This window comes from Juglans regia, chromosome 7, assembly GCF_001411555.2.
Source record: "Juglans regia cultivar Chandler chromosome 7, Walnut 2.0, whole genome shotgun sequence".
Classification (NCBI taxonomy): domain Eukaryota; kingdom Viridiplantae; phylum Streptophyta; class Magnoliopsida; order Fagales; family Juglandaceae; genus Juglans; species Juglans regia.
The window spans coordinates 34,970,789-35,085,493 of NC_049907.1; the positions used below are offsets into that span (position 1 = coordinate 34,970,789).

Here is a 114,705-nt window from a genome sequence, read left to right on the forward strand (position 1 = left end):
ACTTTAAAGAAAGATGATGATTTGCGTGCTAAATTAACCTTGTTGTCCAAAAAATGGCCATGGAATTAAAAAAAGTAAATGAAGTGCATGCTGTCCCAAAATTTTTTGAGAAGTGTGGCATATGTGAGGATCATGGGGATTCAACTAATGAATGTCCCACGATCCCCGCTTTCTAAGAAGTATTGTTGGATCAATCTAATGCTGTAAATATGATACATAAACCATATTTTGGTCCTTACTCTAATTTTTATAATCTAGGATTGAAGAGCCACCCAAACTTTAGTTGGAGGGGTGACCAGCATGTAGCTCCATCAGCCTTGGCTTCGGAACCTTCTCAACTCACAATTCAAGCACCTCCAATGCAAAAGAAAGGACTTGAGGAGACGGTGCAGCAGCCTTGGCAAACACCTTGCAGTAGTTTATGTGAGGTCAAGCAACAATCAACAATCAAAACTCTCAAGCAATAAATGACATTCGGAGCACACTTACAAAGATGACTACGGCTTGGAGCTTCCAAGAAAAAGGAAAATTTACTGCACAACCTCAACCCAATCCACAAAGTTATCCACTTCAAGAAGTAGTTGAAAGTTTAAATGTAAGGCAAGTGAAGGTAGTCACTATTTTGAGAAATGGTAGGCTGGTAAACATTTTAGCTCAAGGTTCAGATAAGGCTGGTAAGGTCTCTAAACCTGTACAAAATGAGGCTGAAAAGAGTGAGGTTGAACAGACTGAAATTGAAAATGAAACTGAAAAGATTTCATGTCCTGTACCTATTCCTTTTCTCCAAAGATTGGCTCCTCTGCACAAAGACAAATACCAATATGAAATTTTAGAAATATTCAAGCAAGGTAGGATTAACATCCATTTGTTGGATGTTATTCAACAAATTTTCACATATGCTAAGTTTCTAAAAGATTTGTGTACTGTTAAAAGGGAATTAAATTTGCAAAATAAAGCCTTTCTTACTGAGCAGGTTAGTGCAATAATTTAGAGTAATACCTCACCAAAATATAAAGACCCCGGTTCACCAACAATTGCTTGTGTTATAGGAAGCTCAAAAATTGGCCAAGTCTTGTTAGATTTAGGTTCAAGTGTGAATTTACTGCCTTATAATGTATATGAGCAGCTTGGTTTGGGGGAATTAAAACCAACTTCTATCATTTTACAACTAGTGGACAGATCAATTAAAATGTCAAGAGGGTTGTTGAGGATGTCTTAGTTCAAGTAGATAAATTTTTTTACCCCGTAGATTTTGTTGTGTTGGATGTTCACTTGACATCAAAATATTCTTTTCAAGCACCTGTGACTTTTGGGAGACATTTTCTTGCTACTTCAAATGCATTAATAAACTGTAAGAATGGTGTTTTAAAGTTGAGTTTTGGGAACATAACACTTGAACTAAATATTTTTAATATTTGTAGGCAACCTCAAGACTTAGAAGATGTACAAGAAGTAAATTTGCTAGAGAACATCCTTGAGGAAGAGGCTTATTTGGCATACCAGCCCACTGACCCGTTGTTTGAGTTAGAAAATATTTGTGATCTCATCATTGATGACACCCCCATTGATGATTCTCCTGTTTTTAACGTAGAAAATAAATTTGAGGCTAAATGGAGGCCTAAAATCGAGTAGCTCCCACCATTGATAGCAAGTTTGAAGCCTTCAGCAAATGAGATCCCAACACTAGAGCTGAAGCCATTACCGAATGACCTGAAGTATGTATTTCTGGGTTCTGACAGCACCTTCCCAGTGGTGATTTCAGCTTAGCTCACTCATAACCAAGAAGTGAAACTACTGGAGGTCTTAAGGCAGCACAAATGTGCTATTGGATGGACAATCGCGGATATAAAATGTATAAATCCTCTTTGTTGCACTTATAGAATTTATTTAGAAGAAAATACTAAAATCTCTAGGGAGATGCAAAGGATACTAAATCCTACCATGAAAGAGGTAGTAAAAACAGAGGTTTTGAAACTACTTGACTTGAGATTTATCTACCCTATTGCGGACAACAAGTGAGTAAGTCTCATTCATGTAATTCCAAAAAAATCCGGGCTTTCTATTGTGAAAAATGAAAAAAATGAACTAATTCCTACTGGTTGGCGAATGTGTATAGATTATAAGAAGTAGAATGTCGCCACTAGGAAAGATTATTTTCCTTTGCCATTTCTTGATCAAGTGTTAGAAAAAGTTGCTGGCCATGATTTCTATTGCTTTTTTGATAGTTTTTCTAGTTTTTACCAAATAGAAATAGCACTTGAAGATAAGGAGAAAATAACTTTTACCTATCCGTTTGACACTTTTGCATTTAGAAGAATGCCTTTAGGATTATGTAATGCACCAGCTACTTTCCAAACATGTATGCTTAGTATTTTCAGCGACATGATTGAAAACAGTTTGGAAGTATTTATAGATGATTTTTCAGCATTTGGTAGTTCTTTGATGCATATTTGACTAACTTACAAGCTGTTTTAGCCAGGTGAGAAAAGAAGCATTTGCTTCTCAATTGGGCAAAGTGTCATTTCATGGTTCAACAAGGCATGGTTCTTAGACACTTAGTCTCATCCCGAGGTATTGAGGTTGATAAAGCTAAGATTGAGCTTATCTCCAAGCTTGCTATACCCAAAACAGTAAAGGAAATCAGATCATTTCTTGGGCATGCTGGGTTCTATAGGAGGTTCATTCAAAATTTTAGTTCTATATCTAAGCCTTTGTGTGAGTTACTTATGCATGATGTTGCTTTTGAATGGACATCTTCTTGTCAAAATACTTTTGATAAGCTGAAAATTTTGCTCACTACAACCCTTATCATGCAGCCCCCTGTTTGGTCTATTCCTTTTGAGATAATGTGTGATACTAGCGATGTAGCCATAGGAGCTATTCTTTGACAGCGTATAAATAAGTTCCCACATGTCATTTCTTATGTAAGTAGAACTCTAAATGGAGCCTAAAGAAATTATTCTACCACAGAAAAGGAACTGCTTGCTGTAGTTTTTGCATTAGACAAGTTTCAAACTTATATATTTTTGGTTCTACTGTGGTTATTTTCACTGACCATGCAGCGTTAAAGTATTTATTGTCGAAGAAGGATGCTAAACCACGATTGATCCGATGGATTCTTATTCTCCAAGAATTCGACCTTATCATTAAGGACAAAAAAGGTGCTGAAAACATAGTTACCAACCACTTGTCTCGGCTTACATTTGCTGAAAATGAGGACACTGTCCTTATCCTTGACTCTTTTCCTGATGAACAATTAATGTCAGTTGAAAATTTACCTTGGTTTGTTGACATAGTTAATTTTTTAGTGATAGGACAAACTCCACCCAATTGGAGTGCTCAAGACATACGAAAATTCAAGCATGAGGTAAAGTCATTCTTCTATAATGATCCTTATTTGTTTAAATATTGTTCTGACCAAATCATAAGAAAATGTGTGCCTAATCATGAAATACAAACTGTTTTTTATTTTTGTTATACTGAGGCTTGTGAGAGACATTTTTCTGCACATAAAACCGTTGCAAAAATGTTATAAAGTGAGTTTTATTGGCCGCATATGTTTAAGGATGTGTATAATTTTTGCAAAACTTGTGAGCCATCTCAAAAATTTGGCACAGTCACTAAGAGAAACATGATGCCTTTACAACCTATTTGGTCATTGAGATTTTTTATTGTTGGGGGATTGATTTTATGAGGTCATTTCCATCTTCTTTTGATTATTTTTATATCCTAGTGGCTGTTGATTATGTTTCTAAGTGGATTGAAGTCATCCCATATAAAACAAATGACCATAAGGTAGTACTTAAGTTTTTTAAAGAAAATATTTTTGCTAGATTTGTCATGCCTAGAGTTATCATTAGTGATAATGGAACCTATTTTTGCAACAAACCCTTTGCTGCTCTCATGAAAAAATAGGGTATACATCATAAGGTTTCCACTTCATATCACCCTCAAACAAATGGGCAAATTGAATTAGCTAATAGGGAGCTTAAGCACATCTTAGAAAAAAAAGTCAACCCCAACAGAAAAGATTGGTCTTTAAGGCTGACTGATGTACTTTTGGCTTATAGAATAGCTTTTAAAACCTCTCTTAGCATGTCCCCTTATCGCTTGGTATATGAAAAAGCTTGTCATCTTCCCGTTGAGCTTGAACATAAAGTATATTGGGCTATTAAACAATTCAATTTTTCCATTGACCATGTTGGTTCTATGAGAAAGTTTTAGATTTCAAAATTGGATGAACTTAGGCGAGATGCATATACAAATTCTAAACTGTCAAAGGAGTGCATGAAGGTGTTACATAACAAGCACATCAAGAGAAATAATTTTGTGCCCAATGAACAAGTCCTACTTTACAATTCTCGCCTCCATCTATTTTCAGACAAATTAAGATCGAGGTGGAGTGGTCATTATTTAGTTAAGGCTATGTTTCCATATGGAACTGTTGAGATTACTAATCCTCAAAATGGAAATACTTTCAAAGTCAATGGCCAACGTCTTAAACACTTTTTGGCAAAACTTTCACATGAGGATACTTCCATTCCTTTGGAAGATCCTACTTATTCTCATGATCTTTAGTTCATTTCTGTTTTGCTTTAATTTTTCTTTTCTTTTCTTTTTTCTGTTTTTATTTGTTTCACTTCTATGTTTTGTTCTTTCCTTTGTTTTTTTTTTCTTTCTTTTTCTTCAATCTATATTTTCAGGTTCAACACTGTTTATTTCTTCTTCTTCTCATTTTTTTTTTTCTTTTTGGTTTCATTTTTACTTTTATGATCTCTTCAGCCATCTCAGGTATTTTCCTTCGACCTTACTTTCTTTCATGCCTTACTTTATTCATAATTTGCAGTGAGGACAGTGCCCAATTTTAGTTGGAGGTAAGGAGAGTCTTCTACCACTTCTCAGGATTTATAATTGTGGGGTCTAAATTTCTTTTTCTTTCTTGATGCCAAGTTACTGTTTTCACACTTCTCTACTTAAAATCAAATAGTTGCAGTCTTGAGCTGCACTAATTCCCACTGGTTTAGGTTTAAGTTCAACACAGGACCTTATGATAAGTCTTAGCAACTCAAACTTAAAAAATGTATTTCAAAGCTAGTGATTGATGACCCTAATGGACACAAGACACACTACAACAAAAAGCTATTTTTGCTGCCAAAAACAATTGAGGCGAGGCATTTGTCGTCGTAACAGACTATGATATACTGTAGCGGCATTTTTCTGCTGGCGATAGGAATGTTCGCCATAAGATGCATCTTTTTGCGGCGACATTTATTTTTTGCGGCGATATTATGTCGCCGCAAATAAACTCCTGTGAAATTTATTTCAAATAGCAACTTATTTTTGTTTTCGCCGTGACATTTTTATCCCCGCTGAGCGTAAAGTGTGCGAGTCGACGGAAAACCCTAAACCTCTCTCCGCAAAATTACATTCCACTTTTCACCGCAATTGTCCCTTCCTCTAGATCTCTGTCTTCTCTGTGACACAGATCGACTTCCCCTTCGGAAACCATCCATTTGCTGCACGCCGTCGCCTCCTCGTGGTCGTCGGTAAGTCTCATCTGTCTCTCCTTATCTTTCACCGTCCCTCTCTCTCTCTCTCTCTCTCTCTCTCTCTCTCTCTCTCTCTATTTCTATAACTTTCACTCAGTACCACTCTCTTCCTCCGTGATTAGGCTGCCCCACCGTCGCGCGCGACCTCCTTCACTCGGTCCCTATTTCAGCAAGTTTTCTCCCCTCTGAAACTTTGTGGTATTTCTCTCCCTCACATTGATACTACCTCTCTCTGCTTTGGGTATCTGTATTTAGCTATTTTTTTTGTTCATTTGCAAGTGAAAGGTGTTTGCATTTACATACAAATTATCAGATACTAGTTTAATTTTTTTTTTAAATTATACTAGTTTAAATTGGTTGTGAATCTGTTATAAATTCTACTGCTTTATCTACATTACGAACTTTTTGATTCTGAAGGATGGGTTTTGATCAGTTTTAAAATATGTTGATTTATAATTAATTTGGGATTTTGGGAGGTTTGGCGAACGTTGTTTTGGGTGATATAAATCTGAGTGTTCATGTATGTGGGTTTTATCTGATTTTGGTTAATATGAGGATGATCAACCCAATATGGATTTTGATTATTATGTTGGATGCCTTCAATATTAATGTAGCTCAAAGATGGTATTTTGTTGTGTAATTGACTTTTACTTTTTGTGAAAACAGGGGTTCCATGTTGTTGGAATCCTTGATGCTTGAAATCACATGCATTCCATGTTTTAACGGTATAAAACAAATAAGAAACTTACATGTTTTGAAACTTTAGTAAAAAGAAAGCTGCCTCCCCAGTTAGTACTTGATGAATGGCCGATTAACATGATGTTATTAACTTCATTCATACCACTTGAAGGTGTCATTTGAAAAGATGGAAAACATGGCCGTATGGAGGGTTCTGAGAAATAACCCTCATTTATTCATGTATATGATCTACCTAGCTAGATCACCTACAAGTATATGATCTTTCTATTTTCTCTTTCGCCTTTATCCTTCTTTTCATTGTCACCCTGTTGTCTCTATGACCCAAGCTAATGCTCTACCACTCTTTAAATTCCTAGCAATAAGTAGTGGTCCTCCAGATGATGTTACAACTACTTCATTTTCTTGAGCCTTTTTGCAAGCGTATACACTAAGTTTTGTTGTGCCACATTTATTTTTTTATTAGTTGACTGGTACGTACTCTCATCTGTCCCATTTTGGTTTCATATTGGTTAAGCACTATCTCATGGCTTCAACCTAGCTAGAATCATCAAGTACCGCATCTATGATTTAAAACTCAAGAACTTGTCCAATGCGTTTTAAGTTTTTTACATGTCCAAGCACAATATAATATAAATATATATATATATATATATACACACATACACACAGCCCCAGCACTACTCCATTATCAATAATATTGGTTTATAAATGTTCATCTAATTATACTTATAATAGGGGTACTGTCTTAGATAAACTTCTAATTAGAAAAACAACTTTTAGATGGTAACTATGGTGGTGGTACAGGTACTTGATTAATCTATAACAGATTTTTTTTTTTTTCTTCCACTATAACAAAATTTTTACCAACGGAAATGCATAGTTTTCTTTTACCCTCTGGTGCAGGATATGAGTAATGAGTAATTAGCATGAGCATATATATATATATAGCTTATATATATATATGTTAATATATTTTTTATAAACTATATAATCTTTAGCTATGAATAGGGGTGCTGTAAGTTAAGCTATTTAAGTAGAATGCATGCTTATGCGGCATATGTATCAATCCTCAAGCACTCCCAATTAAAAATCCACAAGTAGCTAGAGTTGATACATATATCAATTTCCTGGAAGAAAGTTCTCGACTATAGTACTCTTAACCATTGGGAAATTCATAGGTAAGAATAGAATATTCTTTAACCTTTTATTTATTTATTTATGGTAATTAATTGGTAAAAAATCATAAACTTTCTTATGACAATACGTGTATGAGAGAATGACGCCCAAAACAATACTAAATCATTCGGAAACACTCTTGCACTATTCTTAGCTTAATATAGTTGACATTTAAACACCCTCACTGATCTTTCTCTAGATCTCTCTCTTGCTCTATGGGTAGGTAGTGGGTTGAACTCAATTTTTTCAGTACCTTTTGGTCTGAATACTGAAATGGACTATACTTATAAAAAACTCATGCTCTTGTGTATCTAAAAATTTGTCATGAATCGTGGGCTGCAGTCTGTATTCATATATTTTCATACTTCTGATCCAAGTAAAAGCCTAGTTAGGCATTTCTTTCAAAGTTTAAACTCCTTCCTCAAAGAATATTTTTGTCCCCCCATGCCACAAAAGACACGTACCATCACATGCCTGAAACTTGAATATTAGTCCTAATGCACCTAATTTTAAATCAAATTGTATTCAGCCACAATAGGAGACACAAACCAAGAGGCATTTTCACTACCCGTATCTCTATCTTCACCCTTGCTTTGAATAAATTAATCAAAACATATCTCGAAAGGTTTTTGTCTTTTAAGGTTTTTCACTTGGCAACCTTACATCATTGAATGCACAGTAGCCAAAGTGACCCCGGCCTAGTCCTCAGCAGGCTCTTTCTCTCTCTCTCTCTATCCCTCTCCCTCCCTCTCTCTAATTCTTTATTCGCTTCTTTGTACTAGATGTAGATGTTGACATGTAATATAGTTTGCATGTCCATATACTTTTCTTGTTGCCATGAAGCTAGCCTCAAATGAATGCTTCAATTACCTAGTTTGTATAATCTGGTTTACAAACTTCTTCCTTTTTTTCTCTTTCTTCTCATCCTTCAAACTATAATTCTACAATATGACTGCAAACTATCAATATTAGACGTCCTGTAATCATGACGACTCTTCAGTTTAAGTAGACAACTATCCAACTCCTCTATTTTCATCTTACAGTGATTTTGACATGGACAAAAGCTGGATGCAAATTATTGACCGATTTAGGTTTGCAGAATATAGGGAAGGGGTATATCAGTTCATGTCAATGGCCCAAGCTCATGCCTCAACAAACAATATGAGGTGTCCTTGTCGGAATAACTTTTTCCACCCTATAGACTTGGTGAAAAGACACTTGTTTACCATAGGAATTGATCAAAACTAAACTGAATGGATTTTTCATGGCGAGGAAGAGTCCTGGGATGCAAATGAGTTTGATGATGATGTAAATGAAGTGCAATCGGACGAGTATGTTGATGACATGGATGAGATGTTAGATGACATTAGGCTTGGTGAATTTACAAATGTGGAGCCGGTAGATCCTGGTACCAGTGAAGCTCCCACCTATGTAGAGCCTAGAGCAACAACTTTTGATCAACTATTAGAAGATGCCAGGCGTCCACTCTATCCAGGATGTGCTAAGTTCTCCAAGTTGAGCTTCATTGTCAAGTTGTTGCATATAAGGACCATTGGAGGGTGGAGTGTTAAATCATTTGACATGCTACTAAAGTTGTTGAAAGAGGCATTCCCAGATGCACTTTTGCCTGACTCATACCGCGAGTCAAGACGGATAGAGCGGGCCCTTGGTTTTGGTTATATGAAGATTGATGTCTGTCCAAATGATTGCATACTATACTGGAAGGAAAATGCTGACAAGCATGATTGTCCCAAATGTAGTATGTCAAGATGGGTAACACCCACAACTAAACAGAAAAGAATCCCCCACAAAGTACTTCGATATTTTCCATTAAAACCGAGGTTAAAGAGGTTGTTTATGTCGAAAAATACAGCAGTATCCATGAGATGGCACAAAGAACATCCCGTTGACAATTCGAATGTGATAAGACATCCACGTGACTCAATAGGGTGGAAGGAATTTGATTAACAACATATCTCATTTGCAAGTGATGCGAGAAACGTGCGTCTTGGTCTAGCCAGTGATGGATTCAACCCTTCCAATAATATGAGTAAACCTTATAGTGTATGGCCAGTAATACTTGTTCTTTACAATCTGCCACCGTGGTTGTGCATGAAAGATCATTTCTTCATGCTGTCACTTTTAATTCCTGGACCAAAGGCGCCGGGCAACGAGATTGATGTGTATTTGTGGCCTCTTATTGATAAATTGATTGATTTGTGGGAAACTGGTGTTGATACGTATGATGCATCGAGTAAACAAATGTTTCAATTACATGCAACGTTGTTGTGGACGATTAATGACTTTCCCGCATATGGAAATTTATCTGGCTGGAGCACGAAGGGAAAATTGGCTTGCCCAACTTGTAATGGTGACACAGACTCGTTGTGGTTGAAATATGGTCGAAAATATTGTTACATGGGTCATCGTCGTTTCCTTGTCCCAGAACATAGTTGGAGGAGGAAAAAAGCTAATTTTAATGGCAATAATGATCACCGCACGCCACCATGTGAATTATCTGGCGACGATGTCCTAAGTCAACTAATTAATGTTGGAGATATATTATTTGGCAAAGGTGGAAGAAAGAGAAAGCGACGACCTGATGAACTTAATTGGACAAAAACAAGTATCTTTTTCCAATTACCTTACTGGTCAACATTGAAACTTCGACATAATCTTGACGTCATGCATATTGAGAAGAACATCTGTGACAACGTCTTAGGAACTTTGATGAGTATTCCAGGCAAACCAAAAGATTCTGTAAACGCACGTAGGGACTTGTTGATTCTTGTTATAAAGAAGGAATTACATTTACAAGAAAATGGGCAACGTCTTGTTATGCCACCTGCATGTTACACGTTACATGGAGATGAGAGGAGAAGCTTCTGTGAGTGGTTACAAGCTGTGAAATTCCCAGATGGATTTGCTGCGAACATTGCTCGATGTGTTACATTAAATGGTTGTAAAATATCAGGAATGAAGAGTCATGACTGTCATATTTTCTTACAAAGACTACTTCCTGTTGCTATTGCCGGGTACCTGAGACCTGATATCCGCTCGGCTTTGACTGAGCTTAGCATATTTTTCAGACAGTTTTGCACACGCACATTGTCTATCGATGTCTTGAAGCGTCTTGAGATTGATATTTCAATCATCCTTTGCAAACTTGAGATGATACTCCCTCCTGCATTCTTTGATGTAATGGTGCACTTAGCTATTTATCTACCACGTGAGGCATTGTATGCAGGGCCTGTACAATACAGGTGGATGTATCCGTTTGAGAGGTATTTAGGAAAATTTAAGCGTTATGTTCGAAACAAGGCCCGTCCTGAAGGTTCGATTGCTGAGGCATACATTCACATAGAATGCTTGACATTTTGCTCGATTTATCTCCATGATGTTGAAACTAAATTTCATAGAGAAGAACGAAATGTAGATGTTTGTGAAGGACGTCAACAATTAGAATTATCAATATTCACACAAAAGGTGCGGCCATTGGGTGCATCAAGTCCTACTCGACCAGATAATAGAGTATTTGCCAAACAATGTTGGTATCTACTCAACAATTGTCCTGAGATTGCCCAATACCTAGAGTAAGTAGGCATTAAATTTGTGACATTGTTTCTCTTACAATGTCATTTTAAATTTCCGTTTGTACCAATTACTCGACACTAATTGGTTCAATTATGCAGGGAGCATTACAACAAATTGAAAGACGAATGTGTCAATAACATTGATCATGTGCACGAACGTCAATTTCCTAGCTGGTTCAAGGAGCGTGTGAGTGTGTTGTTGGTAACTACGGTTGGCCAATTTTAGGAAACATTTAGTTTAGCGTACAACTTGGGTGCTTTAAATTGTCTAACATTTGTTGATTTTAAACAGATTAGATAATTGCGTAATTCAAGTCCCGAAGAGGTGTCCGATGATCTGTATGCGCTAGCATGTGGACCTGACCCATGGGTTGCATCATATACTGGTTGCATTATGAATGGAACTAGGTTCCACACAAAACAACGTGAAGAACATCGTCTTACACAAAATAGTGGTGTTCTTGTTCCTGGGGACCATCAAGGTAGGCCTATTGAGTACTATGGAGTTCTAATGGACATTATTAAACTTCACTACCTAAGATGGCACCATGCCTATTTGTTCAAATGTGATTGGTTTGATGTATGTGATATGCGAAGAGGAGTTCGTGTTGGCAGTCACTTTACAAGTGTCGACTCAAGTCGGAAATGTTACAAGGAAGAGCCGTTTGTACTTGCATGCCAAGCGTCACAAGTATTTTATCTCAAAGATACGAGTTTAGGTAGAAACTGGCTAGTTGTACAAAAGGTATCCACTAGGAATGTTTATGACATTCCCAACACAACAGTTGGGGATGAGGATGATGAGGACTCCAGTGATCATGAAGCATACCAGGATGAAGATTTTTCTCCACCAGCCCATTTCGTACATCAAGATGATCCATGCCCAGATATGCCTTTGCATCGATTAGATATAGACCCGATTTTGGTTGATGCTATAGTCATGTTAGACCACCCCGATCCAAGAGTTGAGGAGGATGAGTTTCTTACTAACAACTCAACAGAGGATGAGAGTGATTGGAATAGTGACAACATAACAGATTCAAGCGAAGAGGATGGAGATAGTGATCATGAAACTTGCTCTAATGATTAAGCAAGCATGGATGTAGTATCTATGTTGTAAGGCTCCGGGCAAAGTAATTATATGTATATCTTTGTGTATATACTATTCACGTTGAATATGACTTTGTTGCCATTCATTTTCTGTTCAGATTCATCCATCTCCATTGATAGTTACCAATGTTTTTCATGTTGAACTAACGTATATATATATATATATGGTGTTGTAGATAAAGAGGGAGGTTGCCACCTTGAAGCTCCTCAAACATGTATACGTGGTTAGATTACACGAGGTATAATTGTGCTTCATTTTGGTATCTTCCTTTTCCACCTTGAACCTCCTCTAACATTCTTGGGTTGTTATCTTCCTTTGAATCTGTCTTATAACTATGAGCATACCTTCTTATTGCAAGAAATGAAGGCCTTATAGCAATAAACAAATTTATTCCCTTATCTAGACATGGCTTTGTGTAGTGGAATATTTGAGAACACATAATAAAATATTCCTGGTATGGTATGAGATTGGAATAATGCCATCTTTGTCTCATTGTTTTCTAATATGTCTAATCTTTATTATGTACAGCAACCAAGGATGAGAGTCAATTGGTCATTCTTCTTCTTGCATATACCCATGGGCTTGTTGAATGTAAACCCAGGAATTAGATGGTATATATATGCTTTGATTTATTAATGAAAATTAATGTGCAAACTGAGCTTATAGAAATGTTGGACTATATATATAAATTGAAGTTTGGCAATGCTTGTTGAGTGAGTCAATGGAGGCTCCCATCTTCTCATGGCTTCTGTCATTGTACTTTGCCCCCCTTGTTTAAAATGCCCTCTCATGTTTCAACCTCAGCATTGTTAAGAGGTTTAACATCACTTTCATTGTTAGAACATTAAAAATTCCTAAAATTAGACTTTGTCTCCAGTTTAACTCTTTTTCTTTCCAGACTTAGGCTGATGCTATGGTTCCCTTACCTTTTTCTATTCTAATACCAATAAAATGTTTTTGTTTTTAAGTTCTCAAATAGGTCTGTTGATGGAGACTTTATGTGCATAGATAAGGGTTGTGAACCAGATAAAGAGTTGTTTATGTGAAAACATATATGATTTCTACTCCATTTAATATATTTAGTTGATTATTTATTTATACTCCATTTATTTATTTACTCACACATTGCATCTTTCTTTTTCCAGAGTGCTACTGAGCTTATTCACGTTTAAGCTAAAAATGGAGGGGAGGATAACTGAAGCCACAGTGCTGCCGAGTTTTTGCATTAGTTTAAGCATAAATTGGTAGAAAGCTGATAATTGCACTTTGACATTTTACTTGTAAATTTGTAATGGATCCGTTTGAATATTTGGATGTTGACCCAAGTGGTTAAATTTGCTGTGTCTCCGATATAACACATGGTCAATCATCTACTTTTGAAGGTGACCATTGTATGGAAACAACATAGATGATTGTTTTGTATACGTGTAAGAAGTACTTTTTGGAATATCAGGTTTTCTTGATGGATATGTACTTGATCTTGGGATTCTTTATCTATTAAATATTGTCAGATATACTAATAGATGCTTGAGATATTCTGAATCTTAGTGCAAAATGTATCAATCATCATGTGAGTTTGGGAAGGTATAGAAATTGTATGCATATGGTGAAGAGGCCTCTATATCATGAACTAGGCGAGGCTGCATATAAATTAGGGGCTTAATTTTGATTTCCTTACGTCTGGTTATATGTATAATTTGCTTTTGCTTTTGCTTTTTACCCTTAACAATGGGCATTCTTCTTGCAGTTACCCATGCTGCTCGCTTTGATTAATTACCTAGAATTTAAAACAATTAATTATACCCTCAAAACTTACTAGAAAATGCCGATGAGCAATATTGTTGTAATCATATATAAAAGAACGACGACTTATACACTTGTATAACTGAAGATGATAAAATCTGTAATGCTATATAACATTTCTCAAAACAAGGACTTCTAGCTAGATCATATAATAAATATTTGTAATTTAGATAAAGATCGAAGATTATTCTTTACATGATTTTGTAGAGTAATCTATATTGTTTTAAATTCAGCGGTACTAGGTATATATATATATATATATATATATATATATATATATATATATATAATTTCTAAATCAATAATAGATGATAAGTACTAAACTAACTAGCTAGCTAGGATCCATCAACAAAATTTTATTGATGCATCAATTCGTTTGATTACTATTAATTCTAGCGTACGTCTTGAAGAGATATGGATGAGATCATGTTAATTTCATCAGGTAGCTAGCTTGCTCATGAATGGTGTTAAGAAATGAATTGAAGAATAATTTCCGTATATTTTACATTGATGATCTCATACACATATGACATATATACATGAGTAGATGATTTATACATGGAAGAAAGATAATTTAGCTGTACGTACAAAAATTATGTAACTGTAAAATGACTGATTTGGTGGGATTGCTGATCATGGATTTGTGGGATCTTGGTGATGGCTGTAATACATGGCTCGCCCAGTATGTGTTTATCCTTGATGTAGTTTGATTACTTTCCTTGCCTTTCTCTCTCTCTGTTGTGATAATATATTTGAAAAGAGAGAATAAAATATGAGAATAAAATTATAGGAATTAAACACTAGAAAATCTAACATCCATGTATGTATTTTTTTTATATATCTAATTTAATGATTTACATTTACATTCAATGGAATAACATTGAAGGGCCTGAATTTAATAAAAAGGGATTTTTTTTTTTATGTTAATGTAATAAACGGGTTGTTTGAAGCTTTATTTTTTTTTTTCTTGAGACAAGGGCTGTTATTTGTTAGAGAATGAAGAATGGTTTCCATATCCGTGTGTACATGGGTCCCACTGTCAGGAGGAAATAGTGAAATGACTTTTTGTGATGGGAAGTTGTTAGACGCGGGATCACGAAATATTTAGCAGAAATTGGAGGGAAATAAGCTTTACTTTTAAAAGTATATACAGATAAAGTGACTTTCAGCCCACTAGCCAAAAGTAGCTCAGTACACAGAAAGTTAAGAGTTATCTCATGGGTGGAAAAGGCGCAAGAGAGCCCTGTATTCAGACTGACCTTTAAGCACTCTCTTGTATTCAGACTGACCTTTAAGCAGCAAGAGAGCCCTGTATGTATTTTTCTACCATCTTTTATTCATCCATCTCCACTACTTATTATAATATGTAGCTTCTTCTGTATGAAACTATTTACGAGTTTCACAAAAATGGGGTTCCTGAGTTTATTTCTCCACATTATTGGGGTGAAGCTAAACTAAACTAAGCTTTTGGATTTTCTCAATGGAGGTGAACTCAGAATATCTCACACAAATATGGTGTTGGTTGTTTGCAAATTAAGATTATAATCTGGTGAAGAGGCCAGTTTAGAGATGATTGCAAATCATCAACTTATTTCACAAATCTCTTAAATGGATTTGCACAGTTTAATAGGAGGGGAAATGACCTTATTTCACATAGGTAATAGAGCTGAAACTGGGGTTTAATAAACTGACCTTATGTCATCTTGGTGAAGGTAAGGAAAATATGAGGAGATAGACGTGGAATTGCAAGGGAAATCCATATACCCAGTTTTGTTCTTTGTGCATGAAAGGATACTAAGTATATTTATCAACTTGTCTACAACCATAAACCAAACATGAATGGATTTGCAGAAGTTTTTCTTGTTGCCATTCAGATTACATGAAAAAAGGTTTCTTTATGGGTCTACCAGCATGCCTTAATCATATTGGGGTTCCAAAGATTGTTTTATTACCCACATCATCCAGATTTATCATAGAGGAAGCAAGAAAGTAGACTTTATGGGCCTGTAGAAATGTTGCATTTTCACAATGATTTGTGTAGTGGTTTATATATCTAATTTCACATGACAGAAGCTTTTACAATACAGTTGCATATTGAATTGATTTCCAAGCATTTCATCCAACAATTTGCCATGAGAGGAACATGAAGAGGAGTTGGTGGACATGCCCGAATGACACCAACTCGCATACGCGCTAGTGAAGGGTGCACATGGAGTGGTCCAACACCTCAGTCACAACTGTGTAGGTGGACACGAATGGTTGAGCAAAACTCATCATCGGATGACTCAACACAGCCCCCGGATATGGTTTTGGGTACTGAGTTTCCTGAAATTAGCAATGATCCAAATACAAGGCTTGAGAACAATGGTAATAAGTATTGTTTTGGTGGAAACTGTGCAGAATTTAATTATTAACGGCTCTAATGATTTTTGTACAGTATTTATTGTTTTATGAGGTGGCTGGACAATGTACAATGTTGGTATGCATGCTTTGAAGAATTATTGTTAGTTGCATTCAACATACTTAGTCACTGGAAGTTTCTCTTTAGGTTGAGTGTTGAATTGGTTTGACTTTTGAAATTCATTCCCTACTCATTTAAGACTTTGTGAAGGTCCATGGAATGAATATAAAAATTTCAAAGATGGTTCAAGTCTGGAAACACTAATGATAGGTACACCCAGTACACCACTACACATTGGTGATCAAAGCCCTGATAGGTACACCCAGTACTGCACAGTAGCCAAAAATAAATACATTATGATCAAAACAACTACAGATCGGAGAACATATAGCAAAGCTTGTGACTGCATTAAACTTAAGCAAAGAAAGAGATAGGAAGAGAGTAATAAAATTTATAAACATTCCAGTTAATTTCCCAATTCAAAAGCAGCATCACTAAATAATTTCCCATATTAATTATAAAGTGAGTTACACTTTGGTCTCACCTTCATCCTCCCCATATTATAAATAACTTGGTGGGTTCAGTTTGGCATCAAATCGTATATGGTTTTTTTTGCTACTGACTTGTGTAGGTAGAGATATAGTTAGGAGGGGGTAGAGTGGTTCTACTTGTAAATTATGGAGATTTCTCTTTTAGCTCGATCTCTAATATGCCAACTGTTCTTTAGCCATATATGTAAACAATTGGAAGAAATGTGGAACAATTATAAACACTGGGAACTTAGTATGTGGTTTTTCTTTAAAAGAACTAGTTAAGGTGGACGTGTACATGGCAACCGTGTAGGTCAACACAACCCCCAGATCTGGTTTTGGGTACTGAATTTAATGGTATTAGTAATGGTACTCCAGATACAAGGACTGAGAATGATGGTAACGACTATTGTATATACATCCATTACAAAGCAATTAAACAATTTTCTGTTAGATCTAACTGCAATATTTTTTCTGTTATGAGGTTGTTGTGGATTAATTACCATTTTTCTGCAACATTTCATATTCATAGTTTATTAACTGCATTGTACACTGACATAGTGACTTAAAATTTCTTAGTAATCTGTGTGAACATGTCAATGGCAGTGAACCCACCAATGCGGAGGTGTCGTGGACCAGCTGGGTGCACTGAGTTTATGAAGCTTCGTAAGCATGATCTCATTCCTTTGCAGATTAATGATGGTGAAAGGGCAGCATCATGTTCGAATGCGGTGTTCTTTACAACAAGAGTAACATGGATTATTAAGCATCATGCAACCATGGTTCAAAATAGTTGGGATGTTGTAGATGCACAAGAGAAAGAGGAGCTGATCAATCGTATCAGGGTATTAAGCTGCTGAGTTGAAAAATTAGGAATTTAGTTAGTATTCCAGTTTTGGTATATTTTAAAAGCTGTTACATATAGGACTGATGTATTTTTGGTGTAATGTTGCAGGCTGATTTCATCCTAGATTGGAGCAAAAGGAATCATCGGGAGATGGTCGAGAAGAACCTCGGGAAGAAGTTCAATGACTTCCACTACCAGCTTCATAAAATATACAATGGCTGTACAACACACCAGGAGGCATTACTGAAGACAACATCATTGGTGGAACCAGATGTATGGAAAAAGTTATGTGAGAGATGGGGGAGTGACGAATTCAAGGTAACAAGTGACGGGTAGAAGTTTGAAAATATAAGATATAATTAGATTTGATGAAAGGAGGATGGAATGAGTTTCAGTTTTGAGTATTGTTAACATTATCATTATTCATAATGCAGAAAATATCCAATCAAAATAAGGCCAATAGGAAAAAGCAGCGTGTGAACCACACAGCAGGCAGAAAGTCATTTGTGAGGTTAATACAAGAGATGGTAATATTCATATGATTATCAAGATCTAAGCTGATTGGTCTTATAGCTAGTGTGTTTACAAAAGAATGTAATCTGTTTTTTCATGTATATGATTGAAGGGTCCAAGCTCAAAAAACTTGGTAAACTTCTATAGAGAAACTAGATGGTCAAAGAAGAAAGGGGCATTTGTCACTCCGATGACGGAAACAATCTATGTGTGTGCTCTCTAACTTATCATCTATACTATGTTGTTCCATACATAGATAAGATAAGAAGTTAGTTATTTCCCCTATTTATAACTAATATAAGATATGTACGTGCTATCAGAATACGATGATTGAGAAGTTAGATGAGATCGAGCCTGAGGAGCGCACATATGAGGCTGCTAATAAAATATTCAGAGATGTGCTAGGACATAGGTCTGGTTATGCAAGAGGACTTGGTGGTTCAGTTATACTCGAGCCTAGACCTATATATATGTCAGCAGAACTTGAGCACCTAGCCCAAGAAAATGAGAAACATAAAAATGAGGCAATGATGTACAAGACAGAATTGGATGAACTGAAAAGGGATGTAAGATAATTACTGGTTTGGCAACAATCCTATGACCAGAGGATGAATGACTATGAAATTGAAGGAGTGTCTAATAGAGACACTCAAGGAAATCTTTAGTTGGATGGGTTTGTAAACTGGGAGTTTTTTGATATTTTGTTAAGAAGCATAGTTGAACTTTTGCTTGCATGCACATATGTTGTTTAGTAGTTGTCTTAGGTGGTGGTGCAGGTTTTTGAAGTTGGTTATACTAGCTGGAATGGCAGAAAAACAGAGTCATGGGCATATATTTGTTGGTCTACAGCTTTAAAGGTTATTTTTTAACTTTGTAAGTATGCTTTAAAGCTCCTTCCAATTGCATGTCTTGTTAGCAATTGTTTTGAGAGTTTGAGTGTATTAGGTTGGTGATATTAAAACTTGGAACTTGGGGGATGTATACTAGGTACTAAGACGGTTTTTGGTAAGTTTTTCTGTAATAGAGTATTATCTAGATTTTTTTTAATTGATTCAATATAGGTATTTGATTGTTCCACAGTTTATGCATGTAAAGTGATCATCATGATAACAAACATTTGAATTAGGAGCTAGCTAGGAAGTAATAAATAATGAATTAGGAGCTATTGTTCCTTACTTATCAAAAAAACAATAAGATATATTGTTCCTAATATTAAGGAGGAAAACATGCATGTATGCTTTGACTGTGTATTTCTCAATATATATCTCGATCACTAGATCAATAAGTAATCTGCTCAATTCAACAAGGCTGCCAAATATTTATACATTCTTTCTTCATATATTTATGGAAATTTTTATTGTCATGCTTGGTAGTTTTCTATGATATGGGAGATTTAATAGATTGTTAGTTTTTTGTTGAAAGACGTGATGCAAGCTGCTGAAATGTTAACAATTGCTAATTGTTTGAATTTATCTAAATTGCAGGTAGACATAAGTTGTTTGAGGTTGATTAAATAGACATGACAATTTTTGATGCACCAATGAGCCTGCATGCATTGGGCAAAAACTATGCTTCACTCCCAGGTTAAAATGTATAGCCAAGTTAACAATAAATCCAATTTTCATCTAGATGAAAATTTAGCTTTATGTGTTTAGGAAAATTAAGCTTCATTTCCATATTTATGTGTTTAGTGGCAGTATGTATTTAGGAATCTAAGCTTGATTTTGCATGACATTAAGTCTTTCTACCTGCTATAATTTTCGGATGTGAAAGTAAATGTGATGTTCATTCAAGCTTGTATGAAAACTGGATGGCAATGTACATGAAAATGCAAGTAAAATATATGGTGTTTTATTTAAGGTTGTATTCAAGCTTGACATTCAATATTTTCTTTATACATGGATGTCTATTTGCTATATTAAAATCTACAATAAATTAAAAGGCCTCAAATACAGGGTTGGCAGAGTACCAATTAGATGGAGAGGAATCTGATCAATGAATAATTAAATTGCAATTAGAGATATAATGAAATTTGTTAGAGTTTTTGTTCAATTGATACATATAATGAAATCTGAGATATACAGAGGAAATGAGATAAACAGAGGAATCTGTTCAATTGATAAATATATTTGAGATATACAGAGATATAATGAAATTTGCAGTTTATCAATATTTCTACTAATAATTCTATGATTGGCAGAAATGGGTTGAGATTGAGGATCAATTACCTTGATTCATCATCATGAGTTCCAGCCATAATAACAATTAGGAATGCTTTTGAAAAAACTAGAAATAAATCCATGGATATATTTCCACGAATTCGTTCCTCGCTGATTCTGGGAATTCTTGTAGAGCAAATACCCACGAATTGTAATGGCCAGAATTTGAAAGGCTGTAAACAAGTTATTCCCTGCGCAATTCACCCCTCCCCGCAACTAATCTTTACGAATTCCGGCGTAAGAAATAGTTGGCCGTGTTGATTCGGCCTCTTATTTCCGGCATGCCCCAAACACGCAGCAAGGGATGGCTTTTGCGGTGCACCTAGTATCGCCGTAGGTTGATCATGGCGGCACCCCAACATTCGCCAGAATAGCCCTTCAATCCCAACTTGGGCATCGACATATTGCTTCGGGATATGTCGGTGGCAAAATAAGTTTACAATTGCGGTGACCCGCTTCTCGCCGAAGATTGCATTTGCGGTGACCACAGTTTCACTGTAAATTTCATGAATTATGCTGCAACGATGTCCCAGCCGTAATTGCCCTTCAAACCCTAACTATTCATCGAATTTTGCTGCGGGACAGATCGGCAGCAACATCTACAGCAATTGCGACCCCCTTGCAGTAATCATCGAAATTGGTCTGACCAGACGTTTTACTTGCGACCGATTAGCGATGGATGAATATCGCAGCTGCTACTCGGTTGCTGCAAGAAACTTCAGGAATTACGGTGAGCTCGCTCCCCGCAAGAAGCCAAATTTGTTGTAGTGACATATACTTTTGTTGTTTGTTTGATGTCAATCAGTGGTTTTCATCTAAGCAACTAGCAAGAACTACAATGAACCATATCTTAATGGTCTAGGAAAAGTGTGATATATTTAAAAAAAAATGGTGTAAGTACATTGGAAAAGGCTGCCTATCACCGGGATTTGTTTAAAAAAAAAGGGTCTTTCAAAGTGTGATAGCGTGAAAGCTGTCAATGTAATGGTTTTGAATTGAGTAAAAACCTTTTGGTCTTTGTTGAAAAAGTTGCTAGGCTGAAACTATTGTGAAAATTCTTGAAATTAACAAATGGCAATCAGTTCACACACTTGATGCACTCAAAGATTTTCAGCTTAAATACATTTCCCTTGTTTGAGCTCTTGAGAATTTTATAAGCTTTTGTGTTGAGCTATAATTTGATCTGAATACATTCTAATGCCTAGGATTTCAATATGATTGATCTTTTGTAGAGATTTTTGAGTTTAGTGGCCCACTCTTGGATCTTTCATTCTTTGATCGCATTTTTTGCTACATACTAGCAAAAAGCTAGTTGGGAGGGGGGGTGTGATAAAGTGTCAAAACTGCATAATTAAGTTGATAAAGTGACTAAATTGTTTAGTAAAAAATGAATTAAATACTTAATTATGTAGTAAATTATAAATTGTGGTAAATTTTTAAATCATGATATTTTGCACTTCAAAAACTTGTAATGCAGCTGGCATACTCACTTTATTAAGACACACCAAAGTTAATCTACCCATTTTACCCTTATATGTTGAACACTTAACTAATTGTTGTAGGGGTAATTTTGGAATTAAGAACCAAAACATGGGATTCACTAAGAGACATATACCCACTGGTGTGAGGTGGAACAGCTTCTGGAAACTCAGGCACGCGAACAGCTATGGCACGATTTTGGCTTCAACACTGGTGTAGAGCAGCTCATGCGGGACTGCAGTGCAAGGATCGTGGCCTCACAAGTAGCGCAAGTCGAGCATTGCAGAGGTGGGAACGTGAAGTGCACATTGCAGGGCTGGAAGGAGCGCACACACGGTATAAAAGGGAGGCATTTTTCCGTGCGGGCTCTCTCTCTTTTTTTCGGCAATTTTTTTTTAGTTTTAGATTTTCGGACCTTAGCTCGTTTCAACCTTTTGGGGGATTTTCGGTTTTAGACCCTTGTTTTGGGGGGAGATTACGGTTATTTATTTTCTTTCGGTTAGATTCAAGAATAGGGATGAAGTATTTGGATTAAAAAATGTTATGCTAAATTTCTAAGCCTAAGTTGTGGGGAGTAATCCAGAAACAGATTGGCTTGACTTTTCTCATTTTTCCATTGATTTTTATTTCATAACTTATTGAGTTGTAATGCTGTTGTATTTGGAGAAGTTTGGAATTCCTTCTCATGCATTTGGTCTGTTGTAGACGCTAGGCACAATTGATGCTTGATCTGATTAAGATTTTGATAGTCTTCTTTTATTGTACAACTAGCTTTACAACTCAATAGGGAATTTGGGGCTAATATATAACTTGTGCTTGATTTATTACATTTTCCAATCATGATCCTTATGTATGGGTTAGTGGTCGAGTAGAAGAAGGATTTTAACATTTTTCATTGTCAATCTGTGAAATGATGAAAACTGCAGCTTAGGTGTTCGGTATATTTCTAAAAGGTGTTTATTTTTCTGCAATTTCTAATTCCTTGCACTCATTTCTCTAGCGTTAATTTCTTTCCATTTCTTTTAATTTCCATTTCTTTTAAGTTTACAAGCATTCAGAAAATTATTCAAAAAAATAGAGAAAATATCCAAACTATTCTTCATTAATACACTCCAAATCAGTACATAAATATACTTTTCTTGATTCTTTTCTTGGTAGTGTAAATAACCCTTTCACAAACAAGTTCCTCACACAAAATACACTTCATTATATGTTTGCTCAGCATGAATACTATTGTCCATGTGGAAATGATCATGAAACTCATCCATGTACTACTCTGATAGTTTCTGCACTTGGAAGACAGATTTACAAAGCCATCACTAAACTATTACAATAATGCAAATTAAGAGAAAATAATTACAAAATTACAAACATATAATGGGCATTGTATCAACATTACAACAAACTGAATATGTAAAATCTAAATACAATTGAACATAAATGATAAAAGTGTGTTGTTTGAACTTTGACTTTGACATTTAAGCGGGTGGCCAAGGGTGGAAATAGAATTTAGTGTTGTCTGCTATGAGTCGTGAGATCATAAATCTGAAACATTAACAATTAAATAGGAAGATAAATTAGAATTATAAATAAGAAACAAAAGTTAAAATTACAAAGAACCATTAGAAATGAAAAAATTACAAATTAAAATCTGACTAACCAAAATGAGATGGGGATCAAGATGGGATATTGAGAATATATCATTTAAATTTTGGCTTGAAATTATGAATGAGGCTTGAGGTGCGCATATAACAATAAGACTATAAAAACAATTAGATACCAAAAATTATATAAATACGAAAAAAAATTAAGTGACAATACAAATTGTACAAACTTATGGCAAATGGCAATGGTGGGTTATTTCTATATGCATCACAATATGATATAAATGTTATTCATAAGTTAATTTTGGGTACTTTCAACCATTAAAACAATAAAGAGCTTCATAATTTTTACCCAACCTTCACCTGTTTATTTATAGCATTGTATCTTTAAAGTTAAAAGTTCTATCGGCAATGAAAGGGTCAAACCAAAACATCTTGCAACACATGAATCTTAATGGATGAGGTTTTTGGTCAGACAAGAACATGGTGCAACACATTGCTTTCAATGGATGGATTTTCTCAAAAAGTAAAAGAGGTAAAAAAAAGTCCGGACAAAGAATTATGATTCAACTCACAACTAGAGGAGTGAGAGATACTGATATCTCACATAAAAGGGAAGAGCAAAAGTGAACCTTTCTAAGAAAGTGGAAAATCATATGAAAAAACATGACATAAGTGAGCTTTTTTTTTTTTCAGTTTCATATTTGATTATGTTTCCCTGACATAAAAAAGGATTCTGTAACCATAGTTCTTTGGGAACATAGTAGATTTCGACCAACTTATTAACTTACAAACATTAATAGATGATAACTTTTAATTCAACCTGAAAATTACAAAAAACATTTCACCCAAAAAAGAAAAAGAAAAACCAAACAAAACAAATGGAGAAACAAAACAAACCTTAAGATAATTAAGGGTTTCTGGTTGGAACCCTAAACTAATTTAAGGTTTCAATCTTTGAAACTCCTAAGATAATTTAGGGTTTCTTATTAGAACCCTAAAGTAATTTAGGGTTCAGATTAAAATCAAAATACACACAAAAATTAAATCACAACATGAAACACATGCACAATCAAAATTCAAATATCGATTCTCCAAAACACAAAATTCTCAAATCTCATCCTCCATCTCCATTTAATCCTAACTTTCCTCCAATCTCCATAACTCAAAAACTAAAAGTGCTTTTGGATTTAGGGCTTACTTTCGGTGACGATGATGTAGACAATTGCTACGGCGACGACGACTACGACAGACACAGATAGCAACAGAGATGAGCGGACACAATGATAGAAAGTGACAGAGAGAGAACTAAGAGAGAATTGAGAGAGAGAAGTGTGATTTGAGAAGGGGAGGAGGGGGACTTAACACCCTAGACCAAATGGCATCGTTTTGGATATAATGACAAAACGTCGTCATTATATACAAAACACTAGATAAATGTGTCGAGAAAAAAAAAGATGATAGAGAAAAAAAAAGATGATAGAGATGATCAGACAGAAAAGATCGATGCAGAAAGTAGTATCATTTGTCTGCAACTAGTCTTCCTACTAGAACTGTGTCAGGGATGGCTTTTGTTGTGTCTGGTGCTGGCTAAGAGAGAGCTTCAATTTGTGTGAGGAGAGAATCTAGATCCATTTGATGTTTTATCGTTGATGTTGATTTCTATATTTGTTTCTCCGTTTTCGGTTTTTGGAGGAGGTTTGTTATTTTGGTGTTGGTTGGTTGGAAGGGAAGCAAAGTGTGCAGAGGGACTATAGTGAGAGTTGGCTTTAAAAAAACTTCACATTTTTTAGTTTTTGTGAGAAGTTAATGTGACGACTAAATAAGTTTGGTAGATTAGGACTGATAGAATTTTGTCGCTCGGATTAAAGAAGTTGTTATATTTTCAAGCCGATGCAAATTATATTATTCATATTATTTAAATAGTAAAATTTACTTTTTAAAATTGATCTTTTAAATAAAATTATATCATATAAATACTAGATGTGCTTACATATCCATTTAAAAATAGAATTTTTTGAGATTAAATAATCTAATTCAATGAGAATAAATATTTAATATTTTTCCTTATTAAATCAAATCACACTATTTGGATACAAAAAAGTATTTCATCTCATCTCATCTCATCATCATAATATTAAAAAATAATATTTTAACAATGTTTCATCAACTTTTAACTTTCATCTTAATAAATTAGCTTAGCATTAGCATTGGCTGCCAAATGCTAGTCAAAGTAATATTTTGAAGAGTGTCAACTAAATTTCTGCTACATTAGATTAGCTAAACACAATTCATTTGAAAGATGAGTTACAATAACTTCATCTCTAGAGTTATATATGAAGGGAACTGTAGCATCTTCATTCTATTATTTTATTATTTCCTATGTTTCCCTTTTTCATTCCCTCTAGTGTAACTTCATCTCTAGAATTACGATGGATTTTACTATTATTAATTATATTTTTATAAACTAATCTTAATCATCTTTCTTTTTATATTTTTGAAAATATAAAAATAATTAATAAATTACTTTTTGCATATATCTATAATCATGCAAAAATTATAATAATACGAGAAAATATGAATAAACTTTTTATTAATTATTTATAAAGTACAAAATAATGTAATAATCTTTATCTTATAACAAATTATAATACAAGTAATGTTTATATATATAATTTAATTAAAGAAATAATCATAATAAAAAATAATAATATTTTATTATTATAGAGTGTAATGATTAATCTAATTTAGATTCTAAATTTTGAATGATTAGTTAAAAGTAAAAAAGTTTCATATTAATCAAATTTTAAAGATTATGATGATTAATCCAATATCAATACTAACTATATATCTTCTCTATAAACTTTCTCAAAGAATCTCAAGCTAGAAGGGGAGCTTCGGCTTCCCCCTCTCCCTCCCTCCCTCCCTCCCTCCTTCCCTCCTTCCCCCCTTTTCCTTTGTCCGGTTTTTCCTTTCCATGAAGTGTTTGGTTTTTGGTTTTTATCTTTTTAGGCCAAATAAGGGAGAATCACTGATCTAAGACTTTCCGAAGACCAAAAGCCTACATGCGCCCCCCCATGGTGTTGCCCAGCCGCCGATCTACAAGACTACTAAATGCGATGCCAAACGAAGTGGCGCATGGGAGTCACGCACCACCAAGATTCCCTCTGCCGACGCAATGCTCGGCATTTCAGGGACCTTTGACTCTGGGACTTACAAGATTGACTATCGGCCTTCCTCCCATAGGTAATTTTCTGTTTATTGCAGTGTTTTTTCAAAATAAAAAACCAAAAACATAATACCCCCATACCTTAGTCCGATGGGAAGGTCCCCCCCCTCCGCTTAGATGGTGTTTTGGTGGGGTTTGGTGCACTCTACTCCGCTTAGTCAGGGTATGAGGTTTTGTCACCGGGTTATATTATCTCTATCGTGGACAGAGTTATACTACTCTTAGACTTAGGTCTTTAGAGATATATCGTCTGGATTAGACTATGTCAGCCACGGAAGTGTGCTGGGAAGTTATTAACGATTGTCACTAGTTTGTTTTCAAGTCAACTTTGTAATGTCCTCTTTAATGAATGGAATGTACTCCGTTATTATTATTATTATTATTATTATATATAATCCAATATCAATACTCTTAAACTCATTATCTAAACTGCACCTCAATTTGCTATTACCAAAACTTTCAAGTAATAAATGAGATTCCCTATATTTTCTTTTCCGTATGAGTCTCAACCAGACTGATCGGATAGGGTAATTGACTAGGTTTGAGCTACTCTGCCAAACCTAGGTGACCTAGAACTTGCCAGTGCCATGCAAAGTAGCTCTAGCCAGGAAGGACTTTTTATGCTTGCCTTTTTATATAGAGAAAAATTATATTTACAATTATAAATTATGCAAAGGTAATATATTTTGTAAAAATAAATAAATATAAAATTTAGAAAAAAAATTAATTTTTTAACAGTAAATTTTATTCTTTTTAAAAAGAGTTATAATGATTACACAACTTATGATTATATCTTTGGTATTTAGAGCAAGGTTTCTAATCAGGTCTGATTCTATCTTTTAATTCTTGCATCCTTAAATTTAATTCTTGGATTTCATTGTTCTAGGGTTGCACAAAAAAACAAAAAACAAAAAACAAAAAGTAAGCTGTCGAAATTATTAAGGTTTTTGGTTCGGCTGAAATTTGCATCACATATGGTTTTAAATTTCTAGGGTTTCTTGCATCTCTAAGTTAGTCAATTGTTTGGAGTTCCGTTTCATTGTTTCTCTTCTACTTCACAATTGAATATTGTTGTTTGTGATTGAATGAGAGAAAAGAAGAGAAAAAAAAAAAAAAAAAAATAAAGGAAAAAAAAAAAAAAAAAAAAAAAAAGAAAATTTGAAAAAAAAAAAAGGAAAAGAAAATGTAATATATTCAAATGTTGCTACATAGTTACATCAAAGAGAAAGAAAAACATTTATTGATTGAGTTTTATCATGAAAGAGGCTAAATACATCTTTCTAGTTGGTATTTTATTTTATAATTACTCTTTCCCTCATATAAATTCCTTGAGTCTCGTGTCATTTTATTTCTTCACTGTTTCTTGTTCTTATTTCTTAAACCTATTACTTGTTGGAATAATACAAGGTTGTATTGTCTTGATTTAGTTCAACTAGTTCTTAAAGAACTTGAGCTAGAAAATTATTGAGGTAAAATGCAAGAGAGTGTGAGACTATTATCAAGAAAAAATCAATTAAGAGTGAAACACGAGTGAAATGTCATTATTCGAATGTAAACACGTAAGGGAGTGTATGAGATTTTTCACTAATATTCTTTTTGTGCAACACATTACAATGTCTCACAGGAGTGTCTCATCACCAAAGGGGATGACAGATAACTTATCCTTTGTGTTACAATCCATGTAACAATAGTTTGAGTGGTTGAACTTGATCTTAGGTGAAGTGAGAGATAAGATGGATCATCAAGAAGCGGTAATTAGAAATCTACAAGGCATGAGAGATAGGAGGAGGCGTGAGCCTAGTATTGAACATAAGTGTAAGAATGAAGAGTATGGTGAGTCTCTTGTTGCCAGACGTACTCTCAATATACAAATTAAGATGGATGATACATAGCAACAGAACGAGAACATTTTTCATACTATATGCTACATCAACAATAAGATATGTAGTATGATCATTGATGGGAGAAGTTGCATTAATTTGGCTAGCACTACTTTAGTTGAGAAATTGAGTTTACCTACCTTGAAACACCCTAGACCATACAAGTTGCAGTGGTTGAGTGATTGTGAGGAGTTTAGAGTAAATAAGCAAGTGCTAGTTTCTTTTTCAATTGGGAAATACCAGGATGTGGTGCTTTGTGATGTAGTGCCTATGCATACTGGCCATATTTTGTTAGGGAGGCTGTGGCAATGAGGACCAACCAGAGCTAAAAAGTGAGATTGATAAAATAAAAATAAAAATAAAAAATAAAAAAAGGAGTAAAAGTGAGGATGAGATTGAGGAAAAAAGAAATAGTGAGACTGAAAATGAGAGAGAGAGAAAAATGAGAGAGAAAAAAGATGAGGGTGAGGTTGAAACCTCAAGAAAAAGAGAAAATAAGTTGAAAAATAATTGTAAGATTGAGAGTTCAAAAAAAGAGGAGAGTGAAAGAAAAAAAGATAGTAAAAAGGAAAAAGAGAGTGAGAGGAAAAAAAAGAACGATGCCGAAATATCAAGAGAAATAGAGAGTGAAAAAGAAAATAAAGAGGTGGTCGAGTGTAAAAAACAAAAAGAGTGGAGCCACAAGAAAAAAAAAAGAAAGAAAGATTGCAAAGAGAAACAGAAAAACAAAAGTAAGTTTTTATGCTAAGGCAATCTTTTATACTAACGAATTTAACGACCATTTGCCTAGTATTGTTGATTCTTTGTTGAAGGGATATGAGGTCATGATTCCTAGCAGTGTGTTTAGTGAGTTGCCACCTATTATAAAGATAGAGCATTACATTGATTTTGTACTTGGTGCGACAATCCCTACCCGACCTTTCTTTGAAAAATATAAATCATTGACACACTTAAAGAGACAAGATAAGTTGTTGATTAGAATGCATGATAAGTGAGAAGACAGTATTGAGACTTTTTCTCATGTAATTAAATACACACAAAGTAAGAAAAATTTTATGGTTGATGCTTTAGTAAGAAAGTATGTCATTTACATACTTGAAGTGACAATGTAAGTTGCTGACTAGAATGCATGCTAAGTGGGAGGACTGTATTGAGAATTTTTCACATGTAATCAAATACACACAAGGTAAGAAAAATTTTGTAGTTGATGCTTTAGTAAGAATGTATGTCATTTTCTTCATTTTAGATGTAAAGTTATTAGGATTTGAATATGATAAGATGCTAATAATGATGAATTTGCAACTGTGTATGGAGCGTGTGAGAAGGCATCGCTTGGTAAGTGTTATACACTAGATTGATATTTGTTTAGAGAAAATAAATTTTGTGAGCCTACTAGTCTTATGTGTGAGATGCTAGTGCATTTATGTGGTTTGTTTGGTCATTTTGGTGTAAAGAAGATTTTAGACGTGTTGCATGAATGTTTGTGGGAGTATCATTTGTCATTCATTGACATGTTGTATGAACGTTTGAGGGAGTATCATTTGTCTTTCATTGAGTTTACGTATAATTGGAGTGGTCATTTTGATGTAAAGAAACTTTAGATGTGTTCCACGAACATTTGTGAGAGTATTGTTTGCCGCTCATTGAATTTACATATAATTGGAGTATTCATGCTACTACTAAATTTTCACCTTTTGAAATTATAAACTTAATCAATTTACTCCTTTAGATTTAATGCCTTTACTGTTGATGACATGAGTAGCTTGGATGGACTTTTCCAAATTTTTGAACAAATTAATGATAATGCATATCAAGTGGATCGTTCAGGTAAGTATAATATTTTTGCTATTTTCAATGTTACTAACATTTTTTCTTTTGATGCAGGTGGAGATTCGAGATCGAATCTTTTTGAGGAGAGGGGGAATAATGGGCACCAAGATAGACCTAGTATTAAAGATCCTTTACAAGTTTCAGATGTGCCAATTACAAGATCAAGACTCAAGAAAATCAAGGAGACAATGCAAGGATTGATGCAATCCACTTGGGATGAGTCTAGCAAGAGCCCAACATTCAATATGCGTTTGAAGGATGAAGATCCAGTTTTGATTCATTTGATACAAGCTATGGAAGAATGCAACAACATGACTTAAAGGCTTTGGGTACTTGAAGACTTTCAACTTGTTTAATTTATTTAAATGACTTATTTTATTAGTTTAGAATAATTGAGTTTATTTTGAGAATGACTTAAGGGGGCACCCCGCCTATTCAAGAGCATGTTGGAAGAGTTATTATTTTGTTGAACTAGGGTTTCAAGAAATTACTGTATCTGAGTACTGTAGACGTAATACTATTCACTCAGGAGTATTTTTGGAAGATGGAGGTTTATTTTTGCTAGGGTTTCAAGAAGTTACTGTAGCCGAGTACTGTAGACGCGGCACTATTCACTCAGGGATATTTTTGGAAGATGGAGATTTATTTTGGCTAGAGTCTTAATTAGGTTTTGGTTTACATATTCTTTGTAGCCTCATTTTAATAAGTTTATGAAATTTGATGAATTTATTTATTCTGTGTTGAGTTTATCTCCTCTTGTTCTTGATTGAACTTTTGAACTTATCAAAGGTAAATCACAACCTTTGTGGCGTTCCTCCTTGTAATCTGAGTTCTTGAAACATGTTTTTCAACGGGTCTAGATTTTAATATAATTTAGGTTCTTGAAACGAGTTTTCAATAGTCTAGATTCTCCATCCATTGGCTTGATTTTGACTTTCTTGGATGAGTTTTCAAGTTGATTGTGGGTTCAAGAGATTTCATTCCATTCCCACGGGTCTGTCAATAGGGAAGAGCCAATTGTAAATGAGACTGCAGAAAATTTACCGCCTGTTGTTGGTGTGGAAAATCCTACGATGAATGGTAAGGAAATAGATGGGGCAGTGGAGGATTTGGTGCTGGTTACATCGGAATTAAATCCTCCTATTGTTGATGTTCTGGTACCTGAGATAGAAGACCCAACAATGCTAGTGGAACCGGTGGTCAAACCTGAGAATGAAAATCCATTGGTGCTTGATCATGTTGGTGGCGTGATGACGGAAACAGAGGGCACAAAGGATTTGAGGTTGGAATATAATGATCCTGAATGCGCTAGGAATACTACGGGTGTTGTTCAGGGGGGGTCGTCACTGATTGGCTGCTCGAATCTGATTCAGAATGTGGAATTGTTTGAGGTTTCAATAGCCAATGGGAGAGTGGAGACATCTGAGGTGCAGACAGAGACAATGGTGGCAGAGGAATCTACGGATGAACTAGGAGAGGAGATGCTTGTGCGGGAAAATATAGTTTCGGAGTCGAAGACAGAAATTCGATCAGAGGTATTCCTACAGGAGAAAGAATATCTTATGGAGTCGGAGCCCAATGAAGGTAAGAATAAATACAAGAAAAATTTGTTTGTTAAAATTCGAAGTTCTTCCCGGGTTCATGCCCGAGTTTCTAACCTTGCTCATTGATTGATTCCATTTTTGTATGGAATATTAAAGGGGTTGGGACCTCTCAGAGCAGATTAAAGAAGTTGATTGGAAAATTGAAGCCGAAAATTGTTTCTCTTTTAGAGCATTTTCAAAATTTAGAGGGTGCTCGTCAATTGGCAAGACGGTTGAATTTTGATAATTTTATTTCTAATGAGGTTGAAGGGGCAAAATATGGATTTTCTAGAATAATAATTATGAGGTGCAATTTGTTCGGATGGGTATGCAATTTATTTCTATTATGGTTGGTGAAGGAAACTTGAAGTTTTTGCTTACAATAATCTATGCCAAATGTACCTTGGCGGAGAGACATTTCCTTTGGGACAATCTCAACATAAATAATTTGGGGTCGGATCCTTGTGTCTTTGTGGGTGATTTTAACATTATACGGAATGATTCAGAAAGGTGGAGAAGTAGGCCTCTACCTAGTGGGGCTATGGATGATTTTAATAATTGGATCCATCAAGGGGGTCTTACGGAAATGACTTCGAAAGGGAGTGTTTTTTCTTGGTGTAATGGGAAATTGGGGCTTGCTCATTCTTGGGAGCAGCTTGATCGTGCTCTCATGGATGGTTCTTTTCTTGCTTTGTTTCCTAGTGCTATTTGTTCATATTTGTCGTCTTCCACTTCAGATCGTGCTCCAATGTTCATTGAATTAATGAAAGATCCTTTCTCTTATGGCTTGGCTCCGTTCCATTTCCAGCAAATATGGGTGAATCACCAGGATTTTTTAGACTGTGTTCGGACAGCCTGGGATGTTCGAGTGGATGGGTCGGGTTGACTAGAAAATTAAAGCAAACAAAAGTGGCGCTTCAGGAATGGAATAAAATGGTATTTGGTCATACTTTGGGTCATATTGATGCTCTTGAAAAACAGGTTGAGGAGATTGAGCAACAACTTCAATTAAATTGGGAGGATAACTTGGAGGGAAACTACATGAGGTAGTTTTGGATTTGGCTAGTTAGAGGTGACGAGAAGAATTGAGATTGGCACAAATGGCCAAGTTAAAATGGCAGGTGGATGGCGATCGGAATACCAAGTTTTTTCATGCTTGCCTTGCCAATAAAAGAAGAAAAAGAGTGCTGGAAATGCGATCAAATACGGTGATTTATGAGATGCCAGAAAGTATTCACCAAGGGGTAGTAGAATTTTTCTCTTCTTTCGTTCAAGGGGATCCACCGGTAGAGCAGCCTAGCCTAGAAGAGTACATTGCACCAATCATTTCAGAGGAGGAAAATGCCTCTCTCACTCGTCTGCCTACTCTTGAGGAAGTTTTTGAGGCTTTGTCATCCATTCCGTCTCAGAGTGCACAAGGTCCTGACGAATTTGGGTTGGGTTTTTATAAAACATGCTAGGAGGTGGTTAAAGCTGATGTGTGGAAAGCAGTTTTAGAATTCTTTATGTCCAAAAACTTTGCTAAGTTCTTTACGGCCTCATATTTGGTGTTAATACCAAATGTGGAGTCGACTACAGGTTTTGATAAGTTCCGCCCCATTAGCCTTTGTTCTGTTTTTTATAAAATTTGCTCCAAGATTATTGTATCTCTTTTAACAGGTCTATTGCCTTGTCTGATTTCTCTTGAGCAATGTGGCTTTATTCCTAGACGAAGTATCTTTGAGAGCATTAGTCTCACCTAGGAAATGGTTCAATCTATTAATAAAAGAATTCATGGGGGCAATATTATGTTGAAAGTGGATATGGCAAAAGTATATGATCGCGTGGATTGGGCTTTTCTTATCACAATATTGTGCATGTTTGGCTTTTCTTCTCTATTCTGTGATTTGGTGCATTTTTGTATTTCTAGTCTTTGGTATTCGGTTATGATGAATGGTACGGTCAAGCATTTCTTCCCGATGGCCGAGGTCTTCATCAATGTGATCCGCTGTCACCTTATTTGTTCATCATTCAGCAAGAGGTACTATCCCATTGATCCATGGCAGTGTGCGAGAGCACAAGTTTGGGCTTTTTTCTTAGGCCCGAGGTAAGCCTATTGCTTCTCATTTGATGTATGCTAATGATGTTATGATATTTTCAATGGATGTATGACGTTGATTTGAGTTCTTTAGCAAATTCTGAGCCAATATGAGAGGTGGTCGAGACAGACTATTAATATACAAAAATCGGCGTTATATTGTTCGAATAAAATTTCCTCTAGGCAAAAGCGGAGACTTTTACGTGGTACTGGGTTCTTGGAGGGAACTTTTCCTTTCAAATACTTGGGAGTGCTGATAATTTTGGAAAGACTTAAGCAGGTGCACTTAGAAGAAATGGTGAATAAAGTGAAACAAAAAATTAGTGGCTGGAAGATGAGACTCCTATCTACTGGTGGAAAACTCATTATGTTGTGGCATGTTACATCCAGCATGGCGATTCATCTCTTTGCTGTTTTACAGGTCCCTCAAATTACTATATCCAAGATCCACAAGTTGATGAGTTGTTTCTTTTGGGGAGAACTTGATGGGCGAGATAAAAGGAAATGGGTGGCATGGAATCATATTTGCAAACCTATGGAAGAAGGGGGGCTCGGGTTATGGCCCTTCAGGACATTCAGAAAGCTTTACATATGTGTTTTGCTTGGAACCTTATTCAAGGTAATTCTTTATAGACCAATTTTTTCAAAACAAAATATGTGGGATCGAAACCTTGGTTCCTAAGACAAGCCTCTAAAGGGTCTAGATTTTGGCAAATGGCTGCTAATTGTATTCCGTTGTTGTTGAATAATTCTAATTGGAAGATTAGAGAATGTGAGATTTTTTTCTGGTATGATAAATGGAGGGATAATAGTCCTCTAATGAATGAAATACCACTAGTGGGTTCTCCATTATTAAAAATTAAAGACTGTCGGTTGTCGGATAGTTGGGATGTGAACCTTTTTGAAAGCTTAGTAGGGCATGATAAGGTGGATGAGATTTTAATCTCTTTATCATGGCCTAATTTTGTAAAGGATGTTCTTGTTTGGACTCCAATGGAGACAGGTATGTTCTCCAGCAGATCTGCTTGTAATTGTATTCGTGTCAGAGGTTCTCCTTTGGATTGGCATGCTTGGATTTGGCATAAGAACCTTCCTTTAAAAATGTTTATACATTTTTTGAGGGCTTGGCATATGACATTGAGTGTGGATGATAAGGTTGCGCCGTATTGGTATTTCCTTTATTTCCAAATGTGATTGTTGTAATGTAGGTCATATTGAAGATATGAACCATGTGCTCTTTAAGGGTGATTTTCCTAAAAAAGTATGGTCCTTTTTTGGCTCCCTATTTGGTATTCCTATTGGAAGATCTTGGAAACAGAATTCTGGGACTTGGTTCAGGCGTGCTAGCTTATCTTCTCAGGTGGGATTAATAGTGGGCATCATGCCCATCATTGTTACTTGGCGCTTATTGAGAAGAAGATGTCTTGCTCGAATGGAATGTATTCTAGAAACTCATGAAACTGTTGTCCATTCTATTTGTGTGTAGTTAGGTTCCCTTTGTCAGGTGGCTAAACAACCTAAGCGATTGTCCTGCCAGGATGGCATGATCCTCGAGGCCCTGTGGATTAAACTGGTGGTTCCTAAATTCCCTTGTTGCAAAGTGGTAAGGTGGGTTAAGCCACCGTTGGGGTGGCACAAACTGAATACGGATGGTAGCAGTCTCAACAACCCAGGTTCTTGTGGCATTGGTGGGGTTATTCGTAACGAATCAGGGAGGCTTGTTCAAGCATATGCCTCACATGTTGGCATTGGTTCCAATAATAAAGTGGAACTGCTTCTTCAAGGTTTGAGAATTTGTAAAGCATTAAATATTACTAATGTGATAGTAGAAATGGAATTGAAGGCCATCTCTTGGTGGCTTAGAGGGAGATGTGGTGTATGGTACCTAGAGAATTTTTGGGAGGAAATTGTTGGGCTATCCCGTACTATTCACTACCTTTTTCAGCATGTTTTTCGTGAAGATAATAGGGTGGCGGATTGGTTAGCCAAGGCTGGGGTTTCTGGCGCAGAATTGGCTTATTCTAATAATTGTAATATGCCTCAGATTCTTAAAGGATTGCTCCGTTTGGATATTTTAGGCCTTCACTCTTACGATGTTAGGTCGGGTTTTTTTTTTCTATGGTTTTATTTTCATTCGTGCTCCATAGGCTTGTCATAGAAAAGTTTTTTTGGCTGTGGCATCCTTGGGTTTCTCCTTGGGCCTTGTTTTTTGTTACTACGGTATTCCTTCTCCAAAAGTGGGATTTTTTTTTCAATAAACATGGGAGGGGGTCACTATTATGTGACCTTTCGCTCTTTAAAAAAAAAAAAACTTATGATTATATCTAGTATTATTTATATTTAGGCCTCGTTTAGTTTTACAGATGAGATGAAAGTTAAATAAAATATTATAAAAATATAATTTTTATTTTGAGATTTGAAAAAATTAGATTATTTATAGTATTTTATTTAAAAATTAAGAAAAATTATAATAATTAGATGAGATAAGATATGATGAGAATATTTGTGAAAACAAATCAAACCTCATTAGAAGACAAAAACATGACGCTATGGTTTTAAACAATTAGTTTGTTATCACAACTATTTTCATCTCATTTTATCTAATCATTACAACTTTCTCAAATTTTCACATAAAATAAAATAAACAATTCAACTTTTTCAAATCTCAAAACAAAAATAATATTAAAAAAATATATTCTAACGATATTTTATTCAACTTTCAACTTTTATCTTAATTCATCTTATCTCATTTACAAAAACAAACGAGGTTATTCTCCTCTATCACATTTCATTCTCTTTCTTCTTATTAAATAAAAATAATAATTTCCAAAATTGAACAAAATTGATATAATTAATAAATATAAACTAAAAGTGAAATATTTTAATGATTACAAAAAATTAAATTATAAAGTGATGTGGCTTGATATAGTACATCGGATTGTAAAATTACTTTTAATATAAAATAATTATAATAAATCATAGGTATTTTAAATCACATGTATAAAATAAGGCTATGTTTAGATCTTTAACTGAGTTGAGATGAGTTGAGTTTTTTTATTAATAGTAGTGAGTTGAGATGGTGAAGTGAGTTTTGTGGGATCCATCTAAGATAAATTTAGACGTATTTATGGGAAGTTCAAAAAGGTTGTGGGTCCCGCGTATAAAAATGTGTTAAGTTAACAAAAATTGTAGGTCCCATATGTAAAGAAATTTTGAATTGATTGATGTTTAATGATTTGGGATTTGTGTGTTTGAATGTTAGATTAGACTTAAATTTGAACTCAATTTAGATGAGCTCATGTTCCAAACGAAACCGACCCCGTTTGAATGTTGAGTTGAGTTTTTTATGAATAGTAGTGAGTTTCGTTTAGATGTTAAGTTGAGTTGAGATTAGTTGAGTTTTTTATGAATAATAGTGAGTTGAGATGGTAGAATGAATTTTGTGGGGCCTACCTAAAATAAGTTTAGATATGTTTGGATGTGTAGATGAACTTAGATGTATTTATGAGAAGTTGAAAAAGGTTATGGGTTCTGCGTGTAAAGATGTATTGAGTTAAAAAAGGTTTTGGGTCTCACGTATAAAGAGATTTTGAGTTGAGATGAATTTAATAATTCGAGAATTGATTGTTTAGATATTAGATTCAGTTTAAAATTAGATTGAACTAAATTAATCTCAGTTTAATCTAAATTAGAAACGGTTCTGAATCAAGGCAGGTTGTGAATTTATTTTTATATAAGAAAATTGTTACTTTACCCACTTAATTTGCCCCCTTATTTTACACCTCATGCATTTTAATTTTTCTTAATTTTTTTCTTTATTTAATAGTTAAAGAAGTGACTATTAGTATATTAATATTTTTTTTTATAATTTTTAAAAATATTTTAAAGTGATAAAAAAATATGAGTAAAAAAGTTAAAAAAATTAAAATGATAAATTTGACCTAACGGTCACTTAGAACGGACTACTTAAAACGGCATAATAGCATTGTTTAAAACGGCAGAGTAACATCGTTCTTTTACATAATATTCTGTATCTACGGCACTTCTCAAATTAAAATGAATGCTCTGAACTCGAGCCACGTTACGTATTTACCAATCTGATTAAGAAAAGGGTACAAGTGAAAGTGACATGACGTGGAGGACTATTTGGGTTGGGACTTGGGCGCTATCATCATATGGCGTTTGACAAAAGGATCGTGCCAAGAAAACTGAAGGTCATTTTGTTTTTAATTTTTTGAAATTTTTTTATACTTTTAAATATTGTAAAAAAAAAAAACAATATCATATTAAAAAATAAAATAAAATAACTATCCAATCCACTTTCGGAACTCCATGCATTTTCCTTAACAAAAAGGAATCAATTAATGGAATGCATGATGTTGAGGCAACGGTGTGTGAGCCTAGCTAGTACCACTTCCACTTCTTCTTCTTCTTCTTCTTCCATATGTTAATACTGAAACAAACGCACATGCATGCATGCTAGCTTCGTTTGTGCGTCTCCTGTTTTGCCTGCAGGGCCACTCAAAGTGCACGCATGCATGGTTGGTGGAGATGGAATCACATTTTAGACCGATCTCTTCGGTCGAGGTTCGAGAATTAACCATCCAAATATGATTGCATAGCCATATCTCTTTATACTTAAAAGCGTATATAATATATGAATAATAATAAACAGTAATAAATAATAATTCTTGTTTAACATTTTTATTCTATCAATGCCCTTAGTAGTTAGGTGTTATTACGATTTTAGTCTTACTTTTTGTGTTTTACTTTTTTCATTTGCACTTTATCAGTCACTCTTATTTGATTTGTCATTACGATTTTAGTCTTCTGGTTTTGTCAGCCAATCCTTCATCTTGAGTCTCTAGATTTGATCCAATGGTAGAGGTTAAAACATTAAAAATAAACTAACTTAAATATATAATTAAAATATAAATATCATATCATACATTTAAAATTAACTTTAATTTATAAAATATTAATATTTCATCATTAAATAAATGATGAAATTTTGCTAAATATTTTTAAGAGAGTAAAACCATATAAATAATTAGAAATTTTAAAATAATTTAAATCTAATAATAATTAGACTATTTACTAATCAATCTTATGTACTCTTTTAATTTTGATGATTGTGAACTAACATCTAATTCAATTATTCAAGATTATGTGCTTCATTTAGGAACTCACACTTTATTTACGTTTTGGATACATTATTTTCAAGAATTTTATTTTTTCTTCCAGTTAGGCAAATGTGGCAAACGTACTTTGCACGTTAAACCACTGCTAGTGTGTGTGTATATATATATATATATATATATATATATATATGTGGCTGAGGGATGAAGTGGCGACTGAGCCTAAAAGGGTTCAAAATGCGTCACTTTTGTCGGTCCGGTTTGGATAGTGAAAGTAATTCATTTTATCTAATCATTATATATTTTTTTAAATTTTTACATAAAATATAATAAATAATTTAATATTTTTAAATTCTAAAAAAATAATAATATTAACATATAATAATAATTTTTATTTAATTTTTATCTTAATTTATCTCATTTCAACTCACTATTCAAACAACACATAATGAATCAAGCTGCCTTCATGAAAATATCTTATGTACACATTGTCCGTAAAATATACAGAGAAATATTATTTTTATATTATATTTGATTTTTTTTAAAATATTATACAAAGAAATATTATTGACGCGATACGTTTTAAATGGTGATCTATTTATATACTTATAACATGTCACAAAACAAATATAGCAACACGCGTGTATGTCGTATAAACAAGCGTGCAGGTAAATGATAAAATATAAAATAAGAAATAACATTACCTAAGTAAATATAACTCCCGTCCAACACATTAGTGAAGGCCAAGATCCTTTGATATTAATAATATCTTAATTTTTTACTAAGAGAATTAAGGATAGTACGTTTGAATAGTGAGAAGTGTTGAAAATATTTATGAATAGTAGTGAAAAAGTAATAAAAAAGTAATAATAAAATATTGAATAATAATAAAAAGTAGGTGAAAAGTAATGAATAGTATAAAAGTAGATAAAAAAGTAATAATAAAGTAAAGAATAGTAGTGAGAGTACTTGAGGTACTCTCACTTGCCAAACATACCCGAATAAAAAAAAACACACTAGCTAAGCGGACTAATTATAATAATAATAAAATAATTATATTTTAAGATCTTTACATCACATATTATTTAAGTGATATAATTTAATTTAAAAGATAAATTTTAAATTTTAAATTTTATAAATTAAATTATGTTAAATAAATTATGTATGATATAAAACAACTCATAAAAAATATTAATTTTTTAATTTTTGTATAAATATAAGATCAATGCTGCTGGGTACAACCGGCCAGCGTAAACGTGGGGTAACTGGCTGGCCCACGTGGAAGAGAAAAAAAAATAATGCAAAAATACAAACAGAAACGGAAAAGGCAAAGAAAAAAAAAGGAAGGAAGAAGGTGGGAAAGCTAAAAGCTGAGAGCAGAGAGCAGAGAGCAGTATTGAAGCTGAGATTTTCTTCTTCTTTAGGCCAGTAGCAAATCAGAGCTGGTATGTTGAAGCATTTCTCCACCTAGAAAAAAAAACCCATCTCTTGATTTCATCAAAACTTATCTCTTAGATTTTATCGTTAACATATTTCTTTCAAACCTATTTCAGATTTTTGACAAACCTATTTCTTATATTTTTCCCAAAACTCATTTTCAACCCATTTCTATTGTTTCTTGTTGATCTTTCTAGATAAACCTCTGTTTATAGACAAATTTTCCGTCGTCAACTTCAAAGCTAGCTTTCTCTTTCCTTCTCTTGCAGCCTCTAAAATAGTCAGAAAAAAAAAAAGGGAAAGGGACCATGTCTGCTGCGAGTGCCATTACTTGGATTTCCTTCTTAAAGCATAAAACCAACTATTCTATTGTATCTCTCATTTTGTCTTCAATTTTTCAAAATGCAAAATTTCAATTTTTGTAATGGATAAATATAGCAATCATTTGGACATGGGGAACTCTGCTCTTGTTTCACTCAGTGAAACTTGTTTTATGGCAGTGCTACTAACTATAAGACGAGTCTTTGGCTAAAAAAAAAAAAAGGCCATGGGAAGAACATATACCATCTCCAGAATTCCAAGTGAGCCTCTCGTCGATTTTCCGTCTCTGTGAGCACTAGAAGGGTTTCTTAGTAGAGATGATGAAGTGGTCTTCGATAGTGGCTTTGTGAGTTCGCAGAGACAACTGAGGGTGGAGAAAATGAAGGGAAGAGATTGGCTTCGTGGAGAAGACGTTGGGCAACGGTGCGTTTTGAGACATCAAACGAAACGGAGCATTTCATCTCTACGTAGGATTGGTTCCCCAAAGGTTTCCCAAGACAGTTGTATAAAGTATTTTTCATATAGATTAATAAAGGTAAGTAAAGGAACATTATTGGACACCACGCACGTTTTTTCATGGAAGAAGCAAAAAAGAATCCATGACTTGCTTTTGAAGTTTCGCATCCAATATGTTAATGATACATATCTCCCATGTGATTTATATGTGATAATAAATATTTACATAAATTATGATCGTTTTGATACATTCGGCATAGTTTGGATATCGAGAATATCTCATTATTATTTATTATTTTATTATTATTTTTTTAATATTACTTACTATTATTTAATATTCTATCATTATTTTTTTTATTTTTTTATTACTATTTATAGAATATCTCAGAATACCTCACTATTCAAACACAACCAAAATTCTGTAGCTGTGAAGTACACAATTAATTCCTTTTTATTTTTGGCTTGTTTTGTTTGTTTGGAATTGAGTAGAAAATAGGTAGATTTTTCATAGTAAAGTTTTTAATTGTAAAACTTTATTAAAAATATTTATTTATAAAAAGTTGTTTACTAATTAATAAACATACAATTAAAACACTTAAATAATTAGTTGAGGTATTTTAAAAAAAAAAATGTAGTGGAGATTCTCAAGGAAAATCTCAATTTATGACTCGTTTGTTTTCGTATATGAGATTAGATGAGTTGAGATTAAAGTTAAAAAGTTGAATAAAATATTGTTAAAATATATATTTTAATATCTTTTTTATTTTGAATTTGAAAAAGTTGAATTATTTATTTTATTTTATATTAGAAGTTGAGAAATTTGTAATAATTAAATAAGATAAAATGAGATGAGATATTTTCTGAAAACAAACGAGGCCTAATGTTTTTTCAAAAAGAGGAATTTTAGTTTTTTTTATGGGCTTAAAGCAGTGTTTAGAAATTTATCAAACATACTTTTTTACTTTAAAAAAGCTTTTAGGCTGTTTAAAGTAATTTTAAACATATAAACCAACCCAAACCCAAACCGATACTAGAAAGTGCTACTTCCATAACCTTAATTTGTTAATAAAGAATAAAGGGACACTGATTCGTCAACGCCTTTTTCGACTTACAAGCAAGACGAATATGCACGACTTTTATTTAGAAGATCTAACCATTAATGGACACATTGATATATGATAGGGAAATAATGTCCCATTTATTAAGAAAATCATACACACTAATAATTAATTAGGAAATGCTAGTTAGCTCCCTCAAGTGCATGGTACCCCTCAAAGTTATAGCTAGAGTATTTTTTTTTTTTTTTTGAAATGTTTAAATAAGGAAAAATACTAATTTGTCTCTAAATTTGATCGCTAGTGTATTTTGAAATTTTTTAATATTTAAAAAAGTCATCACTAGTGAATTTGTTTATTTTTTTAACATCTTTTAAGATTAAAAAAAATGCACTAGCAATATTGTTAAACAATAATATATTGGTAGCTCAGTACTTAAGAGCACTGGTATTTGCATATTCAAAATTTGAAAAAATGTAGATAAAATGATCTTCTTCAAAAAGTGAAAGCTTGAAATATGAGCTATAGTAATTTTAAGTATATCTTTAAATTTAAAAATTTATTGTTCATCTTTAAAAGTAATATTTTATTATAAAAATTATTTCAACTGCTTTGCTTTTCAGTTTTCATTTCCTCCTAACACCATTTTACTTTAATTTTTGTGTTCGGTTTTGAAATATGTAAAGAAAGAAATATTATTATTAATTAACATATAGTTAGTGTAATTATAAAATATGAAAAAATAAATAAAAATATTATTATTATAAAAATATTATTATATTATTATTTTGACTAATTCAATGTAGGGTTATCGCTAGAGAGATTTTGGATTTATGAAAATCATATACCTTTCATCAAATTTTAAATATGGCTTTGATGACGCCAATGCTAATACTAAATAAGTTACCACAAGTGTATTTTGTGTGTTTTTTTTTTTCACATTTAAAAAAACACCCAAAATATTGCACTAGGGGTACACTTGAGGGGACCCTAATTAATTTACCATGCCGATAAAAAAAATACACTCCTTAAAACAAGGATAAACAAGATCTTCTATAATTAATAGGGTATGAGACTTTATTTTAGACACTATTATAATTATATTTTCAAAACAATACGAGAGAGTAATTCTATATACGATAGTAGAATGCGTAAATAATGTACAATTATTTTAAAAAAGAGTGAGATCTATTATTAAAAAATTAATTAATTTTTTTCATATGAATCTTATATTTATTTATTTTCAAAGTAATTATGCAGTGCTTGTGTACTCTACAACTGCAAATATATTCTCTCGTTTAATCAATATCACTTAAGAATAATTGATAAGATTTACGAGTCTGATAATTTCTCAAAATGCAAATTTCATGACTTATCTCATCCTTTTTTTAACAAAAAATAAAAAAGAAAAAGAAAAAGAAAAAAGAAATATAACTTCTTGCATGTTGGTTAATTGGACTTGCATATATTTCATATACGATCAAGTAGAACACGGACACAGAATTCTAATGATTACTAGAGTATTGTTTCAAGACGTGTGAAATTAGGTTTTTCACCCTTTCATCACGTAATGCCATTGACGAATTCTACAATTTTTTTTATAAAGAGAATACGCTATAATGGATTTTTTTAATCAATATATTTATAAAAGTAAAAAATTCAAAAACAACAAGCTGTCATTTAAGAGACGTTTGGATTCGAAGATGATTTGAGATGAGCTGAGATGAGCTGAGATGGATTGTGAATAGTAGTGAGATTTATGAGTTAAAGTTGCTGAATAGTAGTGAGATGAGTTGAGATGAGCTGAGATGAGTTGAGATGAGCTGAGATCACTTACGAATCCAAACGAATCCCAGTGGTTGGAGATCACTCTATCGGGTGGGTCTTGCCACCCTGATGCCGAGGTGGCCGCAAACCATGGGACTGTTGCAGAACCACCCTTTTGCGATGGGTGGACGGACCTCCTTATGCTGGGAAGACCCAATAACCACATGGAGCAAGGTGGCCGCCGTAGAATCACTCCTAAGGTGACTGGCGGTCTCGCTTGCAAGTATGTTGGCCGACCACCTTATGTTAGGTTGGCCCAACCACCCACCCCTAGAGAAGTGAGTGGCTAGGGTTGCCCAGCAAATCCTAAGTGAATGCTGAGCCACCCTCAAAGGGTTGAGTGCCAACTAAATATATTTTTATTATACATTTTAAAAAGGCTGATTCATTTTGTCTATTACATATTGTAGGCTTTGGTTTATGTAAACTATCTCTTTTACATTTTAGAGTGTACACCACTCAACATAAACTCTTTTGTTATTTTATGAAAAAGTATCACATTAAGGCTACATTTGAATGTTAACTGAGTTGAGTTGAATTGAATTTTATATGAATAACAGTGAGTTGAGATGGTATAGTGAGTTTTATGTAAATCACTTAAAATGAGTTTATATGTATTTATATATATTTATAAGAAGTTAAAAAATATTGTAGATCCTGCATATAAATAAATGTTGAGTTGAAAAAAGTTATGAGTCACACATGTAAAGAGGTTTTGAGTTAAGATGAATTTAATGATTTGAGAGTTGAATATTTAGATATTAGAAGGGGTCTAAAATTGAGCTGAGTTCGATCAAGAAACCAAACGCAATCTAAAGAGCTACTACATCTACTCTTATTTATTTATTTTATTTTTACAAAAGATAAGATTTTTAGTAATTTCTTTTGTAAAATTCATGTGGAGACAAAGTAATTATAATTAAAAAGAAAAAATAACAAAATTTCAAATTAAAATTTTATGGAACCCTCGGGTCTCCAAGATATCCTATCAAGCATCGTGCCGTTATTCCTAACCCAATTCCATCTTAGGAGATGTTTGGATTTAGAGATGAGTTGAGATTGTTTGTAAATAATATAATAAAAATTAAATTATTTATTATATTTTATGTATAAATTTGAAAAAATTGTTTTAGAATTTGAAAAAGTTGAATTATTTATTATATTTTTTGTGAAAATTTAAAAAAATTATAATGATGAGATGAGTTGAAATAGATTGCAGTGAGTTTTGAATCCAAACCTCTCTTTAATCGATTAAACGGCCAGAAATCCAAAAACGAAATAAAGAAAACTGTCCTGAATGCATCGAATCATAAATCCTCCTGACTTTCCATCTCTTCCCTAACCAAATTTTTAAGACAAATACAGCTAAAAAAATAGATTATAAATATAAATTTATAAATTCACACGATTTTATATATACTTTATCATCCATCTTGTTGCATAAATTTAATTTGAATATATTTGCCGCTGATGAAAAAACATTTGTGATCACAGGCGTGGAAGCGCATCCCTTGAGTGGGACCCACTTCCCGACAGTGAATCAGTGATGATGTTTTTTTTACCACTCTCCGGCCGTAATTTTCCCCACATTTTGAGGGTTAAGAAAGTTAAAGCAACCCGAAAAAGGTGAGGTGGCATCTTCGTATTGTTACGTGATATTTCGTATCGTAATTTGGCGTCTAATTACCAAATAATTGACGTAATTCCAGTTTTAACCCTCAAGGAGTCCAAGACTCACCCCCCCACTCTCCTAAATGGTTTTTCTTATTTGAGTGGGTTTTTTTTTCTCTTTCTTTTTCTTTTTCTTTTTGTTTTGCTCTTTCTTTGCCTTCTCATACACCTCATCAGTTTCTTCGATTTGTTGATCTGCTTGCCGCACATGTTGGTCTCGATCTTACCCTTTAATGGCCACTGAAAATCCAAGAAAGAGAGAGACAGTGAGTGAGAGAAGAAAAGAGTGATCTGTTTGAATTTATGAGCCGGGTTTCGGTTTGAGAAAGATGGAGAGTGAAAGATAAAGAATTCAAGCGTGTTTCTTTAGTGGTGTTCGTGGGCGTGACTCTGATTTGGTTGGATTTGATATGGGTGGGTGTTTTCCTTGTTTTGGATCATCCAACAAGGAGGGAAGTGGTGTGAAGGAAGTGGCCAAGAAGGATTCTGTTAAAGAAGGCTCAGCTGCTCAGTCTCATCATGTAAATAGAGTTAGCTCGGGTAGATTCTTATTCCATTGATTTTTTTCCTTTTTCTTCGGTCAGTTCGATTACTTGGTACGCTTTGATTGTGTTCAATTTTGTGTTTTTATGGCTTTGTATGAATTGCTTTTGTTTTGGTTATCGTTAGATTTTTTGGTCACTTTGATCTGATGCATCTGTGGTTGTTTAGTCTGGTTTCACTGGCTTGCTAAATTTGTTGCTTCAATGGTTTCACTCTTACAGTTGAATGGTAAATTGTTGGGCAGAGGATTTTCTTGTTCTATTTTTTATTTAGTTGTCAAGAACATGTCTGGAGATCTGGTCTCGGTTCTCAGAGTTCCAATCAGCTTGCTTGCTTTTGGTAAAAACGTTTCTGCTGCTTCATAATTGTCAAACTTGAGATAGATACAGATGCTAGTAAGTGCATTTTTTTTAAGTTAAAGTTCTTAGATTTCCTGCAAAAAGTTGAAAAGATGATACTTTGATGAGATTTTACTGGAATGCTTTATGACTTTGTAAAGATTCTATTATGCAATATTAAATAAAATGTTAAGCTTCAACTTGAAATTTTTATTGAAAACCGTACAGCTACATTATTTTTTTTCACGCTTTACAAGCATGGATTAATCAGCCTGAGTAAATAACCAACAAAAATGTGTTCTCCTAGGTGATTTAGAATTCATAGGTGATCTTATTAGTTTCCTGACATCTTTGAAGGCAAAATTAAATGTGGAGACATATAGGTCCCTCTAATTATTGTGTTCATGAATTCATGTCCTTAGGTCATGCAATTGTGTTACACAACTGTACTAGTATGTCCTCTATGTATATCTCATTTCCTTCTCTTTCCCCCCTTTTTGCTCTTTTCTTCCCACTGACAGGATGGCATCTAATTCATTTTTTTATTCTGTAGAAAAATCAAAATCTCGAAGTGGTTCGGATCCTAAGAAGGAACCAGTCGTTCCAAAAGATGGACCAACAGCTCATATTGCTGCACAAACATTTACATTTCGAGAGCTTGCTGCAGCAACAAAGAACTTTAGGCCAGAATGTTTGTTGGGTGAAGGAGGGTTTGGACGTGTTTATAAAGGTCGGTTGGAGAGCACGGGACAGGTAATTTATGATAGGTTAAAATGGTGCCGTATTACGATTTCTATGAATATGATCTAAAGTAAGGTATACTATTGCTTTGATTCTGGATCTTATTTGACATAGAAACCTCTACATTGTTCTGCATTTCGGTATGATATAGTCATTGCTCAATGACCGATTCATTCCTCCAGTAAACCAAATCTATTCCTTTTATAGCTAATTTCCATCAATCTAGTCTCATATGCTCTTTGTCGATCCCCTGTTTGATGTTAACTTGTTTTTGCAGGTAGTGGCTGTGAAACAGCTTGACAGGAATGGCCTTCAAGGAAATCGAGAATTTTTAGTGGAGGTTCTCATGCTTAGCCTCTTACACCATCCAAACCTTGTCAACTTGATTGGTTATTGTGCAGATGGAGACCAACGTCTCCTTGTTTATGAGTTTATGCCGTTAGGATCCTTGGAGGATCATTTACATGGTTAGATTCCACTCCTTTTATGCTCATATACAACTTTTGTACCTTTTGCTCCTAATTGAGTTATCATTTTATACACCTACTCGTTTATAGGTTGTACCATGTTGTAGGCTTGTAGCACGTAATTAAAAAATCTTTTGAGGTTCCTATGCTATCAAGTCTGTTCATTATAGACTGTCCATTCTAACACGCATAAGCGATGTTCTTGTATATGTCCCGAATACTTGGGCTCTTGCCTATTCTTATGATCAATAAAATTTTGTTTGCCTATAAAAAACATATATTATTCAGGGATTCTACTAAGGCTCTCTATGTGTATAAAACTTAGAAGTGAAAACTTTGGATAGTTGTTATCTTTAAGTATTTATTTTTTCACAAGTAATATGTAGATGCTGTGCTTGTGTTTTACATATATGCATGGAGGTGACATGAATGTGCATTATTAGAGATAATTATTCCTTCTGTCAACTTTTGTTCCAAATTATCAATTTAGTAGAGATAAATTGTTGCATTAGTTGCTACTTATAAAAAAAAAACTGTTGCATTAGTTGCAGGATGGAAGTAATATTTAAGAGAATTGACACTGTTTTAGTGGTTTGGTGGCCATTACTGCTTTCCTTTTGTTTCTCATCCCAACTCTACATCAGAGAGGGAAGGGGCTGCTTATGGTCTTCCCCAGATAATTAGTGGCTTGTGATATTAATATATGTCCACTTTTGGGGAATGTTGACTTCAAATATGGGAGAGGGCTACCTCTGCAAATGTAGACCGCAAGCCCATTGGCCTCTAATGGATCAAAAACATGAATTAATGAATAAACATGAGTATAGAGCATCATAATTTTCTTCTTGATTTTTAATAGAACATAGAGAGAGTATTCTTAATACTTAGGACAAGGAAGAAATTGTGTTAAGTACCACATTAGGTGGGTGGATTGTGGAGATATGTTTGTGCTTAGTCACCAATTGGTTTTGTATTAGACGGATCTGGTCTTTATGAGTGATTCTAGAGAGCTCCAATTGTAACTTCAGTTAGTTATTATGTAATGCAAGATGAGCCTAGCGCTTTCTCTGTGTCATGTCAAATGGTCATAGATTTGACACTGCAGTGCAACATGGACCTTGATGGATTCTTAAGAGATTTGAGTGAGGGATATCGTGTTATTTCAGATTATGAAGATGTTGTGTTACATTGTGTGGGTGGATGTTCTATAGCCCACATTGGTTACATGAAAATGAGTTTTACAAGTCAATTCGAGGAGATCTGATTTTAACTTTGATTTGTCCTTTAGGTATAGCGCGGATTTTGCTGTCGATTTTGTTTTTGTTCTAAATTGTGACAGTCTTAAAAGATATTCTTTGACAAGATAAAAAAAGGCAGCTAGTGCTTTGAATGCCGTAGTTGTTTCTCTGAATACATTTTAAAGGCCATGAAGGGAAAGAAAGTTGACTATGGAAATGTTGGAGCTCTTGAGACATTGGAATTTAATATTTGAATGGAGAACTGTATTATAAAGAGCAATTGCGGATTTTATAGAAGTTTTCTCTCCGTACAGTTCTTTTTCCTTTGCTTTTTTTCCTGCTTGCTGGTGGTAGTGTTGCGTTAATGGCAATAACGCAGTGTGGTGATTAGGGTTTTAGTTCAGATTGAGATAGTGTGCTGGTTGGATAGGATGGGGTTGTGTAGAGAGGTGGTTATTGATCAGAAAGTTTTTGAGTTCAGTAAGGAGAATGACAAGTGGTGGAGAATTACTGAGAGAAGCCGTCGTGGGGTAAAATATATTTCTTTGGATCATGAAGCCATGGGATGGTTGGGTTCAATGGTTAGGGAGTGTGCGGCTTCTTTGGGCCCTGTAGAGTTCCTGAGAACTCGTAGAAAGGGTAATAATGTTTTTATGGTGAGGAGGGGATGGAACAACAATGGCTGGTTTATATGCATTTCAGAATATGGGCATGATAAGAGGAGAGGTATGTTATTGGTGCCGGAAGGAAGGAAGGGAGAGGGGTGGAGAAACTTTGGTATTTCTCTACAGGAACTAAGCTCTTCTTCCTCTGTTTTGAGTGTGAGAAACAGAGAGGGTATGGTTCAGGCAGGGAACCCGGAGAGGTTTAGGGGTGGTGGTGGTGCTCCTTCGTGGACAGCAGTTGGGGGACAGTCGTACAGTCAAGCCCTTCAAAAGGGCCAGGTTAGAGCTGTGGGCGCTGGGTTGCCAGGCGTGGGAGGTGCAGAGATCGTTCATGGCAGTGTACTGTTGGGGCCAAATCAGGAAACTATGTTAAGGGTGCTGAGGGAGATGGAGCAATGTTTTGAATACCGTACCGGATGGCGTACCGGTCAAGACACTGGAACGAAATATTTCGGTACCGGTACCGTTTCGTGTACCGTTTCGGGATAGTCGATATATGAATAAATTATATATATAAATATATATAACAATTATATTCTAAAATAATAGTTTATATATGAATAAATTATATATAAATACATACATACATATAAATTATAAATAGTCTAATCTAAATTGGGGGTCAAAAAATAAACTTGTAGTTTGAAAAAATGAAAAAAAAAAAAAAAACACAGGCCGAAATATCGGCCGGTACCGGCCGAAATATAGGCCGGTACAGGCCGAAATTTAGGCCGAAACGGCCGGTACCGGCCGGTATTTTGGCCGGTACGGAACATATATAGTACCTGTACCGGCCGGACGGCCGAAACGAAAAATTTCGGCCGTACCGGCCGGTACGGTACGAAATTAAAAACGTTGAGATGGAGAAAAAAGTTGGGAATTTATTAGAGGAAATAGTTTGGCTAAAACGGTGCGTTAAAGGCAAGGAAGAAATGAATATGGATAAGGACTGGGTTTCGGGTGTTAGTAAAGATATAGAAATGGGCTGTGATTTGGGAGCAGAGTTGGGCCCGTTTGTGGAGAAACCTGGCCCGAAGGATATGGGTTTGGCTCTGGGCCAGACCGTAAGCCCAAAAACAATTTGGCTGCCCAAGCAGCAGGAGACCGAAACATCGGTGCAGTTGCCGAGTCACGAGATATCGGCCCAGGTGTCGATAAGTGCCGCGTCGGTCTTCTTCCCATCGGCACAGAAAGATACCCCGGTCGCGGTCGAGCTTGACGTGATCGTAGAAGATCGAGATATCGCAGAAGCTGGTGAGTTCGCAGAAGATGCTGAGATCGCAGCAGACGTTGTTTCGGTGGAGACCGTGTGGTCTAATTCCCTGTCGTCGCAAGGGGGTTTGTCGTCGGGGAGTACACAGAACCAGCCGTGTGTGGTGGTCGAAGGGTTACTTGCAGCTTCAAGGTCCATCTCGATGGAAGAAGATGGATTTTTGGGTGAGATACCGCCGCTGAGTCATGGGGTATTTCTGGGAAATACTGTCGTTGAGTCGAGGGGTGGGGGGATGGAAGGCATCGTGGTGAGATCTGAGCAGTTGCCTATCACGATTGACCCACTAGCATTGGAGTTGGTATCTGTGGAAGAAAATAAGGTGGGGGATGGGGCTGTACAGATAACTTTGGCTGTCCCTGCCAGTGGGAAACCAGATTTAGTGTGTGGCTCGGAGCTGGCTGTTTTTACTCCTGTAGAGGAGGAGGGGGCCAGCCTAACTCCTTTGTGTACAGTCCTGCCTGGTTCTAAATATGGGTGTGGTTCGTCAAAGTAGGTTTTCAAGAAAGTAGAAGAGATTCAAGCAGTCATTGGGATTTCGTTTGGAGGCTATGAGGAACAGTTTAAAGCTCTCCTTGTAGCTCTTGAGGATAGTCATTTGAAGTCAGCATCAAGGCGTGATAGGGAACTTAAAAAGTTAACGTGTTCTGTTAATTATGACGTGAAAGAAGGGAGTGGTGGAAGGGATAGATCGAGAGGGAGGGGCAACATAGTTTTATTATGAAGCCCAAGATTATATCATGGAATACTCGGGGGCTCAATGATCGTAATAAACGAGCTAGTATTAAATCGTTATTGCGGTTGTGGAAGGGGGATGTAGTGTGTTTGCAAGAAACAAAATTGCGACACATTGATAGAAAAATTGTGAGAAGTTTATGGGGGTGCCCGTATGTGGGTTGGACTTATTTGGCCTCGGTGGGAGCCTCAGGTGGAGTATTACTAATGTGGGATAAAAGAATGGTTGAGATGATTGAGGAATGTATTGGAGAATTTTCAGTTGCGACTCTATTTAAAAATGTGGTGGATGGATGGGAATGGGCATTTGCAGGTTCTTATGGTCCTAATGTGGATAGGATTAAGAGAGGGATGTGGGAGGAGTTGGCGGGTTTATATTACTTATGGGATGTGCCTTGGTGCATGGGGGGGATTTTAACACTATTCGTTTTCCTAGTGAGCGATCAGGGCAGGGTAGACATTCGATGGCTATGGAGGAATTCAATGAGTTCATTTTTTATCTTGATCTCATGGATCTTCCTTTGGCAGGAGGTGAGTATACTTGGTCAAATGGACGGGTTTGGTCGAGATTGGATAGATTCTTGGTTTCTCCCTCGTGGGAAGCTAAATATCCGGAGGTAAGGCAGAAAAGACTAGTTCGAGTCAGTTCAGATCACTTTCCTATCCTTTTGGATTGCGGGGGTATACACAGGGGGCACAGATATTTCAAGTTTGAAAACATGTGGCTTACAGCGGATGGGTTTGTAGAGATGGTGCGTACTTGGTGGACTTCGTATCAGTTTATTGGTACCCCTAGTTACATTCTTGCTGGCAAATTGAAGGCTTTAAAACAAGATTTGAGGAAGTGGAATTTGGAGGAGTTTGGTCACATCGACAGTCAGAAGGGTACACTGATGGAGGAACTGCAAGACTTAGAAGAGAAAGAGTTCTTGGGAGATAATTCGGAAGATGTGGCATTGAGAAAGGGCATGGTTATGGCAAATTTGGAGAGGGTTTTGTTGTCAGAGGAGACTTCTTGGCGGCAAAAATCCAGGGCTCTTTGGTTGAAAGAAGGTGATAGGTGTACAAAGTTTTTCCACAAAGTGGCTAATTCACATAGGCGTAACAATGCTATTGAGTCTCTTAATTCAGGGACCCAGGTACTAGTTTCTCCACCTGAGCTAGAAAATCATATAGTTCAGTACTATGAGACCCTGCTTTCAGAATCGGTTCTTTGGAGGCCAAAGCTTGATGCTTTGCATTTTGAGGCTATTGACCCTCAGAGTGCAAATGTGTTGGAGAGACCTTTTGGCGAAGAAGAGATTTATAAGGTCATTTCGGGAATGGCAAAGGATAAAGCGCCGGGTCCGGATGGGTTTACAATGGGTTTCTTTCAAACCTGCTGGGACATAGTAAAAGGTGATGTTTTCCAGGTTTTCAATGAATTCCATTCTTTCCAAAAGTTTGAAAAATCATTGAATGCGGCCTTTATTGCTCTCATTCCCAAGAAACATGGGGCAGATTCTATTGAAGACTTTCGGCCTATAAGTCTGGTTAGTAGCGTGTATAAGATCATTTCAAAGGTGCTTGCTAACCTGCTTAGTTCGGTGTTGGAACATATTATCTCCAAATCCCAGAATGCCTTCATTCGTGGGAGACAAATTCTTGATTCAGTACTCATTGCAAATAAGTGTTTGGACTTCAGATTACGGGAGGGAGGTTCAGGTGTTCTGTGCAAGCTTGACATGGAGAAGGCATATGATCATGTGAATTGGGAATTTCTCTTTTACTTGCTAGTGAGAACTGGATTTGGGGATAGCCGGATTGTATGGATGCGGCATTGTGTTTCAACCGCTTGATTCTCGGTTCTAGTTAATGGCACACCTGCTGGTTTTTTTGACAGTTCGCGGGGATTGCGCCAGGGAGATCCTCTATCTCCTCTTCTTTTTGTTATGGTTATGGAGGCCTTAAGTAGGATGATGTAGGCTGTTGTTGGGGGAGGTTTCTTATCAGGATTTCAAGTGGGAAGTGGTTCTGGTGATTCCATGATCATTTCACATCTTCTATTTGCAGATGACACGTTAGTATTTTGTGAAGCGACTAGTAGCCACATCCAAACTTTACGAGCTTTACTACTTTGCTTTGAAGCAGTGTCAGGGTTAAAAGTGAACTTGGGTAAGTCTGAGATGGTTCCTGTGGGTGAGGTCTCTAATATCCTAGATTTGGCAAGTCTCTTGAATTGTAAGGTGTCCTCGCTCCCTATGAAATATCTGGGTCTCCCGTTGGGGGCAACTTTCAATAATAGAGCTATTTGGGATGGAATAGTGGAGAAGATAGAGAAAAAGCTTGCTGGTTGGAAACGGGTGTATTTATCAAAAGGGGGTTGTCTCACTCTTATTAAGAGTACACTCACTAATCTCCCTACATATGCTCTATCTTTGTTTCCTATGCCTGTAGGGGTGGCGAATAGATTGGAGAAACTTTTCAGGGCTTTTTTATGGGGAGGTATGGGGGAGGAAAAGAAGTTCCATCTTGTTAAATGGAAAACCGTATGTGCCTCAGTTGTGAATGGGGGGTTGGGAGTTTGTAATTTGAGAATTTTTAATAAAGCATTATTGGGAAAATGGTTATGGAGATATCACATGGAGAGAGGATCATTGTGGAAGGAAACTATTGATGCTAGATATGGGGCCGATTGGGGTGGTTGGTGCTCTAAGGAAGTGGGAGGGAGGTATGGTGTGGGTTTATGGAAGTACATAAGGAAGGGATGGCCAGGGTTTGTAAATCAAATACGCTTTGTGGCTGGTGAGGGCGTTTGTATTAGATTTTGGCGAGACGTGTGGTGTGGAGATTATACTTTGGAAAGGGTTTTTCCAGCCTTACATCGTATTGCAGTTAATGGGGAAGCTTCAGTGGTAGATGTGCGTGTATACTCTCATGGTGTGCAGCAATGGAATGTTTTTTTTATTAGGGATTTCCATGATTGGGAATTACCTATAGTATTAGAATTTTTCAGCCTATAATACTCATTGGAGATTTCTACAGCGCAGCGAGATAGTTTGAAGTGGCGGACTAACAACCATAAGATATGTACAGTGAAGGCGTATTACAATATCTTAACAACACAACGAGGTAGTATTCAGTTTCCCTGGAAGAGTATTTGGAGATCTCGTGTGTCTTCGAAAGTTTCTTTTTTGTTTGGAGTGCTGCTCTTGGGAAGATATTGACCACTGAAAATCTGAGAAAGAGAGGTTGTGTAGTGTTGGATTGGTGTTACATGTGCAAAAAGAATGGAGAATCTGTGGATCATCTATTATTACACTGTGAGTTTGCAAGGGTGTTGTGGGATGAAATCTTTGTAAGGGTTGATGTTGCTTGGGTTATGCCTATGAGGGTGGTGGATTTGTTGGGGTGTTGGCCAAATATGCAAGGTAGTCATCAAGTGGTAGCAGTATGGAAGATGATTCCGTTGTGTATTATGTGGTGTATTTGGTTAGAAAGGAACGCACGGTGCTTTGAAGATAAAGAACGCTCAATGACCGAGTTAAAGAATTTTTTTCTCCATACTTTAATGTGTTGGTTTTCTACTATTGTATTAGATGGGGATAATATCCAGGAATTCTTGTCGTTATTTAATCGTTCTTAGAATGTAATTAGGAGTACTTTTGTATACTTCCTGTGTACAAGGCCTATGCCTATTTCATTCATATATATAATATTTATCTTTTACTGATCAAAAAAAAAAAAAATTGAACTTGCCTCACAATATAGGTCTTAAAATAGTGCTGATACTGTTATTTTGATTAATAGTGGCATTGGGCTTGTATAATTTGGTACTTCTTGCAGTGGCACCAGCAGAAAAGACTGTTATTTAAATTTGGCAGCTGATAGCTGTAGCATTATTGTTATTTCTGCTGTAGTTGTTGCTGCAGCAGTTGAATTTGGCACGGCATTGGGAGTAGTAAGTTACTAACAGTAACTGCAGTAGTTATTTTTGTGGCAGTGGCAATAGTAATTAAATGTGGATACGATAAGTTGTAGTGGTAGTAGAGAACTTTGACTAGTAGTAATTGTAGCCGAATCTCCGTGCCAAGAAAAAGCTTACATGATGACTTCAGATGGTTCTATGTGTTGCAGATGATTTTTGTTTCTTCCATTAAATACCGTTGTTTACATTGTTTCAAACTGGGGTATATTCTACTCTTTTCTTTTGTATGTTGCTTCTGCGCCCTCCCCCGCCACACTGGAATTATATGTCTAAGAAGAAGAAGCGTAATAGTAGGGGGTGCACTTTCTTAAGTGGAGGATTGAGGGATGGAGTTTTTCCCACTATGTTGTAAGAGGGTTAACTTGGTTGTTGATGTCATAATAAGCCACTAAAACTATAAGCAAGATAACTTATCAAAAAAAAAAAAACTATAAGCAAGATGCTGTGCAGAAGGTCTTATTGAAAGAATCTCAACTTGATGGTTCATATCGATCTGAGTGGCTAGAACTGGTGTAACATTTAGAATCGTAGGTGCAAAAGCAGCTTAACTTGGTTTTTCTTGTAAAGGCGATCAGGTAGGGGACATCTTAGAAAGATGATGCTGGTAATGTCAAGTTTAAAACATTGCCACACAGAAACATTGGTTAGATATTCTGAGCCTACCTACACAGTTGTGTGAGATCATTGTATACATAGAGCTTACTACACATCCTGTATACTTGAGGTCCTTTTTTTTTCTTTTTTTTTCTTCTAACAAAATTTTGCATGGTAAAATGAGCCTATCGGTTCAATCATATGGTTGTTATGGAATATCCTCATACAGTTGATATTTCCTTCTTTACAACAACTGCTTGGATTCAGCTGAATATTTTCATAAATTCCATATGTTCTCCTGTTTGTAACAGTTGCTTGAATTTGGCTGCTGATACTAAGCATGTTTTATCACCTCAAATGATGGTGTGATGCCCTGTTTGTACTTATTGTTTCCAATTTGTGCCTCTGTTGCATATTTGCTTTCCTCCCCGTCATGGAAAGCTGGTCTCCCAGTTCTCCAGTATGTGTTTTGAACACCTGACTTTTGATACTTTCAGTGAAAACCAGGCCTGTAATTTCAATACAAAGTTATTGACTTACTAGTTTCTTGAACATGCATATTGATCAGCTATAGTAGATAATAAGAGACTGTTATAGTCACCATGTTATCAAGAAGAAAGAGGGGGCGGGCGATCTTAAGGACTGTTCATCCGGGTTCCGGCCCGGGAATCCAGGTATACCCGGACCAGAACCCGGGTTTCAAATCTGGGCCGGGTTAGCCCGGGTCAGGCCCCGGGCTGGAACCCAGATGAATCTGTGTTTTTTAGAACCCGGATGAATTTGTGTTTTTTAAAACCCGGATTCCGGGTTGAACCATTTTTTTTTTTTTAACATTAGAATTCACAAAAAAATAATCAGATAACTAGTGTAGTATTTCTTTTTCCTAATGCTACGTGAAAGAGATTACCCAAATCTCCCGCTCTTCCTTCGCTGAGACTGCCATTATGATTGCCATTCTCGTCTTTGGAAGAAGAAGATGGCGACGACGAAGCGACATTATGAATTTAAGAAGGAAAAAAGAATGGAACAACTTAACAAGGACAAAAAGATATAGATAAAGAGTCCTAGGCAACCTAACCTGTACAGAGCTTGCTGTAAATGGGACCATTCTGAATATTAGACGATTCAAGTCGCTAGGCATGCCATTTGATGTCTGTGATATTCTGTAAGCTGCAAGCCATAAAGTTGATTGGATGTGCAAATTCTGAAAGTTCTAAATTAAAGAAAAAATAATATATTAAAGTTGAAAGTCGATTGTAACCTGTACAGAACTGACAACACGCTTCCCCCTCTACCATTCTATCATCTCACCGCAGCCTTTTCACCGTCCCCAATGTAGGAATCCTTGTACAATGAGTACTGCACACTCTACTCTCTTGAGTCTTCTACTCTCTTGAGTCTCTGTCTATCTTTAACAGCTAGAAGATAGTCACGCCACCGCAGCAAGTGTGATCTTTGCACTCACAAAAAGTGGGTGCCAGAACAAAAAGGCATAGTTGTAGAAAGCACTGGAATTCGCGTGTGAAACAACAGACTCTCTTTCTTCTGTATTTATTTTGATTTTTCGGAAGTAGTGACATTTGGGAATTAATGACTGGAGCCGTTAGAGAGCAAAGTATGAACACTGGTTTCAGTGATTTGTTATGGAAATCTGTGAAGTTGAATCTGGATATATATATATATATTTAAAAAACAACCGGGTACTAGGTTTAAAATCCGGTACCTGGAGGGTGTACCCGGATTTTACTATGCGGGTACCGCCCCATGTTTGTTCCGGGCTGGAACCTGTAACCGGAATCTGATTATCCTGGTTCAGAACAGGGCCGGACTGGGAAAAAACCCAGCCCGGATGAACAGTATTAGCGATCTTTGGTTTGGAATCTTAGATTGTGAGTAGAAGTCGAGAAATAAGTATAGACACAACGTGGATGATAAAATGAATGAGAAAAAATCTAGGGAAAGGGGAAAAGCAGAATTAAAAATGAAGTATTTTTAAAAAGCTTGAATCTTGTGCCTATTTGGGATAAAGATCAGAAGATTTTTCTGAGACGGTAGTCAGGTACTACCATGTAATGTATAGACATCAGGGTTTCACAGTGGAAAAAGATTTTCAAAATGGATGCTCTAGGTGGAAAAAGAGCAATAGAAAATAAATGGTTGCCAAGGTCTCAGTTATAATGGCTGTAGCTCGAGCTTGATGACAACAGCTTCTTCTTGTCAACCCTACTAGTGTGTATAATGCGTGTCCGATAAAACAAAAAGGGTTAAAATAATTGCTTTATTGCATTGTTATGCTTTGAGTTAATTTTTGTTCCTCTCCGGAAGTATGAGCTATTTGGTGAGGGAGCTGGGTTTAAGTTTTTCAAGAAAAAAGGGGTGGGGACTTGGATAAACCACTTAATTACTAAGAAGCTAATTATGCATACATTTAATTATCTTATCCACAATAAGCATCTTACATCCACAGTGTAGTAAATGTTTTGTGAAGGGCAATAACATGCTATTAAACCCATGTACATACGTACATACACGTAATGACTTTATCAGTGTATTATGGGATCAACCATTGGAAAGTGTATTTCCTGATGAGTGAACAAATGAAACAATTGAAAGTAGACATGTTTGCTTCAAATGTTAAACATTAACTTAACAAATATGTCTGTAACTCACTGCAAGAATAAGAGGGGGAAGGGGGGGAAGGGGGGGGGGGGGTTGTATGCTGACAAATTTTGAGTACCTGGAGAATGATTTGTAGTGACTTTGTCTTGCTTGTGATAGTCTAATATTTTAGTTTCAATCATTAGAATAACTTATATCGCCAATGTTGAGTGATCTTTTAGGTTTTCTATACTTTAATTCTTAACAAAGAAATAGCACTAGTAATTTACTCAACAGCTTGTTTTGCTTAAATAATTATTACTTCCAAAGATAAACTTGTCAAATTGGAGTTCTACAAGTGCTTTGTTCAGAAATTAATTTTCAACTCCTCTTTTTGTCAATACTTGTATACCTAACTCAAATTCATATTACACGTCTGAACTTTCATCCTGCCTGCAATTTTCTTTTCCACTTTATTTTCAGATCTTCCTCCAGACAAGAAGTCTCTGGACTGGAATACAAGGATGAAGATCGCAGCGGGTGCTGCCAAGGGGCTGGAATATTTGCATGATAAAGCAAATCCTCCTGTGATATACAGAGACTTAAAGTCATCCAACATCCTTCTTGATGAGGGCTATCACCCTAAGCTTTCAGATTTTGGGCTTGCCAAACTGGGTCCTGTTGGTGATAAAACTCACGTGTCCACACGTGTCATGGGGACTTATGGTTATTGTGCTCCAGAATATGCCATGACAGGCCAACTCACTCTTAAGTCTGATGTGTACAGTTTTGGGGTTGTCTTTCTCGAACTTATAACAGGGCGCAAGGCAATTGATAATACCCGTGCGCCTGGAGAGCATAATCTTGTTGCATGGGTGAGTATTTTTTCCTCTCAAATTGGAAAATTTATTTAGATTACATTACGAATAATGGCTTGGTCATTAGTCTTATAATTATGGATTTGTGTTAGTTGTCTCTCTTTCTTTTCCTTGAAAAAAAGGAGAGTAAATTTATGTGGTGTGTATATTTGCAGGCACGACCACTTTTCAAGGATCGTAGGAAATTTCCCAAAATGGCTGATCCTCTACTCCAAGGCCATTACCCGATACGAGGACTCTACCAAGCTCTAGCAGTGGCGGCCATGTGTTTGCAGGAACAAGCAGCTACTAGGCCTCTAATAGGGGATGTTGTGACTGCTCTCACATATTTAGCCTCCCAAACCTATGACCCAGATGCAACTGCTGCTCAAAGTAACAGAGTTGGTCCATCTACCCCTAGGAACAAGGACGAACGGAGAATCATGGTAGATGGGCTGGATAGCCCAGATGAGGCTGGACGTGGTGGGCGGCATGGTTCCCCTTCTGCTTATAAAAATTCCCCTGATTTCAGAAAGAGAGACTCAAGGGAATCAGGTGCTGGAGCAGCACTAGCAAGGATTGACATTGGTGGTGGTTCGGGGAGAAAAGCAGGTTTGGATGAGTTAGATCGACTTGAATCTCAGAGAGACAGCCCCATTAGAATTGGGAGAGCCAGGGAAGCCCCCAGGAATCGCGATTTAGATAGAGAACGAGCTGTGGCAGAGGCAAAAGTATGGGGTGAGAATTGGAGAGACAAGCGGGCCCAATGTGATGGGTAAATTTTGACGGTACAAATGAGTAATGCACCAAAACTCTCGACTGTTTGGAGTCTTCTAGGGAAGAAATGAAGCATATCATTCTTGTCTTATATCATTGTTGTTGCGCAAGGAAACTCGAGTATGTAATAATATACAAGGAATCATAGTTGAAAGTGGTGGATCAGGGGAGGGGTTCAGCTTGTGATTTGGGGGCATTTACGGGTAAAAAGTGGGCGGAATGATACCTAGAACATGTCCAAGTTATGTATTTAGGAAATTCAGAAAGTCTGTAGAGCAGTGAAGATGTCTAATTTTTGCATCCCCCATATATATTGTCTGTGTAAGTGGGGGAACCTAGTGGGTTTGGTGTGAGTGTCATTACATCTTGTACCTTGATACAGTTTCGTATATGGATGGATGTCTGAGTTATGTTTTCGGCTTATACAGAAAGGTTTCATCATGTTCTCTCTCTCTATTGAACTAGTGACTGATTTCTTTCTTGTGTGCTTTGCTTTATTGAATCCCAAATAAATATCGGAGAGGTATTAACTAATAACTGCTGTGTTATTGTAGGACTTCATTCTGATGATCATAATCAAACTCAATAGCATTCGAGTCTCCACTAAAATTTACACGAGCTTCCATATATGTCGAGCTTTGCTCGCCTAGACATGCTTGGTTTACCGCCTCTCCTCTTAAAAGTTCTTTTCTTTGCACATTTGGAACTCAATTAATACCACGAACTCATTCTTACCCAATTCTGATCCTTTTTTTTTTTTAAAAAATTTATAAATAAGTTAATTTTTTACTAATATTGTTAAAAGAATAGGCATAATTCAAATTGGATTATACTGGGCGTATAAAAACAGAACTTGCTAACGAGCTTAGACAATTATCAACTTGGGGGTTCTAAAGACCTGGCACTGAAACTAGGCCTTTCATACCTCTGCCTTTTAAGGAGGAGCTAATACAATATATAATTTGAAAATATCTAATTGTAAACGATTCTGTGTACTAATACGCACACTCATTCAATATGATTGGTCAAAAAGTAGATTTTATTAAAAACAATGCTAATTTAAATTTAGAATATGAATGCAACAATACTAATACGCAGATTAGTACGCAAACCAACTTGTACATAACAAAACTTACATAATTTTCAATAGATGACCCGTCCACCTTAAGTAACTACAATGTACCAAATACCTTAGGTTTAGAGATGCTCCTATGTATTGATTTATAATAATTCCTGAAACTAATTCTTAACCTACGACATTTTCAAATCCATCAGGGTGATGTGATCGATCCCGATCCCCAAAATATGGGGCATCATAACAAACTCTAGTATGAAATTCTAGAGCAGAGCCGCTCCTTGCCACACTAGCCCTACATCAAAATTATAATAGGTGTCATCCTGCCTAAAATTAATAATAAAAATAAAAAAGTCAATAATTTACATCATTTCCTCCGCTTTCCCTGCAGAAGAAAACATTCTTGCTTCAGTAAATATGTAGCCAGTAACTACCACATGAAAAGGAGGCAAAAATCAATAAAGGACTGGATTATACCGAGCTCACATAGTCGTCCATGGTCAATTGCTTCCGCTTCTTTAAGGAACTGGGACCGTCGGTTTGCCTAGCCAGAGCACGTTTTGATGGTGTCATGCTCTGAGATAAATGCAATCAAGTCAGTATGAGTAGCAATTTGGATGGATGGATATATGAAGATTGCCTTGATCACACCAAATAGAGGATCCAAATGAACAAATGCATGTGAGGTGGGCAATGCCCAATGCCCATGTTTTTGACAGAAAGATAAGGAAGAATGTCTGCATGGTGGTTTTTGAGTGTCAAATTGAACCTTGGCAAGCTTCTTCTCTTTACGGGCTTGTCTCTCCCTCTCGTCGTACTCCTGGTTTTCCTTCTCCACCAAGCGAATTAGAGTATCACACCTCCTTGCAAGTTCTTGAGTTGTGCGAGACTTAACAAACCAATCAAAACGAAACAAGGGTGATGTGCGAAATGCAGCCTTCAACTCATCCCAGTTCCCATACCCAAGTTTGTGAACCATGCATATCTGCAGATTGCGTAGCAGGCAAGAATCATACATCGATATTTGAAGATCCCACAACTATACCAAAGTTTGCATAGAATGTTCTTGTTTTTTATGGGGAAAGAGGGAAAAAGGGAGAGAAGTGAAGGGAAAAAAAAACCACACCATGAAACGATCACATTCTTCATTGTACAACTTCCCTTTGTTCTGACCATATTGAATCTTGAGTTCCAGCCATGGATTCTTGTACCTGTCCAACTTCTTCCCAATGGCTTTCATGATCTCATCTTTGCGTGAAATTCTAGCCTCCCCTCTTTCGATATTCTTAATGATCCTATCATAATCTGGAGGAGATGCATTCAGACTGAATTAGATCTAAGATTAAAAAATAAAAATCATCTGAAAGTTATAACCGACAGTTTATCACGTTTAAAACCAAACCAATTAAAAACAAGTGCAAAACTAATGCAGTTCTCTTTATCATGATTAACAACAGTTTAGCTCAAAGTGCACGCTAATTGCAGTTCGCTTTCTCCAAAACTGATGGTCAAAGTCAGTCAAACTAATTAAAACTATTTCTTCAAAACGTTCACATCTGCAAAACTAGACATGGATATTGGTTCTGTAGAAGCAATGATGCATTTGCATCATGATTAAGGAGCCTGGAGCCCACCAACAACTGTAATGTAGTGAACTCCAGTAAAAAAGGCTTAAGTTCAAGGCAGCAGACATAATTTTTAAGAAACTGTATGTACATATCACAATAATAGAAGCTTACATTAGCTTTTCATTAAAATATCTTTTCACTTAAAGTGGCACGACATATTAATGGATGTTACTCACCGTTTAACTCTTTGTATCTTTCTTTAAAAACTTTTGCATATCTTTCAACTTCCTCTTCTGTTTTCCCTTCCATCTCAGAAGCAATACTTTTTATGTCAGTTCGGCCATACTTCTCACATGCTCTGATGAAGGTGTTGAAATCTTTTCTACTCCATGAAGAAAACCCCTGGCATTCATCAATGGCCAGATTTAGGAAAAGATAACCATCATAAATCTTTTCTACAACATATAATCCACTTACTTCTTCTAATAGCCGCTCCTTCTCTTCCAGCTCTTCAGCAGTCAATGGATCTCCAAGCTCTGAATGTAGATGCTCGTTAGAGAACATAATAAAAAAAATAAGTCAGGAAAGGAATGCCGTTATCATGGAAGATACTCAAAATACCTTCAGGTTCATCCACCTCTATTGTGTCTTTCAACTGATTCTTTTGATGAGTTTGCTGAAAATAGTCAAATAATAAAATAAATTATGCACAAGATAGTTTCATTAGCTGCAATAATGTCAACAAATTATACAACTAAAAACAAAATTTCAACCAAATATGCATGGGCTAGGTTGTGATCAGAGAAAATAGGATATTTGTTGGAGCTCAATGTAACCCACCATCAGATAGCGCACTTCCTTTTCATATAGCTCACTCAGCCTTTGTGTGTTAAAGAACTGGAAGTCATGCCTGACAGCAGAAGAAAGAATAAATAAACATTCCTAGCAGTTGAGGCTACAATCCCAGCTTACAGTGCAACGTGTTTCAAGAGGTGCTCACAATTGAGGCATCCGAGGAATTCGAGGCTCTCTTGGTTTTGCCGGACCCCCTTGACGCATTGTTTGCTTAAAGTATTCGGATTCTGAATAACTAGAGAGGACAAAAAGAGAATTGTGTTTCATATAATGATGGAAAACCATATCTGCAATATGCATAGCTTAATTTTACTAAGAAATAAAATGCTATTTACTTTCGCTTCCGCTCTCTCTTTGGTGGTTCAATCCAATTATCACTAACAAGCTTCTTGAAGTCAACCTTGTTCTCGTCCTTCAGCACAAAAATAGCACACAAATTGCAGTAAGTTCCTACAGAATCCTTGCAGCAATACGAGCAAAGTACAAGCCGAATAGCCTATATTGGTTGAAAAACAAAGCACGAAGGAACCGCATTTACCTTCTCATCATCAAAATCATACAATTCGGCAGCTGCAAAAACCACATCAATATCAGAATTTTACATTTTTAAATTGTATAATTATTAAAGCAAAAAATATCTATATTTATGGGGAAGAATCCTTGTAAGTTATATGCATACTGTCATCCATTTTAAATTTGATTGCATCTTCAGTAAATTTCTTCATCTTGGCATCGAGCTCAGCAGTCGCCTCTTCTCCTTTTGCAATAATTCTGTCAATGTCCTCATCTGTAATTGTACTGTCCTTCGAACTGAAAACCATTTCAGCACCAAACCTCACCATCTGGAGCAGCTCATCTTTATTAACAGCTGCATGCACAAAAATGCAACAGCAAACCTTGATGTACAGACTTAAAAACATGACAAGATAAGACACTTTATCATGAGCAAAATGTGAAACTGCTTACTCTTCTGCTCTGCTAATCGTCCTTGCTGAATCACCAAAGCATCAAGTGCAAGCTTTTTATATGCCCTCTCAATCACTTTTTCCTCAATAGTATACTGTTCCATAAATCAACTACAATCAGAAAATTGACGTTTATTGTTATTACTTAGCTTCTCATTTTTCATAATAAATAGATGAAGGTGCAGACCTCCGTGCAAAACCGGAAGACTTGAACTTCTTTCTTTTGACCAATCCTGTGAGCACGGTCCTGTGCTTGCAGATCGACTTGTGGATTCCTGAGAAAATCCCAAGCTTCAACAAAACCACAAGTGAAGTAAAAGAAACGCACACATGCATACCAGCACCGACACAGCAACTCCAACAAAGATAAAAAAAAAAGATACTCACCAGTCACTATCATAAAGAATGACAACATCTGCCGTAGCAAGGTTAATACCAAGGCCTCCAGCTCTAGTCGATAATAAGAAAACAAATTTCTCGCTTCCTGGCTTATTAAAAGCATCAATGGAAGCATCACGATCTTCTCCACCAGTATTACCATCAATCCGACAATATTGGTATCCACGAAACAATAAGTAATCTTCTAGAATGTCCAGAAGCCTTGTCATCTGAATACAAAAACCAATGACAACCACAGAATCAGAGACAGGAAAAACAAAAAAGACATGGCATCACACATGACTTTGCATATGAATTTTTTTTAAATGGCATTTGAAAAAATATATCACGAATCAGAAGTGTGTTGAATGTTGAATAAATATTAGAGCTGAACATAGTTATCAATAACATATGTAACAGTAGAATTTTCAAACTGACCTGTGAAAATATCAGGACCCTAGAATCACGCTCTTTTAGTTTCGGAAGCAGCTTATCCAACAAAACCATTTTACCTGCAAATGAAAATTATTGGTGATAGAGAGTTGGTCATTTGTCAATTGATAATCCCATATAAACTCAATGCCTTGTATAATCGATGGAGTACCGGCATTTGTAATAAGATGATCTCCTGTAGTGTAAGGAGGGCCAGGTTCAGCACCTTGAAAAAGATATGGATGATTACAGCATTTACGCAATTGCATTGCTATGTTCAGGAGGCGCTTACGTTCTCCGCCAGCATTAACAACCTCAAGATCTTTCTGCAGCAAAGCCTTGTAATAATGTTTCTGCATTTGTGACATGCCTACTTTAAGAATGGTTTCCTTCTTTGGAGGTAAACCTTTCTCAACATCTGACTTTAATCTTCGGAGGAGAAAAGGACGGAGGACCTTATAAATGCAGAAAACAAAAACTACTTTGTCAGCTTAAAAGGTAGCATGTTCATGTGTGAGTGCAAAATAAAACACATTATTGCTCCCCAACTGGAAGGTTTTTTCACCTACCTTATGCAGTTGCTGAACAACTTCCTGCTGATCATTTTCACCAGAAATTTGGAACCATTCATCAAAAGTTTCAGCAGAACTAAATATCTCTGGAAGAAGAAAGTTGAGAAGGGACCAGAGTTCATGGAGATTGTTCTGCACAATAACAAGATAACATCACACTTTGATTAAAGAAAACAGTACCCAGCAGTTAAATATAAAGTTCCAGAAAAGAAACTGATCACCAACTCCCCAAAGGTACTGAAATCAACTAAAATTCATGGAATGATATAGTTATGGCCCTCCCAGAGGTACAATAATACAAATGATGATGAATAACTCATCATGAAGATCATTAAGAATCTAAATTTCGGGATGACCTCAAAAGGTACTCAGAAAATATTGCGCAGTTAATTGAATCTTTTCTTCCCACTACATTTTTCTTCGCACTAAATATTGTGCAGACCAATTGAATCTTTTCTTCCTACTACATTTTTCTTCACACTAAATATTTTGCAGACCAAATTCTAATAGAAAAATATGCTGGTCTTCTCTACAGCCATTTTTTCGCCACTAATAAACTTAAATACTACAAAAATGTCATGGTCGCACAAACATAATACCTTTTTTTTAACTTATATTCTGAATGTAATGTCAACTTTCACTATAGCTTCAGGTAAAAGACACTGCATACATTTGTAAAATAATTAACAACCATATTTGCTTGAAGTCTGCATCACGACCAACATCACAACCATGTCTACTTTCAAGGATAACCAACAAGTTCAATGAACATGGATCCACATTTTTTAACATGTCAAGCTGGCAAGTATCCACACCAATGAAGATTACAATACATACCTGAAGTGGTGTGCCTGTTATGAGAAGACGATAATTAGTATTATATAGCCTCATTGTTTTAGAAAGGAGGGAGTTCTCATTCTTGATCCTATGAGCTTCATCAATGATAATATAGCGCCAGCTGAAACGACGCAAGGAAGACTTCTCTTTAATTGCCATTTCAAAACTTGTTACACAGACATCAAACTTGCCAGCCACCAGTAAATTGTCACGTATATGACTCTGCAAAAAGAAAAAAAGAAAATGACTAACTATTAAGCAAAAAGGTTCTGGTGACCACACTACACTAATTCGGGAGAGCAAAATGACTCACTCTTTCTTCAGGATTTCCAAGAAACTTTACGGCACGTAAAACTGGGCAAAAACGCCGAATTTCATTCATCCAATTGCCAAGAGTAGATTTTGGCGCAACTACCATATGAGGGCCAGTAATTCCTCTGAACTCATGCAAATATCCCAATAAGGAGATGGTTTGCAACGTTTTACCAAGGCCCTGGATGAATAAATCATCAACTTATCACCATATCATATCAAGTAAACAGAAGCAATGTAATCTCTTATACGTGAGAAAATACAGCTTGAAGGACCAAGGCATAAAGTAAGTGATCCTATAGAGAAATCAGACAAAATAAGTCAATTCTAAAAGGCACAATTGTGTGCATACCATTTCATCAGCAAGGATTCCGTTTATACCATTTTCATACAGTCGTATAAGCCAGTTTAAGCCAGCAAGTTGGTAGTCCCTCATCTTCCCCTGTATACCTGAAGAAATGAATCGATAGATAAAGAAAAATCAGGCTAATCAGCACACAAATAAATACTGCACTGCGAGCAGAAAATATCATCATTAACAGGAGATAATCTCTCTAACAGATGAGCAAATCCTAAAAAACATACAACAAAAATCTCAAACTAGCACATGGCTAATAACAGCCAATGAATACCTGAGAAAAATGGGGACAAAACAATTAAAAAATTCTTCATGAATCGCTTTTGCCACCTTGTGCTTGGGAACCAAGGTCGTTTGAGACAAAATATATAATATATAAAAAAAACATACATTTAGTGAGTTCACACTTCCAGACACCAAGAGCTACAGTCATCTAAACATAGTAGTGATTTAAAACGAAGTAATTGGACAAGAAAAAAAAGATAAAAATGTGCCAAAGCAGAAATCTTAGTAATGATGAGGAAAATGACCAAAAAAACACACTTTTTTTTTTTTGACATTTTTATGGAAAAAAATTAAAAAAGTAAAAACAATTGACTAACATATCAACAAACCATTTACCAACAGATGAAAAAAAAAAAAATAGAGAGAGATAGAGTCACAACAATTTGAGGGCAGCCCTAAAAGGGATAGCCGAGTCATATAGATAAACAGATGGCACATACAAGAGGGTTGAGTCACCAGCCGTGTGTTTCCTGTCCCAGATAGACCATCCTCTTCCTCCTTTAGACATTCTTCATCTTCTTCCTCTTCAGTTACTTTTGATGCATGGCGGCCCCTACATAATAAAGATGGAACAAACATCACTAATGAAGATTGAAATGCTAATGGATGACACAGCAGGCCAAACCAAATTGTCTCCACCTAGAACTTATAAAAATAAATTGTCTCCACCTATAGGTTTTCTAGATAGACAATGCAGCTAGCACAGGTGGCTCGTTATATCTACATGCCATTTTGATTTGAACCTGTGTTGGAATGAAATATATCTCAATTTAACATAGATTCAACTAAAAATGACATGTTCTAGTGAAATACAATAATTCCAACACACTCCAAAAAACTAGCTGTTATTTTAATCCACTCAAACTTCCAACAGGCTCACTCTACTTGAAATCCCAGGTTCTAATCAGCCATTGAGCTTTACATCACCGCAGGGCCATACTCACATAAAACAGATTCATGTCCAAAATCAAATTTTGAACATATCGCCCATAAGGGTTGTGCAGGCAACAATAACAGCTAAAACAATACCAAACACGAAAAGATTTGTATGGCAAAAGAACCTATTCTCGGATGAGATTGTATAAAAAATTAGATGTAAACAAGCGAGAGTAAAACATTTCCTTAGGATCAATGGAGGTGGACAATACACGTGATTCATTTAAGAGACCAGGAGTTATACCTTCCTTTCGACTTCTTTTGAGATGCAGATTGATCACCTTTGGCAAAATGCGCAAACAACTCAGTTTGCTGCAGGAGATACTTCAAGCGCCCATGTCCCTTATTGTTCTGCAATTAAAATAAAACTGCCTGTCATATTCAATAGTCTATAAATTACGCAGAGCAATATAAGTCCCATATATGAGGTGCGCACCATATCCGCATCAATTGCAGCATTTTGAGCGTCCAGAATTTCCTGAATCTTTTGTTTCTTCATTTTCTGCATTTCTTTGAGTCTGGCCCTCTCACGCTTGCTAATTTCGGCATTGGACATATCCTTTTCATCCTGTAAGTAATCCCGAAAGGATATGCAGAAGATAAAGGTTCTACACGAAATGATGACACTGAAAATGCCGACTTGAGAACAAATAACAGAGCGAACTTTCACTTTATTATTTATTAACGATATTGAGCTACTTAAAAGTGATAGAAATTAAAAAAACAAAAAAGAGATAGAAATTAAGAAACAAACAAATTGATAAGCAAGAGATGAACTAATACTTGAAAACCTTCGATTGTCCATCATCTAGACCCAATGCGACAACGCATAAGCTTAAGTTAGCATTATACTCCAGTATTGCTTGATCCATGTATTCAATATGTCAAAGGCGCTCTAGCGCAACAGGTTCCAGAATAAACCGTAGCGAACAGAGGCAAGCCACCCTTAGATCCAACAAACAGAAAGTAAAAGACACGTACGCGCTTTGTCGATGGCATGATCATAATTACCTCATATTCTTCGTCGGCATCGCCGTCCTCGGGGACGGCGTCGTCGTCCGAGGCAGGAGAGTTGTCTTCGTCGGAGCCGGCCGAGCGAGCCACGGCCTCGAGCTCCTCCTCGTCCTCCTCTTCGTTGACCTGCTCATTGACCTGCTCCTCCTCCTCCTCCTCCTCCGACGACGACGAATTCGAGCCGTTGGATAGGGCTTCATCAGATGACGCCTGTGGCTTCGATGGCTTCGCCATGGGTTCGGTTTCACTCGGATCGAGGGTTTTCGTTCGTGCGTGCGAGTGTTTCAACTACTTGCGTCCGTATGTGTGCGCGATAAAACAGACCGACTTTTTAATTTTAGCCCACTTGGGCCACATCCAAATGAAAATGGAAATGAAGGTTGGAGAAATTTATAGCCGTTCGATCGGTAAAGTGAAGATGTGCGGCTCGAAAGCGTCTGGGTCTGGAAAAGAATATGGGAAATTTTCCCGCCAACGTTAGGGCAATGTGTATTTCCCGCCTACCGGCCTCCGACCGGTGGCTTTCGGCCTGTGGTAGCTCGTAATCCGATTGTATTTCTATATTCAGTGGTGCGGTGATTCAAGTTTATTTTGAGATAATATATATAAATATTTATTTTTTTCGATCCATTTTACGAGCTCTATAAAAGTGCATATTCTTTTATTTTATCTTTATAAAATTCTGTTTTAAAATAGCATATTTATGTAAAATAATAGTATTTTTATAATATTTTTTTAAAATATAATTAAATAAAAAATTATAAAAATATCATGCCTCTATCATTTTTCTTTCAACGGTACCACGATTATGTCGTTAAAATTTAAGTAATACTACACAACTTTCTAACCTCTATACATCATATTTTTTAAAATTTTTTAAAATTTTTTTTAATTATTTTTTGAGTTTATTCTTTTTAAATTAATTCAATTCTTTTATTTATTATTTTTATATTAAATATTTGATAAAAAAAATAATAAAAATTAAACAAAATATAATATATAAAAATTAAAATTTAAGGGGAACTCGTTTCTCGAAATAAATTAACCAAGCAACAAATTAGTTCAAGCCCAAGACCAAAACCGAAAACATATTCTCCGGGTTGGGCTTGGGCTTTGTCTTGGGCTTGGGCTCAGTAGAGGCCCTTATCTGAAGTCCAAAATCTCACCGAAACCGACTGCCCGAAAGGGACAACTGAACTTCAACGAAACAAAAAAGAAAAACGCACATCAGCACGTGCAGTTCTAAGGCCTTGTTTGTTTTCCAAAAACATCTCATCTCATCTCATCTCATCTCACCTCATCATTACAACTTTTTTAAATCCCTACACAAAATAAAATAAACAATTCAACTTTTTCAAATCCCAAAACAATAATAATATTAAAAAATATATTCTACCAATATTTTATTCAACTTTTTAACTTTAATCTCAACTCATCTCATCTCATCTCTGAAAACAAACGAGCCCTAAACTTCTACGGTTTTTGCGTTTAGATTAGAGAAACCCACCCACCACCGGCTTATTTCGGTAGCGGTACTATTCTTTATCGGTGTCTATTCCTCAATTAGACATTGCTTTCTGTACGGACCAAGTCTGAAGCAAAGGATCGGAGCAGCCGTTAGTTGCAGCCTTTCCCACCTCTACGGGCACGATCCGGTCGTCTCTGGAGCTCCGATTTCACCGTGCAAGTGGGTGGTCTAGGTTTGTTTTCCGTGCCATATTCACGGTCAATTCGAAATGTAAACCTAAATTTGTTGTTAATTATGTTATTTTGGTGTCGTTTTCAGAAAATAGGAGGAAGAAATATTTAATTAAGATTTGTTGGTTATCGATTCTAATATTAATTGTTTTTCTCTCCTTTTTTTTGGACAGATTAATGGGAAAGCGGAGGTGGTTGATATCGGCAATATTTATATACTTAATTGCTTTCTCTATTGGGAGAGGTAACAAAGGGAACTTTCTAATCAATGTTCTCTCAATTTATTTTCTTTTAAATTTCATAAGATTCCGTAGTTCTGTATTTCATTTGAAGTCGTAATGATACCGTGTGAGCATGTTCACTTTTAATTCCAGGCTAATTAGATGAATGCTTTTGTGAGAAACTTATATGTACATTTGGAGGTGTTAATATGTATTGATTTTCTTTCGAGCAATGTTGGGTTCTTGGATTATAGGTGCAAGTATAGTTGCTGGGTTACTAATAATAAAAACGTATTGTTGCTGGGTGATGGAAGTAGTTAATTATACTCGGGGAATCGGAAGCTTCGAGTAGTGATTTTGACTATTTTTTTTAATTAAGTGATATTTGATTAACCTGACCAGGCTTTACTCAATACTTGTGGCTTTCAATCGAAGGAGACAAATCAATTAACCATGATTTTCTCACATATAGAGTTAATTATTTAATCTGGCATTTGAAATTTGGACAACCGGGATTAGCCTAAAGTCAGCAAGCTTCAGTTGGTCAAGCCTATTGGAGACTTTATTATACACCTCATTGCACGCATGTGTAATTATCCTTGTTGAGGGCCATACTACTTTAAATTGTGTGTGCTGCCATTTCTAAAGCACGCTGTTCCTATAACGGATGTACTCTATAACATATCATAATGAAGTTTCCTGGTTTACTTGCAGAACTCAGGGTCAGGGAGGATCATAGCTCCATTTATAATCATACCCTGGCCAGGATATTGGTGTCGTATGCATCTGCAGTAAGTTACAGGGGAAATTTTTAGAAGATCATCAGTGGTTGGATAATAGATTAATGTCCTTAGTGTAGTCACACCATTTGCCATGTTAAACAGTTACATTTCCTTAGTGTAGAGGTCAGCATCTTAGTGTTTCAAGTCTTTCTAGTTTGAGTAATGCGAGACACAGACTTAGGGTGTGCAAGCCCTGCTCACTCCCTTCGAAAAAAATGGAGGCTCACCAATAAAAGGTGGGTTTTTTCATGTGGGTCTCAGATTTGCCCACCTTTTTCAAAAAGAGTGTGCGGGACTTGCATACCTTAGGACTGCACAAATCATTTCCCTTCTAGTTTAACAAGATTTACTTGGAGGGAGACGCATTCTCAAATAAGAGGTGGCATTTAACGTTGAGAGAGGTCCCATATGAGGTTTGAGCTCAGTTTTTTTTTTTTTTTTTTTTTGGACAAGTGTTTTTGAGCTCAGCTTTAAATTAGCAGAATGTTGGGATAGACAAGTCAATTTCTCCAATGTAGTTTCTGCCCAAGCCACAGATGACCAGTTGATCCTGGTTTAAATGGAGAGAATGAACTATTTAGTTATTTCTACCAAAATAATTAGACTAGATTATGAAATTTCCTTAGTTTTGTGTTGCTTGAAGCCTTGAACTAAGATGATCTCGTTTTTCTTTATAATGCAACTGCCAAGACTTTTAGCATCAAATAATATAGCCAAGAGATTCTATAACATGAAATTGGTGACCCAAAGAAGCTTTTGCTCTTGCAGGTGTACGTAGCAGATTTGACAGAGTTATTTACTTGGACATGTGCAAGATGTGATGGTTTGATCAAGGTACTTAGATTGATATTATCCTCTCCCTATGTTTAGGTGATTGCAAGAGTGGGTTTTGAGTTTTGTAAATGCTAGAGGATGGTGTTTTGCCACTTTTCCTACTAAAACGGCTAGACTGGTGCTTTTTTAAATGGAAACAGGGATTTGAAGTCATAGAGTTAGTTGTTGACATTCAACACTGCTTACAGGTGCATGATCTTAGCATGCTGGCATTTAAATTAGCATCTCCTTCCTGGTCTTATCTTGTTATTTGTTTACTTGAGTTTTCTTTGGGCATTGATATTACTATGCCTACCCACTGCAGGGCTTTGTTGGAGTGGCAAAAGATCTTAATGCTATCGTAATTGCGTTTAGAGGAACTCAGGAACACAGGTAGATATTCTGATGGCTTATCTAGTAGTAATTTATGTTCAATGATGTTTTTCGACCTTGACTGGTGAATGGAATAGGAAAAAGGGTTTGTTCATGAGTTGTGATGATTGGCTGACAGCCACACTGCATACTATTTGGCCCCAAAAACTAAGAGATGGAATTAATTAAAAAGAAAAGGAAAGAAAAAGAATAAAAAAACAAGAGTGTATTCCCATATGATTAAACAAAAATTTGCCACATATGATTTGCACAAGCATGTCATCACACAAGCACAAGATTATAAAGAGATTTTTGTGTGCATGGTTTTGAATTTCACTTACCTACGCTGATAGTTATATGTCTTCATTGGATTTGTGAAAAATGAATGGATTGGTTTTTGGAAGGGTTCCCTAAAGCCCATAAAGTTGACTCATTGACTTGTTACCCCCAAAAAAGGTCCTAGGCTGATATACACAAGTTCAAAATCACAAGACCTTGTTAGATGAAATTGAAGATAACTTCAATTCTTTTTGATCTTTCCTTCCACAGTGCCACTTTGTTCCTCCAAAAATAGCTCCATTCCATTTACTCCCTTGAGAAATGTATGCTAGTCAATACCTCAAGTTATGACCTGCCTGAAAGAGTGTCCCCTTTCAACTCTCGAATTATCTGTTGGCTGAGGTGCCTGGATGATCCTTAAAGCTATATCTATTCAAAAGCATTAGTTTTAATAATTCAATTGGTGTCTTGTTGATTGTTTGTGTTTGTTTTAAATCTAATTCACTTGGCATTCCAAGCTAGTATGCTAAGTGTGGTATGCTCAGATGATGTTCTCTAGTTGATGAGATTTACTGGCAAAATGATTGGTACGTGAAGGGAGAAATAGTAAATCATTTCAATCAAAATCATTTCAACTTTCACTATGAAACTGGGTTTGCCCAGAGGCCCCCTGGGTTTTCATCTTCCCTGAATCGGTTGCTGATTAACAGTTGAACTGCATGTGTACAGCATAATGAATTGGATTGAAGACTTGTATTGGAAACAGCTTGACTTAAACTACCCTGGCATGGATGATGCAATGGTTTGTATTGCAGAAATGTTTTGTCATATTTATATTGGAGTTAAAAAGTATGAACTCCCAGTAATGTTTTATTCTTTGTAGGTGCACCATGGATTTTATTATGCTTACCACAACACAACTATACGCCCTGCAGTTTTAAATGCTGTTAAAAGGGCAAAGGAGTTGTATGGAGAAATTCCCATTATGGTGACTGGGCACTCAATGGGAGGGGCAATGGCCTCCTTTTGTGGAATTGATCTAAAGGTAATCAGTTTTCTTGATACAACTGGGAAGTTTTTTGCATGCTTCATGGTTTCAATTGTCTCCATTGCTGTGAAGTTCTTTACAAATGCTCTATGGGTTTGAGCTGTGCTTTTCTATGATCAATTTGGAGTCAAGAGTCTTAGCATTCATGTGTCCTTTGACAGTAGTGTGTGACATGGAAATTGTGACCTGATACTTTGACATGTGTACATGTTTGTTGGACTGACCTTCACATTTTTTGTCATCTGGTCCAAATGCCTGCTTGGATCATTGAGTTAAATATGCCTTTGCTATCCAGTTGTTATACCTTGTGCTGTGCAGTTACATTGAAGTTTTTTTTGGGTGATTAACCCATACGGGCAGATTTTCACTTCACCTGGCCCCTAGTCACTGATGCTGCAGCTGGCGAATATGGAATGTATTGATTCATTGAACCCAATAACATGTTGCTCAACTCCAACACCTCATTATTGACCCAAAAAAGGTCAAGTAAAATGGGTTTAGAAATAGAGAGAGACCAAGCTGAAGGCAGAGATGATGAGGGATAGTGAGAGACAAAGATGAGAGGATAGAGAAAGAGACTTTACTGGTGGGAGACGGGGCAGAGTGATGAGAGGAGCTGCGTGAGATGGCATGTGGACTGATGGTGGACTGGTGGCAACGGCAAGGCAACTTAAAGGACTCGTGTTTAGCAGCGAGTCAGCAAAGAGAATGAGTACTGAGAGGCAACAGAGAGGAGGGGAAGACTCATGCAAAGCGGATGGGAGTGGAAGAAAAAGGAGATAAAAAGTAAAAACCCTAACAGTGAGATGTGATTTGTGATTATTATCTATATTATATAGATATATTTTATAAATATATAAACCCCTGGGCGGGTTTTTATCAAGCCGGTGCTTAATCAACCCGCCCACCCCTTGCCCTTAGTAGAATTTATATAAGACCTTACTGATGAAAAAATAATAATTTATTTAAGGTCCGCTCGTGGTAAAGGACAGAGAATCTATCCCTATGGGACAGGCAATCCAGGTAGCGGATTAACACTGCCCAACCCCAGTTTAATGTGTGTGGAAGTTGTGGTACTCCAATTTCTTCTTTAGCAATAGTTGGCTCGTATGTCACATAATCTATTAGAAATAGTTTACTTATTATAAAAAATCTACTTATTAAAAAAAAGCATACTATAAAGAGTTAAATTAAAGTACTTTTATTCATTTCTTTTTTTTACTCATTTGAAGTATATAGGCTCAATATTTGTTGGTTCAAGTATATGTGGATTTCAAACATTGAGAGCCTGTAATGAAATGAAGTCCTGAGACAATTACTTGATCTCTTTCCGCTGCTTGATGTAACTGTTTCTTCACAGGTTAATCATGAGGCCCAGAATGTTCAAGTTATGACATTTGGACAACCTCGTATTGGCAATGCAGTTTTTGCATCTTACTACAACAAACTTGTCCCGAAAACAATACGAGTCACAAATGATCGTGATATTGTGCCTCATTTACCTCCATACTATTACTATTTTCCTCAAAAGACATACCACCACTTCCCAAGAGAGGTAGAGTTTGCTGACTGAAGTGACAAAACATTTATTTTCTGTTCTCTCTCTTTTTTTTTTTATTTTTTTTTTTTTATGCCTTGTTTACTTCCTACCTGTTTCTTGATTCTAGGTTTGGCTTTACAACATTGGATTGGGAAGTCTTGTATATAAAATTGAGAAGGTCTGTGATGGTACTGGGGAAGACTCATCCTGTAGCAGGTTAGCCTCTAGCCCTCTCTTATGATCCATATTTTACAGTCTTTAGCTTTCCATGATAGAGTTCTGGAAGTTCAATACTAACAGTCTTGTCAGAACAGCTGCTACAAATTATTTGGCTATTTTGTGCAGGTCAGTGACTGGTACCAGTATCTCAGACCATTTAGTTTATTATGGTGTCGAATTAATGTCCGGAGTACCAGGAACGTGTAGAATTGTGATGGATCCTCTCATTGCAGAGTACGGCACAAGGGATCTTAGCGGAAACTTTGTCTTGTCCAGAGTTCCTACTACTCCAGCTATAAGATTGAATACAGAAGCAGGAATTGAGGGCAGATCCATATTGAATTAATTTGGTCATAATAGATAGCATGATCTCTCTTGCAAGATATCTTAGAAAGTACAGATTTGGATTGACACCCTGTACAAGTGTATTCACTTTTTTTTTGTATTTAGGGCCCCTTCCGTAAGGTCCTAAAGCTGAATATTAATGTTGCTAGGGACTGGGACTGGGAATGGAAATGGAAATGGAAATGGGAAAGAATTTGTGTATATATGAATTGTGTACATCTTCATCATTGTTAATATGATCCAACGTTGTTTTCATTATGATCTATACTCTAAATGAGTTTTGAATTTCATGATTTTTGACAAACGTGCTTCAAGATCGACGGGAATCATTAGCATGATTGATCCTAAGGACAGTGCTAGCGGCTGCCAAGTCTTTTTTTTTTTTTTTTTTTTCCTTTCATTTTTTTTCAACAATTTTTTAATATCCTTAATTATTAAGAAAAAAAATAAAAAATATATATAATTTTATTAATAGTCATTTCTTTAATCATTAAATAAAAAAATAAAAATAATCAAAATAATTGAGCGACTCCACTAGCATTTTCCTTAATCCAAAACGTGCATTCTACATCACCGAGTATACTCGTGCTTAAAGTGATCGTGCAATGTTTCGTTTAATGGCATCATGCGCAAAAATGGCATGAACGTTTGTTAAGTTCCACGTTAAATCATTTGAGGCTTTTAACAGATTATTTCTCTTTTGGTGGTAATCATAATACCACGTTAAACCTGTCTTTTGCATGCACGTGTAATTTGTTTGATAAGGAATGTCTATATATGAGTTAATAGACATTTCACAAAGAGATTTTACAAAATTAATAAACATACAAAGTAAAATAAATTTAACTTATCCTATGAAACCATCTCAATTTATGAATTTATTTTTATAAAATTTATTTTTGTAATCGTAACACTTCTATATATATATATATAATAGATCAGGGATCGTACAACATGTACATTTAACATGGAAATTTAAATCACGAGTCTTCCATATATAAGAAGAATTTTCGGCAGCTGCCTAGATTAAACAAGAAGCTTGACAGACAGACCATTAACAAACAAACAAAGCGCATGAAAATCTTCACATTATACTGATTCTTCCTTCACTTTTTGCTGATTTCATCCTTGGTAGGAGTATCAACCACCTTATTTTCCTGCAAAAACAATGCCTCGTTTTTCAGAACGAAAATAAGGGTTGCCATATTAGTTTCAAGGATATATGAAAATGAATTAGATCACACAAATACCTGATCCTGATGATCTGAATTAGGGTTTGAAAGTACTTTTGTTTCATCTAATAGTGTCTTAGGTTGGGCATCCTTAATCACTTTCGCTTCCTCCACCTTTACCGCGGGCTCTCCTATACGTAAATATATAACAACTGAATTCAATACCATGATAATAATAAAAACGAAAATCACATATATATCTCTAGTATTATTGATTATTTTATTTTAAAAAAAAATTCCTTTGTAGGCGGGTTATGTACATGTGCAGCTGAATGTGAAAGGAGACTTCTTTTAGGTGATATATAATATCTAATGGGAAAATTAAAAATAATAATTCAGATTTCAAACGTGCATTATATTCTTCATAAAAAAAGTAAAAAATAAAAAATTAGAGTGTTTTAATCACAAAGTTTGGCTATGTAGTTCAATTCAGATATTCTTAATCAAACCCCTGAATCTTACGCATGGTTACAAACCATTTTCCTTCACTTCTTTCGTCAATTCGTTATCTTCACCCAATTCTTTCCCCTCCAGTACGGCGTCATGATCTGCTTTCACATTCTCACTCAACAAATGGTCTTCCTTCCCGGCTGCATGGCTCGGAGAGTAATAATCCGACTCTATAGACCGTCGTCCCTCAGATACATTATTAATCCCATCAATTGAAATTCCCAGATGATCAATATCGTTTTTCCTCGGCGAGAAGTAATGGTTCGGCGAGTCATGGGATATCAATCTCCCAGCTGCTTCTTTCTCTTCAACATCGACACCTTCCAGCTTCCCTTGATCTATAATTCGTTTCTCACCGTCATGATGATCTCCTTCCTTCGCCGCCGTATTTTCATGAATATTGCTGTCTTTCGCATCCGTCAGAACTGCACCATCAAAGTCCTTGTTTTCTTCGTTGATCTGGGGCGCCGGTTGTTGTTGTTCTTTTGCCAACGAGTCCTCTGTGTTATCTTTGCAGGTAGTACTGGTTGTTTCGTGAATGGTTTCTATGTCCTTGCTCTTCTTGGGGTTGGGATTGGATTTCTTTCGCCGGAAAATGGTTTTTCCCGAGACAACATCGAGTTTTGATTCCGCACAACCCATTTTGCGTGAATTTGTGACACAGATTTATCGGAAGAAAGGGAGCAAATCGTGGTATATATATATATATTTTCTGTCCCGGAGACACATGCAAGCTAGGGAACGAAAACTTTGGTGTTTCAGACTGTTCCTCTGTATTTGTTTTTCTTCTGTGATGGAGCTAGCAGTGGGTTGCATGGGGTGTAATTCTGGGGTTGATGCTCTGCAAAGGAACCGATTTTTACGTTAAACTTTTGAAGGACTGTATCCATGCAGGGAGGAGGTCTATTTTTAGCTTTGTTCAGTGTTAAACAAATTTTCTGTTTGTTTCTTGTCAAAACTTTTAGGCGTTTGAAAACAACACGTTATGTTCGTTTTCTCTAAAGATAGAAAGCATTTGAACCAAAATGGTTACAGTACTCGTACGTACGTAGATAAAATTTCTTTTTCATTTATTTTTTTTATTTTTTTATTTTTTTTCTCTCTCTCAACTAATTGATCCATGCACTACCCATAATTGATACGATCGAGCTGATCATTCCAATCTAAATTTCTTAAATCTTATCACATTTTTTTAAAATCAAATAATTAAAATTTCAATTTTCACATCATCATTCTTTCTACTTATTATGATTAGTAATCATTAATTTCTATTAAAACGAGCATGATTTCGTTCTAATAGTAATTATTTTCATCAAATAATTTTTTTCAGAGCACATATTCATCAAATGAAAATGAAAAGTATTATTATGTCAATACAAATAATGAATATATATACTTATTATACGAAAAAGCCCAAAACATTTAAGATTGCGTTTAATAGTGAGGTATTTGAAAAATTAAAGAAATTCTATTTGCAGTCCCCACTTGGAGATTGCATGTGCAGGCCCTTCATTAAATGAGAAAAAATATCATTTCAGAAGGGATAGTTTTGTAATTTTAAAAAAAATTAAAGATAAAATTACCTGAGCTTGTATTGCAGTCCCCAAATGGAGACGGTATCTAGTTATAAAAAAATAATAAAAAAATAATAAATATAACAAATTATCCTCAAAATATCTGAAAATATCTCAACTAAACCTAAATTTGGAAAGCGTGAGTTGGGATCAAGGAACTTTGATAAAATGCTCAACTTTTAAAAAGGTTTTGATGAAATAGAGGTGGCTGTGTATTTTGGACAGTGGAAATTAAGGTGCAATTTTGATAGATAATACTGAATTGTGAGATTGTTGTGATCGTGGAAAACAAAAAGAGTTTGATTTATAAAAGAGAAATGCTGAACGTTCCAAATTCGGAATGTAAAAAGTATCTCGAATTTTTTTTTTTTAGTGATTAAAAAAAGATTTTTTAATAATATTATAAATTTTTATTTTAAAATATTTATAATCAAATAAAGTATTTTAAATCTCGAGAAATTGCGAGTTTTATGAATGTCAGTGGCTGAATTTCTTTATTTTTATTTTTTAGTACCGCCAGAAAAAGTTTGTATGCAAATATGCAAAGGTCCAATCTAAACTAAGTTGCACGAACTTCAATATAACTTTGTTTAATCGGCTTACGAGCCTCCAGAACTGAACTTGTTCTAATTCCCAAGGAACACTGCATGCTTCGGAAACCTCCCACTGCACTACTGTCATATCCAAACCAATGTGGCCGTTTCCATGCAGCTTAAATAATTTATTTTAAAAGATATGACACAACACGATCGAGTTCCCGAGAATACTGATTACGATCTGGTTTAGATTCGAAATTTATTTTTATTTTTATTTTTTTAAATTTATATATAAAATATAATTAATTTTTTAATTTTTTTAAATTTTAAAATAATATTAATATTAAAAATAATATTTTAATAAACTCATCTAAAAACATCTCAATTCACTTTAATTCATCTCATGCTAGAAATTCACATCAAATTTAAAGAAATGCCTTACTTTTTCTTTAGGCGAAAATCACACTTAAATTTCATCCAACATCTCCTACTTTATTTTTTCCACATTTCAATAAAATATTCATTACATCTCAAAAATCCTAAAATATATTTGTATGGAGAAATGATTTTATCTTATTTTAATTTATTATTAAAATTTTTTTAAATTACTACACAAAATATAATAAAAAATTTAATTTTTTTAAATTTTAAAATAATAATAATATTAAAAAATAATATTATAATAATATTTTATTAAATTTTTAACTTTTATCTAAAATCATTTCATCTGATATCCAAATGGGACTAAAGGGTTTGAACTTTTTTTATTTTTTATTTTTTATTTTTTATGTATATAGAATTTGAACTTTAAAGAAGAGTCGAGCTACTCTGTTGTCTAGAATAATTTGCTCGAGTTGATCCAGAAGAACCTGCTCGATCGGTTACTATTTTTTGAATTTTTTTCACATTTTTTAATATATTTAAAAATAAAGAAAATATCTCAATATACTTAAAATCATTTCTTTATAAATAAATAAATAAATAATTATCAAACCGTCAAATTGCAAAGTAGTTTTTTTCCTTCAAAGAAATCTAAAAGCTCCTAAAATAATATAAAATCGGATTCATTCGTCCCACCTTTCCATTTTAGTATTTTTATTGGATTAATTAAAAGTTAAATTTAATGAATATTTAGTTATTAAATAATAAAATATATTCATATTAGATTAGTCAAATTTTAAATTTTTAAAATTTAATTACAATAATTTTTAAAATTTTTATTAAATTTAAAAGTTACTGTAAATATAATTAAATATTTATTAATTATTTGCTGCCCTGCGTCCCGGAACCGTCGTCAAAATGCCTACAAGGATAGCTTGTATTTGCTGCCCTGCTTACATTCGCTGATTCCCAATGCGCTAAATTGCGGCGCCTGTCGCGCTGTCTCAAAGTCATCCCAGTCCTTCTTCCGCCCCACGCTATTATTATCCTCTGCTCCCCCGAGTTGACGTGAGATATTATTAGAATAATTATTTCTTACTATTTCTTAGTCGATTTAAAATTCGATAATCTATATTTTGCGTTATATATTTGGAAAATGCTACACGCCCCGTTGGGGGCTCCCGCTGGGTCGTAGCATTTTTTTATATATTTTTTTTAAATTTATTTTTATATAAATATTTTTAATAATTTTAAATATTTTAAAAAATAAAATAAAAATTATAATATTATTTAAAAATATTTTCTTAATTATGAAGTAGAATAAAAATTAATATTTAATGATTTGTATTTTACTTTCTAATTAATGAAGTGCTTTTTTTTTTACTTTCTCAAAGAAGTGTTTTTTAATGATTTGTTTTTTACTTTCTGATTAAGGAAGTATTTTTTAATGATTTTTTTTTTTACTTTATGATTAACAAAGTGTTTTTTAATGATTTTTTTTTTTTACTTTATGATTAAGGAAGTGTTTTTTAATGTTTTTTTTTTTTTTACTTTCTGATTAAGGAAGTGTTTTTTAATGATATTTTAAATTTATTTTATTTTTTAAAAATATTTATAAGTGTAAAAAAAATCTATATAAAAAATAAATTAAAAAATTACACATAAAAAAGTACATGTTAAGCTCAACGAGAGCCCCCAAAGGGGGCTGTAATATGACTATTTTAAATATTTTTTAAAAAAATCATAATATTATTAAAAAATATTTTCTTAATCATGAAGTAAAATAAAAAATTATAAAAAAATATTTTTTTATAATTTTTTATTTTACTTCGTGATTAAGAAAGTATTTTTTAATATATATTTTTTACTTTTGGATTAAAAAAATATTTTCTTAATAATATTTTGTTTTTATTTTATTTTTTTAAAATATTTTTAAATATTAAAAAATCTATATAAAAATTATTTAAATAAAATATATATTAAATAATACTATCCCAGCGGGAGCTCCCAGCGGGGCTGTAGCACCATCCTATTTATTTATATTATTAATCGTTCTTTTGCATTTTTAATATTAATAAAGTGTATCGATGTATTATTCAGATAATATTAAAAAAAATTGAGAACAGAGGGGGCCCGTCTCCATTACTTGAGGATTGAGACAAGCAACAAAATCCATCCCCCCCTCCCAAATCGGGAAACAACCCGCTTTATCATTGTCTTCTCTGCCCTCTCTTCCTTCCTTCCGAGCCTTCTCTGCAAATCCCGCTCCAATACTTATGGAAGTCTTAGCCAAGGAACGCCTCGATTTCGGGAAGATGGGCTACGGGTATTTTGCTTCTCTTCCCCTTTGCTTACATCCATTGGTTTCCTTATTTGTTCTGAGAATTCACGCGGGGTCTTGGTGTTTTTGACAATTCCCCCGGTGGTTTTCATTTAGATGCAAGCATTACAGAAGGAGATGCATGATTCGAGCTCCCTGCTGCAACGAGATTTACCAGTGCCGCCATTGTCACAACGAGGCCACGGTCTTCATCTACTTTGAATAGATAATGCACAATATAAATATAAAACACGTAGTAATTAGATTTCTCAGATTGTTTGTATTTGATTGACCAGAGCATGTTGAGCAACCCCTTTGATCGGCATGAACTCGTTCGATATGATGTTAAACAAGTACGACTTTCCCGATCTATATGTTTGTTCATCTTTTCTTTATAATTTTTCTTTTGTAAACTTTGTCGTGAATTGTTAAGGATTAGACAAGTCTGTGTTGTTTCAGGTTGTTTGTTCAGTTTGTGACACAGAGCAGCCGGTAGGTGTTTTTCTCCTTAATGTTATGTCTTATTCTTATTTGGTTGCAGTATCTTAATTGGTTTCATTCATATTTCTCTCCCCGTTCTAGGTTGCTCAAGTTTGTACCAACTGTGGCGTCAATATGGGGGAATATTTCTGCGAAGTTTGCAAATTCTATGATGACGATGTAATCTCGCAATCTCAAGTCAGCTTTTTTAAAGGAAAATAAAGAAATTTCTGCTTTTTGTGTTTGATATGTTGTCCATATGAACTCTGATGACATTTGGCACTTCGGCACGTGACCCCTGATTGTTATCTATGTAAACTGTTTATCTGGGTTCATGAACCTTGATTGTTGTTTCTTGTAAAGTATTCTTGTGTGCTTCTTATTGATGAAAACTGTTATTTTATCAGACTGAGAAAGAGCAGTTTCATTGCGATGATTGTGGAATCTGCAGGTTAGTAATCAAAAGATGATTAGTGTCTCTTGTTTCTTTATAATTTAAGCATAACGAATTGATAATACAGACGGTATTCGGACCTGAATTCGATTGTTTCTAACAGGGTTGGTGGTCGTGAGAACTACTTCCATTGCAAAAAGTGTGGTATGCACTTCCTCCTCTGTAATTAGAAACTTGTCATTCTGATTGGTTTCGTTTATTTAGTAGTTATCAGATGTACAATGTAGCACATGACTTTCTTTGTTGTCTGTTAAACTGGAGCTACCATTTTCTCGTTTGTTTTCTGCATCTTTCTTTTGTATGTATGATTTATCCGTTGAAGTCAGAATTTAATTTCCATGTACATCCCAGATGCATAAGTACTTTTCCCTGATGTTAAACGTTTATGTTTGTGCCATATCATGCAAGGGTTTTTTAGCCATTGAGAGTTTCTATTTTTCTGTTGGTACATCTTTGATGGTCCCGTAACTCATAGCTTTCTTGTTGATGGGTCATGCCAGAGGTAAGTCTTGTGCAGTGTATATTTTACTCTCCTTTCTTTTGTCTGGTTTTAAATTGCAGTGCTTGTTTAGTTTTTTCCAAATGATTTGGGTAGGCTACATGGGTCCTTTTTGCTGAAATTTTTGATTATGCTGCATGAATTCATCCCATACATAGATATGTTCATTTTCATCCTTCTCTTCATTTCGAAGTATATTTTTTTCTTGTTATAATATGTTATCCCCGAGTAATGGTTTTCAATCTTACAGGGTCTTGCTATTCGGTTAGCCTGTGTGATAACCATTTGTGTGTGGAGAACTCCATGCGGCACCACTGTCCAATATGCTATGAGGTGTGCTTTGTAGATGATTTATTTGTATCTTGAAGGGCATTGTTGTGATCTGTAATTTATTTTTGTAGTATCTTTTTGATTCACTTAAAGACACAACTGTAATGAAATGTGGGCACACAATGCATTGTGAATGTTACGAAGAGATGACAAAGCGCAACAAGTAAGAAATCTCGACTTTTTATTGCTTTAGTTTTATATTGTTTACATGGCCAAACATTTTTGTTTGCTTCTGGACTTGACTCTGTTACATCACACAGATACTGCTGTCCCATATGCTCAAAGTCAGTGATAGACATGTCTCGGACCTGGAAGAGAATAGATGAGGAGGTGGTCTGGTGGACTTATTTAATTGAAGCTCATCTTATATATTGTTATACTTGATCTGCATATTTTGATGAAGATTCAGTACATATGGTATTTTTCTAAAATAAACTAAAATTTCACACTACTTGACTAATGAGATTATGTTTTCAGATAGAAGCAACTGCCATGCCAGAGGATTACCGGTACCAGAAGGTGCCTACTTTTCATTTTTGTTTGTATCTAATAACACCTTGTTGCCTAACATTTCATGGATTTTTAAGATGCTCAAGCAGAGACCTAACTCCTAAGCACTTCGTTATCTAGATTATAATATGTTTACTCTAAGAGTATGTCTCTTAATTGAATATTACTGTTTTTGCATTCATCAAACGCATTTTTTTTCAAATAAGAAATTTTTCTTGTAATGCCCTTATTTATTCTGAGCAAAATTACCTGGAAGACATTAAGAAACAGGAGCTTTTTTTTTTGCAGGTCTGGATACTGTGTAATGACTGCAACGATACTACCGAAGCCTACTTCCACATAATTGGGCAGAAATGCAGCCATTGCAAATCATATAATACCCGGTCAATTGCCCCTCCAGTTCTTCCTCAATGAAGGGATTTTGGTTACAGGAATACATCCAGACAACCGATTGGAAAAATTTTAAATGTTAAACAGAAGGGTATCTTTGATTGCTTGCTCAATCATATATTGAACTGCTACTCGTATTTATTTGAGTTTGTATAACTACATAATGATTCAAAATTCAAATGACTAGCATGCATGCGTGCGCCTCAGAAACTCTTCAGGTTATAATTATTCTTGAATTATGGACTTAGAACCAGAAAATGAGACATTTGATTACTGTAAATGTTATATATGCAACCATAGAAATGCTACGTGCAACCGGCGTGTGCAATCTTTGCAATAGTGTGAAGGTATTTCCACTTGAGCACAGGACCCACATGAACCGAAGAGCTGGGATCTTTCGAATTACTTCATTCACACTTTAAGAGCATTAGTATTGGATTAGCCATCCTATTATTTAAATTTTGACTAATATATAACTTTTTTATCTTTAGCTAATTATTCAAAACTTGAAGTCTACATTAGATTAGTCATTACACTCTTTATAATAATAAAATTTTATTATTTTTTATTATTTTTATTTTTTAATTAATTTTTATTTTATTTTCATAATCTTCAATAACTTCCAACAAATCATATTCATTTTTATTTTTACAATCTAACAATCTATAATATAATAATCTCATGTGTATATAGATGATAAAATTTCATATGAATAAAAATCTCATATTTATAATATAATAATCTTCAAAAATACTTTTAGACTTGCTATAATGCTTTTCATATTTGAAAAGAATAATAGATTACTGTAATTTATAGTTTGAATGAAAATAATTTAACTAATTCAAAGTGGAGTAAATATAGATGATATTTATTAAATTTAAAGATGAAAAAACATTTGGCTTATTCAATACCAATGCTCTAAGATTGTTTCGTAAATTGTCCACTTTATTTATTTATTTTTATAGATTCATGTTCAAATGACAAAGGGATCAGACGATAAAAAATAAAAATAAATAAAAAATAAAATGAAAATACCACTTAGCACGTACACTAATCTCGCACGTTTGAAACAATTGTTCCATTATCATTTAATAAAATCTCATACTCTTACAATGTTTTATTTTCACATCTCATAGTAACCAAGAAGATTTCTTAGTCTCTTTATTCAATTTTTTTCATTTTTTTTCCTTACCTGGACAACTTTTTTTTATTAATTTGATCGGTTTTAAATAAGTACGATCAAATATGAGTTAAAATCCTTGTAAAAGGACAGTCTGAAAAGTTGATGTTAGAACTCCACGACGACATATAAAGATTGTTTGCGACGATTTTATTTTTCAACAATAAAAAAATCGCTACAATAAACCTTATTTCTTGTAAAGAGTCTAATATTGATTTTATTTATTTATTATTCACTCATTTAATTAATAATGCGCGCGATATTACTCATATAAAAGACCATGCATATAAATCTACATAAAATTTGTATTTCAGCTTTAGGGATATAATAAGAGCAACAGATAATTGATTAAAATTTAAAATTACTAATTTCAATGTCATATAATCATCTTTTATTTAAAATAGAGACGTAAAAGAGTTACGAATTTATCATTTTTTTTTTTTATAGCTGATATTACACATAACATACACTGCTTAAAATTCAACCCACATGATAAGGCATATATATATATATATATATATATAAGAATGACCTGATCAATAGAAGAAGACATGATTCATGTTGAGAACAGAGAGACCTTAAAGCTGGCTCGAACTTCAAGACCTTGATTTCTTGCGGATTCCCAGACCAGAAAATGCAACCATCAAGATAAACATCATTGCTCCAGCCACAGAAATCGCTATAGAAGCTGCTACTTGGCCACAAAATCTCTCAAACAAGTTACATATTTTTTGCCACCGCAGGTGACTGTTTCCTCGGTAGCCAATTATACCGATGGCCATGGAGGCTCCGTTGCAGGAGAAGAGCAACGCCACCATTAATATGTCGAGGACGAGAATCATGGAATGTAAGATGCTGTTCATGTCACCCGGCCTCTTCCTTGAGATTAAAACAAGTACTAGAGATAGGGTCGCATATGAACATGCTATGACATTTGCAACCAACAAGTACCTACCAATTAAAAGTGCATCCAAATGTTAATAATCTCCATCCTTTTCTTCTTTTTTTTCCTTGGTGGTAATTGATTGGAAATGTTATATAAATAGTTAGTATATTGGGAACATGGTCATCATGTGTTGAAAAATAGGACAGATGATGTTTAGTTTTTAAAAGTGTTACATCTATTTGCAAGTCGGTGTGTAAAATATACTGATACATTCATCACTTATATATATAATAAGATTTTATTTGTAAGATTTAATATTAAAAATATTTTTTTTAAAATCAAATTATATATATCATATAAATATTTTACTAGGTGTGTTATTTACACCGGTTTGTAAATAGAATTTTCTTTATAAAGAACATAACTAAAAGGAAAACTAGAGCTTGATCAAAAACAAAAAAGAACAACTTACACAAAGGCAGAGATGTAATGCCACCTAGCAGGAACGGGAACATAAAGAGGTGGCAGGCTTGCCACCACCACAGCTCGGACAACCTTAGTCTGCTTAGACAACCCTATAGTTATGGCAGACACCAAAGTCAGTGCTAAGGCCAAAAGCCTGAGAAGTAAGTCCACTGACGTTCTTTGCCTTGGCACCTCCACTTTCTGCATATAATTCCCATCACTCCTCTGTAACCCCTCCATCTCAGTACCTGTGGTGGCCTTTTGTTCTCTGCTAAGTACACTTAAGTGAGAATGAAGAGCACGAAACCATATGGGAAGCTTAAATAGAGAGAGCAGCAAAGAGAGAGAGAGAGGATCGAAGAGAGAGAGATAGAAAGGGGTTTTGGTGAAATGGACATTCATGTACGGTGTTGTAAGGAGGAAAGTGAAGGCGTCCACGATTTGATGTCAAAGGCAATTAGGGGAAGGAGGCTGAGCCGCTGAGTTGCGTGTGGAAGGAGTTTGTCGTCTGATATTTGTAACACTTCTCGATAGAGAAATGCCTTTCTTCTCCTCTTCTTCTTCTTCTTTATTTTTTAAAATTTATTTATTTATTAATTTATTGATATTATTATTTTTAATTATTATTATTATTATTATTGGTACGGGTGTTCAGAAATAACGTCCCAACTAATCCCAGAATATACAGCCCTCTCAAAGAGTTTTTTGCAAGTCCAATATCTCGAATAATTAAAGGAAAAAAATTCTAATACAGTTCGATAGCCCTTAGAAATTATTTACACACAAGAGAATTTTAACCTTAGACCTGGTAGCATACCTCTAAATCTAAGGTCTTTACAAGTTGAGGTGACTCTTAGAGAAATGCTTTAATTCTAAAGAAATCTCACAAAAATAAATTTATAAACTGATGTGACTTGATGTTATACGTTAGATTATAAATTTATTTTTATTATAAAATAAATTTAATGTATAATATAAAATTATATAAGTTTGTGAATTTACTTTTATGAATTTTTTTTGGCAAACAGGAGATCGTGTCATGTCAGTCGTGCTAGGTTTGCCCTGTAGCCACCTCCCTGCCAGGACAGTGTGTTAGATCGCGGGTGAGCCGTTCTTCGTACGTGGGGCGTAACATTTCACACCGAATCTCCTGACACAGACATTGATCGCGGCGTGCCTTGAGTCTGTAGAATCTGTGACCGGTCACGTGTTGCCATCCGCATGCAGTTGGACATCCTATCCGGTGCTTTGTGATAGGGCCCGAGCCCCGAGACGTTCTCCTTGGCACCTCTGAGCTTGGTGTCGATAAGCCATTTTGAGTTGATTTGTGCTTGGTACCCGATCCTCCGACTTGAAGTCTCCAACTTCCTCCCGTGGGCATGGGGTTATATAGCTCGGCCTTCTTAGACTCAGACCCTTCTGGGATGGGCCATGTGCTTGGTACCCGATCCTCTGGCCTGGGGTTCCATAGCTTGGCCTTCTTGGACTCATAGCCTTCCAGAATAGACCGTCCTTTACAATTATTATTATTATATTTTATTATTACATCACAAGTATAGGGTTAGGATTTTTTCTTCTAATTTATTGTTCTGTACAGATAACGATCGATGAGATGTCAATTATAAAGCTCTCATCTTTCACATTCTTTAAAAAAAAACAAACAAACAAACAAAAATGAATACATACATATATAATAAGAGTGGCGTGGACGTATTTGCGCAATGAATACATGCCCACAAATCCAAATTAATTGACCCACGCAAGTAGCTCGAGAATTGACCCAAAACTATATTTTATAGGTCCTCCCATACATTCAATTAGTACGCACTCTGCAGCTGGTAGCTCTTATATTGCATGTGAATGCACATGATCATTAATTGAGGCGTCTTGTAAAAAAGAAAAGAAAAATAAAACTAACTATTTTCAAAGGTTTTCAATGTTGGCAGTATTTATTAATTAATTGCATGCAATTAAGTCGTCATTTTTCTAATCTCTCTATTATCACGAGTACTTGCATTAATCATGAGTACTTGCATGCCGCTAGGTGCTAGCGGTACACCTTTTGTTTTTACAAATGATTTTATTTTATATAATAATTATAATTTTTTTAAAATTTTCATATAAAATAAAATAAATAATTTAATTTTTTTAAATTTTAAAGTAAAAATAATATTACAAATATATATTCTAATAATATTTTATTTAATTTTTAATTTTAATCTCAATTCATTTCATCTTATCTATAAAGACAAACGAGACAATTCTATTTCGAGTTTCGGTACTGCAAAATAACATCTAGAAAACTAATAATTATGATTGAGTACTCATGCATAGCATTTTCTTCTTATAATTATCTTAATTAGAGGTTGAACTCAAGTTTTGTGGCACAGATTTTTCTCGATTTTTACCGATCACTGTATTCTGTTGATCTTCAAACTTTGAGAACAAATTAACTCATGAGATGTACTTACAAGATCATCATGCATGCAACGTATCACATGATGTTCACCCGACTCGAGCTGGCTGAAATATTTCATCCGGGCACAGCCCGATTGCACACAGGGTTGGAACACGACCCGATTAATAGTTAAATCGAAATTCCAACCAGTTTAATTATGATCCATTTGTTTTTCCGACTCAATCCGATTCGGACCAAAAATTGATTCTCTTTATTTCATTTTGGTTTTTTTTCCTTCTTTTTTCCTTGTTTGGAGTCAAAATATTTAAATATTTATTTTTTGTCTTTTTCCTTCCAATTGCATGTTCTATAATTGGTAAATCCAAATATATAATAATTTTTCTATTATAAGTTAATGTGATCTATAAAAATAAAAGAGGATCGTACCCTATATTAGGGGTGATACCCACCCCCTACGGGGCGGGGCGGGGCCACCCCTCCCCAACCCCCCGCCCCGCATGGGCGGGGGCGGGGGCGGGGGCGGGGTCCCTCGTCCACTGGCTGGGGTGCAGGGGTGGACCCCCACCCGTCAGCACCCCCACATCCCCCTACTGGACTTTTGGCCCAGTATATTTTATGGGCCTTAAATGGCCCCGAATCGGTTTTTAGGCCACGAATTCGTTTTTGGGCCATTTTGAGCCCATTATTTAGATTAAAAAATATATAGATTTAAAAACAGAAAAAAAATAATATATATAATCATAGATTGAACTATTAAGTAGATATTAAGTTTCAACTGTTAACTAATTAAGTAATAATCATCACTAAGGCAGTAAGACACTATGCTAAAATAAATAGTTTACAATTATACAAATTAAGAGAACTAATAAACTATTACACTATTACAAACTCATCTAAAATAAATAAATATTACAAATTGTACAATTAACTATTGTAGCAACATTACAATTAATTGTGAATTAACAAAATCATAATTTTTCAATTTGATTTTGGAGTGGAGCCGTAGCGGTGAGTTCGCTGAGTGGTGAGTTGTGTCGATTGCTGTGAGACTGAAAATCAAGATCATAAAAGTTAATAAGTTATAAAACCTGAAATATTAATAAGTTAAAAATAAAACAAATTAGAATTAAAAAGTTATAAAGATGAAACAAAATTTTAAATGCAAAAAATAATTAAGGGAGAAATTATGCAAACCATGGTAATGGTGGGTCTAATACAAAATCATATTGCATCGGAGGTAGCCGTAGACGCCGTCTCATGTATCACTCTAAATATTAAATTTGAAATCAAATTAATGAATACCAATTAAATGAAAATAAATAAATTAAAATAAGAAATTAGAAAATGAAATTAAGATAAATACCAAATCCAGAATGATCATCACCCTCATTCTCGACGTTAGCCTCCTCATACATAAGAACATCCGGAACATGAATTGGAGTTCCCTTGATCCAATTATGCATGCAAATCAAAAGCCTCCACAGGGGCAGGAGTTAATGAACTCCGAAATGAATCTAATACACATCCTCCGGTGCTAAAGGCCGACTTTGAGGCTACTGTGCTAACAAGGATGGCCAAAAGTGTGCGGGCTATCTCTCCAAGGATGGGATACTTCACGGCATTCACCTTCCATTAGCTTAATATATCGAAATCTCGTGAAAATGGTAGAATCTCTGCTGCTAAGTATCTGTCTATCTTTAGTTGAGCCTCTACAGAACTCCGGAGGAAGAGGGTCTGCTCATATCTCTCACCCAACTCCAATCTACGTCTTTTCCCAACCTCGACTTCAGGAAACTATGAGTCTGAGGCTGAGGGGGTAGGTGTAGGTGCCGTAATATTACCACCCTGCAGGGTGGAAAACTCATCAAATAATCTAGTAAGGGTTTCCCGAACCCTTGCTGCAATAAGCTCCGCCCATATTTGCATGTACGCAAGGCCCAATCCAAATATCATGCTATCCAACTTATACCTCGGGTCAAAGACGATAGCTACATATAACAAAATATTAACCCTAGTTAAATCTCCTCAATACTTGTCGTACTTTGTCCTCATAATCAATGTCATCTCCCGCAGCCTAATGTGACCACCCGCGACCATTTCATCTAATTCTTCTTTTACCCAACATATTTGCTGACATACAACATTGGATGTAGGGTACAAAGTTTCAGATAGTCTAGTGGTGACATCGTAAAAAAGCCTAAAAAATTCTACAAAAATAGTTACAATTCCCAAATCATCATCATCTATGGGTTTCTCCAATCCCCCGTGATCATCAAAATATTTAACATATTGGATGTCTTCGTTACCCAATAATGCAAATGCCAGCCTATATTCTTGGGCCGCCTCCAACATAAAAAATGTTGAGTTCCATCGTGTAGGCATATCAGTACAAAGACCCTTCTTAGATGTTAGGCCCACAGATCTCGCAGCAATTTTGAATTTCTCCAACCTCGAAGGAAAAGATCTCACCCATCTCTCAGCAGTCCTAACCCGAGCAATCGAGTCATGAAGATCTCTCAAACCATCAGTGACAATTAGATTCAGAATATGTGCCACACATTTCACATGTAGACACTCACAACCCATGAGTGTCTTATTTGCCTCTCTAAGATAGGTATTTAGATGTCTCAATGCAAAATCGTTAGACGAGACATTATCGACTGTGACTGTAATAACTCGGGTCAACCCTCACTCCTTTATTGCGGCCTCCAAGGCCTTCCAAATTGTCTCACCCTTATGATCGGTGATTTTACAAAACTTTATAATTTTCTTTTGCAATGTCCAATGACAATCAATAAAATGTACAGTCAAAGACATATAATTAAAATTTTAAATCGATGTCCAAGTATCAGTGGTGAGACAAACAAATTGATCTGCCAATTGACCCCTCAACTTCTCCTTTTCAATGTAAAAATGTTTTTTTACATTATTTGCCACCGTGTGCCGAGAAGGAATATTAAACATTGATTCTAAGTAGCAAGAATACATTTGGAACTATTTCTCATCAACAATTTGAAAATGTAGCTCGTTCATTATGACCATACGAGTTAGGTGTCTTCTACACTCATCGGGATCATACTTAGTATACCCCCTCAAAGTTGCAACCTCACTAGTCCCATCCACCATGTTTTAAAGTCCAATTTCTAGCCTAGATTGGCTTTTCTCTTGTAATGATCTTAATATTGGACTTTTTTTACATTGTTCTTCTAAGTGCACCTTTAATTGTAAGGTGCCATGTTTCCTATAGTGACATCCATAAATTTTTCCACAATGATTACACTTAGCTTGGAGGTTACTTGAGTCACCATCCTCTACTTTGGTGAAATGACTCCAAACTATTGAAGCAGGTTTCTTGCTGGGCTTGGTGGGGGCGGGGCAAGGTGTCGTAGGGCTAAGGGTAGGGGTAGGATATGAGTAGGAGGGGTAGGTGTAGGTGTAGGTGTATGGATAGGGGTGCCCTCTGCCTGGAAAGGAGAGTTCGCACTAGAATCTGCTGGTATATCCATGAACTCAAGCAAACAAGAAATCTGAAATTATAGAAAACATAGCAACTATATAATAAACATAAAAAAAAGTAGAATAAAAAAAATATATCACTTGACTACTACGAAAACACGATAAAAAAAAAAATATTGAGTACTTTGGTTATAAATGTAGTAAAGTATATTAACAATATAATTTCTTAGACTTGAAAGACTATAAGCATAGTAGCTATATAATAAACATAAAAAAAAAGTATCACTTGACATTCATATATATATATTTAGAACTACTACGAAAACACGATAAAAAAATAAAAAATATTGATATTGGATGAATGACCATGTTCGAAAAGCTTGGGCAAATAGCTGTGCTGATTTTGTTTATGGCATTCTTGAGGTGTTGCTCTATTATGACTACCACTACCACTACCACCATATGAATTATGGGTATCATTATCTTTAGAAAATAAAAGATATACTTTCGAACATCAATACTGCAGAAGCTGTTTTTGTTTAATCTTGTTATTATTGTTGTCATGAAATTGTTCCAGACTTCTTCAAAGAAAGGAAGTGAGTATTGGCTTATAATTTATATGGCAGTTTGAAGGGGAAGCCACACTTTCAAATTTGATGCAAAATAAAGAGTTCCCCTACAATGTTGGTACTTTATCTCATCAGCCAATTCATATAGTATATGATGCCTCTACATTACACCCACTAAGCTATGTTCAAGAATTTACTCTCTCATCAGTCAAACCCAAATGTTGGGATATTTATCAAATGATGTCACCTGCTAAAAGATTTGATACAGAATAGAAAATGTGAAAAAGCTAGATCTTATACTTGGTAGATGTAAACCCTTAAATCTTCAAGAGACTTAAATCCATAAGGAAAGTTCCATTGATAAGGCTTTAGTGAGTTCCATTTTGCACGTGGAAGACCAATGTAAAGGCTCTGCAAAACTTATTTTCAAAGTGAAAATGTTCCTAATTAGAACCTACCTTATATGCTTTCATTCAACTAAGAAAGCCTAAAAACAATGAAAGAAGAAATGTATAAAATATAAAAATCTGCAACTCATGTATAGGTATCATAACATAGCAAACGATTAGAACTAACCGTTCTCCAATAGGAATGTACTAGAACATTTAATTTAAGTCTGCAATTAGTGAGCAACAAACATTAACATAGTCTAATTAATTCGGATTGGAGTCTAGGGCTCCAATCCGAATTAATTAGACACAAATAATATTGTAAATTCAGTGATTCACACACATTACATAATGCAAACAAAAAAAAAAAACAAATGTACGGGAGTCATTCAAAGTTCAAATCACATGCACAATCTAAGCTCCACAGCACACAATTCACAAAATCCTATCTTCCATTTTCGATAAACTCCATCCTTCCTCCAATCTCCATTAAATATGTAAATCACAAAAAAATTAAAATTTGAATTTGGGTTTCTTACCTTCGCACATTCAATGACGGAGATGAAGAGAGAGGGACTGGGTGCGACTCGTGCGACAGCGACGGTGACGGAGACGACGATGCAGAGAGAGGGACCAGGTGCGAGAAGTAACTCAGAGAGAGAGATACGGAGAAGCGAGGCCGCGAGAGTGAGGGAGAAGTGAGGCACTGAGGAAGAAGGTTCGGGAATCGCCGAATCGGGAGAAAGAAAGGGGGGCTGGGGTGTTCTGATATTTTTAAACCCAGGCATGACGTCGTTTCATGCCTGGGTTTTTTTTTCAATATAAATGTAAATAATGTAATTATATATATATTTATATATATATATGTATATACGGGGCGGGGTGGGGGTCACCGCCCCCGCCCCCGCCCCCGCCCCCGCCCTCGGATGTTGACCCAGATGCGGGCGGGTGGCCCTGTCCCCGGCATCTGCCGGATGGGGTGATCCGCCCAGCCGCACGGAGGCGGGGCGGGGCGGGGCCCCGCTACCTACCGCTACCCTATATTTTATAAATAAACTCTCACTGGTAGTAAAAGAATGTCGCGATTACAAAATCATAAATGCCTTGAGAATTATAATAAAACATCAATAAAGTCCAAAACCAAGGTGTTAAACGTATAAAAACTATAAACAAAAAGTAATAATATACACACTACAACAGAATCGAGTATTTGCAAGGAACATTTTTTTCCTTGCTAATAATAACCTTTTTTGCAATGGGTTAGTTTATTTATTTGCAAATAGTTACAATTGCAATGAAAATTTTTCCTTGCAAAAGAATCGTTGTAATATAGTGAACTTACTTTCCAACAATCATAATTACATTACTGACGAAGTTATTCGTTGGCATCGTTGCAAAAAGTACCACCTCAGTTACCAACAACTTCATTTCGTTGTAAAAAATACATACTCAATTAGCTAGCAACAACTCGGTTTTGTTGCAAAAAATAATTCTTCAAATACCAACAATCGTTGTGAAAAAAATCTCTCAATTAGTAACAACGATTGGCCTTGCAAAAACGAATTTCTCAAACAACAACGAATGTTCTTTGGGTTGCAGAAATCCTTATTTTCACAATTCTACTACTTAATTGGTATACATATTTTGTTTAGTTGGGATAGTTGATTTAGACCATTGTTAGGCAATATTGCAGTGTTTTAAATTTCGTACCTTACCGGCCGGTACGGCCGAAATTTTTCGTTTCGACCGTCCGGCCGGTATAGGTACTATATATGTCCCGTACCGGCTAAAATACCGGTCGTACCGGCCATACCGGACTAAATTTTGGCCTGTACCGGTCTGTACCGGCCTATATTTCGGCCGGTACCGGCCGATATTTCGGCCTGGGTTTTTTTTTTTTTTTTTCGTTTTTTCAAATTACAAACTTATTTTTTAACCTCTAATTCAGACTAGACTATTTATAATTTTTATATATATGTATTTATATATAATTTATTTATATATAGACTATTATTTTAGAATATAATTTATATATATAATTTATTTATATATTGATTATCCCGAAACGTTATCCCGAAATGCTATTTCGAAACGGTACCGGTACCGAAATACTTCGTTCTAGTGCCTTGACCGGTACGACGTCCGGTACGGTATTCAAAACATTGCAATATTGTCTTTCAGATGGCACTTGAAATTATTTAATTTGTAGTTGATGTTTTCATGACATATATGTATTTTGTTGTTTTCCTAGTGTTACTACCCACACTCCTCTCCCCTAACTCACCATCTGTAGTTATGGCACACTTTTGTTGTTTAAATTGCATATCTTGTCATTGTCATTTGCATTCATTCATATTACTTGCAGGAATTATTGACTAGCGTATGTGTCATTTAGATCGAACCTATAACTAGTGTGTTTTGCACTTATATTACACACAATATCTTGTATATATCCTTTATGTGCGTTTTCACTTTGAACAACCTTTTTGTTTTGTTAGCGTTACTAGTTACTACCTATGCTGCTTTAGCCTATCTCACCATTGGCATGTATGGCCCATAGTCATCACAATTTATATTTCACTTTTTTCTCATCTTTTGGCTATCATTCATGCAAATAAGTAGCTTCATTGTACTTTGTTGGCAATATTGTCTTTTAGATGGTACTTGATATCTTTAAATTGCTACTTGGTATTTTTTGAAGTATTTGCATTTTATTGTTTTCCTAACATTGTGACCTACACTCGTGTCGCGTAACTCACACTCGACAGGTATGGCCCACATTCGTTATTTACATTTTTATATTTTGTCATCTTTTCATATGCATTACTTCCTATTACTTGCTGCAATTCTTCACTAGCCTATGTGTCATTTTCATCGAACTTGTAACTAATGTATGTTTTGTACTTATATTACACACACTATCTTTTATATATTATCTTTTATATATCATTGAAGTGTGTTTTTAGCAATTTCACATGGATGATCCAAAAAATACACACACTAATTGTGAGTTATGGGCAGATGGGATGGAGGATATTTTCATTGAGATGTTGTATGGGGACGCCCTTACTGGTGCACTACAGACGGGGAAGATCACAAGTATGGACCACACTTTGTACGCTCAAAGCCTTACTGCTATGGGAATAAGGGCATATGATGCGAACCAAGGGAAGGGCAAAATACAAAGGCTTAAGAAGAGGCAGTGGTAGTTCCCCAACCTGATGGGCCAAACTGGTATGGGATGGTACCCCAACACCAAAACGGTGATAGGCAGTGATGAGTAGTGGAAAAATGCCATTAGGGTAAGCATATGTCCATTGTCATAAAAAGTTAAATATCATGCTTAAGCGAGATAAAACTTGAACAACCTTATATTTTTATGTCTTTGTAACCAATATCTAAAAATTTATTGATATATATTTGACTTAGGCGAAACCATAATTGAAATGGTTCTAGAACATGAGCTGCCCAAAGTATGCGGAGCTTTGCATGATTTTTGGCATGTCAATTACCACTGGAACACTCCACCAAGCATAAACCCAACCACCTCCAAGTAATGACGAGAAGCATCGGCTTGATGTAGAGATGCAACGTTGGTGCCCCGCACTGGGCACGTGACCAAGAGTGGTGGTTGATTATGATGACATTGACATTTCCATGAACATGGGGATGCCTTTTACGGGACCAACAGTGATGACGGTCGAGATTCGTTTGGTCATTGTGTGGCATTGATGCAGGCACTTCAGCTTCCGTTGTCGAAAGAAAACTTTTACCATGCATTCAACTGCTTACTCGATCCCATAGTCTAGTGGGGCTTTCTGGCCAAGGATGACTTGCGTAGGCAATCGTGGGCCATGCATTGTTGAGGATTATTTTTAGTGCTTTTATGTAATTTGCTATTACATCTGTGTTAGAGATTATTAATTGCTATTTGAACGTACTGGATGAGATGGTATTATGCTTGTCCAATGCTAGTATTAATGTAATGTTGTGTTTCTTGACATTTTTGCATATTGTCGATGTGTTTTTAATTTAATAGTACTATATGAAATTGTTGACATGGCAATGTAATTAATATATTGCCCATGTATTGATTCTAACGTATTTTTTGCAACGATTTCATTGAACGTGTTAGAGAATGGATGCTGATAATTGGTCATCGAGAAGTCGAATAATATATGCGAACGACAATAGAGAAGATGTTAGCTCTAGCCATGAAGGGAGTTCTAATGATGATGAGTACGATGCGCTTAAAATATTCACCCTTGTTAGGATCATAACCTCTCAACTGGGATGGAATCGTAGAATGCCACAACATAACATGGGCCTTCGGGGAGGGAGATCAATATATTATAGGAATTTTGAATGGGAATAAATAAAATTGTAAGGACTTGTTTCGAATGGAAGTATCTACATTTCGCGCATTATGTTCGTTGTAACGTGGAAATCACTTGTTGCGTGATTCTACACAATCGGTGACTTTGGAGGAACATGTAGCCATGTTTTGCCTGCTTGTGGTCCACGCATAAGCCCAACGAATTGTCAGGAACCGATTTCAACATTAGAGCTAAAACACATGAGAATGGTGATGAAGGCGCTATGTGAGCTTGGGAGATATTGTCTAGCCAAATTTCATAGACGAGGTGCATCCCTACATAGGCAACCACCGAAATTTTCCTTGGTTTGGGATAAGGAATTCTCAATTATTGAAAACTAATAATTAAGTTGAAAGTAATGCATTTGAAACCATAATTAAATATATCTAATGTAGTTTTTTTATTAATGATTTTATTTCTGAGTTGACAGTAGTGCGTCAATGCGATGGACGACACTATGATGAATGTCGTAGTACCAACTGAAGTATGTGAGGCCTTTCGAAACTAGTATAGGCAAGTTCTCCAAAATGTATTGTGTATATGTGACTTTGATATGAAGTTTACAATTGTATACACTGGATGAGAGGGAATAGTCCATGACACTCGTGTCTTCAGCCATGCATTGAGTGAAGAATCCGCCTAATTTCCATGGTTGCCTGAGGGTAAACTTCTTATATTATTTAATGCAAAAATAAATGAGATTTTTGTGATCTTTTTTCCCTTTCAAGTAATCTCATCGTGTGTTTTGGATTATATGTGGTCTAGTTATTATTTAGTCGATTTTCCTTTCCAATGTATATTGGGATTTTTGCCCCTATCCTCAAGAAATGTATCACATAAGTGATCACCATAATCAGAGTCAATTTTGAGGGTACAAAGACTATTTTAATTGCCGCCATTCCTTACTTCGTAATATTATCGAACACACTTTTGGTGTACTTAAAAAATGGTTTAAAATTTGTAAGCTTAATGCCTGCATATTCCATTGGGAGGCAAGGATTCATCGTGACAGCATGTTGTGCACTGCAAAATTTCATTAGAACGGTGACTCCCAATGACTGGTTATTTCAGTATTGGAGCAGGAGGCAGCTCTTTGTTATTGAGCAACATGTTGGTGACGTGGCAGGGCCATCTCGTAATTTGGACATGACGACTAAAGCAACCTAAGTTATGGCTGCAATAAGAGATGAAATTGTCATACCTATGTGGGCAAATAGGGGTGGTCGCTAGCATGTAATTAAAAGTATTGGTGTACGTGTGATTTTCTTTATTTATTGTAGTGGTGTACTTGTTATTGAAATGTAGTATATGTTTTAACCTATTTAATATTGGTGCTATTTAATGCACTATGAATATAATAATTTGATGACAATGATTTGATGACGTGTATTGAGTTTGAAATGAGATTTTCTTACACACATATTTAGGTTTATAACGTTAATAAATTGTGTAATTCAAATTTAATAGAAGCAATATATAAGTGTATATTGCGATGGATTCTAGAATTAACAAAATCAAGAATTTATCTAAAGTCGATTTCTCATTTAATGTGCGTTATTATATACTGAATTAATAACATGAAAAGTAGTATTTTTCATGCGCATGCATTTTTATCAAGGTTTGTACATATGTAACTATGTGCTGGGTCTCATGGATAATATTTGCTTTTTTGGAAGTTGAAAAATTGGCATCGCAATTCTGCTTTTGTAGTATACATCCCAATTTGAATTGATTTATTACAAATTTGGAAATAGAAAAATAATTTTAAAATATAAATTTTAATTTTGGAATTTAAGTATTCTTTTTCTTATTTTTAATTAATAATTGTTATTAAATAGTGGGCTAGTATTTTATAAATATTATTGGTTATATGAATTAAATAGGTTTGGAATAAGCTAACATTTAGCTATTCATCCAATATTCCAAATCATAACGGTACTATTGTATATGCACAATGCTTAGATATAAACTATAATTTTTCCAGTAGAAACATGTAAAGATCATTTCTTAATTTTTTTTTCCAAACTCATGCATAATTGTTAAATGAATGATAGAGGGGTTGTTACTTTATCACTGCTCAAATATATTTGCTTCATGAACATCGGGGCACTTGTAATTTTCCAAAGTCATTTGGGAAGGCGGGAGACTTGAGGCGTGCGTCCAGATCAGAAGGACTTCGATTTGAGTTCTGCTAGGGAGAAGCATTTATTTTAACACACCGGCCACCTTATCCACGTGGGCGATGAGGTGCATGTACATGGTAAAACTTCAAATTATTTGCAAACTATGTGAGCAATTTAGACAATAGTATTAATTGGTTTATTTGCATGTAGAGTTAATTTGTGATATATAATGTTAACTTGTGGACTCACAAGAGTATTATTGTTTGTATGTTAAAGGTATCTTTATGGAAAGAGAGAGACCCCTCTGGAACGGATAACGATGTTGCAAAAGAGGTATTCAATGAGGTACTAGGGCAAAAATCTGGGTATGCACGAGGAATGGGATGTTTGGTTGTACCTGAACCTTCAATGCACTTTCCTTTAGGGAAGAATCTACAACAGCAAGTGGAGATGTACAAAAACAAGTGCAAGTAACTCACAAGGGGGTTGGAAGTAGGGGTGAAAGACCGTTGGTACGGACCGGAGAAATTGACCAGACCGACCAGTCTGGGGTGGAGGTTTCTCGGATCGGACCTTAACCGAAACATTCAAGTATCTTAACCGAAATGATCACCGAAACGGTATTCAAAACTTTGGTCGGGATGCCTTAGGTCAAGCCCACCCATTTGGTCCCCTGAGGAGGTAATTTGTCAAACGACTGAGAAGCCCGTCCGCTCTTCACTGTGTGGGGGTGGGGTAAGTTGTCGAGTAGTTTGAAACTGGACTCTCTCCCACCTGTTGACACCATAGGGAAGGGAAGTGTAGGGTCAGGCTGGCGCTGATCCCTCTTTTTATCTTGACGGAGGTCAGGGTAAGTCGTTGAGCAGTTGAGGGGCTAGGGGCTAGACCCACTCTGCTTCGTGGGAGGGACGAGATGGTCTTAAGGCACATCTCGCCCTCTATCTCTCACGGGGAGGTAAGTTGTCGAGCAATTTGAGACCGTACCCGCTCCCGCCTTTTGATGCTCATAAGGAATGTAAGTGTCGGGCAGCTGAGGGCTAGCCAGCTCTCCACCACAAGAAGGATAAAGTAGCTTTTGATGTGACTTATCCCTTTGGTGCCTTGCAAGGAGGTAAGCGTAGGACGATTGGGCAGCCAGTCCACTTTTCATTGTGATGAGAGGGTAAGTTGTTCAGGGAGCAAAGAAGCTAGACCTGTCTCCCATCCTTTAGCCCTCATAGGGAGGTAAGTAGTCGGGCAGTTTGGAACTGGAACTACTCCCACATTTTGACATCACAGGGAATGTAAGTGTTAGGTCAGACTGACGCTGACCCCACTCTTCATCGTGGTAGAGGTCGGGGTAAGTCGTCAGGCAGCTGAGGGGCTAGACCTACTATCCATCGTGGGAGGGGCGAGATGGCCTTAAGGCGCATCTCACCCTCTATCTCCCACGAGGAGGTAACTTTTCGGGAAGTTTGAGACTGAACCCGCTACCGCCAGTTGACGCTCACAAGGAAAGTAAGTGTCGGGCAGCCGAGGGCTGGCTTGCTCTCCACCGCGAGAAGGATAAAACAACCTCTGGGGTGACTCATCCTTTTGGTGCCTTGCAAGGAGGTAAGCGTAGGACGATTGGGCAGCCAGTCCACTTTTCATTGTGATGAGAGGGTAAGTTGTTCAGGGAGCAAAGAAGCTAGACCTGTCTCCCATCCTTTAGCCCTCATGGGGAGGTAAGTAGTCGGGCAGTTTGGAACTGGAACTACTCCCACATTTTGACATCACAGGGAATGTAAGTGTTAGGTCAGACTGGCGCTGACCCCACTCTTCATCGTGGTAAAGGTCGGGGTAAGTCGTCAGGCAACTGAGGGGCTAGACCTACTATCCATCGTGGGAGGGGCGAGATGGCCTTAAGGCGCATCTCACCCTCTATCTCCCACGAGGAGGTAACTTTTCGGGAAGTTTGAGACTGAACCCGCTACTGCCAGTTGACGCTCACAAGGAAAGTAAGTGTCGGGCAGCCGAGGGCTAGCTTGCTTTCCACCGCGAGAAGGATAAAAAAACCTTTGGGGTGACTCATCCCTTTGGTGCCTCGTGGGGAGGTAAGTAGTCATTGATGTAGATTTCATTGGTGGAGATATGTTGATGGAGATTACGTCGATGAAGATTATATCAATGGAGATTATTTTGGTGGAGATTATGTCGATGGAGATTACGTCGATGGAGACGTAATGATGGTGTGGGGGATGCCAAATATGCAGATGATCATTTTCCACAAAAAGCGGTGATGCTGCTTGCTGTGATCATCGCGAACATCTTGACCTCTACCCACTTAGTGAAGTAATCCATTGTCACTACTACAAACTTTACTCTTCCCTTGCCTGGGGGAAGGGAGCCTACTAGGTCTATCCCCCATTGGACGAAGGACCATGATGAGGTAATCGACGTCAGTTCTTCTAGCGGGAAATGGTGCACTTTAGAGTATTCTTGGCATTTCTTAAGTACTCCTTGGCGTCCTGCAGGGCGCGAGGCCAATAGTACCCCACCCTCATCATTTTGCCCACTAGCACTTTTCCTCCGGAGTGGTCTCCACAGATTCCCTTGTGCACTTCCGCCAGCATGTAATGGGCTTGTTCAAATGAGATGCACCTCAGGAGATGTGTAGAATGTCCTTTTCGGTATAGAACTCACTCAATTAAGTTGTAACGCGTAGCTCTGTTCCTAATCTTTTTTGCCTCGTGTCTGTCATTGGGTACCTCGTTGGTATCTATATACCTAATAATATCCAACGCCCATTCTGGAGCTCCTGGCTTTACTTGCACCACTTCAATCCCCACAGTTGGTATTCCAATAGTCCTAATCACTGTCCCTTCTGGTAGGGGAGAATTTTCTTGCCCAGACGCCACTTGTGCCAATTTATCCGCCTTTTGATTCTCAGCCCTCGGCACTTGTTGGATCTGAAAGTATTCTAAGTGGGTGTGATTAACTTCTATCAGCGTCAAATCATTCTTTAATTTCTCACTCTTCGCAGTGAACTCCCCCTGTATTTGATTGACCACAACTTGAGAGTCGGCTCACACCTCTACTTCCTTGCCGCCTAGAGATCTATTGGCCGCCAGACCTGAGAACATTGCCTCGTATTCTATCTCATTGTTAGTGGTTTTGAATGCTAGCTTGATAGCATAATTATGCTCTTCCTTCATCCGTAATTATATGCACCCTCACTCCCCTACTAGCCCGGCATGATGAGCCATCAACGAAGACTTGTTAGAGCTTCATAGGAGGTGCATGTTCGACCCCTTCTGAGAAACCAGTAAATTCTGCTACGAAATCTGCCAACACTTGCCCCTTAATAGCATTATGCGGTGAGTATTGATGTCAAACTCGCTCAGCTCCACGGCCCAACTAGTAAGGCGACCTGAGGCATCTGGTCTTTGTAGGATCTTCTTTAGGGGGGTCTTGGTGAGGACCCTTACTGGGTGTGCTTGGCAGTACGGTCAGTGTTTTTGGGTGGTTACCACTAGGGCAAAGGCAAGCTGTTGTATGCATGGGTACTTGGCTTCTGCTCTTCGGTAAGCTCGACTTGTGTAGTACACGAGCCTCTGGGCCCCACCTTCGTCTCGTACTAGGGTCGAGGAAGCCTCATGTGCAGAGACTTATAGGTATAGGGTCAATGTTTCTCTGCACCTATGTTGGCTGAGGAACAGAGGGCTAGTGAACTATTTCTTGAGATCTTCAAATGCGTGGTCACACTCTTCATCCCATGTTCATGCTTTACGCAAAACCTTGAAAAAAGGTAGGCACTTGTCGGTGGATCTTCACACGAATTTGTTAAGGGCTGCTACCCGTCCGGCTAGTTTATGTACTTTGTTTATACTTTGAGGGGGGGCCATCCTGAGTATGGCTTCCATTTCCTCTCGGTTAGCTTCTATCCCTTGCTCAGATACTATGAATCCCAAGAATTTCCCAGAACCTACACCGAAGGCGCACTTCGCCAGGTTCAGCTTCATCTGGTATTGCCGTAATACAGTGAAGGCTTCGCAAAGGTCATCCAGGTGTTGCTTGGGTCCTACTGTTGACCAGCAAATCTTCCACGTAGACCTCCATGTTTCTCCCAATCTGATTTTTGAACAAACGGTTGACCAACCGCTAGTAGGTGGTACCCACATTTTTCAGTCCAAATGGAATGGCCGAGTGGCAATATAATCCTTGATCGGTGATGAACGAGGTTTTTTCCTCGTCGTTCGGGATCATGTTGATCAGGTTGTACCCAGAGTAGGCGTCCATGGAGCTGTGCATGCGACGGCTTGCCGTGGACTTGACAATCAGGTCGATCTGGAGTAGCGGAAAGTTGTCTTTTGGGCAGGCCTTATTCAAGTCGAAGAAGTCAACACAAATTCTCCACTTGCCCTTCTTTTTCACCAACACCATGTTGGACAGCCATAATGGGCTTCCCGTATGAAGCCCGCCACAAGTGGCTGATCGACTTCCACCATGACGATGACATTCTTTTCTCCGTTGAAGTTTCAAATTTTTTGCCTTATTATATTGGCTTTCGGGTCCACGTGATGTGGTATGATTTCTAGGTCGATCCCAAGCATGTCTTCGTGACTCCAAGCGAAGACATCCTGGTGTTTTGTGAGGAGATGTTGTATGGCATTTTTCATGTCGGGTGTCATCCCATTGTCAATCCTGACGGTAGCTTCTGGGCGGCTCAAGTTCAAGGGTATCAACTCTAGCAGTTTGTCCGTCTCCAAGTTCCTAAACCCCTGCTCATCTCGGACCTCCCCCTCCGCAAGGGTCTGCTCGGGGTGGGGTGGGAGGTCATGGGCACCAGTCGGGAAGTGGACCACATGTACCTCAACGTTTTTGGGCTTCAACTCTTGCACTTAACGCTCTCATGCCATGACCTGCATGTTTTTTCTTTCTTCTTCTGTGTCATCTCCTTCTCCTGTGTTCTTGGGTCCCATATGCTCATTGTTACCTGGTCCTACTTTATTTTTTACCTTGCTGGTGGCCGCTTTGAGCATCTTGTTTCCCTTCCGGAGGGTCTCTGCCTTGGTAGTCAGTTTTCCCACCAGTTGTTCCATTGCAGCGAGCCTCGCTTCCATGTTTGTTGACGTTGTTTCTTCTTGTCCCCGAGTTGTGTGAGAACGAGTTGTCGCAGGCACACGAAGGATGCACACGAAGGACATGTGAAGTCTATAAAGATTATGTGACACTCTCAGATTTCGCTTGGGATCAGAATAATATCTGAAGCGTTGAGACATGCAATACAAGGTTACCTGCCCCCGTTCATGACAGATAAAGATGCAATGTTCCTAAGATGTATCTAACAGTATATATTATTTGCAGCAGATAATTTTTTTCTTTGAGCAATACTATGTACCAAACTAATAATATCTCAATTACTTAAAACATGATCCATACATACTTGGCAAAATAAACCTCCATGATTACAGTATGGGTACCAGAAGATTGTAATCTCAAAACATGAGAGACTAGACTCTATAATTACATTACTAAAATATACTAATGAGCTAGTTCATCGAGTAGCTCACATAACTCGACTAAAGATATCAAAATAGTGTCCAAAAACCTAACTATGGAGGCCATAAGCTCCGTGTTGCGTCTGGAATGCCTAGACAACCTCTTCCAATCTACTAGTGTTTGCTCCGTATCCTGGTCCTATCACATCGCCTACCATCCAGGCCTAATGGAAGTTTTGGACTACCATGGTGATATTTGATTAACAGGAAGTCCTATCTCACCAAGTTAATAGAAAACTTCCACACAGGATAATGATGCATGTAGGGTAGTAAATGCATGAATGCAAAATCAAAGTCAATAATAAGTATAACATAACTTGACATAACATAGCATAAACTTACACAACTTGAACTGAAATATGAACTAAACTGAAAACTTGACATGAAATGAACTTAAAACTGAGACTTGACTTGAACATGAACATGAACGCGAACTTGAAATAAGACTGAGTGTGAAATTGAACGTGAACTGACTTGGACATGAACGTGAACTTGAAACATGACTGAATGTGAAATTGAACGTGAACTGACTTAGATATGAACGTGAACTGAAACATGATGTGAATGTGAACTGACTTAGACATGAACGTGAAGTGAAACATAACGTGAACATGAAATACATGAACTTGGAATCTTATTTAATAAACTCAATTAATAAAGTGACTATGTGGGTGCTACATGGGTCCCATAGAATCATGTGTCCCTGCCAATTACTGCATCACAATACATGATATATGGATTAGTTGTGAGTGCGTTAATACGTGCTCCATAGTTGTTGTGGCTCCACGTATTTTATGTGTCACAATTGTTGTGTCTCACGTAGTGTATACGCCACAATTGTTGTGACCCCATATGTCATGCGTCACAATTGTCGTGATCCCATGAACTCTTTGTGCCACAATTGTTGTGGACACACGTGAAATAAAAAATGTCTCTATCGGCGTTAGTGCCTGGCGTGCACCGGTGACCAGCTAGTTACTATTCATAACCTGTTGACTGTATTTTGTCAACCCAGAGAATTTTACACTTATTTAGACACTCCAGCGTAAACAAATGAGTTTCATTAGAATATTACACTATCTAGCACTTAGGGTCATGATAACCATGAATTGACTTGACATGACTATTCTCAAGATACACAAACTGTACCCGAAACGAAACATGACATTAATACGAAAGGATAAAAGTCCTGAAGTAGCGTAACATGACATGAATGTAAGTCGACAAATATGACGTATTTGACAGAAAATATTTCGTAGTATAACATAACATATAACAGACAATATTTTATAACATGGCATAACAATGTAATAGATAATATTTCATAACATAGCATAATATGTAATAGTGAATATTACGTGACATGATATACATGTAACATATATCATACATAACATGACATACTTGCATTAGATGGCACTACACGACAGAATAGATTATGTAACAGATAAGAATTTTATGACAGTATACATAATGTGTAACAGATAAATATGTAATGACGTGACATGTCATGACATATATGATAACATACAAACATAACTGGAGTTCTCTTACCCATCAGAGATACACAATAAACTGATAGTAAGTTAAGAGCTAACTTACAACGATCGTCACGTTAAAAGAGTAAAGCGTGAAACACGAGAAGCTATGAGTAGGGATTGTAATAGTTAGAAAATTAATTACTAACAATTAGAAATAAGGAAAAAAAATTAACTTAGAGTAAAATTACCATTTTACCCTCTAAATGTGGGAAAATGTTCATTTTATCCATAACTTAAGGATTTTGCATCCTAACTCTAAAAATCACCAAAATTTATATTCCTCATGTAAACCTTGTCCTAAACTCAAATATCAACTTAGAAAAATTTAGAACTAAACACAACCATGAAAGCTCCATAGGAGCCAAAACAGGCATGGGATTTTTCCCTTGATTTTTCTAGCATTTCTTCCAATTTCAAAACTCATGATCAAACCAAATTTTTGCAACAAAGATCTTCCTATTCTAAGTTTAAAAACATACTTAAAAGACCTAACAAGAATTTATTAATCATCAACCCAAAACATTTTAGTAAAAGATCTAAACTTTTTAACTAAAAACAAATTCTTGAATCACAAGTTTTGACCTTATTCAAAACATCTCCAAGAATTTTAAAAAAATCAAATCTTACTTCTAACATATTCATCAAACAACCATGCTTAGAATCATCAACCATGCTTAGAATCATCAAACAAAAGTTACCAAAAATCACAAAACAACACTTGGACTTTTCAGCTTCCTACTAAGTCCAAAAACAAAAACTTTTCTTAACTAGTTTTGATCAATCACTTGATATATGGCTTAAAAAGATGAGATTTTCAAAATAAAACATCACATAGTTTAAAAAATGTGTCCTAAAAAAAATCTAACCGTTAAACTTAAAATCACATGGTTAAAAACAACCCAAAACTTGGATCTAGCTAAAAACATCAATCCTTTGGCCTAACCAAATATCCTCTTGCATAAAAATTCATATCTTTGAAACTAGGATTAAACCACGAAATATTCAAATTTTCTCAAAACAGAAACTGTTCTTTTTCTTCCAATTTCTAAGTATCTAAATCTAAGAAAATATTTCATCAAAAGCTTTAGTCATGCAAAAAATCCTCAATGAAAATTCATATACACATGTTGACAACACTTCATAAAAATTTCGGATCAAGATATGTCCATTAGCTTGGTCAAAAACTCCAAAATATAACACACTATCCAGATTAATGCCCATAATGACCTTTCCATGGTTAAAATAATTTTTTACTAATCAAATGACCACTAAATGAAATGAATAAGATATCCATTGAAATTAAACTCAAATAAGAACAACTTTCATGAAAGAGTCATCGCAAGAAAATAATTACAAGGGGTCGAAAATCATCATACAAAACTACTCAGAAATCTGTCCGAGAGAGCTCTTAAGGGTTTATCTCTAACAACGGGGTGGAAAAGTGATGAACTGAAATAAAAGGTGTCTTGCACGGCTCTAGACTTCTAGAGGGGGGAGGTATGGGCTTGAATGACCCTTTGATTGGAGGTGCCTATGTCACAAAAAGTGAAGAATAGTGAGGGAGAATGACTGTTGTTGCTGACGTGAGGTATGCAGGGTGGTGAGGTGGACTTCCCTCTCACATCAAGGCACTATTTAGGTGCTGCCAAGGGTAGAGGATGGTCTGCCATGTGGAGGAGGAAACTTCCTCGAGAAACTTTGCCAAGGTGGCCAAATTCATGAGCCTTGGTGGTCTTTAACCAAGTGAGCTTCAATTTGGAGTTTGGTGGTTTGGGATGCTATCAAGCCCAAATCTAATTTTTCTTGGCCCAATCAAATTTCAAGGTTTAAAGGTTGGATAATGATGTCATAACAATAATTTGATGAATTAATAGCATGCGGAAGTAATTTAATCAAATGATTAAACACAATACTAGAAATCAGATCAAAATGGGGTTGATCAGATGGAAAATGGGGTTTTGCTTAGGTGACATGATCTCACACCTTGATTTCCTTTACAAATCTATCTAATGGTTACTCATGTTACCAAGCGTCTAATATTATTCACCGAGTGTGGTTAAGATCTTACCAAGTATCCAAATAAAACTTCTCTTACCTAATTTGAACATTTTATACTGTAATTTTGAAAACACTACACTAGATGCTATTATTGAGGTTACTATTCATTCCAAGAAAGTGAAAAATAAATTTTGCACTGAAAAAACTTAAATATTCATACAAACCTAAATGTGTAATTTTTTTTATTGAATTTCAATCCTAAAGTGCCTCAAAATAAGCAAAATGCATTTTCAACCAAGAGTATCGTCTGAAAATTAAAAATGAGATTATTGAGCCGTAAAATCATAAATAATCAACTGAGTCTAATGGTGCAGATCATATTTCAAACTGACACTTCTAACTACATCAAATAAATAAAATAACACTTCTGCCACCATAGTGAGTGAAAGATCTAACTATGGTGACAGACTAAAATCTACGCGATTGATCGAATCATGAAAACTTACGGTATTTTCACGAGGTTCCTAAATCCTATAGAAATTCCACCATTAAATTTATTGTGGCCTGTTGCAGATTCTATAGACGACGCCACTATTAACATCGTGTTTCACACGCCAAAAACTCGAGTCTTCGGGCTGTCACCTGCACACTTTAAGCAAATACGGAGAATGGGGGCCTTGGTGGTGGCTAGGGAGTCTTCGATACTAAAGTCAATATATCTCCTTAGTAGTTTGTGCGTAAGATTAGAGAAAATCAGAGAGAGTTCTTCGTACTGGGGGATCAGCTTTTATAATAGGTTTCTTGTGGGGACAGCTCATCCCTGACTTTGAGGGGCCCACGTCCTTTCCACTATTCAGAGTGATTTAATGTGGCATGTAGTCTGGGGAGTGACGCCATTAATGTGGTGTGGTTCCTTGACTTGATTTATCTAGAATCGTTCCCTGTTGAGCCTCTCTATGCCCGTTGCTAGCAAATCACGAGTTCTTCCTATTTCCCACCTGCCTACCTGCGCAGGTTCTCGAGGGTAAGGTGTCAGCGAGGTAGTGTCAGGACGGCGAGTCTCATCTGCCCCTACAGACTGCTTTCTCCATGCATGGGTTGCTTTTGAGGATTGGTTTTAATCATGGGCCGAGTGCTCTGCAGAAGCCCTCTGACTCCTTTTAGTGGAGGGTCGTTGGGCTTGGCCGGGCTCTCTGACTTGCATCCTCTGTAGTCCCTTATGGGCACGCTATATGGGCCAATAGTTTGGTAGTTTGGTATTTTATATAACATTTGCAATGAACCTATGCTGTTGATAATAATTATTTGTTATTTGCAACGAATAGTAAATCATTGCTAATTGATGAATTGATTTCCAGAGACATATATCGTTGCATAAGAGGAATTATTTTTTGCATTATTTTTTCCAATGAAAAAAACTTGTTGCTCAAATAGTTTCCTTTTACAATGCATATATCTGTCACTATTAAACCTTAAAATTGTTGGAAAAACATTTCACTTGCAAGATACCATGTTAATTGCAATGATAATTTTGTATAAAACAAATATCCTCGCAATAGTCACTATGTGTGACCGTTGCAAAAAAGCCTATTAATAGCAAGGAAAAGTTTTCATTGCAAATAGCGGTTACAAAAAACTCATTTTTGTTATAGTGACATGAAAACACAAACCAACAAAAAAAAAAACACAAAAAAGAAAGCCTTTCTTTTTTGTTAGAACTCAAACTCGGTTACTGAAACCAGAATAAATATATAAATATCAAAATTGATGATAAAAAAATTTTTAATCTGAATCAGTTGCTCTTGTATTGTATAGAGTAGAGTAAAAGGGTTTGAAGGAAAAGATGTTTTAAGGACCTCCTAACCAGTTTCATTATGCTACTTATTTTAGGAAGGGAAGCCCTAAGTTTGGAGTCGTTATGTCAATGGCTCTCTCTCACGGAACAAGAGGAGGAGGTGCTTACGATGGAGCCAACGAAGGTCGATAATGCTCTTGCGAGAAGTGATCGGTGTTTGATCTTCAAATTACTTACATCAAAACACTACAATAAGGAAGCTTTTAAGCAGCCAATGAAAATGATTTGGCATCTTGTGAAGGCGGTAACAGTCAGTGATCTGGACTCTTCGCTATTCATTACAGAGTTTGAGGACCTCTGAGACAAAGACAGAGTTAAGCGGGATGGACCTTGGACTCTTGACAAGAATCTTGTGTTGTGAGTGATGTTCAGGGGCTCAAACAAGTGCACCAAATTGCACTAACAAATGCTCTGTTCTGGGTTAGGATCCATGACCTTCCCCTTATGGCCAGAAACACATATACAGGCTATCTTATTGGCAAAGCAATTGGTAGAGTGGAGGAGGTCGACTTGGAAAAGTATGAGATGGCATGGGGAGAATACATGCGTGTTAGGATTTGTCTTGATATTTCAAATGCCCTATTACGTGGAAAGAAGATTTGCCTAGGATCATCACAGCCCATCTGGGTAAAATTCACGTATGAGCGTCTTCCAAATTTCTACTATCTATGCAGGAAAATTGGACGCAGCCATCCAAATTGTGATCATTGGAAAATAGAGTTGGAGCAGTTCTTTGTGAATAAGTATCCATATGGTCCCTGGCTTTGTGCTGGTGGATATGCTAGCTCCGTTAGAGCTCGTAAAGAGCAGTCAAAGGACAAGGAGAGACCATCGAAAAGTGGGAATATTTTGGGCATCGCAGTTCCTAAGGGATCGTCTTTCAGGGATAGGAATCCAGTGCATTCAAACAAAAAGCTTGTCACAGAGGAAATCATGGAAAATTTGAATGAGGATAATTCTCCTTCAGTTCTGCCGTTACAAAAGAAGGTTTTCTTGGAGGAAATCACAGAGGAACGTATGCATGCTGATAACGGAGGCTGTAATTCAG

The 114,705-nt window shown here is 35.9% G+C and overlaps 6 protein-coding genes and 1 pseudogene across 11 annotated transcripts; 4 read left to right on the forward strand and 3 right to left on the reverse strand.

The window, feature by feature from the left end:
* Positions 1-15,116: 15,116 nt before the first annotated feature.
* LOC108994984 lies at positions 15,117-20,047 on the forward strand. Of its 3 annotated transcripts, none has more exons than XM_018970437.2 (7): positions 15,117-15,242; positions 16,002-16,298; positions 17,469-17,707; positions 17,818-18,027; positions 18,144-18,236; positions 18,335-18,430; positions 18,543-19,074. In XM_018970437.2, exons 2-7 carry the CDS (start codon positions 16,103-16,105, stop codon positions 18,795-18,797), a joined length of 1,089 nt encoding a protein of 362 aa, XP_018825982.1. In that variant the 5' UTR covers positions 15,117-15,242; positions 16,002-16,102; the 3' UTR covers positions 18,798-19,074. The 3 variants fall into 3 exon arrangements, with proteins under 3 accessions (XP_018825982.1, XP_018825983.1, XP_018825984.1); XM_018970438.2 differs by lacking the exon at positions 15,117-15,242 and adding an exon at positions 19,707-20,047 and having other exon boundaries at positions 16,085-16,298; positions 18,999-19,079; XM_018970439.2 differs by lacking the exons at positions 15,117-15,242; positions 18,335-18,430; positions 18,543-19,074 and adding an exon at positions 19,707-20,047 and having other exon boundaries at positions 16,085-16,298.
* Positions 20,048-46,137: 26,090 nt separating this feature from the next.
* On the forward strand, positions 46,138-61,259 carry LOC108995039 (annotated as a pseudogene).
* A 658-nt stretch (positions 61,260-61,917) lies between these two features.
* Positions 61,918-70,743, reverse strand: LOC108995062 (ISWI chromatin-remodeling complex ATPase CHR11). Of its 3 annotated transcripts, XM_035692114.1 has the most exons (26): positions 70,403-70,743; positions 69,828-69,959; positions 69,636-69,742; positions 68,896-69,008; positions 68,165-68,262; positions 67,814-67,993; positions 67,501-67,722; positions 66,661-66,795; positions 66,384-66,546; positions 66,264-66,287; positions 66,098-66,171; positions 65,669-65,889; positions 65,469-65,556; positions 65,283-65,376; positions 64,996-65,184; positions 64,855-64,886; positions 64,652-64,728; positions 64,462-64,551; positions 64,302-64,371; positions 64,083-64,137; positions 63,939-63,997; positions 63,698-63,863; positions 63,020-63,198; positions 62,663-62,878; positions 62,371-62,469; positions 61,918-62,278 (listed from the first exon to the last, which is right to left on the reverse strand). In XM_035692114.1, the coding sequence occupies exons 1-26, from the start codon at positions 70,637-70,639 to the stop codon at positions 62,261-62,263; spliced, it is 3,138 nt and encodes a 1,045-aa protein (XP_035548007.1). In that variant the 5' UTR covers positions 70,640-70,743; the 3' UTR covers positions 61,918-62,260. The 3 variants fall into 3 exon arrangements, with proteins under 3 accessions (XP_035548007.1, XP_035548008.1, XP_018826103.1); XM_035692115.1 differs by lacking the exon at positions 66,264-66,287; XM_018970558.2 differs by having other exon boundaries at positions 66,264-66,546.
* A 1,160-nt stretch (positions 70,744-71,903) lies between these two features.
* LOC108995083 (lipase-like) lies at positions 71,904-77,980 on the forward strand. 2 transcript variants are annotated; one of them, XM_018970586.2, is made up of 11 exons: positions 71,906-72,105; positions 72,277-72,347; positions 73,039-73,115; positions 73,875-73,940; positions 74,081-74,128; positions 74,245-74,312; positions 75,300-75,372; positions 75,454-75,615; positions 76,979-77,173; positions 77,286-77,374; positions 77,504-77,980. In XM_018970586.2, the coding sequence occupies exons 2-11, from the start codon at positions 72,281-72,283 to the stop codon at positions 77,721-77,723; spliced, it is 1,065 nt and encodes a 354-aa protein (XP_018826131.1). In that variant the 5' UTR covers positions 71,906-72,105; positions 72,277-72,280; the 3' UTR covers positions 77,724-77,980. The 2 variants fall into 2 exon arrangements, with proteins under 2 accessions (XP_018826132.1, XP_018826131.1); XM_018970587.2 differs by lacking the exon at positions 74,081-74,128 and having other exon boundaries at positions 71,904-72,105.
* Positions 77,981-78,614: 634 nt separating this feature from the next.
* LOC108994992 lies at positions 78,615-80,211 on the reverse strand. The gene is made up of 3 exons (XM_018970444.2): positions 79,431-80,211; positions 78,973-79,085; positions 78,615-78,879 (listed from the first exon to the last, which is right to left on the reverse strand). Exons 1-3 carry the CDS (start codon positions 80,044-80,046, stop codon positions 78,829-78,831), a joined length of 780 nt encoding a protein of 259 aa, XP_018825989.1. The 5' UTR covers positions 80,047-80,211; the 3' UTR covers positions 78,615-78,828.
* A 3,831-nt stretch (positions 80,212-84,042) lies between these two features.
* Positions 84,043-87,084, forward strand: LOC108994962 (E3 ubiquitin-protein ligase MIEL1-like). The gene is made up of 12 exons (XM_018970402.2): positions 84,043-84,221; positions 84,333-84,420; positions 84,512-84,568; positions 84,675-84,707; positions 84,798-84,875; positions 85,103-85,146; positions 85,253-85,293; positions 85,899-85,981; positions 86,050-86,141; positions 86,239-86,308; positions 86,456-86,497; positions 86,777-87,084. Exons 1-12 carry the CDS (start codon positions 84,172-84,174, stop codon positions 86,900-86,902), a joined length of 804 nt encoding a protein of 267 aa, XP_018825947.1. The 5' UTR covers positions 84,043-84,171; the 3' UTR covers positions 86,903-87,084.
* A 1,335-nt stretch (positions 87,085-88,419) lies between these two features.
* LOC108994981 (CASP-like protein 1E1) lies at positions 88,420-89,840 on the reverse strand. Its single transcript, XM_018970429.2, has 2 exons — positions 89,417-89,840; positions 88,420-89,009 (listed from the first exon to the last, which is right to left on the reverse strand). Exons 1-2 carry the CDS (start codon positions 89,809-89,811, stop codon positions 88,655-88,657), a joined length of 750 nt encoding a protein of 249 aa, XP_018825974.2. The 5' UTR covers positions 89,812-89,840; the 3' UTR covers positions 88,420-88,654.
* Between the last annotated feature and the right edge of the window lie 24,865 nt (positions 89,841-114,705).

What these genes read in the sequence shown, in the direction of transcription:
- LOC108994984 (XM_018970437.2), top strand. Translation starts at nt 16,103, where the DNA reads ATGACACCAACTCGCATACGCGCTAGTGAAGGGTGCACATGGAGTGGT. An exon ending in TACAAGGCTTGAGAACAATG is followed by an intron (nt 16,299 to 17,468) that starts GTAATAAGTATT and finishes TGTCAATGGCAG; the next exon opens with TGAACCCACCAATGCGGAGG. An exon ending in TGAGGTTAATACAAGAGATG is followed by an intron (nt 18,237 to 18,334) that starts GTAATATTCATA and finishes ATATGATTGAAG; the next exon opens with GGTCCAAGCTCAAAAAACTT.
- LOC108995062 (XM_018970558.2), bottom strand. Translation starts at nt 70,639, where the DNA reads ATGGCGAAGCCATCGAAGCCACAGGCGTCATCTGATGAAGCCCTATCC. An exon ending in GCTGGTGACTCAACCCTCTT is followed by an intron (nt 68,263 to 68,895) that starts GTATGTGCCATC and finishes TCATTTCTTCAG; the next exon opens with GTATACAGGGGAAGATGAGG. An exon ending in TCATCTTATTACAAATGCCG is followed by an intron (nt 66,172 to 66,263) that starts GTACTCCATCGA and finishes TTTCATTTGCAG; the next exon opens with GTAAAATGGTTTTGTTGGAT.
- LOC108995083 (XM_018970586.2), top strand. Translation starts at nt 72,281, where the DNA reads ATGGGAAAGCGGAGGTGGTTGATATCGGCAATATTTATATACTTAATT. An exon ending in TGCTTTCTCTATTGGGAGAG is followed by an intron (nt 72,348 to 73,038) that starts GTAACAAAGGGA and finishes GTTTACTTGCAG; the next exon opens with AACTCAGGGTCAGGGAGGAT. An exon ending in GATGTGATGGTTTGATCAAG is followed by an intron (nt 73,941 to 74,080) that starts GTACTTAGATTG and finishes AAATGGAAACAG; the next exon opens with GGATTTGAAGTCATAGAGTT.
- LOC108994992 (XM_018970444.2), bottom strand. Translation starts at nt 80,046, where the DNA reads ATGGGTTGTGCGGAATCAAAACTCGATGTTGTCTCGGGAAAAACCATT. An exon ending in GAAAGAAGTGAAGGAAAATG is followed by an intron (nt 79,086 to 79,430) that starts GTTTGTAACCAT and finishes ATTTACGTATAG; the next exon opens with GAGAGCCCGCGGTAAAGGTG. An exon ending in ATTCAGATCATCAGGATCAG is followed by an intron (nt 78,880 to 78,972) that starts GTATTTGTGTGA and finishes TTGTTTTTGCAG; the next exon opens with GAAAATAAGGTGGTTGATAC.
- LOC108994962 (XM_018970402.2), top strand. Translation starts at nt 84,172, where the DNA reads ATGGAAGTCTTAGCCAAGGAACGCCTCGATTTCGGGAAGATGGGCTAC. An exon ending in ATTGTCACAACGAGGCCACG is followed by an intron (nt 84,421 to 84,511) that starts GTCTTCATCTAC and finishes TTGATTGACCAG; the next exon opens with AGCATGTTGAGCAACCCCTT. An exon ending in ACTGTCCAATATGCTATGAG is followed by an intron (nt 85,982 to 86,049) that starts GTGTGCTTTGTA and finishes TTATTTTTGTAG; the next exon opens with TATCTTTTTGATTCACTTAA.
- LOC108994981 (XM_018970429.2), bottom strand. Translation starts at nt 89,811, where the DNA reads ATGAATGTCCATTTCACCAAAACCCCTTTCTATCTCTCTCTCTTCGAT. An exon ending in CATTACATCTCTGCCTTTGT is followed by an intron (nt 89,010 to 89,416) that starts GTAAGTTGTTCT and finishes TTTAATTGGTAG; the next exon opens with GTACTTGTTGGTTGCAAATG.